Source organism: Cherax quadricarinatus, chromosome 13 (genome assembly GCF_038502225.1).
Source record: "Cherax quadricarinatus isolate ZL_2023a chromosome 13, ASM3850222v1, whole genome shotgun sequence".
Classification (NCBI taxonomy): domain Eukaryota; kingdom Metazoa; phylum Arthropoda; class Malacostraca; order Decapoda; family Parastacidae; genus Cherax; species Cherax quadricarinatus.
In genome coordinates, this window is record NC_091304.1 from 49,881,248 (window position 1) to 50,025,426 (window position 144,179).

Genomic DNA, 144,179 nt, shown 5'->3' on the forward strand with positions numbered 1-144,179 from the left:
CACTGTAACCTTGACTGTATCAGTACCCAGACATCACTGTAACCTTGACTGTATCAGTACCCAGACATCACTATAACCTTGACTGTACCAGTACCCAGACATCACTGTAACCTTGACTGTATCAGTACCCAGACATCACTGTAACCTTGACTGTATCAGTACCCAGACATCACTGTAACCTTGACTGTATCAGTACCCAGACATCACTATAACCTTGACTGTACCAGTACCCAGACATCACTGTAACCTTGACTGTATCAGTACCCAGACATCACTATAACCTTGACTGTACCAGTACCCAGACATCACTGTAACCTTGACTGTATCAGTACCCAGACATCACTGTAACCTTGACTGTATCAGTACCCAGACACCACTGTAACCTTGACTGTACCAGTACCCAGACATCACTGTAACCTTGACTGTATCAGTACCCAGACATCACTGTAACCTTGACTGTATCAGTACCCAGACATCACTGTAACCTTGACTGTATCAGTACCCAGACATCACTGTAACCTTGACTGTATCAGTACCCAGACATCACTGTAACCTTGACTGTATCAGTACCCAGACATCACTGTAACCTTGACTGTATCAGTACCCAGACATCACTGTAACCTTGACTGTATCAGTACCCAGACATCACTGTAACCTTGACTGTATCAGTACCCAGACACCACTGTAACCTTGACTGTATCAGTACCCAGGCATCACTGTAACCTTGACTGTACCAGTACCCAGGCATCACTGTAACCTTGACTGTACCAGTACCCAGACATCACTGTAACCTTGACTGTATCAGTACCCAGACATCACTGTAACCTTGACTGTATCAGTACCCAGACATCACTGTAACCTTGACTGTATCAGTACCCAGACATCACTGTAACCTTGACTGTATCAGTACCCAGACACCACTGTAACCTTGACTGTATCAGTACCTAGACATCACTGTAACCTTGACTGTATAAGTACCCAGACATCACTGTAACCTTGACTGTATCAGTACCCAGACATCACTGTAACCTTGACTGTATCAGTACCCAGGCATCACTGTAACCGTGACTGTATCAGTACCCAGACATCACTGTAACCTTGACTGTATCAGTACCCAGGCATCACTGTAACCTTAACTGTACCAGTACCCAGGCATCACTGTAACCTTGACTGTACCAGTACCCAGACATCACTGCAACCTTGACTGTACCAGTACCCAGGCATTACTGTAACCTTGACTGTACCAGTACCCAGGCATCACTGTAACCTTGACTGTATCAGTACCCAGACATCACTGTAACCTTAACTGTACCAGTACCCAGGCATCACTGTAACCTTGACTGTACCAGTACCCAGACATCATTGCAACCTTGACTGTACCAGTACCCAGGCATTACTGTAACCTTGACTGTACCAGTACCCAGGCATCACTGTAACCTTGACTGTACCAGTACCCAGACATTACTGTAACCGTGACTGTATCAGTACCCAGACATCCCTGTAACCTTGACTGTTTCAGTACCCAGGCATCACTGTAACCTTGACTGTACCAGTACCCAGACATCACTGCAACCTTGACTGTACCAGTACCCAGGCATCACTGTAACCTTGACTGTACCAGTACCCAGGCATCACTGTAACCTTGACTGTACCAGTACCCAGACATCACTGTAACCTTGACTGCATCAGTACCCAGACATCCCTGTAACCTTGACTGTTTCAGTACCCAGACATCACTGTAACCTTGACTGTATCAGTACCCAGACATCACTGTAACCTTGACTGTATCAGTACACAGACATCACTGTAACCTTGACTGTATCAGTACCCAGACATCACTGTAACCTTGACTGTATCAGTACCCAGACATCACTGTAACCTTGACTGTATCAGTACCCAGACATCACTATAACTTTGACTGTATCAGTACCCAGACATCACTGTAACCTTGACTGTATCAGTACCCAGACATCACTGTAACCTTGACTGTATCAGTACCCAGGCATCACTGTAACCTTAACTGTATCAGTACCCAGGCATCACTGTAACCTTGACTGTATCAGTACCCAGATATCACTGTAACCTTGACTGTATCAGTACCCAGACATCACTGTAACCTTGACTGTATCAGTACCCAGATATCACTGTAACCTTGACTGTATCAGTACCCAGACATCACTGTAACCTTGACTGTATCAGTACCCAGATATCACTGTAACCTTGACTGTATCAGTACCCAGACATCACTGTAACCTTGACTGTATCAGTACCCAGGCATCACTGTAACCTTGACTGTATCAGTACCCAGACAACACTGTAACCTTGACTGTATCAGTACCCAGACATCACTGTAACTTTGACTGTATCAGTACCCAGACATCACTGTAACCTTGACTGTATCAGTACCCAGACATCACTGTAACCTTGACTGTATCAGTACCCAGGCATCACTGTAACCTTAACTGTATCAGTACCCAGGCATCACTGTAACCTTGACTGTATCAGTACCCAGATATCACTGTAACCTTGACTGTATCAGTACCCAGACATCACTGTAACCTTGACTGTATCAGTACCCAGATATCACTGTAACCTTGACTGTATCAGTACCCAGACATCACTGTAACCTTGACTGTATCAGTACCCAGATATCACTGTAACCTTGACTGTATCAGTACCCAGACATCACTGTAACCTTGACTGTATCAGTACCCAGGCATCACTGTAACCTTGACTGTATCAGTACCCAGACATCACTGTAACCTTGACTGTATCAGTACCCAGACATCACTGTAACCTTGACTGTTTCAGTACCCAGACATCACTGTAACCTTGACTGTATCAGTACCCAGACATCACTGTAACCTTGACTGTATCAGTACCCAGACATCACTGTAACCTTGACTGTATCAGTACCCAGACATCACTGTAACCTTGACTGTATCAGTACCCAGACACCACTGTAACCTTGACTGTACCAGTACCCAGGCATCACTGTAACCTTGACTGTACCAGTACCCAGACATCACTGTAACCTTGACTGTATCAGTACCCAGACATCACTGTAACCTTGACTGTATCAGTACCCAGACATCACTGTAGCCTTGACTGTATCAGTACCCAGACATCACTGTAACCTTGACTGTATCAGTACCCAGACACCACTGTAACCTTGACTGTATCAGTACCTAGACATCACTGTAACCTTGACTGTATAAGTACCCAGACATCACTGTAACCTTGACTGTATCAGTACCCAGACATCACTGTAACCTTGACTGTATCAGTACCCAGGCATCACTGTAACCGTGACTGTATCAGTACCCAGACATCACTGTAACCTTGACTGTATCAGTACCCAGGCATCACTGTAACCTTAACTGTACCAGTACCCAGACATCACTGTAACCTTGACTGTACCAGTACCCAGACATCACTGCAACCTTGACTGTACCAGTACCCAGGCATTACTGTAACCTTGACTGTACCAGTACCCAGGCATCACTGTAACCTTGACTGTATCAGTACCCAGACATCACTGTAACCTTAACTGTACCAGTACCCAGGCATCACTGTAACCTTGACTGTACCAGTACCCAGACATCACTGCAACCTTGACTGTACCAGTACCCAGGCATTACTGTAACCTTGACTGTACCAGTACCCAGGCATCACTGTAACCTTGACTGTACCAGTACCCAGACATTACTGTAACCGTGACTGTATCAGTACCCAGACATCCCTGTAACCTTGACTGTTTCAGTACCCAGGCATCACTGTAACCTTGACTGTACCAGTACCCAGACATCACTGCAACCTTGACTGTACCAGTACCCAGGCATCACTGTAACCTTGACTGTACCAGTACCCAGGCATCACTGTAACCTTGACTGTACCAGTACCCAGACATCACTGTAACCTTGACTGCATCAGTACCCAGACATCCCTGTAACCTTGACTGTTTCAGTACCCAGACATCACTGTAACCTTGACTGTATCAGTACCCAGACATCATTGTAACCTTGACTGTATCAGTACACAGACATCACTGTAACCTTGACTGTATCAGTACCCAGACATCACTGTAACCTTGACTGTATCAGTACCCAGACATCACTGTAACCTTGACTGTATCAGTACCCAGACATCACTGTAACTTTGACTGTATCAGTACCCAGACATCACTGTAACCTTGACTGTATCAGTACCCAGACATCACTGTAACCTTGACTGTATCAGTACCCAGGCATCACTGTAACCTTAACTGTATCAGTACCCAGGCATCACTGTAACCTTGACTGTATCAGTACCCAGATATCACTGTAACCTTGACTGTATCAGTACCCAGACATCACTGTAACCTTGACTGTATCAGTACCCAGATATCACTGTAACCTTGACTGTATCAGTACCCAGACATCACTGTAACCTTGACTGTATCAGTACCCAGATATCACTGTAACCTTGACTGTATCAGTACCCAGACATCACTGTAACCTTGACTGTATCAGTACCCAGGCATCACTGTAACCTTGACTGTATCAGTACCCAGACATCACTGTAACCTTGACTGTATCAGTACCCAGACATCACTGTAACCTTGACTGTTTCAGTACCCAGACATCACTGTAACCTTGACTGTATCAGTACCCAGACATCACTGTAACCTTGACTGTATCAGTACCCAGACATCACTGTAACCTTGACTGCATCAGTACCCAGACATCACTGTAACCTTGACTGTATCAGTACCCAGACACCACTGTAACCTTGACTGTATCAGTACCCAGACATCACTGTAACCTTGACTGTATCAGTACCCAGACACCACTGTAACCTTGATTGTATCAGTACCCAGACATCACTGTAACCTTGACTGTATCAGTACCCAGACATCACTGTAACCTTGACTGTATCAGTACCCAGACATCACTGTAACCTTGACTGTATCAGTACCCAGACATCACTGTAACCTTGACTGTATCAGTACCCAGACACCACTGTAACCTTGACTGTATCAGTACCCAGACATCACTGTAACCTTGACTGTATCAATACCCAGACATCACTGTAACCTTGACTGTATCAGTACCCAGACACCACTGTAACCTTGACTGTATCAGTACCCAGACATCACTGTAACCTTGACTGTATCAGTACCCAGACACCACTGTAACCTTGATTGTATCAGTACCCAGACATCACTGTAACCTTGACTGTATCAGTACCCAGACATCACTGTAACTTCATCTCACTGTAGCATATTCAGTATAATTTTGTAAACTGTTGTCAAGTTAGTTGTGACGTGCTTGTGTTTCTCTTACGTATTTGTTTCATTGATTCTCTTGTTCTGTATTCTGCTGTATTCTAAGATATAGAAGAGGAGAGTGACTGTATCCCCTTCTTTACACACTCTAAATTGTCTCTCCTTCCTTGGAGTTGCTACACCAACCTGTCACATAAACAGTTATTCAAACTAATCCTTGGGATCACTGTCTCCATACTTCCTGTTCCAAATCCTTACCATAAACAAATGGTACACATCCTGTGAGGATTTTCTAAGGCCCTCCTCTCGTTGAACTTACCACTCTTTATCTTCAACTTATTTTATCTGCAATTTTCTGCAATGTTGCTCCCCGGAAAATCCCAGACACGCCTGTGTATTGCATGGTTGCACGGCCACAGTCTGAGGAAGGAGGATACTTTTTTTTATCGCTTTTTAATTATCAACGTTCGATACACCGCATTGTGTGGACACGTTTTTACCCACACTTGTATCCATCCAGAGGGAGTGAAGCTTCTCTCCAGGATGCGACTCCAAACAGCAGACTGACTCTCAGGTAAGCAGGAGCAGCAGGTGTAAAGAGACTTGTCATAAGTTCCATCCTTCCTGACAGATCGAACCCACGACCTTCTGGGCCCTACTTTTCATTGGGGGTATGTTGCATCGCCTGCCAAGTCTTTTGCTTTCGTAGGGAGTGATTTCTGTGTGCAGATTAGGGACCAGTCCTTCCAGAATCTTCCAGGTGTAGATTATGAATATCTCTCACCTGCGCTCCAGTGAGTACAAGTCAAGTGCTTCCAGGCGTTCCCAGTAGTTAAGGTGTTTGATGGAACTTATACGTGCAGTAAAGGTTCTCTGTACATTCTCTAGATCTGCAGTTTCACCTGCCTTGAATGGAGATGTTAATGTACAGCAGTATTCCAGCCTAGAGAGAACAAGTGATTTAAAAATGATCATCACTGGCTTAGCATCTCTTGTCTTGAATGTTCTCATTATCCATCCTATCAGTTTCCTCGCAGATGTGATAGTGGCATTGTTGTGGTCCTTGAAAGTGAGATCCTCAGACATTACCGCTCCCAGGTCCTGCACTTTACTTTTCCGCTCTATTGTGTTGTCAGAGTTTGTAGTATACTCAGTTCTAGTTATTATTTCCTCCAGTTTTCCATAACGGAGTAGTTGGAATGCTGGAGGATTGGATGGAGGGATAGCCAAAGGATGTAAGAGGAGGAGAACGAAGGAACGAAGGAGAAGAGGTCATAGATAATCCTAGTATTGTCATCCTTATCTTCCACCATCCTAAGCACAAACTCATTATCCCTCACCATCAAACCTGTTCCTCATTCCTATCCTTCCTCCCTTATCCCTCGTCCTCACCTCTCAACCTCGTTCCTCACTCTCCTTATCTTGATCCCTCGCCCTTATCTCTGTCTTCCCTCTCTTCTCTCACTTTCTATACACAAGGATTCTCACACTTTCCTTTATTGTCCTCCATTACTCTCTGTCTGTCTCTTTCTATATATATATATATATATATATATATATATATATATATATATATATATATATATATATATATATATATATATATATATTGTATATATATATATATATATATATATATATATATATATATATATATATATATATATATATATATATATATATATATATATATATATATATATATATATATATTGAAAATATAGCTCAATATTTAAAATTATTTTGGAAATATTTAATGCCATGTATACATTGTTGGAATGCAAGAAATGAATCAATTTCATAACGGGGAAATACCCGAGACCTGACTGAATGTAACGATCGTGATAAATGGCAACACAGAAGCATAAAATATTCAACGCTGATGTAAATATCGGAAAAGTAGTGGGTGGAGGTAGGTGGTGGTGTGTCAGGGAAGAACTTGACCGCATCCACATATATTTAATGCTTGAAGGATCTGACTGGACCAATTTCGTAATAGTTTCTGCGAAGGTGTTCTGAAGGAAACCACAGGCGTGCTTCTGAGCTAATTTAGGACGTGACCGAGTAAACTGACTTTAAGACTGAAGTTATTCACGTTTAATAACGGAGCAATATTGTTACTGGGGGATTTTGTGTTTAAAATAAACCGGAGCAGTGTGATAAGGGGTGTAGAATGTTAATTGTTTTTTTAAGTAATCTTTGGAGTGTTGTTTTAAGTATTGTGTTTAAAGGAATGTTTGATAATTAGGCGAGAATCATGGTGAATGTTCTAATTTACATATATTTAGTCTTACTAAGGTTCCCTTGCGTAAGTTGGCTGGTGTCTTACATGTAGATTTTACTAACAGTATTAGAAGAGATCTGTGTTTAGTTTTTTCAAACGACCTTAACACCCGGAACGACCTTAACACCCGTGGTGACCTTAATACCCGGAACGACCTTAACACCCGTGGTGACCTTAACACCCGGAACGACCTTAACACCCGTGGTGACCTTAACACCCGGAACGACCTTAACACCCGTGGTGACCTTAACACCCGGAACGACCTTAACACCCGTGGTGACCTTAACATCCGGAACAACCTTAATACCCTGGACACCTTTAACACCCGAGTTTTTTGTATACCTTTTAAGACTAAATTACTGCATTTCTACGAATGTAATTAAAATTTACTCACTGTAATACCTCCGAAATAGACTTAAGAGAATTGGAGGTAAAGAGAGAAACAGAGAGAGACAGAGAAACAGAGGTACGGGTAGGGAAAGAGAAACAGAGAGAGAGGGGGGTGGGAGAGAGAAACAGGGAGAAACAGGCAGGGCCTACAGCACTCGGCCGGAAATGCCAGGGTCAGTGCCATGTTGTGGTAGGATGAGTCTTCCTCCTGGAGGTTACCTGGAGGTTATTCCTACCCTCGGTTACTTAAATAATTGAAGGAGAGTTGTTAGTGATACACAGACTGGTTGTCACCAGGCTAGTTCAGGTATGTATGTATTAGACATGTAATATGTCTTGTCTACATGTTGATGTATGTATGTATTAGACATGTAATATGTCTTGTCTACATGTTGATGTATGTATTAGACATGTAATATGTCTTGTCTACATGTTGATGTATGTATGTATTAGACATGTAATATGTCTTGTCTACATGTTGATGTATGTATGTATTAGACATGTAATATGTCTTGTCTACATGTTGATGTATGTATGTATTAGACATGTAATATGTCTTGTCTACATGTTGATGTATGTATGTATTAGACATGTAATATGTCTTGTCTACATGTTGATGTATGTATGTATTAGACATGTAATATGTCTTGTCTACATGTTGATGTATGTATGTATTAGACATGTAATATGTCTTGTCTACATGTTGATGTATGTATGTATTAGACATGTAATATGTCTTGTCTACATGTTGATGTATGTATGTATTAGACATGTAATATGTCTTGTCTACATGTTGATGTATGTATGTATTAGACATGTAATATGTCTTGTCTACATGTTGATGTATGTATGTATTAGACATGTAATATGTCTTGTCTACATGTTGATGTATGTATGTATTAGACATGTAATATGTCTTGTCTACATGGTGATGTATGTATGTATTCTTCCATACATAATATATTCTATATTTTTTCTACAGTCACTATTCTTTTTCTTATTCTCATGTATATATATGTCATGCCGAATAGGTAAAACTTGCCATTTGGGCTTAATAGCAAAGCTATTCTTGCCGAATAAATTTATCACATTTTAACATTAATCCTGTAGACACAGCCATCGGCATTTTTGGGAGGAACTTTTAATCAAAAGATTTTTACTGTATCAAGATTTTTAAATACATCTTTGATATTGATATTCTTAATTAAAGAAGATACATCAAGAATATTTTCATGGTAAAGGAGAATCAACATTTTTACATAAGTCTACCTTGATATGACGAATACAGTGGACCCCCGGTTAACGATATTTTTTCACTCCAAAAGTATGTTCAGGTGCCAGTAGTGACCGAATTTGTTCCCTTAAGGAATATTGTGAAGTAGATTAGTCCATTTCAGACCCCCAAACATACACGTACAAACGCACTTACATAAATACACTTACATAATTGGTCGCATTTGGAGGTGATCGTTAAGCGGGGGTCCACCGTATTAGTATAAATAATACTTCAGAGAGACACTGGACAGGCGGCAGTAAGAATACTGTTGGTACGACAAAACATTGATAGATTAGACATATGTGCAACTCTTGGGTATCTTTATCTCAATAAAGATACCCAAGAGTTGCACATATGTCTAATCTATCAACATGTCGGTTCTCTGAACCATTCATCTACAAACTATAAAACATTATTGGGAAAAAAAGGACTTATATAGACTGATTAATATTTTGGTCCATCACGCAAGCAAAGTTTGATGATTTCTTTACTCTGGTGAAATGACTCCAACTCTTGGTCCTCTCTCGTGGTTGAGACTCTCCTCGTCTGCCTGATTCTCAAGACAAGCTCTCATCCGAATAAGGTTGAGCTCTTTCTGCTCTATGGAGCCTAAGCGTCACTTCTCTCTGGTTTTAGCTGGCTCAAAGAGCTCCTTTGTCCCTCAAGCGAGGATCCTCGTCTCTGGTGAAGGAGGGAGTTAGCTTCGTGTATTTATTATGTACCCCATACCCATCCAGTGGGCAGCAGTCAAGGAATAACAGGGGTACATAATGGGTCCAGGGACTAGACCGTAAAGTTTTGATAGCTGAACAAGTTACAGCGGGAATGAACTGTTTACATGTTTATATCTGGTTACAATCGTAATGAGCCATTTATGAAGACATGACTGTATTCACACATACACAAAGTAGTAATGTTTTATTTACATTGAGCAAAGTCAGGGTATTATACTTTGAAAAAAATACTTTGACATTTCTGAATGAGTTGTCTCTGAATTAATTAATTTTATCGCATTCCAGCAAATAATAACACAAGGTGTGAGAATTGTATACTTGTAGCCCAGCCGGAGCCGGGTACTAGTGACATCCAAGAGTCGGCTTAGTTTGTTGGATGCACCATAGACATGTGGCTCCTCCTGCATGACAGAATGATGATAGATGGACTGACTGGTGTCAGTCTCCCTCAGTCTTAGGCCAATAAAGTTCAGTTGATATTTTTTTCGTATAACTGTTCTCAAAGTACTAACTGACAACCCAAGATTGCAATCTACTCCCTCTTTGAAAGTATATAACTTAGCCAGTTCATAAGTTCTATCATGCATCTAAAGACCAATGTGATATGGAATCGACAGAAGGTGCACCTCGACTCCACTGTCTATAATCCTACAATACAAGCATACCAAAGTTTGTACTTAAAGAGTTGAGAGCACTTTAGGATGAGAGACTTCACTCCTTGCTTGAGGTCGAACCTGCTTGCCTCCCAGGCGATGTATGACTGGCCTACGGGTTTAGCTACCCTCAGTGAATGTTAAGATAACACTACGAGGCCTCTCATGGACCGGGACGCGGGGACGTGGTCACTTGAAACACCTCCAGGTATCCTCCAGGTATACTACTACTACCTACAACGATTACTCACTCTAATACCTATATATACCTTCTGTGTCACTGTACTGTTTGTAACGGCTTGACAAAGCTCCTGCAGAGCGAAACGTTGCAACAATAAAATGTCACATTAATTACATTTGTGTCGTTTTACCTAGCACAAAGATAATAGCTCCTTGTGTTATCCACCTACCTTCACTTCCTCAAGGGGATGAGTGGTCCTAGTCGGTACAAACACCACTATAGGAAAGTCCCAACAAAGACAAACGGACGTAAACGTAACCCTGAACGTATCACCAGAGATTCATCAGTCATGGAACTCCGCCAGTGTGAGCGAGGTTCGTCAACCCCACCACCATACTCACGACCTTAGTAAGTATATTCAGGGAGCTGGACAGATACCTAAAGTCAGTGCTGGATCAGTCGGGCTGTGGCTCGTACGTTGGACTACGTGCGGCCAGCAGTAACAGCCTGGTTGATCAGGTCTTGATCTACCGGGAAGCCTGGTCATGGACCGGGCCGCAGGGGCGTTGATCCCCGGAATACCCTCCAGGTAGACTCCAGGTATGTGTAACTAAGGTCAGACAAAGTGACTTGTTACCAGTGAGACCTTAGTTGTGAATTATTTAGGGTGTTCAACCCAACGCTTGTTGAACAATTATGTTGAACACAATGCTTCTTGATAAATTAGACACATGTGCAACTCTTGGGTATCTTTAGTGAGGAAACGTTTCCCCACACAGTGGCTTCATCAGTCCATACGTAGGAGAAACTTGAAGAACAGGAGAAGAATGAGGTAATCAGTCCCTCAACCTTGAATCGATGTGTTCAGTCCATCAATCTTGAATAGAATACGGCATATGAGCGGAGAAGGAGCTTATAAACCGTATGGCAGGAGAGGTGCAGCAGTCATAGGTGGTGTCACATTTGTTCAGTGTGGAAGTAGGTCGTGCCCAAGAATTAGGCAAGCGAAGATTGATGGACTGAACACATCGACTCAAGGCTGAGGGACTGATTACCTCATTCTCCTCCTGTTCTTCAAGTTTCTCCTACGTATGGACTGATGAAGCCACTGTGTGGCGAAACGTTTCCTCAATAAAGATACCCAAGAGTTGCACATGTGTCTAATTTATCAACATGTCGGTTCTCTGAACCATTCATCTACAAACCTGTCAGACACTGCAACTTCATGGGATCTTAATACTTGGGAATTCTTCGCTTGCCTAATTCTTGGGCACGACCTACTTCAACATTGAACAAATGTTACACGACCTATGACTGCTGCACCTCTCCTGCCAACGGTTTATAAGCTGCTTCTCCGCTCATCTGCCGTATTCTATTCAAGATTGATGGACTGAACACATCGACTCAAGGTTGAGGGACTGATTACCTCATTCTCCTCCTGTTCTTCAAGATTCTCCTTTGTATGGACTGATGAAGCCACTGTGTGGCGAAACGTTTCCTCAATAAAGATACCCAAGAGTTGCACATGTGTCTAATTTATCAACATGTCGGTTCTCTGAACAATTCATCTACAAAGCTTGTTGAACAATTATGGACTGTAATACCCGGTACTGAGTTCACCCTCCTGAGTCCAGAGGTTCACAACCCGAGAAGGAAAAGAATAAGACAGGCTAAATGATGGAAACCTTGATCGCCAGCACACTCAGTTCACACACTTGAATGTCCGTGGTTCGTTCCCCAGTACGGGTGGTAACATTAGACGTGTTTCCTTGAAACATCTGCCGTCCTTGTGCACCTAGCGGTAAAATAGGTACCTGGGTGTTAGTCGTCTGGTGTGTGTCGCATCCTGGGACAAAAGTGACCTAATTTGCCCGAAAAAATTATTATTGTTATTATTATTATTATTATTATTGTTATTATTATTATTATTATTATTATTATTATTATTATTATTATTATTATTATTATTATTATTATTTCTACTTGTTGAGATTTCATCGTACATATTAGAATAGATAATTCAAAATATACCCTATTTGATTTGATCCAAGGAAGGGGAGAATAGCTCCAGTTTCTTTGATCAAGAGCCATTCAACACGGTAGGCAGCAAGGGCCAGCGTAGTAACGATATTTACATTAGGATCTACGTCGGTTGTAGCGCGGTAGCAATGTGGAATATAATAAAGGAAGCAAGGGAAGCTGATACATTACACAGTTGCAAGAGTGGGTATGACATCACTTGAGTGAACAGACACCAGTGATGCAAGTCAGTATAATTTTAAGAGACGGGGGGGGGGGGTTAAGCACAAGTATAAACCGGTCAGTGACCAGCATCGTCCTACCTCCCCACCCATCTCTCTCTCTCTCTCTCTCTCTCTCTCTCTCTCTCTCTCTCTCTCTCTCTGTCCACACAAGCACTAACACACAACATACACAAACACACACACACAGAGGAGATGAATCTCGACCCCTGCAACCACAGTTAGGTGAGTACACACACACACACACACACACACACACACACACACACACACACACACACACACATACAGAGGAGAGGATAAGGGAAATTGACCTGACGACACTGGAGGACAGGAGATATAGGGAGGATATGATAACGACATACAAAATACTGAGAGGAATTGACAAGGTGGACAAAGACAGGATGTTCCAGAGATTGGACACAGTAACACGGGGACACAGTTGGAAGTTGAAGTATTTCTTCAGCCACAGAGTAGTTAGGAAGTGGAATAGTTTGGGAAGCGATGTAGTGGAGTCAGGATCCATACATAGCTTTAAGCAGAGGTACGATAAAGCTCATGGTTCAGGGAGAGTGACCTAGTAGCGACCAGTGAAGAGGCGGGGCCAGGAGCTTGGACTCGACCCCTGCAACCTCAACTAGGTGAGTACAACTAGGTGAGTACACACACACACACACACACACACACACACACACACACACACACACCATAAACAGAGGGCATCTGGCCAACAGCACGCCCGGCATTTCCTGTGGACCTTTAAACAGGGTGGGTGTTTGTGAATTCCCAGCCCCAAGCCTCCCACTCTCTCTCTCTCTCTCTCTCTCTCTCTCATTCATCTCGTTTTCTTTTACCTCTTTTCATTCATTTTCCTTCTTCATTTCCGTTTTCTTTTGCCTCTTTTCTCATTCATGTAAATTAACTAATATATTATTAAGGCCTTTTAAATAACTCACTAATTATATTTAGTGGATTACGTAGCATTTAACGGAGGATAAACTCTAACAATGAGAGTTATTTACACTTAAATTCTTGTGTTTTCTAGTTTCAAAAAAGTTATTAATTATAATTTTTTTTATTTCTTTGGAGATACAAACAAATTACAGTGAATTTAATTTTATACCTATGTAAATACAGAAGAAAGTAATTATGTATTGATTGTCGGGTAAAATAATCATAGGAGTTACCTGGAGGGTGTTCCGGGGGTCAATGCCCCCGCGGTCTGTTCCTTGACCAGGCCCCCTGGTGGATCAGGGCCTGATCAACGAGGTTGTTACTGCTGGCCGCACATAGTCCAATGTATGAACCAAAGCCCGGCTGTTGAACAGTACACAAATAACCCACACATAGAAGAGAGGAGCTTAAGACGACGTTTCGGTCCGACTTGGACCATTTACAAAGTCAATGACTTTAGGCGAAAAAGATTTAGGAGTTCTGGTTAGCAGTAATCTGAAACCAAGACAACAGTGCATAAGTGTTCGCAATAAAGCTAATAGAATCCTTGGCTTCATATCAAGAAGCATAAATAATAGGAGTCCTCAGGTTGTTCTTCAACTCTATACATCCTTGGTTAGGCCTCATTTAGATTATGCTGCACAGTTTTGGTCACCGTATTACAGAATGGATATAAATTCTCTGGAAAATGTACAAAGGAGGATGACAAAGATGATCCCATGTATCAGAAACCTTCCCTATGAGGATAGACTAAGGGCCCTGAAACTGCACTCTCTAGAAAGACGTAGAATTAGGGGGGATATGATTGAGGTGTATAAATGGAAGACAGGAATAAATAAAGGGGATGTAAATAGTGTGCTGAAAATATCTAGCCTAGACAGGACTCGCAGCAATGGTTTTAAGTTGGAAAAATTCAGATTCAGGAAGGATATAGGAAAGTACTGGTTTGGTAATAGAGTTGTGGATGAGTGGAACAAACTCCCAAGTACCGTTATAGAGGCCAGAACGTTGTGTAGCTTTAAAAATAGGTTGGATAAATACATGAGTAGATGTGGGTGGGTGTGAGTTAGACCTGATAGCTTGTGCTAACAGGTCGGTTGCCGTGTTCCTCCCTTAAGTCAATGTGACCTGACCTGACTAGGTTGGGTGCATTGGCTTAAGCCGGTAGGAGACTTGGACCTGCCTCGCATGGGCCAGTAGGCCTTCTGCAGTGTTCCTTCGTTCTTATGTTCTTATGTTCTTATGTAGGTATCTGTCCAGCTCCCTCTTGAAGGCAGCCAGGGGTTTATTGGTAATTCCCCTTATGCATGGTGGGAGGCTGTTGAACAGTCTTGGGCCCCGGACACTTATTGTGTTTTCTCTTAGTGTACCAATGGCGCCCCTACTTTTCATTGGGGGTATTTTGCATTGCCCGCCCAGTCTTTTGCTTTCGTCGGGATTGATTTCTGTGTGCAGATTCGGGACCATTCCTTCTAGGAGTTCCAGCGAGTACAAGTCAAGTGCTTCCAAACGTTTCCATTAGTTGAGGTCCCTCTATTGTATGGCCAGAATCTGTAGTATACTCTGTTCTAGTTATTATTTCCTCCAGTTTTCCATAACGGAGTAGGAATTTGTCCTCATTGAACATCATATTGTTTACCGTTGCCCACTGGAAAACTTTGTTTATATCTTCTTGGAGGTTAACCGCGTCCTCAGCAGATGACAGCCTCATGCAGATCCTAGTATCATCCGCAAAGGATGATACGATGCTGTGGGTTACATCTCTGTCTATATTTGATATGAGGATGAGGAACTGGATGGGGGCGAGTACTGTGCCTTGTGGAACAGTACTCCGACTTAACTCTGTTTACCACTACTCTTTGTGTTCGATTTGTTAGAAAGTTGAAGATCCATCTCCCCACTTTGCCAGTTATTCCTTTAGCAAGTATTATGTGCGCTGTTACGCCATGATCGCACTTGTCAAAGGCTTTTGTAAAGTCTGTGTATATTACATCTGTTGTAATTAAACACAAAAGAACTCACGCTTGAACATTTTTTTTTTTTGCGGCGAGTGATCACATAGGCCAGAAAAATTTCCCCCACACAAATAATTTCATTCTCACCTTCAGGAGATTTCTAAGAAGCTGATATATCGGGGAATTTTGTTGTTTTGGGTGATATATACAGCAAACAGTAAATCAGTTTTTATTTACCAAGATGAAGATTGTGAATCATCGATTTGGTGGTTTACACTAATATAGGTACACGCAAAAGATTTCTGGAAAGTGGGTCCAAGTCGAACCGAAACGTTGTGGTAAGCTCCTCTCTCTCTGCTACGTGCGGGTTATTTGTGTATTGTTCCAGTCACGGAACTACTATCCACTACCACCATCAACCACTACCACCCACCACCACCATCTGCCACTACCACCCACCACCATCCACCACCACCATCAGCCACCACCACCCACCACCATCCACCACCACCATCAGCCACTGCCACCCACCACCATCCACCACCACCATCAGCTACTACCACCCACCACCATCCACCACCACCATCTGCCACTACCACCCACCACCATCCACCACCACCATCAGCCACTACCACCCACCACTTTCCACCACCACCATCAACCACTACCACCCACCACCATCCACCACCACCATCTGCCACTACCACCCACCACCATCCACCACCACCATCAGCCACCACCACCCACCACCATCCACCACCACCATCAGCCACTGCCACCCACCACCATCCACCACCACCATCAACCACTACCACCCACCACCACCATCAGCCACTGCCACCCACCACCATCAGCTACTACCACCCACCACCATCTGCCACTACCACCCACCACCATCCACCACCACCATCAGCCACTACCACCCACCACTTTCCACCACCACCATCAACCACTACCACCCACCACCATCCACCACCACCATCAACCACTACCACCCACCACCATCAACCACTATCACCCACCGCCATCCACCACCACCATCAGCCACTACCACCCACCACTTTCCACCACCACCAACAACCACTACCACCTACCACCATCCACCACCACCATCAACCACTACCACCCACCGCCATCCGCCACCACCATCAGCCACTACCACCCACCACTTTCCACCACCACCAACAACCACTACCACCTACCACCATCCACCACCACCATCAGCCACTACCACCCACCACCATCCACCACCACCATCAACCACTACCACCCACCACCATCCACCACCACCATCAACCACTACCACCCACCACCATCAACCATTATCACCCACCGCCATCCACCACCACCATCAGCCACTACCACCCACCACTTTCCACCACCACCAACAACCACTACCACCTACCACCATCCACCACCACCATCAGCCACTACCACCCACCACCATCCACCACCACCATCAACCACTACCACCCACCACCATCCACCACCACCATCAACCACTACCACCCACCACCATCAACCATTATCACCCACCGCCATCCACCACCACCATCAGCCACTACCACCCACCACTTTCCACCACCACCATCTGCCACTACCACCCACCACCATCCACCACCACCATCAGCCACTACCACCCACCACTTTCCACCACCACAATCAGCCACTACCACCCACCACCATCCACCACCACCATCAGCCACTACCACCCACCACCATCCACCACCACCATCAACCACTACCACCCACCACCATCCACCACCACCATCAACCACTACCACCCACCACCATCAACCATTATCACCCACCGCCATCCACCACCACCATTAGCCACTACCACCCACCACTTTCCACCACCACCAACAACCACTACCACCTACCACCATCCACCACCACCATCAGCCACTACCACCCACCACCATCCACCACCACCATCAACCACTACCACCCATCACCATCCACCACCACCATCAACCACTACCACCCACCACCATCAACCATTATCACCCACCGCCATCCACCACCACCATCAGCCACTACCACCCACCACTTTCCACCACCACCATCAACCATTATCACCCACCGCCATCCACCACCACCATCAGCCACTACCACCCACCACTTTCCACCACCACCATCAACCACTACCACCCACCACCATCCACCACCACCATCAACCACTACCACCCACCACCATCCACCACCACCAACAGCCACTACTACCCACCACAATCCACCACCAACAGTCATAAACCAAGTCTGAGAAACACACTATCGTCCTCCACGCCATCACTGTAGGTCTCAGAACTGGTAATCCTACCATTTTTTGTATGTGTGTTTTTATAAGACCGATTTTACGGTTAGATTATACAATTACTGGTTAGGTTTTATAGAAAAGGGAGATTTCTTGGAGTAGCCACGACCATGATCCAGTGAGTCTTGATGGTACCATTTCCTCTTTTCCTTCTGTGTGTGTGTGTGTGTGTGTGTGTGTGTGTGTGTGTGTGTGTGTGTGTGTGTGTGTGTGTGTGTGTGTGTGTGTGTGTGTGTGTGTGTGTGTGTGTGTGTGTGTGTGTGTGTGTGTGCGTCTGTCTGTCTGCCTGTCTGTATGTATGTCTGTGTGTACTCATTTGTACTAACCTATTTGTGATTCAAGGGGTCGATTCACAGCTTCTGGCTCCGCCTCTTCACTGATCGCTACTAGGTTCTCTCTCTCCCTGTTCCATGAGCTTTATCAAGCCTCGTCTTAAAGCTATGTATGGTTCCTGCCTCCCCTACGTCACTTGCTAGACTATTCCACTTCCTGACAACTCTATGACCGAAAAAATACTTCCTAACATCCCTTTAACTCATCTGAGTCTTCAATTTCCATTTGTGACCCTTTGTTTCTGTTTCATCTCTGGAACATCCTGTCTTTGTCCACCTTGCCAATTCCAAGCAGTATTTTACATGTCGTTATCGTGTCTCCCCTAGCCCTCCTGTCCTCCAGTGTCGTCAGGCCGATTTCCCTTAACCTTTCTTTGTAGGACATTACCCTTAGCTCTGGAACTAGTGTTGTTGCAAACCTTTGTACTTTCTCTAATTTCTTGACGTGTTTTACTAGGTGTGGGTTGCAAACTGGTGCCGTATACGCCAATATGGACCTGACGTACACGGTGTACAGTCTTGAACGATTCCTTACTGAGGTATCGGAACGCTATTCTTAGGTTTGCCAGGCTCCCATATGCTGCAACAGTTATCTGACTGATGTGCGCCTCAGGAGATGTGCTCGGTATTATACTCACCCCAAGATCCTTTTCCTTGAGTGAGGTTTGCAGTCTTTGGCCACCTAGACTATACTCTGTGGTCTTCTTTGCTCTTCCCCAATCTTCATGACTTTGCATTTGGTGGGGTTAAATTCCAGGATCCACTTGCTGAACCAGGCTTGCAGCCTGTCCAGGTCCCTGCGTTGTCCTGTCTGATCCTCATCTGATTTAATTCTCCTCATTAACTTCACATCATCTGCAAACAGGGACACTTCTGAGTCTATCCCTTCCGTAATGTCATTCGCATATACCAAAAACAGCATTGGTCCTTCCTCAGCCTGATTATCTGGTCCTTGACTGTTGTTTTCCTCCTGATGTGGCTATACAACAGCTTCGGGTCAGACTTGGTTTTCGATTCTATGTCATTTTTGTATTGCTGCTGGACCTCTCTTCTTATCTGTGCATATTCGTTTCTTTATTTATCATAATTGATTTGGTGGGTATGTGCAAGCTGAGATAAATGCTAAGGTTTCGGAGGCTATGTTACTTTATTTGGGTTCTTGGTATACAGGCAGTGTGTTTAAGTTGCCCAGGCCTGGAGGGCCATGCCTGGGAGTGACGGAGTAGACCTTGTTGACTGAGTGAGTTCCGCTGCCAGAATGAGACAGGGTGAGCGTGGTGCAGGCTTAGTTGGGTAGGCCTATAGGTGGCATCAGCATGGCGCAAAATTTGACCCTAGCTGGACATATTTTCCTGGGTCCTTTGTCTCCTGTGCTTTTCCCATTCTCTAGCGCAATTAGTTTTTGCCTCTCCATACCTTTGAGTGAACCAAGGGCTCGTTCTTCTCTTCTCATTATTTCTGTTGCCCTTGGGAACAAACTTCTCCTCTGCCTCCTTGCATTTTGTTGTTAAGTAGTCCTTCACTTCGTTTACTGATTTTCCCCACCAATCCTCTTCCCCACTGTACCTCTTGCAGAAAATTCCTCATGCCTGTGCGTGGGATTGTGTGAGTGTAGGTGAATGTGTGTGCTTGGTACGCGTATTACACGTAGCGCAGTGTGTGTGTGTGTGTGTGTACTCACCTATTTGTAGTCACCTATTTGTGGTTGCAGGGGTCGTGTGTGTGTGTGTGTGTGTGTGTGTGTGTGTGTGTGTGTGTGTGTGTGTGTGTGTGTGTGTGTGTGTGTGTGTGTGTTATGTGTCTGTGAGTGTGTCTGTGTGTCTGTGAAGAAGGATCTCACGGACTTAGAGAGGAAAATCTTTGGGAAATAGCCACAGTGCGAGTCAGCAAAGAGCTCCCGGAAGACCTAAGTGTTGTCTGCTGGCGTTTACATACTCTCACACTCCTCCAAACTAACTCATACACTCGCCGAGCTGTGCTTAGTAGGTTGGATTGCGTGCGGTCAGCAATAACAGTCTTTTTGATCAGGTCATGATCCATCGGGAGGCCCTGGTCTTGGGCCGAGTCGCAGGGGGCGTTGACCCCCGAAATACCCTCCAGGAAGAGGAGGCTACAAGCAACTTACTCGTCTTCACTAACCACCATATTCACAGGAGGGTGGGTGAGGCAGTGGGTGGTTAGGAGGGTCGGTGAGGCAGTGGGTGGCTAGAAGGGTGGGTGAGGCATTGGATGGCTAAGAGGGTGGGTGAGGCAGTGGATGACTAGGTGCTAGGAGGGTGGGTGAGGCAGTGGGTGGCTGGGAGGTTGGGTGAGACAGTGGGAAACACAGAGGCTGGGAAGCAGTGGGTGGCACGGAGGGTGGGTGAGACAGTGGGCGGCACAGGTGGGTGAGACAGTGGGTGGCACAGAGGGTGGGTGAGACAGTGGGCAGCACAGGTGGGTGAGACAGTGGGTGGCACAGATAGGTGAGACAGTGGGCAGCACAGGTGGGTGAGACAGTGGGTGGCACAGATGGGTGAGACAGTGGGCGGCACAGGTGGGTGAGACAGTGGGAGGCACAGATGGGTAAGACAGTGGGCGGCACAGGTGAGTGAGACAGTGGGCGGCACAGGTGGGTGAGACAGTGGGTGGCACAGATGGGTGAGACAGTGGGTGGCACAGGTGGGTAAGACAGTGGGAGGCACAGATGGGTAAGACAGTGGGCGGCACAGGTGAGTGAGACAGTGGGCGGCACAGGTGGGTGAGACAGTGGGTGGCACAGATGGGTGAGACAGTGGGCGGCACAGGTGGGTGAGACAGTGGGTGGCACAGATGGGTGAGACAGTGGGCGGCACAGGTGGGTGAGACAGTGGGAGGCACAGGTGGGCGAGGCGCTACAGTCAGTGACTTAGAGAGGCGTCAAGGTTACCAGACTCAAGCAACTGTGGCACAACCTTCAAAACAAGGGATGCCAAACAAATGATTATCCTCTTTAAGTCACTTGTTCTCGCTAGGCTGGAACACTGCTGTACGCTAACGGCCCCATTCAAGACAGGTGAAATAGCTGATCTGCAGAATGTACCGAGAACCTTCGCAGCACATATAAGTTTGCTCAAGCACCTTAATTACTGAGAAAGTTTGAAGTCCCTTGACTTGTAATCCCTGGAACGCAGGCAAGAGAGATACATCATAATATATACCTGGAAAATCCTAAAGGAATTCGTCCTAAATCTGCACACCGAAATCACTACCTACGAAAACAAAAGATTCGGCAGGTGGTGTAGTATGTATGCCCATGTACAGAATGCAGCTGAGCCTGGCTCCTTCAATACCACCATCAATGAACTCTTCAAGCTCAACAACATGCCGGGTTTCACATTCCCCGCATCACCACCTTCCACTGAGATTCTCATATCCACCATAAATGTCACCAACATTGTCGTTGCTCCACCGCTACCTCAACCTCCACCCGACACTGAGTTGGCCCAACCAGAGACCTCTGAGACCTCAGAAGAACCCACCAACGAGAACCCACCACCACCTGCCTCCACCCCTACTGCTACTGACCTATCAGAAATCCTCAAACACGACTATGCCACGTTCTACACCACGAAACCATACAGTAGAGCTATGCCCTTCCCAGAACTCCCCGACTCCAAGACAACACTGCCAGAATTCCACCTCCAACCCTACAATCCATACTCAACCCATTCCGGGGATCAACGCCCCCGCGGCCCGGTCCACGACCAGGCCTCCCCACCGATCCTCAAACACGACTATGCCACGTTCTACACCACGAAACTATACAGTAGAGCTATGCCCTTCCCAGAACTCAGCCAACGACTCCAAGACAACACTGCAAAGTACACCGTTTGCGGAATTCCACCTCCAACCCTACAATCCATACTCGACATCCTCAACGATAAAATACACATGAACTCCAAATGAAGGTACTACACCTCTCAAGAGCAAAATTCAACACAGAAACGGCTCCGACAGCTGCACAGTCTAATCATCACCTACCAGCAACCAAAGTCTCCCAGCACTTTGCTATTTAGCTAAAGCTGGGGTGTGGCTCCAAAACGACCCTGTTTTCCTAGACATCACTGCCCTTCCAGCCATCTCCTGCCAGACATCTGAGACCCAGCTCTACTCTACTGACTCTGCTACCTCCAACACATTTCGCTCCAGCACAACCCCCTGCAGTACCTCTGCACATCTCGCTCCAGAGTGGTCAGGCCACTCACCTCTCGCACCCCACCTCCTGCTCCACCCTCCCAACCTCTTCAAATTTTCCATCCCTCCCCTCCCTCTTCCTTCCTATTCTCATCTATCCTCAGGTCAGAACCTCGCAACCTCATAGTATACCCCCCCCCCATGAAAAGCAAGGGAGCCATGAGTACAATGAGAGAAAACAAAATAAGTGTCCAGGGCCCAAGACTGCTCAGCAGCCTCCCATCATACATGAGGGATATTACCAATAGACCCCTGGTTGTCTTCAAGAGGGAGCTGGACAGATACCTAAAGTCAGTGATCGATCAACTGGGTTGTAGGTCGTACATTGGATTGGGTACTGTCAGAAGTAATGGCCTGGTTGATCAGGCCTGATCCACCGGAAGGCCTGGTCGAGGACTTGGTCGAGGGGGTGTTGACCCCCCTGAACAACCTTGAGGTATTCTCTAGGCAACTGTCAGGTACACACACACCCATCCACAACACACACACCCACCCACACACACACACACACACACACACACGTCAAGAAGTTAGAGAAAGTACAAAGGTTTGCAACAAGGCTAGTTCCGGAGCTCAGGGAAATGTCCTACGATGAAAGGTTGAGGGAAATCAGCCTGACAACACTGGAGGACAGTGTCGTGGGGGTTCGGTAGGAGATATGATGGTTGAAGGTAAACACACTTGTTGGATGGTAACGATATGTATTGTCAGACTGTGGTAAGGAAGGGGGGGCCCAGCCTGCCTGCTTGCCTTCATATGTCTAAGCGCTGAGTGAGGATGAGGCAGAGCGACCCACTCACTCATGCTGCATCCCACGACGTTATACAGTCACTCGGCCTAATAGGGATCTTCTATATAAAGCACATGGATGGTACTATAATACTCAGCTAATCTATACAACACATGAAGGGGGGATTCAGCAACTATGCTGACAGCTCAGTCATGTTACGTATGTCGTCTCGATATACACTACTATACTATAGGCTGAACAGGCAGGTGGTTCTGGGCTGATTCTATACAATAGCAAATTCATATGTAACTTAGAACTAATGGATGGTATCATAATGGATGTTAACATCATGAGTTTTAACGTAATGGGTGTTAACGTAATCACTTTTAACGTAATGCATTACAAATTATAAGAACAAATCATGGTATAATATAGGATGGAATTGATCGATCGATTTGTATTCATGCACTCTACAGATTCTGAGGAAGAATAAATAAATATTTACAAAGTGAAAGTAATTAACAGCAAAATCTGGTGCACACAGATCATAAATTCTCAGAACTCGGAGGGAACGTGAACACAAAAATTCTGACAAACTGATCAGTTAACAACAAAACACACAGTTGACACTTTCATCTATCTCGGACATCTAATTATACGGGCTGTTTACATTTAAACCCAATTCTGCGAGGGTAAGGTTTACGTATGCAGAATGGTTATCATCTTTGGGTGGATCGAACTCTTCTGCAATGGCTAACACATGCCTTGACTGGGGATGATCTGAACGAGTATCTACAAAAGATGCAGCTACATTCACTAGTGACTGTGGAATTACTAACTCTTCTGCTATGAGTACTCAACTCGACTGTTCGATACAGTAATTCTTGGCTCATTACAGAGTCACTAATGGGTGCTGGTGGCTACACAGTCAGAATAAGATCTTCCTGGAGCAGGAATCGAATCACCAGGACACAAGGGATCGGTTCTTTCTTACTGGAGGAATGAACAAACTCTGTGGAGTGGATGACTCTCCCTGGTTGAAAAAAATAACGCTATAACACGCAATATGAGCAAGGGAGAACGAATCTACTATATCTCACTGCAAGCACAGGGGAAAATAAATGAACACGGTCAACAATACAGATATTCAATCTGAGTCGCACACAGTGACACGTGGTATCAACTATAAAGAAACTTCACTTACAAATGTTAACAACATGTGAAAGTTACTCGAGAAATAGCTTCTTACATTGCACGCATTACTGTCAACTAGGATGGGATCACCATCTGGAACACAAGGGACAACAACAACACTCAAGTGAGTACACTAGCCACAGAAATGTCTTTCTGCAACGGCTTGTGGCATCAGCAAGAGATGGCATAACTCGTTGCAAGTAAAGTTCTTCTCAAAGCATCCCCTGGGAAGGAACGAGTACTTGAACAAGTCGCCATCGCAGGGATAGTAGTCTCAGCACCCAGGGTTGTCTGAGGTTCCTCTGAAACCCAAGGTAACTGTACACTATCCTGCGTGCACGATATTGTGGCTGGAGTCCAGACAGGAGTGACAGTATTAGTAGTGCCTGGTCGCTCGACTACATTAATAAGTAATGAACGAATCTATAGGAACTTAATCTGAACTTCACATTTCGCAGCACTTTAACAAATCTCAGATACAAGCTGTGAGAACAAACACATTGCTCAGGGGCTAGGTATTGTCTTTCAGTCAGTAAGGGAATATTGGTACTGTGGACTGATTCATATTGACTTTGACTGGCATGATACACTAAGTGAACATTCAAAAGTGACTGGGACATGTTGTCAGGGAACTTACTCAAGGACATAAAGGCAAAAAAAATAGAGTGAATGACACAATAAGCTTAAACGGGAAGAAATTACTTAACTATTCTGCATAAGTAAATAAAAATTAACAGGTCACACTGTAAGCAAGGAAACTCACACTCAAAAAAGAAAATACTCAACTGAATAAGCAACACTTTGAAAATCAAGAGAAATTGTACTTTGCTCAAATCTAATTTGCTCAAATTTACTTTAAAATGAGTTAATGGCACAGTGAGTTGTCTTTACTCTCAATGCAATAGGGAAATTCAACAATAAGTGATGAAATCAATCAAAAATGTTAAAATGGACTCAATAAAGCTTGTGCAAAATTAAAACAAACTGGGAAAGTAATTCACTAAAAATAAAATAAAATGGCACACAAAGAATAAAATATTATGCACAGAAAAGAGCATATGAAACTGCACTGAAATAAACTGTAGCAATATTGCAAATAACAATCACTAATCAAAAGTACTGCACAACGCTACATAAAATTTCTGCAAGAAAATTTTTAAGTGGCAACACAATGTTTCCACAAGAATTATTGCAAAATGAGTCAATGATGCAATGATAAAAAAATTACACACAAGAAAATACAGTTTACAAGAGAAAAAAATATATCATCAAGGAGTGAACTGAGTGAACACTTTAACTCTTAATCGCAGCTTAAGCAACACTTACTGAACAAGCAAAAGAACAATTTACTTTAAAGAAGAACTTAAAAATTGCACTAAGAGTGAATTTGTTCAATGAAATATGAAAATAATAAATGCAAAAACACAGAACAAAAAGGGTTTGAACACTTACAGTGATGCAGAACACAACACATCAATATAAACACAATACTAGAATTTTCTTGCTATGAAACTTGAGGTATGAAAATTTGGAAAATAATTGTCTTGCCTGAACAAAACAATGGCACTACTGTCTGGGGAGATAAGACAAATTAGACACTGGTTAAATGAAAAGAAAATGAACACAAGAATGTTCAACACACAGAGAAAACAAAACAAGAATACACAAATGCTGGGAGAAAAAATATTCCAGACAACACTGAGTTGTGATGCAGAATACAAGGTAATAAATTGCTGAATTACTTCACTGCAATACTGTGAACACAAGGTAATTCTGAAGTGTAAACACAAGTTCTATACTGCTCATATGTTGCACACAACAAGGAAAAACACTAAGGTACTTACTTCAAGTATATAAAAAAAAGAAGCACAACACAACAGACATAAAATAATGCACGAAAATTAGCAGCGAATTAAGAAGATCAAAAAAAATATCGCAAAGAGTATATAATAAACACTGAGTCTAATCAAGAGTTACTGAATGTCACTAAGAAATCACTGGAAACACAAAAAGAAATGTCTCAACACTTGCAAATGTCTCTATGAAAAATATTATCACTATAGCAACGTGACGAATGAGGATGGTGGTGGAGGATGGTTATGTCGTCTCGCGGCTCGCTGCTACTCTCCACGTGATCGTAGAATTTTGCGCTTAAATCGATGATGGACCCACACAGGAGGCTTTTAAGGATGGTGCCACTGACGAAAAACACACTCTGGCTCTTGACCCCCTATGTGGTCCTTAAAATATGGTGCTAGAACCTGTAATAAGGGTACAAAACAGTGGTAGTGAGTGAGTGAGGCAGGGCGGTGGTGAGACACCGCATGGTGACTGGGCCTATGGAATGAACAGCATAAGCCTCACTGGGGACACCCTCACTAGGCGCGAAAATATTCTAAGCCGGGCTGGCTTAAAACAAACCCACGAAATACCACAACACCACAGGGATGATAAAACACTCAGAATGGCTAGAACTTGAAGTACAAAGCAATGAAGAAGACTGTACCCACGTGGCTTGCTTGAGTACTGGGTTAAGACACCTGGGTTAGTTGCTGGCTGGCTTAGCTTAACCCTTCACACAGAATGGTTTGATAACTTCTAACGATGAGCACAGCAGGGGTGGAAAGCTGGCTTGGCAGACAAGGCTGGATGGTGTAAGGCTAGGCTAGACTGGACTTGGTCTGACTCCCCCACCACAGACTGTTCTTCTGGTTTGGCTTACTTTGCAAACTCGGGTCAACCCCTCGGGAATGATGCAAATAAGCAGATAAACACTAATACAAGGAGACTGACCAGTGAATAATGTAGAGGCTGGTAGACACTTGAGGGGGTAGCTGGCTGGCTTGGTCGGCCTACTGACCACACAAGATGTCCGTCCTAGGCTGAGAGAAATCTCCTTGCATTGGCGTAATTATCAATTTTACTCCCACACCGCTGCCACCAATTTGTCGTGGGGGTTCGGTAGGAGATATGATGGTTGAAAGTAAACACACATGTTGGATGGAAACGATATGTATTGTCAGACTGTGGTAAGGAAGGGGGGGCCCAGCCTGCCTGCTTGCCTTCGTATGTCTAAGCATGGAGTGAGGACGAGGCAGAGCGACCCACTCACTCATGCTGCATCCCGTGACATCATACAGTCACTCGGCCTAATAGGGATCTTCTATATAAAGCACATGGATGGTACTATAATACTCAGCTAATCTATACAACACATGTAGGGGGGATTCAGCAACTGTGCTGACAACAGGAGGGTCAGGGGAGACATGATAACGACATACAAAATACTGCATGGAATAGATAAGGTGGACAGAGACAGGACGTTCCAGAGAAAGGACACAGAAACAAGGGGTCACGATTGGAAGCTGAAGACTCAGATGAGTCACAGGGATGTTAGGAAATATTACTTCAGTCGTCGAGTCGTCAGGAAGTGGAATAGCCTAGCAAGTGATGTAGTGGAGGCAGGAGCCATACATAGCTTTAAGACGAGGTATGACAAACCTCAGGAAGCAGTGAGCGAGAGAGGACCTAGTAGCGATTAGTGAAGAGGCGGGGCCAGAAGCTGAGTCTCGACCCCTTGCAACCGCAATTAAGTGAGTACACACACACACACACACACACACACAGTCGCAGAGCCAGGAATGAGTATGCACAGGTAAGGAGGGAGGCCCAGCGACAGTATGAAAATGACATAGCATCGAGAATCAAGACTGACCCGAAACTGTTGTATAGCCACATCAGGAGGAAGACAACAGTCAAAGACCAGGTGATCAAATTAAAGACAGAAGGTGGAGAACTCACAAGAAATGATCAGGAGGTATGTGAGGAGCTGAACAGGAGATTTAAGGAAGTTTTTACAGTAGAGACAGGAAGGGCTGTGCGAAGACAGCACAGAAGGGAACATCAAGAGGGAATATACCAACAAGTGTTGGATGACATACGAACAACCAAGGAGGAGGTGAAGAAGCTCCTAAGTGATCTTGACACCTCAAAGGCGATGAGACCGGACAGCATCTCCCCATGGGTCCTTAGAGAAGGAGCAGAGATGCTGTGCGTGCCTCTAACCACAATGTTCAACACATCCCTTGAAACTGGGCAACTACCTGAGAAATGGAAGACAGCTAATGTAGTCCCCATATTTAAGAAAGGAAACAGAAATGAGGCGCTAAACTACAGACCTGTGTCTTTGACATGTATTGTGTGCAAAGTCATGGAGAAGATTATCAGGAGGAGAGTGGTCGAACACCTGGAAAGGAACAAGATTATAAATGAAAACCAGCATGGGTTCATGGAAGGCAAATCTTGTATAACAAACCTCCTGGAGTTTTATGACAAGGTAACAGAAGTAAGACACGAGAGAGAGGGGTGGGTAGATTGCATTTTCCTAGACTGCAAGAAGGCCTTTGACACAGTTCCCCACAAGAGATTAGTGCAGAAGCTGGAGGATCAGGCGCATGTAACAGGGAGGGCACTGCAATGGATCAGGGAATACCTGACAGGGAGGCAGCAACGAGTCATGGTACGTGAAGAGGTATCACAGTGGGCGCCTGTGACGAGCGGGGTCCCACAAGGGTCAGTTCTAGGACCAGTGCTATTTTTGATATATGTGAACGACATGATGGAAGGAATAGACTCTGAAGTGTCCCTGTTCGCAGATGATGAGAAGAATTAAATCGGATGAGGATGAGGCAGGACTGCAAAGAGACCTGGACAGGCTGGACATGTGGTCCAGTAACTGGCTTCTCGAATTCAATCCAGCCAAATGCAAAGTCATGAAGATTGGGGAGGGGCAAAGAAGACCGCAGACAGAGTATAGGCTAGGTGGACAAAGACTACAGACCTCACTCAGGGAGAAAGACCTTGGGGTGACCATAACACCGAGCACATCACCGGAGGCACACATCAACCAAATAACTGCTGCAGCATACAGGCACCTGGCAAACCTGAGAATAGCGTTCCGATACCTTAATAAGGAATCGTTCAAGACACTGTACACTGTGTATGTTAGGCCCATACTGGAGTATGCAGCACCAGTCTGGAACCCACACCTGGTCAAGCACGTCAAGAAGTTAGAGAAAGTACAAAGGTTTGCAACAAGGCTAGTCCCAGAGCTCAGGGGAATGTCGTACGAGGAAAGGTTGAGGGAAATCGGACTGACGACACTGGAGGACAGAAGGGTCAGGGGAGACATGATAACGACATACAAGATACTGCGGGGAATAGACAAGGTGGACAGAGATAGGATGTTCCAGAGAGGGGACACAGGGACAAGGGGTCACAACTGGAAGCTGAAGACTCAGACGAGTCACAGGGACGTTAGAAAGTATTTCTTCAGTCATAGAGTTGTCAGGAAATGGAATAGCCTAGCAAGTGAAGTAGTGGAGGCAGGAAACATACATAGTTTTAAGAAGAGGTATGATACAGCTCAGGAAGCAGAGAGAGAGAGGACCTATTAGCAATCAGTGAAGAGGCGGGGCCAGGAGCTGAGTCTCGACCCCTGTAACCACAATTAGGTGAGTACAATTAGGTATGTACACACAATGAACTGGCTCCTCGAATTTAACCCCACCAAATGCAAAGTCATGAAGATCGGGGAAGGGCAAAGAAGACCGCAGACAGAGTATAGGCTAGGTGGCCAAAGACTGCAAACCTCACTCAAGGAAAATGATCTTGGGGTGAGTACAATACCGAGCACATCTCCTGAGGCACACATCAACTAGATAACTGCTGCAGCCCATGGGCTCCTGGCAAACCTGAGAATAGAGCTCCGATACCTCAGTAAGGAATCGTTCAAGACTCTGTATACCGTGTACGTCAGGCTCATACTGGAGTATGCAGCACCAGTTTGGAACCCACACTTGGTCAAGCACGTCAAGAAATTAGAGGAAGTGCAAAGGTTTACATTCCAGAGCTAATGAGAATGCCCTACTAAGAAAGGTTAAGGGAAATCGGCCTGACGACACAGGAGGAGAAGAGGGTCAGGGGAGACATGATAACTACACACAAAATACTGCGAGGAATCGACAAGGTGGACAGAGGCAGGATGTTTCAGAGATGGGACACAGGAAGAATGGGTAGCAGTTGGAAGTTGAAGACTCAGATGAATCACTGAGACGTTAGGAACTATTTCTTCAGTCACAGAGTTGTCAAGAAATGGAATATCTGGGAAGTGATGTAAAGCAGGCAGGATCCATTCATAGCTTTAAGAAGAGGTGTGATAAATCTCATGGAGCAGGAAGAGTGACGTAGTAGCGACCAGTGAAGAGGCGGGGCCAGGAGCAATGAATCGACCCCTGCAACCACAACTAGGTGAGTATACACACACACACACACACACACACACGTCATTATCTTCATAAAAGTCATTATTACACCCCACGTCTGAAGTGTTCCTTCAGTCGTGTTGTGGGACGAGCACCTTCACAATGACCTTTAAAAGGCAAGTAACGTGTGTTACTTGATAGCGCAGCTGGGGAGTTCAGTCATGTCTTCCCTGCCTGACGCCACTACCGCCCACCATCACTGCACAGTTTGCATAACACAATTAGAGTTCCCTGGTTTTGTTGACATCCAGGCGACACGATAGCTGTGGCCAGCAGCAGCAGACACAGTCGTCAGACGCCAGCCAAGTGTTGAGTCTTGTAACCTGTCAGGTTATTATAACTGTGGGAAGAGTTAAATCTCATGTTGGGAGGTATTGAGAGACAGGAGCGATGGAGACTCCGTCCACTGATTTGCTTAAGGCAAAGTTGACGATCTGGCTAGTTGGCTCGTCAACTGACTCTGAGTTATATACTAATTATTATTATTATTATTATTATTATTATTATTATTATTATTATTATTATTATTATTATTATTGTTGTTATTATTATTATTATATTCACTGGAAAACTCTAAACCATGGGATCCAAGGAAGAAGCATCTCCAACTCCTCAGATCAAGAGCCCTTCATCAGCCTCAATGAGCCAGCCCTTCCTCCCTCCCTCCCCTCCCCCCCTCCCTACATTAAATGTTTAAAATCATTTTTGTCGAGTCTTGGAGGTGGCGGCAGCGGCCATAGGCACCACAGCCACAAAACTGTCCCAGGGTCTGCTCGCGATCCAAGGATCTGGGTGTCATCCTCCCGTTTCCAGGATCTGACCTGAGTGCCCACCCCACGAACCTCCAACGACTCAGCATGGTGCAGAATGCCGCTGCTCGGGCGATGCTTGGGACACCGGGATGGATGAAAGTGGTTCTCCTGAACTTCGAGGCCCAACTGCAGCCCCTCAATGACAGCATTGCAGGTGTTGCCGCCAGGAGAGTAGCCAAATACGTCCAGATACCTGGCAGCGAACACCTGATGCAAGACCTTCTGGATCGACAACGACACAACCTCACGGTGCACCCCGGCCGACTATGGATGTAGTCGGTTGCGTACGTGGTAGAGGAGCTCCTGCCCATGTCGCTTCTCGAGGACAATGGCTACGATCGGCCAGTGGCGACTTACACGTGCCACCGCCCTGGGTGCCGGAGCCAGCGGTAGTCTACCTGGCAAACCTTCCAGTCAGCAAGCGACACTGTCCGCAGCACATCCTGCAGCGATGGGCTGCAGTGAGCATTGCGACAGTGGAGTGCCCCTGGTGTGTGGTATACTACACCGACGGCTTGTAGGCCAGCCGCACAGGTGCCGGGGTATTTCACAATGCCCTGACGGCCGGCTGGCATCTCTCAGAAAATGGCACCATCCACCAGGCAGAACTCTACACCATCCAGAAGGCCCTGCAGCACACACTTCTGTAACACTTGTAGCCACCAGTCATCCATGTCGACTCCAGGCCAGCGATATAGGTGGTCATGCACAGGGAACCAAGGGATAGCATCCAGCTCATCACCACCTTGAGAAGGGACCTACAGTCTCTTGTCGATCAGGGCCAAAGAGCGACGCTCAGCTGGATACCGAGTCACATCGGTCTCCCTGGGAATGATGCAGCAGATGGGACAGCCAAGACAGCCACCCTGGAGGCCCAGCCAGTGACCTCCACCTCCATCAGTCACAGGCAGGCTAACCAATGGGCAGCCAGAGCAGCCAAGCACCCGCTGCTGGACATGGCACACTTTGGAGCCGTCTATGGTACGACAGAACGACATGCAGGGAGCTTCCGCTCAGCCTGCGGAAACTGGACAGGGAGCTGTGAGTGAGCATCCACCGCCTGCTCCTTGGCTACCCCACCGCCAAACGCCTCATCGAACGAGCGAGAAAAGAGCTCTGCTTCCACTGCGACCAGATGGTCCCGAAGCCCCTCGTGCACTACTTGCTCGACTGCCCAGCAACGGCTTCCATCCGCTGCAGGCATCTCCCGATGGCTCCTGGGGATCTGACCCGGGAGGATAAGGCAGCCTGGCTGGTGTACTTGGCCGTCTGTGACTTGGAGACACTGTTCCGAGTCCTTGCCTCTCACCCGCCTCCCCGATGAAGACTGCGGAGAGCCCTTGAGGATGCCCACCACTACTGAAGATACTAGCTTCAGTGGATATATTTGTACTGAAGATACTAGTTTCAGTGGATGTATCTGTACTGAAGATACTAGTTTCAGTGGATGTGACTCACGAAATCGTAATGACACGATTGCAAACAAACCATACCCCGACTGAAGATACTAGCTTCAGTGGATGTCTTGGGAGCCACAAAGAATGGTTCAGTGTGATCATCCAAGAAGAATTTACATTTTATGGTTTGCGTTGTGATGTCTTGATTCGTTAGAACTCTCCTTCTCCTTCTCCTTCTTCTTCTTTCTCTTGTTACTCCTGCAATTTTCATTGGTCGTCACTTTGTTGTTGTTGTTGTTATTGTTGTTCTGGGAGTGAAAGGTAAAAAGAGAGTACGAAGGATTGTAATCATCTGTCTCATCTCTCTTCTCCTTCCTCTTACTCTTCGTCCTCTCTCATTCTCCCCCCATATTCTTTCTTCCAACATACTCCCATCCCCCTTTTTCTCCTTCCTCATCCGCTTCTACATTCTCCTCCTTATGCACCTCATACTCAGGAATTTACCACCTCTCTCATTATTCTCCTCTTTTACTATTCCTCTCTCACTATGCCCCTCTCTCATTTTGCTCTTCCTCATTCAGTTCCTTCCTTCTTCCTCATGCCACCTCCCTCCAGTATCCTTCGCCCTCATTCTCGCAATAAAGTTGGTAGAATTACCGACAATATGTAAAGTAAAAGGACACAAGTGCAACTAATGTGACATTTTATTGTGCAAACGTTTCGCTCTCCAGGAGCTTTATCAAGCCATAATGGCTTGATAAAGCTCTTTACATATTGTCGGTAATTCTACCAACTTTATTACAATCTGACGGACACCACAACATAATGGACATTTCATGCAGACGTTATTTGGACACCCTTCTCCGTGCTCACAGCTATCGCAACAGACAACTTCCTACAAGATTGCCTGGCAGAGAAGGTGATCCCTAAGTCAACTCCTGCACAACTCTCCAACTCCAAGCACCCCTTCTCTCCAGCTACCCAAGCTTACTTAACTGAATGTGCCGAAGAACTTTCTAACATCGCTAAGGAAACCTTTGAAACTGCAAGGAATATGAGGGCCAATCTTCAGATTGACCAACACACTGCTGAGCATATTCTCAGCACAGTCACCACAGCTAACCTCCAACAGAAGATCAAACTCAATCACAAACTTCAGTACCTCTGCACTAACAGTCGATGGAAGGAAATGGGACGGGAATCCCTTAACTGACTACGAGAAACATGCACTGAGTTTGGGACTCAAATTTACCACCAACATACACAAACCCAACTATCAACTCAACCTAGTTACCAGGAACCATAGATACAGTGACATCGACTTCCAGAAGGATTATATGCAGGGCATCCTCACTGCAGCTTTATGTGAACCTTCTTCTAATCTTCCTAGACGATATATCATTGCTCTTAAGGACCTCGCCAACGACCCCAACATTATCGTCACCACCGCCGACAAAGGAGGTGGAGTCGTCATACTCAACACCAGTGACTACAACACCAAAATGATGGACCTCTTGAATGATCAGTCTACATACGAACCCATCAGCACTCAACAGTGAGAGACACTTACCAAAGATTTTCTATACAAAACCAGACAAATACTCAAACGCAATAGAGAAGGGAAGAAACTTCTGTACTGTAACGGCTTGATAAAGCTCCTGGAGAGCGAAACGTTGCCACAATAAAATGTCACAGTAGTTGCACTTGTGTCCTTTTACTTTACCCTCATTCTCCCTCCTCCCATATTCTCCCCCTTAGTCACCTCCTCGTCATTCACCTCCTCGTCATTCACCTCCTCGTCATTCATCACCTTGTCATTCACCTCCTCGTCATTCATCTCCTTGTCATTCACCTCCTCGTCATTCACCTCCTCGTCATTCACCTCCTCGTCATTCATCTCCTTGTCATTCACCTCCTCGTCATTCACCTCCTCGTCATTCATCTCCTTGTCATTCACCTCCTCGTCATTCACCTCCTCGTCATTCACCTCCTCGTCATTCACCTCCTCGTCATTCATCACCTTGTCATTCACCTCCTCGTCATTCATCTCCTTGTCATTCACCTCCTCGTCATTCACCTCCTCGTCATTCACCTCCTCGTCATTCACCTCCTCGTCATTCATCTCCTTGTCATTCACCTCCTCGTCATTCATCTCCTTGTCATTCACCTCCTCGTCATTCACCTCCTCGTCATTCACCTCCTCGTCATTCACCTCCTCGTCATTCATCTCCTTGTCATTCACCTCCTCGTCATTCATCTCCTTGTCATTCACCTCCTCGTCATTCACCTCCTCGTCATTCACCTCCTCGTCATTCACCTCCTCGTCATTCATCTCCTTGTCATTCACCTCCTCGTCATTCACCTCCTCGTCATTCACCTCGTCATTCACCTCATCGTCATTCACCTCCTTGTCATTCACCTCCTCGTCATTCACCTCCTCGTCATTCATCTCCTTGTCATTCACCTCCTCGTCATTCACCTCCTCGTCATTCATCTCCTTGTCATTCACCTCCTCGTCATTCACCTCCTCGTCATTCACCTCCTCGTCATTCACCTCCTCGTCATTCACCTCCTCGTCATTCATCTCCTTGTCATTCACCTCCTCGTCATTCATCACCTCGTCATTCACCTCCTCGTCATTCACCTCCTCGTCATTCATCTCCTTGTCATTCACCTCCTCGTCATTCACCTCCTCGTCATTCACCTCCTCGTCATTCACCTCCTCGTCATTCACCTCCTCGTCATTCATCTCCTTGTCATTCACCTCCTCGTCATTCATCTCCTCGTCATTCACCTCCTCGTCATTCACCTCCTCGTCATTCATCTCCTTGTCATTCACCTCCTCGTCATTCACCTCCTCGTCATTCACCTCCTCGTCATTCACCTCCTCGTCATTCACCTCCTCGTCATTCACCTCCTCGTCATTCATCTCCTTGTCATTCACCTCCTCGTCATTCACCTCCTCGTCATTCACCTCCTCGTCATTCACCTCCTCGTCATTCATCTCCTTGTCATTCACCTCCTCGTCATTCACCTCCTCGTCATTCACCTCGTCATTCACCTCCTCGTCATTCACCTCCTTGTCATTCACCTCCTCGTCATTCACCTCCTCGTCATTCATCTCCTTGTCATTCACCTCCTCGTCATTCACCTCCTCGTCATTCACCTCCTCGTCATTCATCTCCTTGTCATTCACCTCCTCGTCATTCACCTCCTCGTCATTCACCTCCTCGTCATTCACCTCCTCGTCATTCATCTCCTTGTCATTCACCTCCTCGTCATTCACCTCCTCGTCATTCACCTCCTCGTCATTCACCTCCTCGTCATTCACCTCCTCGTCATTCACCTCCTCGTCATTCACCTCCTCGTCATTCACCTCCTCGTCATTCACCTCCTCGTCATTCAACTCCTCGTCATTCAGCTCCCTCCTCGTCATTCACCTCCTCGTCATTCACCTCCTCGTCATTCACCTCCTCGTCATTCACCTCCTCGTCATTCATCTCCTTGTCATTCACCTCCTCGTCATTCACCTCCTCGTCATTCACCTCCTCGTCATTCACCTCCTCGTCATTCACCTCCTCGTCATTCACCTCGTCATTCACCTCCTCGTCATTCACCTCGTCATTCACCTCCTCGTCATTCATCTCCTTGTCATTCACCTCCTCGTCATTCACCTCCTCGTCATTCACCTCCTCGTCATTCACCTCCTCGTCATTCACCTCCTCGTCATTCATCTCCTTGTCATTCACCTCCTCGTCATTCACCTCCTCGTCATTCACCTCCTCGTCATTCACCTCCTCGTCATTCATCTCCTTGTCATTCACCTCCTCGTCATTCACCTCCTCGTCATTCACCTCGTCATTCACCTCCTCGTCATTCATCTCCTTGTCATTCACCTCCTCGTCATTCACCTCCTCGTCATTCATCTCCTTGTCATTCACCTCCTCGTCATTCACCTCCTCGTCATTCACCTCCTCGTCATTCACCTCCTCGTCATTCATCTCCTTGTCATTCATCTCCTCGTCATTCACCTCCTCGTCATTCACCTCCTCGTCATTCACCTCCTCGTCATTCATCTCCTTGTCATTCACCTCCTCGTCATTCACCTCCTCGTCATTCACCTCCTCGTCATTCACCTCCTCGTTATTCACCTCCTCGTCATTCACCTCCTTGTCATTCACCTCCTTGTCATTCACCTCCTCGTCATTCATCTTGTCATTCACCTCCTCGTCATTCACCTCCTCGTCATTCACCTCCTCGTCATTCACCTCCTCGTCATTCATCTCCTTGTCATTCACCTCCTCGTCATTCACCTCCTCGTCATTCACCTCCTCATTTTCCTCCTGCCCTCCCCTCCCTAACCCTACTTGAAGACATTCCTGAAATATTAATGCGTCATCTCCGCCTTGCAAGACTGCAGGAGATAACTGTGTACTCACCGACTTGTATTTGGAGGGGGTCGTGTCGTAGTCTCAGTAGTACCAGTTACCAGTAACCAGTTACCAGTAGATGACTCACTACCAACCGTCTGTGTGAATCACTCACTGTTATTCACGTTGCCGCTGACCCTAGCATATTTTTGAACACCGCGTGCCGTACCCACTCTGGAAACTCCCACAAAGTGCTGGGTCCACCTTAATTACCACAGCGATGGAGTCTATTCCTCGTAGGAAGAAAGGCATCTGCTCCCCGACGGGTATATGCCTTCACGAGTCCGTGTATATCTTTTGTTTTAGGCATTAATAGAGGGAGGGGGAGGGGCGTATTTCTCATCCCCTCCCCCTCAGACTGTTTGAATTATGAGACGCTAAGGCAATGAGGAATAAACGGAAGCTAAAACCGTAAACGCGCCACAGCTATGTCAGGAAATGCTACTTCGGTAGTAACATGGTAAGCGAGTGGAGTGAGCTGTACGTGGAGGTGGTGGAAGCAAGCTTTTTACACAGGCACTGTGTCTTCCTTGGCTGATGGTACTAGAATCTGCGTGTGTCATCCATTGAGGACACTGTAAATCTCAAAGCGTATTTGGTATGTATTCATGTTCACCACTCATTTCCTTCAGTGCCTGCTCATGACTCAGTCCCCTTAGGTCTGTAACGAGTTCCTGTTTAGGAACATGATTTATCAAGAAAAGACTCCCTGATGCCGTCTCATTTTCTTTGATCACCGTAGCCTATGTCGCGTATAGTCTTGAAGAATTCTTCGTTATGGTTCCCGAGGAGATTAGCTCCTCCGACATGTGTTGCAGGTATGAATTATCGGGAGGTCGTCCCATCTCTTGTAATCTCTAGATCTTCCCTACAGGTACACATCATACACAAATGCCCAGCACATAGGAGAGAGAAGCTTATAACGACGTTTCGGTCCGACTTGGACTATTTACAAGTCAAACGTCATAGTGAGCTCCTCTCTCCTACGTGCGGGTTATTTGTGAATTGTTCCAGTCAAGGTATTATGATTTTTTGTTCTCCATTATGCTTCTGTTTAGTCTTTCAATGCCCATGGGGATATATCGTCAGGTTTGTGACCTTTGTTATATCCAGCTCTCTGAGCAGATAATTCTTTCCCTCCTTCGATGCGGTTCATTTTCTCTCGGTCAGAACTTTCATTCTGCTCAGTGAATTCTTCTCTTCATCTGTTCAGTTCTTCACATTATTATTATTATAATCAAGGGGGAAGCGCTAAACCCGGAGGATTATACAGCGCCTGGGGGGGGGGATGTGGAAGGCATTCAGGCTTAATTCGGGGAACTGGAGCACAGATCCAATTCCCTAAATCAAGAGCCCCTCACCAACATCAAGGAACCTTCCTTGAGGGGTCAGTTCTTCACAAACCTTATTTGTCGCTTTCTGTAAATGATCCTCCTTCCTTCAGCTTTACTACTTGTTACCTGGAGGTTACCTGGAGGTTATTCCGGGGATCAACGCCCCCGCGGCCCGGTCCATGACCAGGCCTCCCGATAGATCAGGGCCTGATCAACTAGGCTGTTACTGCAGACCGCACGCAGTCCAACGTACGAGCCACAGCCCGTCTGATCCGGCACTGACTTTAGGTATCTGTCCAGCTCTCTCTTGAAGGCAGCCAGGGGTTTATTGGTAATTCCCCTAATGCTTGATGGGAGGCTGTTGAACAGTCTTGGGCCCCGGACACTTATGGTGCTTTCCCTTACTGTACCAATGGCGCCCCTACTTTTTATTGAGGGCATTTTGCATCGCCTGCCCAGTCTTTTACTTTCGTAGGGAGTGATTTCTGTGTGCAGATTTGGGACCATTCCTTCCAAGATTTTCCAAGTGTAGATTATGATATATCTCTCCCTCCTGCGGGTATCATCTTTCTTATTTGGCCTCCGGAAGATTATGTCAATTCTTGAACTGCTACCCATTTCCCTTCTTATCCAAGTATGTGCATTTCTAACGCTCTTGCTCGCTTCCCTGTTTTCAGTTGTTCTCTGTGTTCCGTACCTTCTTAATACTCCATAGCTCCTTGCCCTTGTCATAGGGCTGCCCCTGCCATAGGGCTGTAAACGATACATCACTACTACAAACTCCGACACTCCTTTGGGAGCTACTACCGGGTCACCACATGAAGACCAGGGCCAGGACCCGTCCTGGCAAACCTACATGAACGTGAACTTTGCCGACATTGCTCTCTTGTTTAAGTAAAGAACTCTATATTTCACTTTTCCACTCTGCTGATACATGTAAACTACTTTGTGGCCAGGTGTTGCCTGTCTAGACCCTCCATCTCATGGGCTGTCTGACCTCCAAGTTTCTTTTCCACTGAACTTTATTTGGGAAATCTCTCAGCTATCACAATATGAATATGTGTGTATCATGTTACAACTGAGCTGGTGTGTGGGTCACAGAAACTCATGGAATACCCAGACGCGGTTTTTCCAGCGTTAGCGCCACATGCCACACAGCACAATCCCAGAATAGAATTTTGCCAAAATTAGGAAAGAAACCTTATTTAAAAAATCTGATAAGTGGCTAAAGTAAATGATATTAAAATGAAACTATTATTTTCAAAAAAATATAATGTCTTATCTATCATACCGAAAAAAAAAACACTCGAAGCCCATGTTAAATAAAACTAGACACTAAACGACATTTAAATAAATATTTAAAAAAAAACACGCACTTGCTAGACGATAAGAGGAACTTTGAGTGTTGCGTGGCGTAAATAATGCTGCTAATGGTAGACTACAGCATATTGTAGAGGGACGACAGGTATCTGATAAGCTGTTGGCTTGTACATGACACAACAGCACTATATATTTCGCTGGCCAACACACCTTCCGCGGGCTGATTACACTCCGTTATGGTACTATCTGCGGCTCTCAGCGGGGCTCTACTGGGCGGTGACTTTCCCGAGACCGCCTGGCCTCTTCAGCAGCGCCTTCACGCCTCCCAAGAGCTCTTGCTCCGAGGTATTATAGCTGTCCCTGGCCTTCCCGTCTCTCTCAATGAATGTTTGGCCTTTACAGATTTAACGCTTCCACATTGAAGATGATTGTCTGAGGATGCCTGGTTGCTGTTGCTACACCTGGTCAAACTACATCGTTGGGTTAGCACCTTAAGCTGTTTGTGGTACAAGATATACACTTGTGCCATGTTGTACACTGGATGTACACTTGTTCTGTGTTGTACATTGGTTGTGCACTGCCCGTGCTGGAGGTGTCTGCTGCTGGGTACACGCTTGTACATATTTTAGCCTGCCTAATCAGTTGCTTCAGTCAAGGACTCCCTTTTATGTATATTCCTCATGTGGTGGTGGTGGTGGTGATGGTGGTGGTGATGGTGGTGGTGGTGTTGGGGATGGTGGTGGTGGTGGTGGTGGTGGTGGTGGTGGTGGTGGCGGTGGTGTGAGTGTTGCTAAGAATGGTGGTGATGGGGCTGAAGAGAATAATGGTCGTTGTGATGGTGATACTGAGAACGGTGGTGAGGGTGATTGTGGTAATGCTGAGAACGGTGGTTTATAATACCTCAAGGTTCCAGTGATTATACGTGATTATGACATGCTTATTGTGTATAATTAAAAAAATATAATAATAATTTCGACATTGACTGACACACTAAACCGTCCATCCATAGTCACTCTCAGAATATTGTAATGGAAAGGAAGATAAGAATATTCCCCAATCTAGCCAAACAGATGATGGATAGTTCATGAAGGTTGATACCGATAGGCAATACTTCCTCACTGGTGTTTGGAAGTACCAGGGTAGAGCCTAGTGTCACATCCGGAAGTACCAGCCAAGGTAGTTAGGCTGCCAGAATAACTGAATCACCAAGACTTGGAGAATTGATCTGTTTTCTTCGGAAGCTTCATTTGTTAGTTCCAGTAAACATTGATAACCAACGTAGACACCGAATGGTGTAAGCCAGTGGAATGCCTCGGTCAGATGATCAAAAGCTCCAGCTACGGGTCATCATATAACTAAGATCCGCGACAGGAAACACTTGTCCAGTTTCCTGACAAACCTTACCTAACCTAATGTGTAACGAGAGTAACAAACTCATTCAAGTTTTTGAACATTTAGTAAAGCGCAAGAACGCTGCTCGTCTGTCATGTGAACTGAGCAACTGCCGGCAGTTTAGGGATAAGTATGAAAGTCCATATGACTTAACATCAGGGAATCCTGGGTAGAACATATGTATTGCAAGCGTTGTATAAAAATGCTGCAGTTAGCATGTCTGTATCGCGATTACTTCACAGAGAATCGAGCCTCCAACACTCCTTGCGCTCACTGACCCAAACGGGCTTAGAAATTTACATAAAATATTCATTGCAATAAATAATGTTTTAAATATAAAGAGTAACAAAGAATAACTATATTAACATATATATATGAAAATAATATATAAGAATATTCTTGAGACGACTAGTGAGATATAATAACATCAGAGAGCGTATATATATATATATATATATATATATATATATATATATATATATATATATATATATATATATATATATATATATATATATATATATATATATATATATATATATACGGCCTTTGCTTACACAGAAATGCTTCTTGCTGTGCAAAAGAAATATTTATGTAAAAATGCCCCTTGATTAAACATTATGGCTCCATTTCTGTAAAAGAAATGTTTATCACCTGTAGAAATTCCTCTTGTTTATATGCAAATATTTCTTCTTTTTGGAAATGTTTCCTGCATACGTAGAAATGTCTGTTGCCTAGACGAGAAAATACTTAATACTTAATATGAGAGAGAGGCCCCAGGCGCCTGTGTTGCTGTTGTTGACGTCTAGAAATATTAGGAAGAATTGCCTCGTACCACCGCAATTTTGTTATACGGTATAGTTAACCATCGCTATTATTATTTTAGCGACGAAATGATATTTTTTTTTTTGTTTGATAATGATTCTCAGTATATTGTAAGTAAATAATATAGATAATACGTTTTTTTGTGTGTGTGGATAATACCAAGATAGGTACTTTAATATAGACTGACAAATTGCAACGTGCTTCATTGCATACCCTGGCAACTTGCAAAATGATTGCATTGCTCCATGATAACTCACAATGCACTTTAATACTCCTTGGCAATTTTAATAAACTTTTAATCCACAAAAGAATGAGAGTTTCTGACAAACACAGTATTTGTGACTTCTAATATACTCTAGTTACTGTTTCTCTTGTGTGTTTGTTGAATTTTCAGTATAATAACAATAATTATAATCATCTGTGCTCAAAGATTATTGCAACTCTGTCTCCGCACCATTAACTGGAAAGCTTTGAAATAATCTACCTCTGAAGCGTATATGATCAGTGTGGTGGCAGCGACGCTGGCCACCACACTGTAAGTTCTTCGATAATGATTAACTTAAACATACCATATACGTATACTTGGCAAGGTTAGCATGGCCACCAGCCACTGCAAGCTTTTACTTAGATCTCATCTTGACCCCACAGACATTGGGGTCGTCACTGAACGTGAAATGTGTCTATTGAGTGCCACATTCAGGGGTTTCAGTTCTTCCTTGGTGATAAAAATAATGAGAAAAGGGGTGGGTGATGCCATGTGTCTTAAAAGACATCGAATTCCTGCATAGAAATGGGTATAAAGATCTATAAAATACACACATAATTTGTCTGGTTGATTTTGAGTGTAATATACCAACCTTCTTTGTGAGGAAATTATTAAGTCTTTGAGGGACGCAGTAATTCTGAAGGATTTTTAACTTTATTGTGCTCTCTCATCTGGAATGTTGCTCAGTGTTGACGGTACCGTTCAAAGAGCAGGAGAAATATCAGAGCCTGGACAGATACATAGATCGTTTGAGTACCGCATAGAGCCAATAAACCATTTAAATTTCTTTGAACATCCCAAAGTCTTCAATATATGATTAGTGAAGCGGAGGAGAGATACGTAATAGTATATATGTAGAAAGTACTTCAGGACCTGGTCCCAAATCTGCACGTGCCTTGACAACATACTGGAGTAAGAGATATGGGAGGAAGTGCAAAATAAACCCAGTGAAAAGCAGTGGTGTTGTGGGCAAAATAAGGGAACACTATATCAACATCCGTGGCCCCAGACTATTCAACATCTTACCAGAAGATATCAGAAACACGGTTGCAACAAGTATAGAAGCCTTCAAGAGGAAACTAGACAAGTAACTTCACCAGGTGCCAGATTAACCTCCAGCAGCAGTAGCCTGGTTGACCAGGCAAGCACCTGACAAGCCTGGCCAGGCTCCGAGAGTTGAAAAATTCTAGAAATTCAACAAAAGCTTACCAAAGGTATTTACACACACCTGGAGGTTATTCCGGGGATCAACGCCCCCGCGGCCCGGTCCATGACCAGGCCTCCCGATGGATCAGGGCCTGATCAACTAGGCTGTTACTGCTGGCCGCACGCAGTCCAACGTACGAGCCACAGCCCGGCTGATCCTGCACTGACTTTAGGTATCTGTCCAGCTCTCTCTTGAAGGCAGCCAGGGGTTTATTGGCAATTCCCCTAATGCTTGATGGGAGGCTGTTGAACAGTTTTGGGCCCCGGACACTTATGGTTTTTTCCCTTAGTGTACCAATGGCGCCCCTACTTTTTATTGGGGGCATTTTGCATCGCTTGCCCAGTCTTTTACTTTCGTAGGGAGTGATTTCTGTGTGCAGATTTGGGACCATTCCCTCCAAGATTTTCCAAGTGTAGATTATGATATATCTCTCCCTCCTGCGTTCCAACGAGTACAAGTCAAGTGCTTCCAAGCGTTCCCAGTAGTTAAGGTGCTTGACAGAACTTATACGTGCAGTAAAGGATCTCTGTACACTCTATAGATCTGCGATTTCACCTGCTTTGAATGGAGATGTTAATGTACAGCAGTATTCCAGCCTAGAGAGAACAAGTGATTTGAAAAGGATCATCATGGGGTTGGCATCTCTCGTTTTGAAAGTTCTCATTATCCATCCTATCATTTTCTTTGCATGTGCGATCGTGGAACTGTTGTTATCCTTGAAAGTGAGATCCTCAGACATTACTACTCCCAGGTCCCTTACATTATTTTTCCGCTCTATTGTATGGCCGGAGTCAGTAGTATACTCTGTTCTAGTTATTATCTCCTCCAGTTTTCCATAACGGAGTAGTTGGAATTTGTCCTCATTGAACATCATATTGTTTACCGTTGCCCACTGGAAAACTTTGTTTATATCTTCTTGGAGGTTAACCGCGTCCTCAGCAGATGACAGCCTCATGCAGATCCTAGTATCATCCGCAAAGGATGATACGGTGCTGTGGTGTATATCTCTGTCTATGTCTGATATGAGGATAAGGAATAAGATGGGGGCGAGTACTGTGCCTTGTGGAACAGAGCTCTTCACTATGGCAGCCTCCGATTTAACTCTGTTGACCACTACTCTTTGTGTTCGATTTGTTAGGAAGTTGAAGATCCATCTCCCTACTTTCCCAGTTATTCCTTTAGCACGTATTTTATGGGCTATTACGCCATGATCGCATTTGTCAAATGCTTTTGCAAAGTCTGTGTATATTACATCTGCATTCTGATTTTCTTCCAGTGCATCCAAGGCCATGTCATAGTGATCCAGTAGTTGTGAGAGGCAGGAGCAACCTGCCCTGAACCCATGTTGCCCTGGATTGTGCAGATTTTGGGAATCCAGGTGATTTGCAATCCTGCTTCTTAGCACTCTTTCAAAGATTTTTATGATGTGGGACGTCAGAGCTATTGGTCTATAGTTCTTAGCTAATGCTTTACTGCCACCTTTATGGAGTGGGGCTATATCCGTTGTTTAAGTGACTGTGGAATTTCACCCATGTCCAAGCTCCTCCTCCATAGTGTACTTAGGGCACACGAGAGGGGTTTCTTGCAGTTCTTAATGAAAACAGAGTTCCAAGAGTCTGGGCCCGGGGCTGAGTGCATAGGCATGTTGTCAATGGCTTTTTCGAAATCTATCGGAGTTAGGGTAATGTCGGAAATCTGGCATACATTTATGGAGTTTTGAGGCTCATTCATGAAGAAATCATTTGGGTCGTCGATCCTCAGACCGATTAGTGATTCACTAAACACAGAGTCGTACTGGGATTTCAATATTTCACTCATTTCCTTGTTGTCATCTGTGTAATTCCCATCCTGTCTGAGTAAGGGCTTGATACTAGATGTGGTATTTGCCTTGTTTTTGGCATATGAAAAGAAATATTTTGAATTTCTTTCAATTTCACTAATAGCTTTAAGCTCCTCCTGCCTCTCCTGGTTCCTGTAAGAGTCATTTAGCTTAAGATCGATAGTTTCCACTTCCCTGGTCAGCGCCTCCTTTCGTGTATCAGATATTCTAGCACTCCTGAGGAGCTCAGTGACTCTTCGTCGTCTTCTGTAGAGGGAGCGTCTTTTTCTCTCCAGTTTACTCCTGCTCTTCTTCTTTCTTAGGGGAATATGCCTAGAACATGCTTCGGCTACCAGGAAGTTGATCCTTTCAAGGCACTGGTTTGGATCCATGTCATTTAAGACATCTTCCCAACATGTTCCGTTTAGGACATGGTTTACCTGGTCCCAGTTGATGTTCTTGTTGTTGAAGTTGTATTTTGTGAAAACACCTTTACAGGTACATGCATTCTGCTGATCAGGACCCCTATGCATGTACGTCTGGACTTCGATTAGATTGTGATCGGAATTAGTTGTTTTTTATATTCTTATGTCTCTTATCAGGTCCTTGGTAACCTTGGTTCCTTGGTAACGTAAAGGCTGGGCTATAATCTACTCTATAAATCTGTATTAAGAGGATGAGTTGACCAGCCAAATTAATTCACCGCTTAGGGCCAAATCTGAAAGAAATACAGCTAGGCCTTTTAGAATTATTCTTTCCAGGTATTTCATTACCGTCTTCCTGTCGAGAATAAAAGTCGTTTTCTTAGTAATCATTAAAAGGTTTGGTTGGAGAGGGCAGTGAGGGCGCTGCTGCACACGGACCAGGCTGGTCGGTAACTAAGCACTCACAGGTGTCAACACGCCACCCGGCCATTATGTACCATAAACCATGCCTAAGACAAAGGGCACAATCCAGACGGGGCTCCAACACAGCCTTTAGCCGAATCGTGTGAGTCCGCCCACCCACGCTCCAGCCGACCCGAGTACCTCACTCTTATTACACCCAGCATGTCCCCACCAGGGGAGAGAAGAGAACGGTCAGGGGGAATAACTGGGAGAAGGGAATGTCGAGGGAGGAGGAGAGAAGGAAGAGAAGAACTTTGATGAGAAGGAGAAGTAAGCAGTAATACTATTAGTAAAATAATAATAGCAATATAGGTTTATTTAGACATAGGTACACATGAGTACAATTATCATAAATTGAGTAAATTATCCAGGGTAACTGAAAACAGACTAGGCAGACATTTCTAGAATGGGTATGCTAGGAGAAAGCAAGTGTATTATTAGTACATCTTGTCTGTCAGCTAGAGCAGGTTTGGCTAGTCCAGGATAAGACAGAGCACGAAGGAAAGGAACCCAGATATAAGAAGCAGAGGCAACATATTGAGTGTCCGTAGTTCGATCCCCTGCACAGGTGGAAACGTTAGGCATGTTTCTGTACACCTGATGTCCCTGTTCACCTAGGAATGAGTAGATACCCGGGTGTTAGTCAACTGGAGTGGGTCGCATCCTGGGGGACAAAATTGAACGACGACAGTGGGAATAAATCAGAGAGTCCTCGATGACGCACTGGATTTACTGGGTTATCCTGTGTGGCTAATCCTCCCCCGGGGTAAAAAAAAATCCGAAGAAAATCTTATCTGTAAGATGCATCATCATCATTATTATTATTATTATTATTATTATTATTATTATTATTATTATTATTATTATTATTATTATTATTTACTCATAGAGTGGGGCTGACCAGCATGGTATCCAAGGACAAGAAGCCTTTCAACGGAGAATGGCTCTCGCTGACACAAGGAACTGGGACTCCCAAAGATTAAATATTGTTGCCTGATAATTATCCAAGAAAATAATAATAATAATAATAATAATAATAATAATAATAATAATAATAATAATAATAATAATAATAATAATAATAATAATAATAATAATTGGGGGGGTATTAGGGTGGCTACGCCATCCGGAAAAGGTATCCCCCGTATTCAGTGTGGTCAGCCTCCTCTATCTTAATACACAACAAGGAAGAGTGGAGAGTGGTTACCACGTCTTGGTAATGAGAGTCAATCCTGGCAACATATTACCAACACTGGTACAAATGAAAGGCCTGTAGGAACCGTCAGTTAGTCACCCATATTTACAATATGTTCTGAATGCGGTAGAGCAAAAATGTAGGCGGAAGCCTTACAAATTAGAGTGATAATGAATGAGAGAGCAAAGTGAATTCCCTCACTGTCGTTGGCTTATAACTTGTATGAGAGAGATCAGCATGTGTACTGTGCCTGCTAGTGAGAGACTGACTCCAACCAGAGGTGTAAATATAACATTAATTTGGCTGGAGTCAGCCTCTCACCCAACTAGATTACATAAACACCTGATAACTAATTACAGAGTGGTTGGGGGACTACCTGACTACCAGCTTGGTTGATAAAGGACGAGGAGCCACAAATACACTATAGTGTTAGCGTTTATTGACAACGTTTCGCCTATACAGTGGTCTCAAACAAAGCTTACTCAACATTCCCCACCTGACTCTCCACACTATATATACTGAGGCACTCCTTACCCAGGTAGATCTGTTTGTCGGCGAAACGTTGTTAATAAAAGATCGTATTACCTGGAGGTTACCTGGAGGTATTATACTGCATTTGTCTTCATTTTTCCACATTATTGTTAAAGTACCCATTCCTATACCCCTCCTACTGCTTTCTCCTCCCTCCTACAAATATCCCTGCTCTTCCTTTCCATCTTCTTGATTCTCCATTTTCTCACCTCTTTCCTTCCATCCTCTCCTCTCCCGAGCCTCATTCTCCTCTCCAGCCCCCTGCCTCAATTTTCCTTCCCGTTTAACCCCTCCTTCATCTCTCCATCCCTTCCCTTCTTCCTCTTTCCGTTCTACCCTCCCTCCCCCTCTCCGTCTCTTCTGTAGCGTCCCCCCTCATCTATCCCTTCCCTCTCATTCCATCCCTTCCCTCCCTCCCACCCACTCCTTCCCTCCCACCTCCCCCTCTTCTGCCTCTGGGGTACCAACCTAACTCTCATTTTCAATTTATGAGGCTTCCTGTCTCTGCTGGCCAGGGCTCCCAGGTAAACAGTCTCGCTGCTGTTCCCGGCCCAGGAGCTACACCCCTAACTTCGGTATCTACCCGATTTTGCAGTCTGTACCTTCCTTTTAATTCTCATCCCTCTGGTTATCCCCCTGCTGCCGCTATGTTTTCATTCACTGACATGTTGCAGGGTGTTGCAGGACTGCTCAGAGAAGTACGACAGGTGTTAGGAATGGTTGCAGGTGTTTAAAACTACACAGGGGAATGCAGAAGGCTGTTTTGTAACGTTGCAGGGTGATCAAAGCTATGCAGAGGAGTACAACAGGGAGTTTGTTGTCCTCTGGCTGTGTACTCACACAGTTTTTTTTTTTTTTGCAGCTGTAAATCGCAGAACGGGTAGGACTCGAACCCATGTCAGGCGAGTCCTAAAACTAGCAGGCCAGTGCGTTAACACTGAGTCATGCCGGCCTAACAGGACTGATCAAACTAGGTATATTTCTATACACCATAGAAATTCTGTCATGTGTCTCTACTGCGATGTGTCTACAACCACCTTATTGCGATTTCGAGACTCAGAATCGCAGATGTTCGATTATCTGGAGTTTACCTGGAGGTTGTTCCAGGGGTCAACGCCCCCGCGGCCCAGTCCTTTACCAGGCCTATTAGTGACAGTCTCTGCTACTGATACTGTCTATTGGCCGACAGACGACCAACTTTACCTGTCCGTACACTGTCATGATTGCTCCTTAAACTGCGTGTGTAATTTGCTTTCACAGCCTCATCGTCCAGCTCGTTACACTTGTTTTTGCTTTCGTATAAAAGCAAAATTAATTCATAACATCTTTTCTTTCTGTGTCTTTACTTTCCATTTTATTTCCCTGTTATTTTTTTGTGATATTGTCTGCGTATTCATGCTGTTTGGATCTCTTTAATTTCGTTATTCTTTTTAGATCTGATTATTCGTTCGTCCACGTAGGTGAAGTTCAGTTTTTCTAATCTTTCCGCATAGTTTATTCCCATGAGCTCCGAGACTAGTTCACTCCTCTAAGCTCCGAGAATAGTTTATTCCCATGAGCTCCGAGACTAGTTCACTCCTCTAAGCTCCGAGAATAGTTTATTCCCATGAGCTCCGAGACTAGTTCACTCCTCTAAGCTCCGAGAATAGTTTATTCCCATGAGCTCCGAGACTAGTTCACTCCTCTAAGCTCCGAGAATAGTTTATTCCCATGAACTCCGAGACTAGTTCACTTCCCTAAGCTCCGAGAATAGTTTATTCCCATGAGCTCCGAGACTAGTTTACTTCCCTAAGCTCTGAGAATAGTTTATTCCCATGAGCTCCGAGATTAGTTCACTTCCCTAAGCTTCGAGACTAGTTTGGTGAAAGATATCTGGAGCTTCTCATACCTCTGTACAAGATGATTTGAAAACTCCATTCTGATGCTATATACTTTACGATCAGTCTGACATATATTGTGTCGTGACTTGAATGTGATTATTTGGGTCCCTAAAGGCAGTTCTTACATTTACCAGACTCACGTATGCTGCAGACATGATACGGTTGATGCATGCCTCGGGAAGACGGTGCTTGATTCACACCAAGGTCCTATGTTTTATCTGATCTTTGGAGTTGGGTCCCTGGCAGAATGTAGTGCGTTTTTAGTGTCTTCTCGTATTAATGTATTCAGAGGTTCGATTCACAGCTCCAGGACCCGTCTCCTTACTCTGGTCGACAGGCTGTACCGATTCCTGATCTCCTAGTTCCGATCTTATCCACTCCTATAACTCTCCACACCACCTCTCCACTTCGTTAGTTCCACTTACCACCCTAAGACCGAACAAATAATTCCTAACGCCTCCATGGCTATTCTACATCTATATCTGTCATCTGTTCTCCCTGGTTAACTTTTCAGTGTTTTGTATGACAAAATCATCCTCCTCTTGTCTAATATAAATATGGATTCCTCATATCTTCCAGTTCTGACAATATTCAGGTATTCTGTGTGCTTCAAGAAGATCTTAATGTATGTAGTGTGTGACATCCTCTGTAAATCTTTGTTCAGGTTCCAGAAAGTAGTTACTAGGTTAGTTTTGCATAGATTCATGTTCCGCTAAGAAGTCATTTACGTAAATCAGGAAGAAAAGGGTATTAAGCATTTGTCCTTGTCAGGGGCCCAAGACTGTCCAACAGCCTCCCAGCATACATAAAGAGGATTACTAACAGATCCCTGGCTGTCTTCAAAAGGGAGCTGGACGGATACCTAAAGTCAGTGCCTGACCAACAGGACTGTGGTCCGTACGTTGGATTGCGTGCGACCAGCAGTAGCAGCCTGATTGATACGGCCCTGATCTACCGGGAGGCCTGGTCATGAACCGGACCGAGGGAGCGTTGACCCCCAGAACACCCTCCAGGTTGGAAGAGACTTTTCATCACTTGTGCCCACTACAACACCTTTCTCACCATTACTTTCTGCCATCGATTCTCTTAAAATTCGTTCATGCAGTTGAGCACATTCCCTCAGCCTGCTGTTCCCTCGTGAAGACAGCCTTCTGTGAGGTACTGTGTCAGTTACTCTTGCTTTGTCATAAATCTCTTCGAGATTAGTAAGATACGGTGGATCAGGGCCTGATCAACCAGGTTGTTACTGCTGGCCGCACGTAGTCCAACGTAGTTGTATTTTATGCATGATTTTATTATACTTTCTAGTACTTTAACTAGCATTACACAAATAACCCGCACATAAGAGAGAGAGAAGCTTACCACCACGTTTCAGCCCGACTTGGGCCGAAACGTCGTCGTAAACTCCTCTCTCCTATGTACGGGTTATTTGTGTATTGCTCCAGTCACGGTATTGCGCCCCTTTTTTGTGCGTTCTTAGCTAGCATGCTAGCTAGCAAAACTAGTCTATAGTTCAGTGTTCCTAGTCCATTGCTCTTATATACAATGATCAACACATTTGCAATTTTCCGGCTGTCTCGTGGTTGCCTTCTTTCCACCGGCTCGTTTTTGCCCCTCGTATAAAGGTCACACGGACCCTCCGTTCGTTAATACTCTAATTTCGTTACCAGTTCTCTGACATCACCATGTGTCTTACTTATTCGGCATGTCTTGTTGCTATTCTCTACTCTTGTGTCTCTCCCCAATCTGGTCTCTCCTTCAGATCTTCGGTAAAATCCTCTTTGAAGTTCTCCCTTTAATTCAACGCATACCGTCATGCCATCGTTTATTAGCGTGTATTTGTGTGTGTGTGTGTGTGTGTGTTTGGTTGCATGGGTCAAGTCTCAGCTCCTGGCCCTGCCTTTTCGCTGGCCTCTACTGGGTTCACAATCTCCTGGCCTCGAAAGCCGTAACTTTGTATAGATCCTGCCTCTACCACTCCAGTGTCCTGATCGTTCCACTACCTGACTACTCTAAGGCAAAGGAAATACTACCTAGCATCTCTGTGACTCATCTGTGTTTTCAACGTCCAGTTGAGTTATCGTGTTCCTGTTTCGAATCCCTCAACTAATCTGTCCCTGCCCACCCTATCATTTCATCTCAGTATTTTGTACGTTGTTATTGTATCACCCCTAGTTCTTTTTCTCTGATGTCGTCAGGCTTGACTCTCTTAATCTATCCTGGTCACAGACCGGGCCGCGGGGGCGCTGACCCCCAAAACCCTCTCCAGGTATACTCTAGATATGTGATAAATGCTTATGAAAACCGACAAGTTGAAGAATTGAGACACTTACGCAACATATGGGAATCTTTACTGAAGAAACGTTTCGCCACACCGTGACTTCATCAGTCCAGTACAAAGCAGGAAGGTATAAGGAAAGGAGGAGTTTGAGGTAATCAGTCCCTCAGCCTGGAATCAATATGTTCAGTCCATCACTCTTGAAGGAAGTACAGCATAGGGTTAGGTTAGGTAAGGTTTGTCAGGAAACAAGACAAGTGTTTCCTGAAGCGGGTCTTAGTCAGATGATGACCCGCCTTTGGAGCTTTGGTCATCTGACCGAGATCTTCCGCTGGCTTACCGGTCCACCCCTTTAAAAATTATGGTCATGTATAACCATTAATACTTGTGCTCTGACGAGGATTTTTAATTTACAGCAAAGGGTCAGAGACGTGGCTTAGGTACTGCAGTCAGGTGAGTCAAAGCAGGAGGAGGCGGGGTCATAGTGATACCATCCACTAGTCGAAGTAGATCTTCGTCCAAAGGTTGGACAAGTGTTGAAGAATTCTTTGTATCAAGATCTCATGATGTTGCAGTGTCTAACATCTGGACGAAGACCTACTTCGACTAGTGGATGGTACCACTATGACCCCGCCTCCTGCTTTGACTCACCTGACTACAGTATATAAGCCACCTTTCTGGCCCTATGCTGTACTTCCTTTAGGAGTGATGGACTGAACACATTGACTCCAGGTTGAGGGAATGATTACCTCAAACTCCTCCTCTTCTTATACCTTCCTGCTTTGTACTGGACTGATGAAGTCACTGTGTGGCGAAACGTTTCTTCAGTAAAGATTCCCATATGTTGCATAAGTGTCTCAATTCTTCATACTCCTGGCATCCTCATAGCACATACTCCTTAGCTTCGGGACTAGTCTTGTTGCAAACCTATACACTTTCTCCAGTTTCTTGACGTGGTTGATCAGTTGTGGGTTCCATACTGGTGCTGCTTACTCCAATATGGGCCTGACAAGTGTCGCACACAGTTATGCTCGGCACAACACTCACCCTGAGGTCCTCATCGAGTGTGGTTTGCAGCCCTTACCGAGCCTGTACTTCGTTTGCGGTCTTCTTTGTGGGTGTGTTTTAGGAGGTGGGGGGGTGGATGGATGGATGGGGGGAAATAATATTTTTACAGACCAGGTCCCTTACATTATTTTTCCGCTCTATTGTATGGCCGGAGTCAGTAGTATACTCTGTTCTAGTTATTATCTCCTCCAGTTTTCCATAACGGAGTAGTTGGAATTTGTCCTCATTGAACATCATATTGTTTACCGTTGCCCACTGGAAAACTTTGTTTATATCTTCTTGGAGGTTAACCGCGTCCTCAGCAGATGACAGCCTCATGCAGATCCTAGTATCATCTGCAAAGGATGATACGATGCTGTGGTGTATATCTCTGTTTATGTCTGATATCAGGATAAGGAATAAGATGGGGGCGAGTACTGTCCCTTGTGGAACAGAGCTCTTCACTATGGCAGCCTCCGATTTAACTCTGTTGACCACTACTCTTTGTGTTCGATTTGTTAGGAAGTTGAAGATCTATCTCCCCACTTTCCCAGTTATTCCTTTAGCACGTATTTTATGGGCTATTACGCCATGATCGCATTTGTCAAATGCTTTTGCAAAGTCTGTGTATATTACATCTGCATTCTGATTTTCTTCCAGTGCATCCAAGGCCATGTCATAGTGATCCAGTAGTTGTGAAAGGCAGGAGCGACCTGCCCTGAACCCATGTTGCCCTGGTTTGTGCAGATTTTGGGAATCCAGGTGATTTGCAATCCTGCTTCTTAGCACTCTTTCAAAGATTTTTATGATGTGGGACGTCAGAGCTATTGGTCTATAGTTCTTAGCTAATGCTTTGCTGCCACCTTTATGGAGTGGGGCTATATCCGTTGTTTTAAGTGACTGTGGAATTTCACCCATGTCCAAGCTCCTCCTCCATAGTGTACTTACCTGGAGGTTACCTGGAGGTTATTCCGGGGATCAACGCCCCCGCGGCCCGGTCCATGACCAGGCCTCCCGATGGATCAGGGCCTGATCAACTAGGCTGTTACTGCTGGCCGCACGCAGTCCAACGTACTAGCCACAGCCCGGCTGATCCGGCACTGACTTTAGGTATCTGTCCAGCTCTCTCTTGAAGGCAGCCATGGGCTTATTGGCAATTCCCCTAATGCTTGATGGGAGACTGTTGAACAGTTTTGGGCCCCGGACACTTATGGTGTTTTCTCTTAGTGTACCAATGGCGCCCCTACTTTTTATTGGGGGCATTTTGCATCGCCTGCCCAGTCTTTTACTTTCGTAGGGAGTGATTTCTGTGTGCAGATTTGGGACCATTCCTTCCAAGATTTTCCAAGTGTAGATTATGATATATCTCTCCCTCCTGCGTTCCAACGAGTACAAGTCAAGTGCTTCCAAGCGTTGCCAGTAGTTAAGGTGCTTGACAGAACTTATACGTGCAGTAAAGGATCTCTGTACACTCTCTAGATCTGCGATTTCACCTGCTTTGAATGGAGATTTTAATGTACAGCAGTATTCCAGCCTAGAGAGAACAAGTAATTTGAAAAGGATCATCATGGGCTTGGCATCTCTCGTTTTGAACGTTCTCATTATCCATCCTATCATGGGAGTGATGTGGGAGTGTAGGAGTGTTATTGGTGTGGGAGTGTTGTGGGAATGTTGTAGGGGTGTTTTTGGTGTGGGATTGTTGTGGGTGTGGGAGTGCTGTAGGGATGTTGTGGGTGTGGGAGTGATGTGGGTGTGGGAGTGTTATGGGTGTGGAAGAGTTGTTGATGTGGGAGTATTGTGAGAGTGTTATGGGTGTGGGAGTGTTATGAGCTCTGGTGTGTTGTGACTGTGGGCACGAAATTGTGGGATGGGTTGCTGGGGGGGAGGGCGGGGAAGTGTGGGTGTGGGAGTGATGACGAAGGGGTGGGAGAACACCCGCACCACCCTCACCACACTCCCACACAAGACATACTCCACCCACCTTCCCTCTCTCTGTGGTCTGTAATTATGTAAATCTCCTTTGGATGGGATGTGGGAGGGGTAGGATTGTGGGGGTGGGGGAGGGATAGAGAGGAGAGAGATAGAGGGGGAGGGATTGAGGTGGGGTTAGAGGGGTCGGGGAGGGGTTCCCGGAAGAGAGGGGTCACACTAACAAGGATTATTATAATAATAATAATAATAATAATTATTATTATTATTATTATTATTATTATTATTATTATTATTATTATTATTATTATTATTATTATTATTATTATTATTATTATTTACACTTCCCTGTCAATAAGAAACTTCAAAGAGGTCAATATGACCCCATGTCACCTTGCTTGACCTTGCTGGCTTATCCTGGGTTGAAATCTTACACAATTTACCACATAACGCAATTGTAGAAGTTTAAAATTATGCATGAGACCTAAACAAACAGTGTCATTGATCCTTACAAGGTCGGCCGGTCAGGCTCCCCCCCCCCTCTCTCTCTCTCTCTCTCTCTCTCTCTCGTGTTTTCCTGGAACCTTGTGCGGTTCCAGTGGCGCTATAAGTAAGTTTATTTAGACCCAGGTAGAGGTAACTACAATTATCATAGGCAACAGTTAGGCAACTTTATTCGGAATAAAGTTACCTAACTGTTGCCTATGTGTCTTACCTACTAATCTATCGGTATTGTATACCATTTTATATTCACAATTATCATACCTAGTAACAAGGACTTCAGTGAGACTACGTCACTATGTTAGACTCTCCTGGGGAAGGTTGTCCTGGGTAACATACACTATGTTAGACTCTCCTGGGGAAGGTTGTCCTGGGTAACATACACTATGTTAGACTCTCCTGGGGAAGGTTGTCCTGGGTAACATACACTATGTTAGACTCTCCTGGGGAAGGTTGTCCTGGGTAACATTCACTATGTTAGACTCTCCTGGGGAAGGTTGTCCTGGGTAACATACACTATGTTAGACTCTCCTGGGGAAGGTTGTCCTGGGTAACATACACTATGTTAGACTCTCCTGGGGAAGGTTGTCCTGGGTAACATACACTATGTTAGACTCTCCTGGGGAAGGTTGTCCTGGGTAACATACACTATGTTAGACTCTCCTGGGGAAGGTTGTCCTGGGTAACATGCACTATGTTAGACTCTCCTGGGGAAGGTTGTCCTGGGTAACATACACTATGTTAGACTCTCCTGGGGAAGGTTGTCCTGGGTAACATGCACTGTTAGACTCTCCTGGGGAAGGTTGTCCTGGGTAACATACACTGTGTTAGACTCTCCTGGGGAAGGTTGTCCACTATGTTAGACTCTCCTGGGGAAGGTTGTCCTGGGTAACATACACTATGTTAGACTCTCCTGGGGAAGGTTGTCCTGGGTAACATGCACTATGTTAGACTCTCCTGGGGAAGGTTGTCCTGGGTAACATACACTGTTAGACTCTCCTGGGGAAGGTTGTCCTGGGTAACATACACTATGTTAGACTCTCCTGGGGAAGGTTGTCCTGGGTAACATACACTATGTTAGACTCTCCTGGGGAAGGTTGTCCTGCGTAACATACACTATGTTAGACTCTCCTGGGGAAGGTTGTCCTGGGTATCATACACTATGTTAGACTCTCCTGGGGAAGGTTGTCCTGGGTATCATACACTATGTTAGACTCTCCTGGGGAAGGTTGTCCTGGGTAACATACACTATGTTAGACTCTCCTGGGGAAGGTTGTCCTGGGTAACATACACTATGTTAGACTCTCCTGGGGAAGGTTGTCCTGGGTAACATACACTATGTTAGACTCTCCTGGGGAAGGTTGTCCTGGGTAACATACACTATGTTAGACTCTCCTGGGGAAGGTTGTCCTGGGTAACATACACTATGTTAGACTCTCCTGGGGAAGGTTGTCCTGGGTAACATTCACTATGTTAGACTCTCCTGGGGAAGGTTGTCCTGGGTAACATACACTATGTTAGACTCTCCTGGGGAAGGTTGTCCTGGGTAACATACACTATGTTAGACTCTCCTGGGGAAGGTTGTCCTGGGTAACATACACTATGTTAGACTCTCCTGGGGAAGGTTGTCCTGGGTAACATTACACTATGTTAGACTCTCCTGGGGAAGGTTGTCCTGGGTAACATACACTATGTTAGACTCTCCTGGGGAAGGTTGTCCTGGGTAACATACACTATGTTAGACTCTCCTGGGGAAGGTTGTCCTGGGTAACATTCACTATGTTAGACTCTCCTGGGGAAGGTTGTCCTGGGTAACATACACTATGTTAGACTCTCCTGGGGAAGGTTGTCCTGGGTATCATACACTATGTTAGACTCTCCTGGGGAAGGTTGTCCTGGGTAACATACACTATGTTAGACTCTCCTGGGGAAGGTTGTCCTGGGTAACATACACTATGTTAGACTCTCCTGGGGAAGGTTGTCCTGGGTAACATACACTATGTTAGACTCTCCTGGGGAAGGTTGTCCTGGGTAACATACACTATGTTAGACTCTCCTGGGGAAGGTTGTCCTGGGTAACATACACTATGTTAGACTCTCCTGGGGAAGGTTGTCCTGGGTAACATACACTATGTATGATAATTGTACTTATGTCTACCTGTTCTTAAATAAACTTAATTATTTTTTGCTACTTAGTGACATGTGTAAATTACGTAGGATAACGCCCCCCCCCAAGAAAGTCGAAGGAACATATTTCCATTGTGGTCCCTGTTATTTCCATTGGGATCTTTGTATTTCCATTATGGTCCTTGTATTTCCATTGTGGTCCTTGTATTTCCATTGTGGTTCTTGTATTTCCATTGTGGTTCTTGTATTTCCATTGTGGTTCTTGTATTTCCATTGTGGTCCTTGTATTTTCATTGTGGTCCTTGTATTTCCATTACGGTCCTTGAATTTTCATTGTGGTCCTTGTATTTCCATTATGGTCCTTGTATTTCAATTATGGTCCTTGTATTTTCACTGGGATCCTTGTATTTCCATTGGAATCTTTGTATTTCCATTGGGATCCTTGTATTTCCATTGTGGTCCCTGTATTTCCATTATGGTACTTGTATTTCCATTGGGATCCTTGTATTTCCATTGGGATCCTTGTATTTCCATTGGGATCCTTGTATTTCCATTTGGATCCTTGTATTTCAATTAATATCCTTGTATTTCCATTGGGATCTTTGTATTTCCATTGGGATCCTCGTATTTCCGCTGGGATCCTTGTATTTTTATTGTGGTTCTTGTATTTCCATTGGGATCCTTGTATTTTCAATGGGATCCTTGTATTTTCATTGTTGTCCTTGTATTTCCATTGGGATCCTTGTATTTCCATTGGGGACCTTGTCTTTCCATTGGGGACCTTGTATTTCCTTTGGGGACCTTGTATTTCCATTGGGGTCTTTGTATTTCCATTGGGATCCTTGTATTTCCTTTGGGGACCTTGTATTTCCATTGGGGTCTTTGTATTTCCATTGGGATCCTTGTATTTCCATTGGGATCCTTGTATTTTCATTGGAATCCTTGAATTTTCATTGGGATCCTTGTACTTCCATTGGGATCCTTGTATTTCCATTGTGGGCCTTATATTTCCATTGCGGTCCTTGTATTCCCATTGTGGTCCTTGTATTTTCATTGTGGTCCTTATATTTCCATTGTGGTCCTTGTATTTTCATTGGGGACCTTGTATTTCCATTGGGATCCTTGTATTTCCATTGGGATCCTTGTATTTCCATTGGAATCTTTGTCTTTCATTGGGATCCTTGTATTTCCATTGGGATCCTTGTCTCTCATTGGGATCCTTGTATTTCCATTGGGATCCTTGTCTCTCATTGGAATCCTTGTATTTCCATTGGGATCCTTGTATTTCCATTGGTATCCTTGTATTTCCATTGGGATCCTTGTATTTCCATTGGGATCCTTGTATTTCCATTGGGATCCTTGTATTTCCATTAGGATCCTTGTATTTTCCTTGGGATCCTTGCATTTCCATTGGGATCCTTGTATTTCCATTGGGATCCTTGTATTTCCATTAGGATCCTTGTATTTTCATTGGGATCCTTGTATTTCCATTAGGATCCTTGTATTTTCATTGGGATCCTTGTATTTCCACTGGGGACCTTGTATTTCCATTGGAGTCCTTGTAATATCTTATTATGTTTTTTTGGGTGAGCGAGAGGATGGGTTTGTGGCATGCAGGTCCGGGAGGTACTGACGAGCGACTCATTCCGGGGTTAAAGAAGCAAGTGTTGGTGGATTCCGCATCTCGCGGCTCATTTATTATGCAGGTCACGTGACCTCCCAAGATGGCGGCGTGTGGGAACAACGTCTGGTATTTTGATACTTCTCTCACCCAGCGCCCCGTCATCCGTTTTCTTTCCTTTTCGGACCGGAGGTTTTTGCCTGGTCCGTCGGAGTCGGGAGGAGGCTCGTTATGGTGGCCCAGAACGATGCTGGTTGACCACGAGTGAAGTGTTGTGGCTGGTTCCCCCCTTCCTCCCTCTCTCCCTCACTCCCTCCCACCTTCTCTCCCTCGCTGGCATGGCTGCCCGACCAGGGCGCTGCCCACCACGCTGCCCAGACATTTAAACCAAGACACTTTCCGCAAATCCCCCTCCCTCCCTCCACTCCTTTCATTCTAATGAAGAGCTTTTGATTCATAGAATAGGATCTACCAAACCTGATTGCCTCCCATCCCATGCATCTTCTCCCCACCACCACAACACACAATAACAATCACCCAGCATTACCAAACCTCCTCCATGACTTCCATCTTGATAAACCTCGCCTGGACCATCACTTTACTGCCCCTCACTCACACAGCCTCAGGCAGGAAGGATAAAAACAGTGTGGAGAGGGTAGGCTGGACCCGGCCAGGTAGGGCAGACTTAATTAACACCCTGGGAAGTTATCCTCAATAGAATTTGCAGTACTTAAAAAAAATATATTCACTTGACTTCTTTTTAACTTGTCGTCTTTAAGCCCGTATCAGTTTGTGACCTAAATCTTCCTATGGGAGTGGATCTTTAAAGGGAGTACCACAAATCACATTTTTAAGATGGCTGGGATTCTTGGGTGGTAAAAAACGGGAAGGTGGCGGCTCCCACGAGTACATCAAAGCGGTAACAATTACATAGCCATCCTGGCGGGTGATTAATCTTATTGCAGGGTAATTCGCAGCCATTAATGGGTCTTAACTAATTTATCTTTAAGGCACGTAATTCCCAGAGCGCGTTCAGTGAACTGTTCATTACACAGTGGACCACCACACTGTACACAGTGGACCACCACACTGTACACAGTGGACCACCACACAGCACACAGTGGACCACCAACTGCTCACAGTGGACCACAACACTGTACACAGTGGACCACCACACTGTACACAGTGGACCACCACACTGTACACAGTGGACCACCACAATGTACACAGTGGACCACCACACTGTACACAGTGGACCACCACACTGTACACAGTGGACCACCACACTGCACACAGTGGACCACCAACTGCTCACAGTGGACCACAACACTGTACACAGTGGACCACCACACTGCAGACGGTGGATCACCACACAGTATACAGTAGAGACCGTGTTCACTGGACCACCACACAGTACACTGGAAGCAGAACGCGTTTACTGAACCAACATGCTACGCACAGGGAGGAGAGGCTGCGTTCACTGAACTAACATGCTACACACAGGGAGGAGAGGCCGCGTTCACTGGACTGACACGCTACACACAGGGAGCAGAGGCCGCGTTCACTGACCTAACACCCTACACACAGGGAGGGGAGGCCGCGTTCACTGGACCGACACGCTACACACAGGAAGGAGAGGCCGCATTCACTATACTATTCGCCATTACACCTTTTCTGGACGGAGTACAGGCTAAGAGGGTAGAACTACCCTTATCTCTCAAGGTGAGATCCAGAAGTGAGCATTTCACATACACCGAGTAAGACTGATAATAAATGAGGCTAACGATTCTTAAAATAACCTGAGTAAGTTTATTTAGGTACAGATGAGCATATATTGTGTAAATTACCTAGGATATCCCAGAATCCAAGTCATGAAGCTTACATAACTCCACACAAGATATAAAGTGTACTTAGAGTAAGCAGAACCATCACAGAACCCACTCCTGGTCATCAGATTCAAAAACTCGAGATGATTCAGACATTTCTACCTTGAGTCTACCTACCTGTGGTAGGCAATGTCCGAAGACCTCACCTTCAAGCACCACAACAATGCCACTATCACATCTGCTAGGAAACTGACAGGGTGGATAATGAGAACATTCAAGACAACAGATCCTAAGCCAGTGATGATCCTTTTTAAATCACTTGTTCTCTCTAGGCTGGAATACTGCTGTACATTAATATCCCCATTCAAGGCAGGTGAAATTGCAGAACTAGAGAATGTACAGAGAACCTTTACTGCACGTATAAGTTCCATCAAACACCTTAACTACTGGGAACGCCTGGAAGCACTTGACTTGTACTCACTGGAGCACAGGCGAGAGAGATATATCACAATCTACACCTGGAAGATTCTGGAGGGACTGGTCCCTAATATGCACACAGCAATCACTCCATACGAAAGCAAAAGACTTGGCAGGCGATGCAACAAAGTAGGGGCGTCACTGGTACACTAAGAGAAAACACAATAAGTGTCCGGGGTCCAAGACTGATCATCAGCCTCCCACCAGCAATAAGGAGCATTAGGGGAAGACCCCTGGTTGTCTTCAAGAGGGAGCTGGACAGATACCTAAAGACGGTGCCGGATCAGCCGGGCTGTGGTTCGTACGTTGGATTGCGTGCGGCCAGCAGTAACAGCCTCGTTGATCAGGCCCTGATCCACCGGGAGGCCTGGTCGTGGACCGGGCCGAGGGGGCGTTGATCCCCGGAATGCCCTCCAGGTAGACTCCAAGTAGACCTAGAGGGTATTCCGGGGATGAACACCCCCGCGACCCGGTCCATGACCAGGCCTCCCGGTGGATCAAGGCCCAATCAACGAGGCTGTTACTGTTGGACCAGCCTCAATCTCTCCTTATAACTCAGTCTCAGAGATTGAGTTATAAGGAGAGAACGAAGTAACTACATAAAAATGACTAATTTAGAAGGGAGGAGGAGGACCAGGGGATATACAGTTATTATTCTCAGGTGAATCTCAAACTTGAGGTACAAGAAAGAGGGGTAATAGATGGACGTTGAAAATGTTAACACTGGGGACATTAGGAATTACTTCTTTAGTTTTAGGACGGTAAATGGAGTGAGCAGGATGAAGAAAGAGGAGACACACAGGTGTTCAAGAGGAAATATGAAGAATTAGACACATGTGCAGCATCTAGGTATCTTTACTGTAGACTCTTCAGCATCCAGGTATCCAGGGATCCAGGTATCCAGGTATCCAGGTATCCAGGTATCCAGTGACCTTATCGAAACAGATTCGACATAATGTGAAGACTGTGGAACTATATACAAAAGGAAAGGTAATCAGTCCCTCAGCCTTGAAGTTGGTGAAGATCACAGTAGTCTTTAAGACTACAATGTTCTTCACCAACTCCAAATCTGAGGGACTGATTACCCTTTCTTTTGTATATAGTTCCACAGTCTTCACATTATGCCCGTGTACTGTATTGATAAAGCCACTGTAAGGCAAAGCATCTATTCTAAAGATACCAAGATGTTACACATTTGTCTAATACTTCATATTATCGGTATTGTGCACTACACATCAAGAGTAAATATGATGTGGCATAAGAAAATGAGTTATTTATTTGTTATATTCATTCATTTCTCGGTAATGTACAATATACAAGTGAATGAAATCTCTGAATCTCCCGAAGCTTCGAAATCCTCATGGAAATGCTTAAAATCCTCACCGTCCTGGAGTCTACCTGGAAGGCATTTAGGGGATCAACGCCCCCCGCGGTCCGGTCCACGACCAGGGCTCCCGGTGCATCAGGGCCTGATCAGATACGCTGTTACTGCTGACCGTACGTAGTCCAACGTACGAGCCACAGCCCGGCTGATCCGTCACAGACTTTAAGTATCTGTCCAGCTCCCTCTTGAATGCAGACAGGGGTTTATTGGTAATTTCCTTCATGCTTGGTGGGAGGCTGTTGAAGAGTCTTGGGACCCAGGCAATTATGGTGTTTTCTCTTAGTGTACCAATGGCGCCCCTAATTTACATTGGGAATATTTTGCATCGCCTGCCCAGTCTTTTACTTTCGTAGAGATTGATTTCTGTGTGTTGATTCGGAGCCAGTCCCTCCAGGATCTTCCAAGTGTAGATTATGATGTATCTCGCCTGCGTTCCATTGAGTACAAGTCAAGTGCTTCCAAGCATTCGCAGTAGTTAAGGTGTTTGATGGAACTTATATAGAAAGAATAAGTGATTTGAAAAGGATCATCATTGGCTTGGCATTTCTTGTTTTGAACGTTCTTATTATCCATCCTATGAGTTTCCTCGCAGTTGTGTTCGTGGCACTGTTGTGATTCTTGAAGGTGAGATTTCAGACATTACCACTCCCAGGTCCCTCACATTATTTTTTCGCTCTATTGTATGATCAGCATTTGTAGTATACTCAGTTCTAGTTATTAACTCCTCCAGCTTTGTATACGGAAAGCCGCTTGTTACCTGGAGGTTACCTGGAGGTTATTCTGGGGATCAACGCCCCCGCGGCCCGGTCCATGACCAGGCCTCCCGATGGGTCAGGGCCTGATCAACTAGGCTGTTACTGCTGGCCGCACGCAGTCCAACGTACGAGCTACAGCCCGGCTGATACGGCACTGACTTTACGTATCTGTCCAGCTCTCTCTTGAAGGCAGCCAGGGGTTTATTGGCAGTTCCCCTAATGCTTGATGGGAGGCTGTTGAACAGTCTTGGGCCCCGGACACTTATGGTGTTTTCCCTTAGTGTACCAATGGCGCCCCTACTTTTTATTGGGAGCATTTTGCATCGCCTGCCCAGTCTTTTACTTTCGTAGGGAGTGATTTCTGTGTGCAGATTTGGGACCATTCCTTCCAAGATTTTCCAGGTGTAGATTATGATATATCTCTCCCTCCTGCGTTCCAACGAGTACAAGTCAAGTGCTTCCAAGCGTTCCCAGTAGTTAAGGTGCTTGACAGAACTTATACGTACAGTAAAGGATCTCTGTACACTCTCTAGATCTGCAATTTCACCTGCTTTGAATGGAGATGTTAATGTACAGCAGTATTCCAGCCTAGAGAGAACAAGTGATTTGAAAAGGATCATCATTGGCTTGGCATCTCTCGTTTTGAACGTTCTCATTATCCATCCTATCATTTTCTTTGCACGTGCGATCGTGGCACTGTTGTGATCCTTAAAAGTGAGATCCTCAGACATTACTACTCCCAGGTCCCTTACATTATTTTTCCGCTCTATTGTATGGCCGGAGTCAGTAATATACTCTGTTCTAGTTATTATCTCCTCCAGTTTTCCATAACGGAGTAGTTGGAATTTGTCCTCATTGAACATCATATTGTTTACCGTTGCCCACTGGAAAACTTTGTTTATATCTTCTTGGAGGTTAACCGCGTCCTCAGCAGATGACAGCCTCATGCAGTTCCTAGTATCATCCGCAAAGGATGATACGGTGCTGTGGTGTATATCTCTGTTTATGTCTGATATGAGGATGAGGAATAAGATGGGGGCGAGTACTGTGCCTTGTGGAACAGAGCTCTTCACTATGGCAGAGCATTTCGGCCATTTCGGCCATTTTTTTCCCTAGGATGCGACCTACACCAGTCGACTAACACCCAGGTACCTATTTTACTGCTAGGTGAACAGGGACAGCAGGTGTCTTAAGGAACACACGTCCTAATGGTTCCCCACCTACCGGGAATCGAACTACGGACCTGAGTGTGTTAGCTGATTGCGCTAGTAATCGACCTACGGGACACTAACATGTGTAAATTACCTAAGATTACCTATCTAACAGGATAGGTTAGCAGCACATAGCTGATGTATCAGAGTTAGATAATAAAAAATACCCCTCACCCCAGCTGCCACCCCTCACCCCAGCTGCCACCCCTCACCCCAGCTGCCACCCCTCACCCCAGCCACAACCTCTCACCCCAGCCACAACCCCTCACCCCAGCCACAACCCCACACCCCAGCCACAACCCCACACCCCATCCACAACCCCACACCCCACCCACAACCCCTCACCCCAGCCACAACCTCTCACCCCAGCAACAACCCCTCACCCCAGCCACAGCCCCTCACCCCCAGCCACAACCCCTCACCCCAGCCACAACCCCTCACCCCAGCCACAACCCCTCACCCCAGCCACAACCCCTCACCCCAGCCACAACCCCTCATCCCAGCCACAACCGCTCACCCCAGCCACAACCCCTCACCCCAGCCACAACCTCTCACTCCAGCCAGAACCCCTCACCCCAGCCACAACCCCTCACCCCAGTCACAACCCCTCATCCCCGCCACAACCCCTCAACCCAGCCACAACCGCTCACCCCAGCCACAACCCCTCACCCCAGCCACAACCCCTCATCCCAGCCACAACCCCTCATCCCAGCCACAACCCCTCACCCAAGCCACAACCCCTCATCCCAGCCACAACCCCTCATCCCAGCCACAACCGCTCACCCCAGCCACAACCCCTCACCCCAGTCACAACCTCTCACTCTAGCCACAACCCCTCACGCCAGCCACAACCCCTCACCCCAGCCACAACCCCTCACCCCAGCCACAACCTCTCACCCCAGCGGCCACCCCTGCGGGTTGGTGCTGGAGGCGTCTAGCTGTCACGCTGGACGGTGGGTCTGTGTACACACCACGGAAGGCTCCAGTCTAGATTAAGTCTCGGTGGGTCTTTAATTCTGGCCTGGTAAAACAGAGAGGGTCCTAAGCTGCCCTCGGCCGCATGGACCAACACCACTATCAGGAAAGTCACGACTGTCGACCGTATTTCCACTGGCGAATTGACCTATTGTTCCCGCGTGCCTTCGCATGTTGGGGTCGCCGCCGCCGAGGTGATATCGGGTTACCCACGCAGACAAAGGGGGGATGTTGGGGGATGCGAGGAGGGAAGGGTGAGGAAGGGGAGTTAAAGGGGGTGGAGAAGGGAGTTGGTGGGGGTGAAATGGAGGATGGAGAATTTGGAGGGGGTGTCGAGTAAGGGTATGTATAGAGTGGGGTAAGGTGGGGATGTGTAAGGGGGTTCGGTGTTTTGGGGTGGGTTAGGGCGTCGTGGCCGGGGGTGGGGGAGTATGGGAAGGGTGAGGAGAGGGGAAGGTGAGGATAGGGGGTTGATACGGGGATGGTTGGGTGGAAGGGGTTGTAGTGTGAGGGGGAGTACTGGGTTTGGACTGGAAGAATGGTGGGGGTGTAGTGTGAGAGGTGTGACATGGAAGTGGATGGGGATGTGGAGTAAGAAGAGGGTGGAGTAAGGGTAGGAAAGGAGAAAATGGATTGGGGTTAAGGAGTAGAATGCGAATCAGATACGAAATGATTTGGAAATGAGGAATTATAATGGTGGTATAATGGTGGGGATGATGCAGTGACATATGGAAAGAACGTCTTCGCTTGTGAGGTCACTCAGCACGCATGACGTTGTGGATAAAGTACTGTGTACTCTGATGCCGAGTTTGCAGCGACTCGAACCTGCAAACCGAGTCCTGCTGTAGACACATAATGTTTGTACATATATATATCAATAACAACACTGCGCTAGACAAGGATCCGAACCCATGTTGTACTGGCCCGTCATTGTGAGCGAGAACCACATGGCGCCTTAACCCACAGGACCATCCCAATCCTACAAGAACCAAGCACACAGCAGAGCAGGTTCTTGTAGGAGTGGGTGGTCCTGTGGGTTAAGGCGTCATGTGGTTCTCGCTCACAATGACGGGCCAGTACAACATGGGTTCGGATCCTTGGCTAGTGCAGTGTTGTTATTGATCAATACCACTAGTTCGTGGTCACAATAATATATATATATATATATATATATATATATATATATATATATATATATATATATATATATATATATATATATCTAGAGAGAGAGAGAGAGAGAGAGAGTCATCCCACAGTCATTATATATATATATATATATATATATATATATATATATATATATATATATATATATATATATATATATATATATATATATATATATTTATATATATATATATATATATATATATATATATATATATATATATATATATATATATATATATATATATATATATATGAAGAGAGAGAGAGAGAGAGAGAGAGAGAGAGTCATCCCACAGTCATTAAGAACCACTGATATTTCCCCACTCAACAAAGGTGGCAGTAAAGCAATGGTAAAAAACTACAAACCAATAACTTTAACATCCCACATTATCAAGATCCTTGAAAGGGTTTAATAAAAAACAATATTACCGGTCATATAGAATCTCTGCAGTTGCAGAATCCAGATCAACATGGGTTTAGAACTGGTCGCTCCTGCCTTTTACAACTGCTGAACCGAACCATTACGACAAGGTGTCGGATGCTCTTCAAGACAAACACTAACTTTTCAGAAGCCTTTGGTAAGTGCGACCATAGGGTAATTGTGCACAAAATGCGTTCAAAACGAATGGAATTTTGACTTTCTCACCAATAGAACCCAAAGAGTAAACGGAGTAAAATCAGCGGCTGCTAGAGTGAAAAGTTGTGACCCCCATGGCACGGTGCTCGCCCCACTTCTCTTCCTTATTCCCGATTTTGACACTGACAGGCACATTCATCATAGCACTGTATTATCCTTTGCAGATGATACTAGAATCTTTATGAAAGTGTCATCCACAGAAGACACAGAGTCCAAACTGACGTAAACTAAGTCCTCCAGTGGACCTGGAGTTTACCTGGAGAGAGTTCCGGGGGTCAACGCCCCCGCGGCCCGGTCTTTGACCAGGCCTCCTGGTGGATCAGAGCCTGATCAACCAGGCTGTTACTGCTGGCTGCAAACAAACCAACGTACGAGCCACAGCCCGGCTGGTCAGGTACCGACTTTAGGTGCTTGCCCAGTGCCAACTTGAAGACTGTCAGGGGTCTATTGGTAATCCCCCTTATGTATGTTGGGAGGCAGTTGAACAGTCTCGGGCCCCTGACACTGACAAATTTGAGCTACGTCGCCATGGAAGAATGGAAAAATAAAAAAAAGATCAGAGTACTAAATAAACTCACACCACTAAAAAGAATGTCAGTCAAATGTAAGAGACCTGGGAGTGATAATGTCAGATCTCACAACAATGTTATTATCGTAATTACAAGAAAAATGATAGGTTGGATAATTAGAACAAGGAATGTTAAGCCAATGATGACTCTTTCCCGGTCACTCGTTCTCTCTAGACTGGAGTATTTCTGTGTACTTTTGGCCCACTTCAAGGCAGGTGAAACTACTGAGTTGGAAAATGTACAGAGAACCTTCACAGCTCTTATGATATCAGTCAAGCACCTAAATTAATGGGAGCACTTAAGTCCCTACGGTGTAGGATACCTCCAGTCAAAAAGAGAGCAGCGTTGATTACACTGAGAGAAAACTCAGTAAGTGTTAAAGGACCACGACTCTTCATCATCCTCTCTTCATGCGTAAGATATATCATCATCAAAATCCCCAGAGCTACCTTCAAGAGGCAACTAGACAGATTCCTCAGAACAGTCCATGATCAACAGAGTTGTGGTGGATACACTGGGCTGCGGACGGCGGGCACTAACAATTGATCGATCAGGCCAGCAATAAGGCCTGGTATGGGAGAGGGCCGCAGAGGCGGTAACCTCCGGAAGAGACTCCAGGAATGAACACACAAAACAAATACGATCACATTAACTTAAAATTTAAAAAAAAAATCCATTAAATAATCAAGGTGAAAAGATTCGAAGTTCCCTAAGTCATTACCGTCACTCCGACGATCACAAAATCCTCAAAACCACATTGTTAACAAAATCCGCCGCGCTGACGTCTATATGCAACAAGCCACACATAGTATGGCGGGAAGAGAGGCAAGTAGGTGACTATGAGTGACTTGTGAACCCCTCAGTCAACAGGGAACCCTCACAGAGTAATGATTGCTGCTGAAGAAGGATGGCCATACATCCATGACCTTCCAAACCTTGTATAACATATTGATTCCTGCTGAAGGATGGTCATTCATCCATGACCTTCCAAACCTTGTATAACATAATGATTCCTGCTGAAGGATGGTCATTCATCCATGACCTTCCAAACCTTGTATAACATAATGATTCCTGCTGAAGGATGGTCATTCATCCATGACCTTCCAAACCTTATTGCTCGTCTGCAAGGACCACCTGGGCCGACACATGCCAAGGATATGTCTACGCATATGACCCTGGGTAAAATGAAGGACATGATGGAGAAGATGGGGAGGAGATGAAGTACATGGCAAGAAAAACTGGAAGACTGGTTCTAATTGTCATCGTTAGAGATGTGCAAAGGTCATTTGAACACCAGTATGTGCACACCAGTATGTGCACACGAGAATGTGAACACCAGCATGTGCACACCAGCATGTGAACACCAGCATGTGAACACCAGGAATCTAACCCAGGTGTTTATGGTTGTGAGTAATCATGCATCAACAAAATTTAAGTTCACCCACAATATTGCAGCATTATTGATTCCCCTTTTCTTAGGCGATATTATACCAGTACATGAAACTGTGCATGGAGTCTGCCTCATTCCCCCTCCCTTCACCCTGTTTATCCCACTTATTACCCTAAAAGTGAAGAAGTAATTCCTAATATGGCCAAAACCCAAAATCCCCACTAGAAAGCAGCCATCAGAAAATCCAGCAGAGTCTGCACTATGCCTGGAAAATCTGCAGATATTGAACTGGAAAAAGAGACGGAACTTGTCAATACAATAGTCGGGAGAAATGTTATGTAATGAAGTTGACAGAATTACCTACAATATGTTAGGTAAAAAGAACACCTGGAGTGGGTTTCGGGGGTCAACCCCCCTCCCCCCCGGCCCGACTTTGTCAAGCCGTAATGGTTTGACGAAGCTCCTGGGGAGCGGAAGGTTGCCACAATAAAAATGTCGCATTATTTTTACTTAATAAATGCTGTTATCTCCAGATAGCAAAACCTGCAAATTCTTTTTCAGCCCAGAAATGTCCTATTGTTCAATAAACGGGAGATAATGCTGCGAAGCAAACTGACTGGCAGTCCACAACAAAGAAACAGAGTGAAAAACAAGTCAACGAACGTCAAACTGAATATAAAAATTATGAACATAAAGGCAGCAGATTTTTTTTAATGTCGGGAGGTGTAAAAAAAAAAGTAAGATGCAAGAAATGGTAAAAATGTGTCACCATCCAGGAGCCATGTTGGAAAGGAGACAAAGCCAGTGACAGATCTTAAACCCAACAAAAATAGACCCTCTGCCTAGCACAGGAATAAATAATATAACATTCGTGTTTGTAAACAAAGTCCTCAACTCATCAGAGAGACAGATTTTAAGTCCAACAAAAAAGGACCTCCAGCACTGCAACAAATAATATGACATCATTTGTGTTTGTAAACAAAGTCCTCAACTCATCACAAACACAGATTTTAAGTCCAACATAAAAGGACCTCCAGCACTGCAACAAATAATATGACATCATTTGTGTTTGTAAACAAAGTCCTCAACTCATCAGAGAGACAGATTTTAAGTCCAACAAAAAAGGACCTCCAGCACTGCAACAAATAATATGACATCATTTGTGTTTGTAAACAAAGTCCTCAACTCATCAGAGAGACAGATTTTAAGTCCAACATAAAAGGACCTCCAGCACTGCAACAAATAATATGACATCATTTGTGTTTGTAAACAAAGTCCTCAACTCATCAGAGAGACAGATTTTAAGTCCAACAAAAAAGGACCTCCAGCACTGCAACAAATAATATGACATCATTTGTGTTTGTAAACAAAGTCCTCAACTCATCAGAGAGACAGATTTTAAGTCCAACATAAAAGGACCTCCAGCACTGCAACAAATAATATGACATCATTTGTGTTTGTAAACAAAGTCCTCAACTCATCAGAGAGACAGATTTTAAGTCCAACATAAAAGGACCCCCTACAATAGGAACAAAGTGGTAAACAAAGTGTCAACACTAAAACACTTTCTATCAATGGTTTTTAGCAAGGTAAGTGCAATGTTTACACTTTATTACACAAATAACCCACATATAGAAGAGAGAAGGTTACGACGACCATTTACAAAGTCACACAGTGTGACTTTGTAAATGGTCGAAGACGGACCGTAACGTCGTCTTAAGCTTCTCTCTCCTGTGTGCGGGTTATTTGTGTATTGTTCCAGTCACGGTATTGTGCCCTTTTGTTCTTTAAGGGAGGTTATTACTAGACTACTTTGACAGCGAAAAATAGACGTCTGGGCACAATCTATTTAGATGCAGCCAGAAAAAGAGGAAACAATGGAGGGAAGAGGGGTTCGTCTGTATGTTAAAAGGCCACTCATGTGTACTGAGCAAGTTAACACCACAAATGATGAAGTTTTCGGTAACTTTTCTGACTGTGATTAAAAATTGTGTATAAGCCACCAGATAACACTTACAAGCAGCTCCAATACCATCAAGTGCAGGAGGGCCCCGCATATACGGCACCACTTTTCGGCGTTCCATGTGCTCGTTGGCTTCAAAATGAGCCAGTGTTCATTATGTTCCACAAGCCGGTTCTAGTCACCGGCAGGTGGAACAATTGTTCAATTGAAAGCTAAAGAAAACGTGGAACACTGAGAAGAGGTGCCGTATATGCAGGGCCCCTCCTGTACTGTGTTCAAAACCCACCTAACATCTCCAAGTATCCTAGTACTTGATGACTCTAATTTAAGACATCTAAAACGGAAGAATGAAGCAAAGACTGTAATAACAGAGAACATCTCAGAAGATAGTTTGGATGAGTAGTCTCTCATAGTCTATTTTGCTTCAGCAATGAATGTGCCTTGAGTCATCAGGCAGCGGAATGGACCAGACTGGCAAATACCTTTGACTTTATATTCACGAAGTATAAAGACCTATTTTGGAACGAAAATGGTGCTGAAGACAGCAAACTCGGACCACAACCTATTCGAGGTTCACACCTGTAACAGTGAAATACAATCAGTCCATAGTAAAAACATCAACTGGGACCAAATCTGTCAAGACCTTACTGACTAGAAAGACTGACATGGCCAGTATCTCAGGAGGAAGAGAATGTTGAAATCGAACTGAATATATCATAGAGTCCAAGAGAGAGAGAGAGAGTCCAAGAGAGATAGAGGGAACAAAAGACATAAATGGAATTAGATATTCAAAATACTTTTTTCTCTCGTATTCAAAACCAAAGAGAAAAGTAAAATCTAATCCGGGGGTCTTACTGACATGAGATGGAAACTGCAGTAGCGATACCAAAGAAATGAGTGTGACTAAACGGTTTAGAAAATTGACAAATTGATAAATGAGACACTTGACACTTGATGATCTAAACACATCGACTCTAGCCTGAGGGACTGATTACCTCGAACTCCTCGTCTTCCACCTTTGTTTGTCTGCATTGGATTGAAGAAGCCAATGAGTGACGAAACGTTTCCAGAATGAAGCTACCCAAATGTAGCAGAAGTGTCTCATTTATCAAAGAAATTAGTGAAATACTGAAGTGACAGTATGACTCGGTGTTCAGTAAGTCATTAATCAGTCTTAAGACTGACAACCTAATGAGTTTCTCACACGAATGAGAGTCGAAACACTGGCAATATCTGACGTAACCCTAACCCCAATTAACATTGAAGAATACAGTGAAAGCGTACCCGGAGACTCTGTTCCAGTCCCAGACTCATGGAACTCAATATTCATCAAGAATTACAAGAAATCACTCTATCTTGCCTTAAATTTTCTATGGATGAGGAACCTGGACAAGCGTAGTAAAAAACCCACCTTCCTATTATAGTGACAGAACCTATTTACCTGACTGTCATAAGCACAACTTCGTTTTACGGAGATCTGACCAGAGAGACCATGAAATGCTACTATATGTCTCCTAGCTCCAGGGTCTCAGGGTCTAACACGAATACGTGGTGCTGGCTACGTTACCCCTTCAAACTACTATGGATTTGCTGTTATTTAAACAAATTGGATACATCAGTGTGCTGCTACTCTATTCTACATGAAAGTTACATAGTGGTAACGGAATCTTTCTATGTTTACCCTCTCATATTCCATCACCCAGGAGTTACACACATCAAGTGATGAAATACACCAGCCCTGATCTAGGAAATTTCAATAGGACAATGAGGATATCGTCCAGCATTCCACTAGGAATTCATTAGCTGCTGTAGCTTCAAAGGTTTCGAGAAGTTACAGTTGGCTAGACCGGGGCATTACTTCTCTAAGTTCTCCAGCGTAGTCCCTGGATAACTGGGTTTACATGCATCCTGAAAATAGGTCGAATCACACAAGTGATCGCTGCTTTTATGGTGGTGCGGGGTCTGCTGGGTGTTCGCCAGACGGGACTTAGCCTTCCAGGGAAGGTGTGGGCTGTTGCAAACAAATTATATATAGTGGACGATGTCATGTGCGCAAGACAGTAAACACTAGTATGGGCGAGTGTGGGCGAGGGCAGGTGGGCGGGGTGGGCGTACCAACGTACAGGTGTCTGGGACCACAAGTGTTCAATTATCCTTAAGAACTTGCTGTAGTTAGTGGCGTCACTGCCAGACACCTTTCGACTTCCACCATCATTCTTAACCTCTAGTGTTCCTTGCCTACATGGACCGACATAAGTAGCTCTTAAAATTGTCAACAATTATTGTAATACGCTGAGTGTAGTAATAGGTTGATTAGCTTGTGTTTGAATAATCTGAGTGTTGTAGTAGTAAGTTGACTATCTGAGATTTAGTAAACTTTCCGTTCTATACATTGTTAGTTTTTTTTTCTGTTTTAGAGAGCTGCAGGGCGGACAGGAAATTATTTTTCATTAAAGAGGCATGTGCTGTATATTATTATTTCATGTATTAATACAAATGAAGAATTAGACACATGTGCTACATCTGGGTGTCTTATAGACGTTCCGATTTTTCACAACTACGGTGCTCTTCACCAGCTCCAAGGCTGAGGGACTGATCACCTCATCTTTCGTGTATAATTCTACATTCTTCACATTAAGCCAAGGCCGGGTCACCACTACTTGGAAAAGACCCTGGCCGGGAGAATACCGGCGAATAAAAAAAAAAAATGTCCTTGTGTTGTATTGATAAAGCCACTGGATGGCGAAACGTCTACAAATAAAGATACCCAGATGTTGCACATGTGTCTAATTCATTATCACGTTTTTGAATCCTTCAGCGGTCCTTCTCGACTGTCTTTTTCCGAGTGTGGTGGTGTAGGTCGTCGTTAGGGTCCTAAGTGACGCTAAGAAGCCGCCGCCTGTGACTTGCTGCTGGAGTCGACTTTATCCGCAGAGTTCCAGCCATGGGATGACTTATTCCTGCAAGCCAAGCTTGAGTTCTGAAACACCTTTGCAAACGGGTTGCGGCCAGAGAACACTGCAGGGAGCTACCCGCGCCTTGTGTGCCCATGTGAATCATCAGTGAATTCTCTGTTTTGGTAATAAGCGTGTGGTCAAGGGCTTTGCTAAGCTGAAAACTTCCTGATTTTACAGACAGGGATTCGGTGTCCAGATCAGGAGGATTTTCAGGAGTCTTCGTCGTGTCTTGTCTCTCTGGAAATGTTGTAAGTCCGATTTTTTTGTTGATTTACGATCCTTAGGGGTCCCTAATACAGGAGCCGATTAATGCCACTATGGCATTTGGAAGAAATCACAGAAATCTCAGTTATATACCACATACATGGAATTATATCGTTTAGTGAAGAACAAAACGTCATAATACCGTGACTGGAACAATACACAAATAACCAGCACACAGAAGGAACGTTTCGCTCAGACTTGGACCATGGACGCGTCTCCCTTCCATGTGCGAGTTATTTCTGTATTGTTAGGTAAGACACATATGCAACAGTTGGGTATCTTTATTTCGAAACGTTTCGCCTACACAGTAGGCTTCTTCAGTCGAGTACAGAAAAGTTGATAGAAGCAGAAGATACTTGAAGACGATGTAATCAGTCCATCACCCTTAAAGTTTTGAGGTGGTCAGTCCCTCAGTCTGGAGAAGAGCATTGTTCCGTTGTCTGAAACAATATGAAGTTGAAGTGACAGGATGGAGCCTTAATATAGTGCCAGGAGGTGAGACGTAGGTTGCTTTGGGAGGGCAGGTCCCTCTCAAACCCAGCCGTTCTCACTAGTAGAGGTCGAAGTTGATGGTCTGTACCAAGATACCCTTGTGTTGCAGTGTCTGACAGAATGAACATTAAAATGGTATAAAATACCGACAGATTGTTAGGTAAGACACATATGCAACTGTTGCATATGTGTCTTACCTAACAATCTGTCGGTATTTTATACCATTTTAATGTTATTTCTGTATTGTTTAGTGACTATAACAATACTTATAGTGTGATTTTTAAATGGTTCCTACATCTCATCTAGGGAATTCATTTTTTGGACATTGCAAATTAATAACGATTCTTTCTTAGATATAATGCTTTTGCATTATATTCAGTACAGTAAAATTCTTGTATATGCAGTGAATATATATTCATAAAACATTCATTATTATACAAAAATGTTGCAATATATTCTTCCAAAAATGATAATGAACTTACGTATATATATATTTTTAAAAATAAATTGGTAGATATATACCTATTCTGTTTTAAATTATGAGCCTCGCATGGGCCAGTAGGCCTTCGGCAGTGTTCCTTCGTTCTTATGAACTTATCGATGGTTTTCTTACAAGCCTTTGTGTTAGTGTAAGGCTTCTGATCCAAATAACTGGAGCTGCCGTCCTCTTCCTAGGATCAAACCTGATTACGTCCTCATATTCTCCAGGTGCTGGATATAAAGACGTATTGGAAAAAGCAATGAGGTCACTGGTGCGCTACAAGTGCCCATAGCTGCTGAATGATCGGTACGGGTTTAGTGCTTACCCTTGAATATTATGAGCCCAGATGTGGCTTAGCTAACAACAGGTGAGACTGAAGGACCTACCGTCAGCACCACGCACCTGACCAGACAGTAAAAGCGACAGAAGACAAGTGTAAAAAAAGTAGGAAACGAGATTTTTTATTTAATTTCGGCAGGAGACGCAGCGCCAGGCGAGCCTGGACTTCCGGGCGGGGTCGCCGTCCTCAGTCCCAGATTTGGCCTCCTGATTAATGATCTGATTAGCCAGGTTACTGGTGCTGCACATAATCCAACATAGGCACCACAGCTTGGCTAACCAGAAACTAACTTGAGGAACTTATCCAGTTCCCTCTTGAAGACAGCTAAGGTTCTATTGGTTATTCCCCTTATGTCTGAAGGGAGGGCGTTAAAAAATCTTGGCCCCTTTACACTTAATTAAGTTGTCTCCTAGTGTGTATGTTGCATCCTGCATGTCAATGAAGTTATTCTGCGACGTTTGTCGGTTCTCTTGCTCTCGTAGGGACTACAGTAATTTCGATGGACAGATTTAGGATCAATCCTTCCTGAATTTCCCATGTGTGAATTATTTTATACCTTTCTTGCCTATGTTCCAGGGAGTACAGTCCCAAAGACTGTACTCCTAAAATTTTAGGTGCTTGGTTGAATTTATAAGAGTAGTGAAGGTTCTCCGAACACTCTCTAGGTCTGCGATATCGCCTGTCGTAAAATGAGCTGTTGGTGTGTAGTAATATTCGAGCTTAGAGTTCACGAATGACTTAACCAAAGGATCAGAAGTGCTGAAAGTCAGCCAGCGGGAGAGTGTACCTGTAAGCTTGACGTGGAGGAGGATAAATGTTTCTGCTACGCTGGATAAGGTGACAACCTGGAAGATAACACGAACTGAGAGTCCGTGCAGGGGAGTATGTAGGTGCCAGTCACCTGACACACCCACACCTACACCTGCTGACTTAATGACTCACATCGCTCGGCCTAGACGAGTTTATTGAGGGGGAGCGAGCCGTGTAGACCAGCTGGATGGCCTGCTACCAAGCTTGGCTGCAAGCATGTCTAGAGTGAGACAGGTAAGCTATCTATCCTGGCCACGAATGCAGCTAGCCTAGCCACGTCTGCAGCTAGCCAGGATGGCGGACTTGCCTGGCTGCTACCAAGCCTGGCCACATCTGCAGCTAGCCAGGATGGCGGACTTGCCTGGCTGCTACCAAGCCTGGCCACATCTGCAGCTAGCCAGGATGGCGGACTTGCCTGGCTGCTACCAAGCCTGGCCACATCTGCAGCTAGCCAGGATGGCGGACTTGCCTGGCTGCTACCAAGCCTGGCCACATCTGCAGCTAGCCAGGATGGCGGCCTTGCCTGGCTGCTACTAGCCATGTCTAGGAGGTAAAGTGAGTCATAAGAACATAAGAACATAAGAACATAAGAATGTAGGAACACTGCAGAAGGCCTACTGGCCCATACGAGGCAGGTCCTTATCAAAACGACATCTACCTAAAGCTACTCAAGAAACAACTCCTGCACCCCCCAACACCAATCAAACCCAGCCCCTCCCGCTCATATATTTGTCCAGTCTCTTCTTAAAGCTACCCAAGGTCCTAGCCTCTATCACCCCACTGGGAAGACTGTTCCACGCATCTACAACTCTGTTAGAAAACCAGTACTTACCTATGTCCTTTCTAAATCTAAATTTATCCAACTTAAATCCATTATTCCTGGTTCTTACCTGGTTCGACACCCTAAGTACTTTATTAATGTCTCCCTTGTTTATGCCCGTCATCCACTTATACACTTCAATGATATCTCCCCTCATTCTACGCCTCTCCAGAGAGTGGAGATTTAAGGCTTTAAGTCTATCTTCATACGGGAGGTTCCTTACACAGTAAATCATTTTAGTCATTCTTCTCTGTATGTTCTCTAATGAGTCTATGTCCATCCTGTAGTAAGGGGACCAAAACTGAGCAGCATAATCTAAATGAGGCCTCACTAGTGATGTATAGAGCTGTAAAATAACTTTTGGACTTCTGTTACTTATACTTCTTGAGATAAATCCAAGTAATCTGTTGGCCTTGTTGCGCACACTGAGGCACTGCTGTCTTGGCTTTAGATTTCTGCTTACCATGACTCCCAAGTCTTTTTCACATTCTGTATGACCAAGCTCTACTTCACCTAGATTATAGCTTCGAGGGTTATTTTCATTACCAAGGGCAAGTACCTTACACTTATCCACATTAAACTTCATCTGCCATTTCTCTGACCAAGACATTAATTTGTTCAAATCGTCCTGGAGTTCATTGATATCCTCCTCAGAGTGAATTATACGGCCTATCTTTGTATCATCAGCAAACTTACTCATGTCACTAGTAATCCCTTCATCAAGGTCATTAATGTAAATTATGAACAAGAGAGGCCCTAAAACTGATCCTTGTGGAACGCCACTAGTGACTAATCCCCATTCAGATTTCACTCCATTAATGGTAACTCTCTGCTTTCTATTGGTAAGCCATGCCTCAATCCATGCTAGAACTTTACCTCCTATACCATGAGCTGCCACTTTTCTTAAGAGTCTCTTGTGAGGTACTCTGTCGAAGGCTTTACTAAAATCCAAATAAACAATATCATATTCCTTATCACTGTCAACTGCCTCAAATGTTCTATTGAAGAACGTCAGTAAGTTTGTCAGGCAGGAACGACCTCTCGTGAATCCATGCTGAGATTCATTTATCAAGTTATGCTCTTCAAGGTGACTTCTGATAATGTCAGCTATAATTGATTCTAATAACTTGCCCACTATAGATGTCAGGCTTATTGGACGGTAATTTGAAGGAGTGGACTTATCCCCTGATTTGAATATAGGAACCACATTAGCCATCTTCCACATCTCTGGCACAACACTGGTAAGGATGGACGCATTGAATACACTCGTTAATGGCTGACTAAGCTCCATCTTGCATTCCTTAAGTACCCTTGAAAACAACTCATCGGGTCCCGGGGACTTATTTTGTTTCAGTTTGTCTATCTGTTTAATAACCATGTCCCTCGTGACAGTAATATTAGTTAACTTAAATTCATCAGGAACTAAATAATTGTTAATTATTGGAATCTCATTTACATCTTCCTGTGTAAAAACTGACAAAAAATAGTCATTAAATAAGGAACACATTTCCAGTTCATTATCCGTCAGCTGTCCATTCCCAGATTTCAGAGGTCCTACTTTTTCCTTCACCTTCGTCCTATACACTTGAAAGAACCCCTTTGGATTAGTCTTTGATTCATTAGCGACTCTAATTTCATAGTCACGTTTAGCCTTTCTAATCGCCTTTTTTACTTCTCTTTTAAGCTGAACATATTGGTCAGTAAGGTTAACCTCTCCTCTTCTAATGCGCCTATAAATTCCCCTTTTCTCCCCTAATAGATGCTTTAACCTCCTGTTAACCCATTTGGGATCGTTATTATTAGACCTAATTTCTCTCTGGGGAATGTATATACTCTGGGCACTGTGTACATTATTAAGAAAACAATCATAAAAGCAGATCCCTTCATATTCATAAGTATGATTATCGTCAATAAAATCATTAGCTAGATATCCCCAATCAAGATTAGACAGATGTTCCCTAAGTCCATTATAATCGGCAGAACGAAAATCGGGGATTTTTACTGTATTATCATTATTCTTGCATTCCCAATTAATGCTAAAGGTGATGGATTTGTGATCACTTGCGCCAAGCTCTTCAGTGATCTCCAGATTATTCACTAGTGTTTCCTTATTTGACAAGACTAGGTCTAGCAAATTATTACCCCTGGTAGGTTCAGTTACACTCTGTTTCAGAAAACAGTCCTGAACTGTTTCCATGAAGTCACTGGACTCTAGATTACCTGTCAAAGAATTCCAGTCAATTTGGCTAAAGTTAAAGTCCCCTACTATGACTACGTTACTGTGTCCAGAAGCCCTAACAATTTCGTCCCAAAGAAGTCTCCCTCTATCGTGATCCAAGCCTGGAGGTCGGTATATTACACCTAGAATTAGTTTTTCTTGACCCTCCACGAACTCTACCCAAACAGACTCTGTTACTGCTCCATCTATTTTTATACCTTTTTTTATGCAACAATTAATATTTTCTCGAACATACAATGCAACTCCTCCCCCCTTCCCATTACATCTATCCACATTGAATAACTTAAATCCCTGAATATTACACTCAGCAGTCATATCCCGACTCTTTAAATCATACCACGTTTCAGTTAATGCAATGATATCAAAGTTCCCAGCACATGCTACCAAACGTAGTTCATTAATTTTATTTCTTGCACTTCGACTGTTAGCATAAAATACCATCATATGTTTTTTCTTCTGCACATTTTTCCTATTCATCTTTGTTTTTACACAATTTCTGAAATTATCAATACCCAGAGTTACTCCATGACAGTTACTATTAAGATTCTTAATATCAGAGCATAAGTCAATATATCCATACTCATTATTAATCATTTCTAAACCCATACCTCTAACTAATCCTAGTTTAAAGTCCTAACAACCCCCTCAACTGAGTTAGCAAGAAAACCCACACCTGCCCTGGATAAGTGAACCCCATCCCTGGCATACATGTCATTTCGGCCATAGAAGTTGTCCCAGTTGTCAATGAATGGTACTGCATTATCCTTACAGTGTTTATCCAGCCAACAATTAATACCAATTGCTCTGGACAACCATTCATTACCAACACCTCTTCTTGGCAAAATGCCACATATAACAGGGCGCCCCCCCTTCTTCCTAATCATGTCTATAGCTGTCCTGAACTTTCTAACTAAATCCTCACTTCTACGCTTGCCTACATCATTGCCTCCAGCACTGAGGCAAATAATAGGATTGATCCCATTACCGTTCATGATGTTGTCAAGCCGGCTAACAATGTCCTCCATCCCAGCCCCAGGAAAGCATACCCTTTGTCTCCTACTCCTGTCCTTCAAGCAGAATGCCCTATCCATGTATCTAACCTGGCTATCCCCAACAACAACAATATTCTTACCTTCTTTGTCGTTCGTCGTGACGATCCCAGTAGTAGACTCACATTCGTCGGGTAGCACCGAGAATGCGTTGGAGGTTTGAGAGAGAGGAAGCAGAGAGGAATGGGAAGTCAGACTACAGAAGAGGAGACACAGCAGGGATGGGAGAGCTACTAAACGGAGAACAATGGAAAAGGGAAATGAATGGTCAGACAGCACACGACACGATGAACGTTCAAGAGTAGAAAGGGTTGACATATTTAAGATATACACTGGTGGTATTTAGTTTTTTTTATTGACATCTTAAATAGAAATGTTTAAAATAATACACAAATAACCCGTACATAGGAGAGAGAAGCTTACAACGACGTTTCGGTCCGACTTGGACCATTTACAAAGTCACATTAACACAAAAGGTATAATGTTTGTCAGGAACCAGGACAAGTGTTTCCTGACGGTCTTAGTTATGTGATGACCCACAGCTGGAGCTTATGGTCATCTGACCGAGACCTTTCGCTGGCTTACCAATCCACCCTTTTAAAAACCATGGTTATGATTATAACCATTAAGTCGTATATGACAACACAAAAGAGTGAGGGAACTAGAATATATAGACGAAAGGGGACACGGACGGGACCGTCCTTGTGTCAGTGTGACTTTGTAAATGGTCAGAGTCAGACCGAAACGTCGTCGTAAGCTCCTCTGTCCTATGTGCGGTTTATTTGTGTATTGTTCCAGTTATCTTTTATCTCTTGTACAGTGGGATTACGGAGAGACCTGATGATATCAAGTTGAAATTACTAATAAATAATTAATATAATTATATACCTGTACAGAATAACCGATACGATGTTAGATAAATGAACAGAGATGTAACAAGCAGTTACCGGGATAACAAAGCTCCTGGAGAGCGAAACGTTGCCACAGTAAAGAGTTTGTCATATCACTCCATTTGAGGTGACAGGTGTAGATTACACTGGACCAATAATTTTAACCAAAACAGTTGACAAAGTTCCCATCAAGGTGTACATCTGTTTGTTCACTTGTGCTACAACTAGAGCAGTACATCTAGAAGTAGCCACTGACATGTCTGCTGAAACCTTTATCAAATTATTCAGAAGGTTTGCAGCCAGAAGGGCATGTCCCAGACTGATGATTTCAGATAATGCAACGAACTTTGTTGCTGGTGCTGCTTATATAAGCAAGATCTTTGATCAACCAGAAGTACAACAGATGCTGAATCAACGCAGTTGTCGTTGGAGATACATTCCTCCTAAATCTCCATGGCACGGCGGATTTTATGAAAGAATGATCGGCATTGTAAAACGTTGTTTAAGGAAGACTCTTCATCGTCAGAGAATAGACTTAGAAGAATTTCGTACAGTTGTGACTGAAATAGAAAATAGAGTCAACAACAGACCTCTGAGTTGAAGATTGAGACACTTATGCAGCATATGGGAATCTTTATTCAGGAAACGTTTCGCCACACAGTGGCTTCATCAGTCCAATACAAAGAGGAAGGCGTAAGGAGAGGAGGAGAATGAGGTAATCAGTCCCTCAACCTGGAGTCGATGTGTTCAGTCCATCAATCTTGTAGAATGTACAGCATAGGGCCGTAGACGTGGCTTATATACTGTAGAGATGTGAGGTGAAGCAGGCGGAGGCGGGGTCATAGTGGTACCATCCACTAGTCGAAGTAGGTCTTCGTCCAAAGGTTGAACAAGTGTTGAAGAATTCTTTGTAACAAGTCCCCATGATGCTGCAGTGTCTGACAGTTGTGATGAATGGTTTGAAAAACCGACAAGTTGAAGATTGAGACACTTATGACCCCGCCTCCGCCTGCTTCACCTCACATCTCTACAGTATATAAGCCACGTCTACGGCCCTATGCTGTACATTCTACAAGATTGATGGACTGAACACATCGACTCCAGGTTGAGGGACTGATTACCTCATTCTCCTCCTCTCCTTACGCCTTCCTCTTTGTATTGGACTGATGAAGCCACTGTGTGGAGAAACGTTTCCTGAATAAAGATTCCCATATGCTGCATAAGTGTCTCAATCTTCAACTTGTCGGTTTTTCAAACCATTCATCACAACTGTCAGACACTGCAGCATCATGGGGGCTTGTTACAAAGAATTCTTCAACACTTGTTCAACCTTTGGACGAAGACCTACTTCGACTAGTGGATGGTACCACTATGACCCCGCCTCCGCCTGCTTCACCTCACATCTCTACAGTATATAAGCCACGTCTACGGCCCTATGCTGTACATTCTACAAGATTGATGGACTGAACACATCGACTCCAGGTTGAGGGACTGATTACCTCATTCTCCTCCTCTCCTTACGCCTTCCTCTTTGTATTGGACTGATGAAGCCACTGTGTGGCGAAACGTTTCCTGAATAAAGATTCCCATATGCTGCATAAGTGTCTCAATCTTCAACTTGTCGGTTTTTCAAACCATTCATCACAACTGTCAGACACTGCAGCATCATGGGGACTTGTTACAAAGAATTCTTCAACACTTGTTCAACCTTTGGACGAAGACCTACTTCGACTAGTGGATGGTACCACTATGACCCCGCCTCCGCCTGCTTCACCTCACATCTCTACAGTATATAAGCCACGTCTACGGCCCTATGCTGTACATTCTACAAGATTGATGGACTGAACACATCGACTCCAGGTTGAGGGACTGATTACCTCATTCTCCTCCTCTCCTTACGCCTTCCTCTTTGTATTGGACTGATGAAGCCACTGTGTGGCGAAACGTTTCCTGAATAAAGATTCCCATATGCTGCATAAGTGTCTCAATCTTCAACTTGTCGGTTTTTCAAACCATTCATCACAACTGTCAGACACTGCAGCATCATGGGGACTTGTTACAAAGAATTCTTCAACACTTGTTCAACCTTTGGACGAAGACCTACTTCGACTAGTGGATGGTACCACTATGACCCCGCCTCCGCCTGCTTCACCTCACATCTCTACAGTATATAAGCCACGTCTACGGCCCTATGCTGTACATTCTACAAGATTGATGGACTGAACACATCGACTCCAGGTTGAGGGACTGATTACCTCATTCTCCTCCTCTCCTTACGCCTTCCTCTTTGTATTGGACTGATGAAGCCACTGTGTGGCGAAACGTTTCCTGAATAAAGATTCCCATATGCTGCATAAGTGTCTCAATCTTCAACTTGTCGGTTTTTCAAACCATTCATCACAACTGTCAGACACTGCAGCATCATGGGGACTTGTTACAAAGAATTCTTCAACACTTGTTCAACCTTTGGACGAAGACCTACTTCGACTAGTGGATGGTACCACTATGACCCCGCCTCCGCCTGCTTCACCTCACATCTCTACAGTATATAAGCCACGTCTACGGCCCTATGCTGTACATTCTACAAGATTGATGGACTGAACACATCGACTCCAGGTTGAGGGACTGATTACCTCATTCTCCTCCTCTCCTTACGCCTTCCTCTTTGTATTGGACTGATGAAGCCACTGTGTGGCGAAACGTTTCCTGAATAAAGATTCCCATATGCTGCATAAGTGTCTCAATCTTCAACTTGTCGGTTTTTCAAACCATTCATCACAACTGTCAGACACTGCAGCATCATGGGGACTTGTTACAAAGAATTCTTCAACACTTGTTCAACCTTTGGACGAAGACCTACTTCGACTAGTGGATGGTACCACTATGACCCCGCCTCCGCCTGCTTCACCTCACATCACTACAGTATATAAGCCACGTCTACGGCCCTATGCTGTACTTTCTACAAGATTGATGGACTGAACACATCGACTCCAGGTTGATGGACTGATTATCTCATTCTCCTCCTCTCCTTACGCCTTCCTCTTTGTATTGGACTGATGAAGCCACTGTGTGGCGAAACGTTTCCTGAATAAAGATTCCCATATGCTGCATAAGTGTCTCAATCTTCAACTTGTCGGTTTTTCAAACCATTCATCACAACTGTCAGACACTGCAGCATCATGGGGACTTGTTACAAAGAATTCTTCAACACTTGTTCAACCTTTGGACGAAGACCTACTTCGACTAGTGGATGGTACCACTATGACCCCGCCTCCGCCTGCTTCACCTCACATCTCTAAAGTATATAAGCCACGTCTACGGCCCTATGCTGTACATTCTACAAGATTGATGGACTGAACACATCGACTCCAGGTTGAGGGACTGATTACCTCATTCTCCTCCTCTCCTTACGCCTTCCTCTTTGTATTGGACTGATGAAGCCACTGTGTGGCGAAACGTTTCCTGAATAAAGATTCCCATATGCTGCATAAGTGTCTCAATCTTCAACAGACCTCTGACTTATGTTACCGATGATCTGGACAATTTAGAAGTGTTAAGTCCATCTCATTTACTCCATGGCAGAAGGTTCGAACCTGTTCCTCCCATGAATGATAAAGAAATCATAGAGGATCCTACTTATTTCGAACCTGAGCAACTCAGACGTAAATTCAAACACCTTAATAAAGTGATTGAATGTTGGGAGAAAATTTGGCGAGAAGACTATCTCACCTCATTGAGAGAACACTTCTATGGAGCTGGTGTTCCTGAAAATCATAAGTCCTTAAGACCTGGTGACATAGTGATTATTGACAATGATGGTCCGAGGTCCCAATGGCCACTTGGAAAAATTGTGACCATATATCCTGATGCAAATGGAATCATCAGGACAGTTGATGTTTTGAGCAAAGGTGTAGTGAATAAGCGGACAATAAATAAACTAGTGCCGTTAGAATTACACAGTGTTGAAAACAAAATTAGTGATTCTCCAGAAACCACACAGACTAAAGCTGTTCAGAAAAGACAAGCAGCAGTGGTGGCGAGTGAGAAAATTAAATTAATGTTAAGTGATGAATAGTTCACCTGCAGCGAACCTCCGCCGCCCCCAAGTGTGGAGAAATTTTCTCCAGGAGGGGGATATCAGCCCCCTTCAGCCCCTTCAGCCCCTTTCAGCCCTGAGGGGCCCAGACCTCTCAGAAGGGGCAAGCGTCTTGTTTACTGCTACAGTGAGTAATTGATCACAGATGCCGTACGAGTATGAGACCTGTGGTCAACCGACCATTGCTCCTTGCAGTCCAGTGTTGCAGAGTGTATTTTAATAAGAGACAGTACATCTCTTACTTTAGCAGGACAATTAAGGAAAATCCTGCTCCCACTTCGTTACCATAGTAAAGATAGTGGACATTGTTGTCTATGCTTAAGACAGCAAGAATCAAACCTTCTGCTTTGCTTCATCGAGGAAGTGGCAAGGAAGCAAAAAGTACTAGGTCAGCTTTTTTTTGTGCAAGGGGCAGTGACGGCATGGGGCGCTGTGGCGTCTTCAGATTACTTTTGACTCTACTGAGAGTGAGAGAGTGACACTGACGCCAGGATAACCAACAAAGAACAACGATCTGTGCGTTAGTGTGAACAAAGTGTCTCACAAAACACAATAAACACTTAAGAGAAGTGTGATCAGCTTCTCTTGTGATAAGATTGTGAACAATAAAGACAAATCTTGTGGAACATAGTGTACCAGTGTGCGTTTCCTAGACAATGGAAGACGTGGACATCCAAGGACACTTCAGCTTCTATCAAGTCACCGATACCTGTCGAAGGTGTGAAGAACACCATAGCTCACGTTACAAGAGCAAGGTATGTTACGAATTTCTTGTGGTACGGGGGACTGCGCAGTTCTTGAGTCGCAAGGAGTTTGTAATCAGCCTATAGTCGGCAGTAAGGTGTGGACTTTTGAGTCCAAACAAGTATGTATTTTGTCAACCATCAGTGAATGAAATATGCTGACATAACACCCCCTAGGGGTAATTTATAATCTTACAAATTATAATTCTTGACAGCCCGTTGTGAGATGGTTTCGACAGCTTCTAGACCTCGTCTGCAGGGGCGGCTGTGCAGGCGATGAGTTGTCTTTAAGTTAAGTTTTCACTGTTTAAACTTAGCTGGTAATGTCATTTCTCAACAGTGCCTGTTTACTGTTTGGTGTGCGGAGGTAACAACTGAACATTTTCTGAGTGACGCAAACACCTTGGACAAATAACCTGAATGTTAGGCCTACTCACCTAGTTTCAGCCAACAGGCCTTCTGTAGTGTTCCTCCATTCTTATGTTCTTAAATCGCTAAAATACTTCTTACATCTCTCTCTCTCTCTCTCTCTCTCTCTCTCTCTCTCTCTCTCTCTCTCTCTCTCTCTCTCTCTCTCTCTCTCTCTCTCTCTCTCTCTCTCTCTCTCTCTCTCTCTCTCTCTCTCTCTCTCTCTCTCAATAAACCTATATAACCTTGAGTCAAGGACACCATTATTTAAGCACTGATGCAGTGTGAAGACAAAGACACAAGGAGATAAATAATCTTTTATTAAGACATCGTTTCAGTCTGTATAGAGCTTTATTAAGTCATGACTTGAAAACGCTCTCAATAAAAGCTCCAAATAAAAGCTGGGTCAACAGTCTGTGCCTTTGTTCTTCGCCGTGATCGTCAATAATTCATCTATTGGCGTACTTTTTTTGGAAGGTGTTCTTAATGAGACTTTGAGCGGGTCAGCCCATGATTTTCCCTACTAACAAATTAACAGGAAGACCAGCAGATAAAATCAACGAAGAGAGACCTTGGGTGGTGTGTCAACCCTGCTGACCTAGCCTCTTCAACTCTTTTCAAGGCTGATAGACTGACTATATCGACTCCAAGTTGAGGAACTGATTACCTCAAACTCCTCCTCTCCTTACACCGTTGTTCTTTGTACTGGACTGATGAAGCCACTGTGTGGACAAACGTTTTCTCAATAGAGATTCCATATTTGTAGATGAATGGTTCAGAGAACCGACATGTTGATAAATTAGACACATGTGCAACTCTTGGGTATCTTTATTGAGGAAACGCCACTGTGTGGCGAAACGTTTCCTCAATAAAGATACCCAAGAGTTGCACATGTGTCTAATTTATCAACAGAGATTCCATACCTGGAGGTTATTCCTGGAGGTTACCTGGAGGTTATTCCGGGGATCAACGCCCCCGCGGCCCGGTCCACGACCAGGCCTCCCGATGGATCAGGGCCTGATCAACTAGGCTGTTACTGCTGGCCGCACGCAGTCCGACGTACGAGCCACAGCCCGGCTGATCCGGCACTGACTTTAGGTATCTGTCCAGCTCTCTCTTGAAGGCAGCCAGGGGTTTATTGGCAATTCCCCTAATGCTTGATGGAAGCTGTTGAACAGTTTTGGGCCCCGGACACTTATGGTGTTTTCTCTTAGTGTACCAATGGCGCCCCTACTTTTTATTGGCGGCATTTTGCATCGCCTGCCCAGTCTTTTACTTTCGTAGGGAGTGATTTCTGTGTGCAGATTTGGGACCATTCCTTCCAAGATTTTCCAAGTGTAGATTATGATATATCTCTCCCTCCTGCGTTCCAACGAGTACAAGTCAAGTGCTTTCAAGCGTTCCCAGTAGTTAAGGTGCTTGACAGAAATTATACGTGCAGTAAAGGATCTCTGTACACTCTCTAGATCTGCGATTTCACCTGCTTTGTATGGAGATGTTAATGTACAGCAGTATTCCAGCCTAGAGAGAACAAGTGATTTGAAAAGGATCATCATGGGCTTGGCATCTCTCGTTTTGAAAGTTCTCATTATCCATCCTATCATTTTCTTTGCACGTGCGATCGTGGCACTGTTGTGATCCTTGAAAGTGAGATCCTCAGACATTACTACTCCCAGGTCCCTTACATTATTTTTCCGCTCTATTGTATGGCCGGAGTCAGTAGTATACTCTGTTCTAGTTATTATCTCCTCCAGTTTTCCATAACGGAGTAGTTGGAATTTGTCCTCATTGAACATCATATTGTTTACCGTCGCCCACTGGAAAACTTTGTGTATATCTTCTTGGAGGTTAACCGCGTCCTCAGCAGATGACAGCCTCATGCAGATCCTAGTATCATCCGCAAAGGATGATACGGTGCTGTGGTGTATATCTCTGTTTATGTCTGATATGAGGATAAGGAATAAGATGGGGGCGAGTACTGTGCCTTGTGGAACAGAGCTCTTCACTATGGCAGCCTCCAATTTAACTCTGTTGACCACTACTCTTTGTGTTCGATTTGTTAGGAAGTTGAAGATCCATCTCCCCACTTTCCCAGTTATTCCTTTAGCACGTATTTTATGGGCTATTACACCATGATCGCATTTGTCAAATGCTTTTGCAAAGTCTGTGTATATTACATCTGCATTCTGATTTTCTTCCAGTGCATCCAAGGCCATGTCATAGTGATCCAGTAGTTGTGAGAGGCAGGAGCGACCTGCCCTGAACCCATGTTGCCCTGGATTGTTACATATGTTATATATCTCACTAATGGCCCATACTAGGCAAGTTCAACATGCTAGTTTGGCGCTAGTTTATAATTTAGTGGAAGCATGTGACTCACTCTTTAATACTTCATCACAGGAGGAAACGAACAACATTGATCCTGGATTTCGTGTGAAGTTGCCTGGAAGCAGCTGGAACACAGACCATTAAAAAAAGGAAGTACGGAAGACGTCAAAAGATAGCGAAAGAAGCTGAAGAACATTGAAGAGACACATAAGGATAAGAATGAAGTGGCAATATTTGAAAATGGCAAGGCAGCGAAGGCGAAAAACGTGTAAAGAATATAGTTGCAAAAGACCATGTAATAATACTGAAGAGGGAGGAGGGAATAAGGAAGGAAACTGGTCAAAGAAGATGACAGAGAAGTACACGAGGAACTGAAACGATAATTCATGATGAATCTCTTTGAAGAATCAGGGCCGATACCAGAACTATGTCTGAGATATTTACTCTAAAGGGGCCAAACCAGGCGCTTTTCCTGCGACGTTACGGTCCCGATCATTAGTCGGGTGAGTGACCCGTGTGTTACTTATGAAATTGTTGGGGAAGATCTTCATCGTTGTACACCGCCGATGTTAGTAGCCATTAGTTTTACAAGCCAGTAAACACCACTATTTACTGTGATAATGCCGTTCTATAGGGTGATTTCTCACTATGGCTGGAGCTGCCATAATGAAAAGCTCTGTTCCACAAGGCACAGTACTCGCCACCATCTTGTTCTTCATCCTCATATCAGACATAGACAGAGATGTAATCCGCAGCACCGTGTCATCCTTTGCAGACGATACTAGGATCTACATGAGGCTGTCATCTGCTGAGGACGCGGTTAACCTCCAAGAAGATATAAACAAAGTTTTCCAGTGGGCAACGGTAAACAATATGATGTTCAATGAGGACAAATTCCAACTACTCCGTTATGAAAAACTGGAGGAGATAATAACTAGAACAGAGTATACTACTGACTCCGGCCATACAATAGAGCGGAAAAATAATGTAAGGGACCTGGGAGTAGTAATGTCTGAGGATCTCACTTTCAAGGATCACAACAGTGCCACGATCACAAATGCAAAGATAATGATAGGATGGATAATGAAAACGTTCAGAACAAGAGATGCCAAGCCAATGATGATCCTTTTCAAATCACTTGTTCTCTTTAGGCTGGAATACTCTGTACATTAACATCTCCGTTCAAAGCAGGTGAAACTGCACATCTAGAGAGTGTACAGAGGACCTTCACTACACATATAAGTTCTTCAGGCACCTCAACTACTGAGAACGCTTGGAAGCACTTGACTTGTACTCACTGGAACGCAGGCGAGAGAGATAGATCATAATCTACATCTGGAAGATCCTGGAGGGACTGGTCCCTAACCTGCACACAGAAATCACTCCCTACGAAAGTAAAAGACTGGGCAGGCGATGCAAAGTACTCTCAGTGAAAAGTAGGGGCGCCATTGTTACACTGAGAGAAAACACCATAAGTGTCCGGGGTTCAAGACTGTTTAACAGCCTCCCACCATACATAAGGGGAATTACCAATAGGCCCCTGGCTGCCTTCAAGAGGGAGCTGGATAGATACTTAAATTCGGTGCCAGATCAGCCGGGCTGTGGTTCGTACGTTGGACTTCGTGCGGCCAGCAGTAACAGTCTGGTTGATCAGGCCTTGATCCACCGGGAGACCTGGTCGTGCACCGGGCCGCGGGGGCGTTGATCCCCGGAATATCGTCCAGGTAGACTCCAGGTATGCCGGGCCCCAGCCGCAAAACAGGAACCATTGCATCCAAGCCACGGAACGGAATCACCGGCCTCCAGCTACGGGGATAGAATTGCCGCATCCCATCTCTACAGACATCAACGCTACCTTCATTTCTACAACATTGACACTTGTAGGAGCCACTAGACCAGCCATCATCACACTAAGACCGGTGCTTGAACGTTGCTTCCAGACGAATTGCACACGTAAAGTTGTGGGTGTTGTGTACGAAATGGTATATAATACCGACAAGATGAGAGTAAGACACATGTGCAACATCTGGGTATCTTTATTGTAGACGTTTCGCCATCCAGTGGCTTTATCAATACAAATTCTAGGACATAACTTGAAGACAGTAGAACTATGTACAGAAGATGAGGTAATCAGTCCCTCAACCTAGGAGTAGGTGCGAACAGCACCATAGTCGTGGGGATTCTGAAGCAGAAGAAAGAATCCTGGCGCTTATATAGTAACGTCAGGTGAAGCAGACGAGGGCATATTCACTGGTAGGCGGGATTCCCCAGTGGAAGTAGGTCCTTCCCAAAGAGATGGGTTAGTTGTAGACAACTACCTCTACAACTAACCCATCTCTTTGGGAAGGACCTACTTCCACTGGGGAATCCCGCCTACCAGTGAATTTGCCCTCGTCTGCTTCACCTGACGTTACTATATAAGCGCCAGGATTCTTTCTTCTGCTTCAGAATCTCCACGACTATGGTGCTGTTCGCACCTACTCCTAGGTTGAGGGACTGATTACCTCATCTTCTGTACATAGTTCTACTGTCTTCAAGTTATGTCCTAGAATTTGTATTGATAAAGCCACTGGATGGCGAAACGTCTACAATAAAGATACCCAGATGTTGCACATGTGTCTTACTCTCAAAGTTGTGGGTAACCTCAGGCACTAGCCGTATGAAAGGGAAAACGCCAGGAAATAGGGTGGATACCTACCTACCTGGAGTCTACCTGGAGGGTATTCCGGGGATCAACGCCCCCGCGGCTCGGTGCACGATCAGGCCTCCCGGTGGATCAGGGCCTGATCAACCAGGCTGTTACTGTTGGCAGCACGTAGTCCAACGTACGAACAACAGCCCGGCTGGATAGCAATAGCTAAAGATAACAGAGAGAGAAGTAAGGAGAGTAGATAAAGAGGAGGAGGAGAAGAATACACAATAAAATAATTTCAGACAGATACTTTTGAAGGAAACGGGTTACATCAGCAGTGTGTATATAACCAACTGTGAGGTAAAAGAACACAAGTGTAACTAATGTGACATTTTACTGTGGCAACGTTTCGCTCTCCAGGAGTTTCGTCAAGCCGTTACGGCTTGATAAAGCCCCTGATGAGCGAAACATTGCCACAATAAAACGTCACATTAGTTACACTTGTGTTTTTTTTCCTAATAAATATACCGTAGGGTCTGCTCACGAGTCTCCTGAGACCAGTCTGTAGGTATCACCTAGGTTTTTACCAATAATCTATGTGATAGGTCAAGGTATCTTAAGATACCAGACATATTAAGCCAATATCCAAAATTTGCTTACAACAGATAAAACAAATTATTGATACTTGTATAAATCCAGTTTTTTTCTGTTTACCTTAATCCTGGAACCTAGTTTCCAGGCGGTTTCTTGGGCTACCGTCCACAGACCGGATTCGGAGTGTGCAATAAACTGTCTGCTTCGGCATTTAAATGTAAGTTTATGAAATTAGGAATAAACGGGAATGGAAAGGGTGAGAAGAATGAGTTTGGATGCGTGGAAGAGGAAAGGGTGAGAAGAATGAGTTTGGATGCGTGGAAGAGGAGAATAGCAACTCCATGCTAGGTGGGTCTTAAGCCCAGGAATTCTCACTTATACGCTTGTCTAATTTATTTATAAACCTAAACAGTCGTTAGTGTTAGCAGCAGTTATAGGGTCAATTATTGTGACAGCAGCAGTGGGTCAGTTGTAGTGGTGGTAGTAGCGATTGTATCAGTCGTAGTGGTGGCTGTAGTGACAGGAGTCAGTTGAAGTGGTGGCAGTAGTGGGAAAATCAGCTACAGTGGTGGCAGCAGTGGCAGGGTCAGTTGCAGTGGTAACAGGACAGTACTAGTAGTAGCAGGAACGATGTTAGTGGCAGTATTGGTGTCAGGAACAGTAGCAGTGGCAGCGGCAGACTGGACGCTTGCGATGTGAACGTAAGGTCACCAGGAACGTCGAGCTGCACAATGGCCGCTGGCGGCAGACTTAATGGGTTTTGCGGCGGTGGCTGCGGAGGCGGCGGCGGCGGCGGCGGCAGGAACAATAGTGGTCTCAGCAGCATGATGGACGCTGGCGGCAGGCTGGGTGGGGGGTGTGGCCAGACTTGCAGCAGACAATCTGACAGTTAACATTATAATGACGACCTCCCATCAGTCCCCAGGGCGGTCACCAGACTGTCTCCATGACGCTGGTGGTGGGAGGTAGCTATGGTGCTGGGGGTGGGAGGTAGCCAGGATGCTAATGGTGAGGGTGCTGGTGGTGTGAGGTTGCTGGACTCCTAGTAGTGGGAGGTTGCTGGGTTCCTAGTAGTGGGAGGTCACTGGGGTCCTGGTAGTGGGAGGTCGCTGGGATCCTGGTAGTGGGAGGTCGCTGGGGTCCTGTTGGAGGGAGGTTTCTGGGGTCCTGGTAGTGGGAAGTCGTTGGGGTCCTAGTGAATGGAAGTCGGTGGGGTCCTGGTGGAAGGAGGTAGCTGGGGTCCTAGTTGAGTGGGGTCGATTTGTTGCTGGTGTGAGGCTGCCAGGTTTTTATTATAGGTAGATGTCTCCTAGAGTTGTATAGGTTGTGATGAGTGGTGGTGGTGACCTGTATTTTTTTCACCTGTGACAGATTTCGAGAGTTTTCTGTACTTCTAGAGAGCCAAGCTTTTCTATGACTCTTACAGGCTTAGTGCTTAATTTGATTACAATAATAGTAATAATAATAATAATAATAATCTGTATACTGTCTCGAATTGCTATAGTTCTCATACCTCTCCTGCCTTGAACGGAGTCGTCAACATCGAACAATACTTTAAGCGAGAGAGCACAGGTGATCTGTGGATTCTTTATTCTTTTCACATCCGAAAAATTGGAATTTTTCATCAGTGGATATCATGTTATTTTCTACTGCTCACTGGAAGATTTTGTTAATATCCTCTTGCAGTTTTGTGTCTTGCCGAAGCGACTTTCATTCTTACTTTTATATCGTCCGCAGAGGATGATGCGAAGCTGTGGTTAGCGTTTTTATCTGTTTTTGCTAAGAGGGTCAGAAACATTACAGGTGGCAGGACCGAACCCTGGGGTACTAAGCTCTTTGGTAAAGCTAAACTTTACCCTTTTCATTACTGTTCTTTGTGTTACATTCGTCAGAAAATTTAAAATCTATTTGCCTGCTTTTCCTGTTATACCCAGTGAATTCCACGGTTACATTCCTTCATGTCATCTCTTGCTTTGAAGATTCTCATTACTCATCTTTTTTTTTTCTCATGGTTGTTATAATAACATTGACGTGAGTCTTGAAAATATGATCCTCTTATCTTATCACTTTTAAGTTCTTCACGTTATACCTTCGCTCTATTTAATGATTAGCTTCATACTCCGTTCCAGTTTGTACTTCTCATTTGTTTCCTTAACAGAGTGGCTGAAATGTGTCCTCAGTGAACATCATACTTTTTTTCAGTGGAGGATTTATATTATATCTGCTTGAAGATCAGCAGTGTCCTCAGTGGATGTCACTCAAAAATTCTAGGGTCGTCAACATTGGTTAATATGATGTTATGATGTATGTCCCAAGTCTATGTTGGAAATGAGTTTATCTTGTCATTTTCATTTGTTTCAAACACTGAATTTTTGCAAAAGGAAAAAAAAAAAGGATTTATCGTTTGAGAAACAAAAAAAATATTCTAGAGGTCGCCTTCACTAGTGATGGTTGGAAGCATAGGAGAGAACGTCTCCTAGGATTGTGGTTGGTGGCAAGGTATGGACGTCTCCTTGGATGTTGGGGGAGGTTCATGTGTGGATGTCTCCTGGGGTTGTGGTGGGTTGGAAGGGGTGGAGGTACTGGAGATGATAATTGAAGGGAAGTTTCAGTTAACACGTGAAGAAAGGGACTGTCAGCCTCGCCCTTTCCTCGACCCTTCATGACGTCGGGTTCTTTACCGCAGTTTATAGTCGAGGTATAAATCGTCCTCGTGTTGCCCTGTGACCCCTGGCAGTTTGGTTTATTGGGTTTAAAGCCTATCGGCTACACGAAAGTCATTAAAACTACACATAATCGTTATGCGTCATCAACGCTATTTAAATAATTTAAATAGGGATTAAAGTAAAGTCTGCGTTTATGTACACGGAGAAATGTACACGGAGAGACTTGTATATAACCGTGTGATGCCTGGCTGAGAACTAAGTGTCGTCTCGCAAATCCGTGGCACGACTCTTTACCGAGGTAGAAGTGATATAGTGAATTCGTTATCTATCTATGAATTACCCTGGACGTGTACTCACCTATTTGTACTCACCTATTTTTGGTTGCAGGGGTCGATTCATAGCTCCTGGCCCCACCTCTTCACTGATTGCTACGAGGTCCTCTCTCTATGTATGGTTCCCGCCTCCACTACGTCGCTTTCTAGGCTATTCCACTTTCTGACAACTCTATAACTAAAGAAATACTTCCTAACATCCCTTTGACTCATAGGAGTCTTCATCTTCCAGTTGTGACCCCTTGTTTCTGTGTCCCATCTCTGGAACATCCTGTCTTAGTCCACCCTGTCAATTTCCAGCAGTATTTTACATGTAGTTATCATGTCTCCCCTGACCCTCCTGTCCCCCAGTGTCGTCAGGCCGATTTCCCTTAACTTTTTTTCGTAGGACAATCCCCATAGCTCTGGGACTAGTCTTGTTGCAAACCTTTGCACTTTCTCTAATTTCTTGACGTGCTTGACCAGGTGTGGGTTCCAAACTGATGTTGCATATTCCAGTATGGGTCTGACGTACACGATGTATAGTGTCTTGAACGATTCCTTACTAAAGTATAGGAACGCAATTCTCAGGTTTGCCAGGCGCCCGTATGCTGCAGCAGTTATCTGGTTGATGTGTGCTTTCGGAGACATGCTCGGTGTTATACTCACCCCAAGATCTTTTTTCTTGAATGAGGTTTGCAGTCTTTGGTCACCTAGATCTGGTCTTCTTTGCCCTTCCCCGATCTTCATGACCTTGCATTTGGCAGGGTTGAATTCAAGGAGTCAGTTGCTGGACCAGGTGTCCAGTCTGTCCAGGTCTTGTTGTAGTCCTGTCTGATCCTCATCCGATTTAATACTCCTCATTAACTTCACATCATCTGCTAACAAGGACACCTCTGAGTCTATCCCTTCCATCATGTCATTCACATATACCAAAAATAGTACTGGTCCTTGAACTGACCCCTGTGGGACCCCGCTCGTCACAGGCATCCACTGTCATACTTCATCATGTACCATGACTCGTTATTGCCTCCCTGTCAGGTATTCTCTGATCCATTGCAGTGCCCTTCCTGTTATACGCGCCTGATGCTCTAGCTTCTGCACTAATCTCTTTTCAGGAACTGTGTCGAAGGCCTTCTTGTAGTCCAAAAAAATGCAATGTGTGTGTGTGTGTGTGTGTGTGTGTGTGTGTGTGTGTGTGTGTGTGTGTGTGTGTGTGTGTGTGTGTGTGTGTGTGTGTGTGTGTGTATGTGTGTGTGTGTATGTGTGTGTGTGCGTGTGTGTGTGTGTACGTGTGTGTGTGTGTGTGTGTGTGTATGTGTGTGTGTGTGTGTATGTGTGTGTGTGTGTATGTGTGTGTGTGTATGTGTGTGTGTGTGTATGTGTGTGTGTGTGTATGTGTGTGTGTGTGTGTATGTGTGTGTGTGTTAGTTACCATTGTGTGTGTGTGTATGTGTGTGTGTGAGTGTGTGTGTGTGTGTGTGTGTGTGTGTGTGTGTGTGTGTGTGTGTGTGTGTGTGTGTGTGTGTGTGTGTGAGCCCCTCCTTACCCAGTGTGCCACCCATCATCACCACCCAGTGTGCCACCCACCACCCCCCCCACCCCCCCCACCCCCACCACCACCCAGTGTACCACCCGCCACCACCCAGTGTGCCACCCATCATCACCACCCAGTCTGCCACCCGCCACCACCCAGTGTGCCACCCACCACCACCACCACCACCCAGTGTACCACCCGCCACCACCCAGTGTGCCACCCATCATCACCACCCAGTGTGCCACCCGCCACCACTCAGTGTGCCACCCACCATCACCACCCAGTGTATCGCCCACCACCACCCAGTGTGCCACCCATCACCACCCAGTGTGCCACCCACCACCATCCAGTGTGCCACCCACCACCATCCAGTGTGCCACCCACCACCACCCAGTGTGCCACCCACCACCACCATCCAGTGTGCCACCCACCACCACCACCCAGTGTGCCACCCACCACCACCCAGTGTTCCACCCGCCACCACCACCAAGTGTGCCACCCACAACCACCACCCAGTGTACCACCCGCCACCACCCAGTGTGCCACCCATCATCACCACCCAGTGTGCCACCCGCCACCACCCAGTGTGCCACCCACCATCACCACCCAGTGTGTCGCCCACCACCACCCAGTGTACCACCCGCCACCACCCGGTGTGCCACCCATCACCACCCAGTGTGCCACCCACCACCATCCAGTGTGCCACCCACCACCATCCAGTGTGCCACCCACCACCACCCAGTGTGCCACCCACCACCACCATCCAGTGTGCCACCCACCACCACCACCCAGTGTGCCACCCACCACCACCCAGTGTTCCACCCGCCACCACCACCAAGTGTGCCACCCACCACCACCATCCAGTGTGCCACCCACCACCACCACCCAGTGTGCCACCCACCACCACCCAGTGTTCCACCCGCCACCACCACCAAGTGTGCCACCCACAACCACCACCCAGTGTGCCACCCGCCACCACTCAGTGTGCCACCCACCATCACCACCCAGTGTGTCGCCCACCACCACCCAGTGTGCCACCCGCCACCACCCGGTGTGCCACCCATCACCACCCAGTGTGCCACCCACCACCATCCAGTGTGCCACCCACCACCATCCAGTGTGCCACCCACCACCACCCAGTGTGCCACCCACCACCACCATCCAGTGTGCCACCCACCACCACCACCCAGTGTGCCACCCACCACCACCCAGTGTTCCACCCGCCACCACCACCAAGTGTGCCACCCACAACCACCACCCAGTGTGCCACCCACCACTACCCAGTGTGCCACCCACGACCACCCAGTGTGCCATCACCACCACCCAGTGTGCCACCCACCACCACCCAGTGTGCCACCCACCACCACCCAGTGTGCCACCCATCATCACCACCCAGTGTTCCACCCGCCACCACCCAGTGTGCCATCACCACCACCCAGTGTGTCACCCCAGTGTCACCACCCAGTGTGTCACCCACCACCACCACCACCCAGTGTGCCACCCACCACCACCCAGTGTGCCACCCACTACCACCCAATGTGCCACCCATCATCACCACCCAGTGTTCCACCCGCCACCACCCAGTGTGCCATCACCACCACCCAGTGTGTCACCCACCATCACCACCCAGTGTGCCACCCACCACCACCACCACCCAGTGTGCCACCCACCATCACCACCCAGTGTGCCACCCACCACCACCACCATCACCACTACCCAGTGTGCCATCACCACCACACAGTGTGCCACCCACCACCACCACCTAGTGTGCCACCCACCATCACCACTCAGTGTACCATCACCACCACCCAGTGTGCCATCACCACCCAGTGTGCCTCATCACCACCCAGTGTGCCATCACAACCACCCAGTGTGCCACCCACCACCACCCAGTGTGCCACCCACCATCACCACCCAGTGTGCCATCACCACCACCCAGTGTGCCATCACCACCACCCGGTGTGCCACCCACCACCACCCAGTGTGGCACTCACCACCACCCAGTGTGCCACCCACCACCACCAGTATACCATCAACATACTCCTCTCATTTATCCTCAGTTTGTATACTTATCTAGTGCAGTTCAAAGGGTAGCCTTACAGCTCCTGGTTTCCTTGATTTCTGGTCCTCCAGGGCTTTGTCGTACTTACTCCTGAAACTGTGCCCCCCATCTCTTTATGTAGTGGGCTACCCTCGCCAAGGAAATGCTGAAAACGTTCTTCCTGACGTCAGTCTGGCTCTGCTGCATCTTCACGTGCCGTCTATGTCCCGTGCCTCAATCTGTCCCTGACCACTCAAATTCCCCGAGTATTTTGTATGCTTGGATCATGTTTCCCCTGGCCCTCCTCTCGTCTTCTTAAGAGTTAATAAATGTTTGTGCCTCCCATCCTGCGTGCACCGCCCATTCTTGCCTTATGTGCCGCCCACCCTTGCCCTCTGTGTTGCGAACTCCCGCCCTCTGTGCCGCCCACCCTCTTATCAGGATAAGATAAGCAGCTGAGAGAGGCGTGTATGGAGTAGTGATTTGCTAAGCTGATGTTATCTCTAAGCTTTATGCACAATACTGACTCCAGGTACACCTTCCAAGCTGATGTGTGGTGGGAGGGAGAGGGGGAGGGAGGAACGGAAGGGGAGTGGGAAGGTGAAGAGAGGAAGAAGGGAGATAGGGAGGGAGAGGAGAGTGAGAAGGAATGGAGGTAGGAAGGAAAAGGAAAGAATGAAGTGAAGACAGAGGTGAAAGAAGGGAGAGAGGGAGAGGGGGAAAAAGGGGGAATGAGAGAAAAGGAAGGGAGGGTGAGGAAAGAAGAGAGAGGGAGTGTAACCTGAGGAGGGTGAGAGGAAGAGAATGGTAGATGCCTCTTATGGCTGGAGCTGTAATTCAGTGACTCCCTTGCTAGGTAGTGTCGCAGTGTTGCTGAAGAATGAGACACTTGTGCAACATTTGGGAATCTTTATTACGCTTCGCCAGCCAGTGGCTTCTACAGTCCATTACAGAGAAGAACGGTGGAAGATTAGGAGGAGTTTGAGGCAATCTGTCCCTGAGCCTTGAGTCGATGTGTTCAGTCCATCAGCATAGATAGGTAGGTATAATGTTTGTCAGGAAACAGGACAAGTGTTTCCTGTCGCGGGTCTTAGTCATATAATGACCCACAGCTGCTTTTTTGGTCATCTGTCCGAGAACTTCCGCTGGCTTACCGGTCCACCTCTATAAAAATCATAGCTATGGTTATAACCAGAGATCTCTTGTTACAGCATATGTGGGGAGAAGTGACTTATATACTGTAGACAAATGGGATGAAGCAGCAGGAGTGTCACTAGGGGAAAAATCCACTAGTGTAAGTCATGCCTATAGGTTAGGAAAGAGTTAAGGTCCGTCTATCAAGACAGAGTACAGGATTGAGAGGCAAAGGCTGCAAATCTCCAGTGGTGCACATCAGCCATATAACTGCTGCAACAAATGCGTGTCTGGCAAATCTAAGAATAGCTTTTCGACGTCTAGGTAAAGAGTTAGTCAAGATTCTGTACACCGTGTACGTCAGGACCATATTAGAGTAAGCAGCACCAGTTTGGAACCCATACCTGGGCAAGTATATCATGAAATTGGAGAAAGTGCAAAGGTTTGTAACAAGACTAGTCCCGGAGCTAAGGGGTATGTCCTTCGAGGAGAGGTTAAGGGAAATCGACCTGACGATACTGAAGGATAGGAGAGATAGGAGGGATATGATAACGACGTACAAAATACTGAGAGGAATTGACAAGGCGGAGAACAGAATATTTCAGAGGTGGGATATACGAACAAGAGGGTATAGCTAGAAGATGAAAACTCAGATGAACCATAGGGATGTTAGGAAGTATTTCTTCAGTCTTGCAATTACCAGGAAGTGGAATAATCTGGAGAGTGAAGTAGCAGAAGCAACATCCATACACAGCTTTAAGAAGAGATACAATACGACTCTTGAAGCCAGGAGAGAGTGGATCTAGTAGCGGGGCCTGGAGCTGTGAATTGACCCCTGCAGTATGAGGTAATCAGTCCCTCCAGGCTGAGGGACTGATTACCTCATACTCCTCCTCTCCTCATGCCTTCCTCTTTGTATTGGACTGATGAAACCACTGTGTGGCGAAACGTTTTCTGAATAAAGATTCCCATATGCTGCATAAGTGTCTCAATCTTCAACTTGTCGGTTTTTCAAACCATTCATCACAAATATAGGTGTGTACACACACACACACACACACACACACACACACACACACACACACACACACACACACACACACACACACACACACACACACACACACACACAAACACGCACACACACACAAACACACACACACAAAACAAAATGCAAGGAGGCTGAGGAGAGGTTTGTACCCAAGGGTAACAGGAATAATGAAAAAGCCAGGATGAGCCCATGGTTTACCCAAAGGTGCAGGGAGGCAAAAACCAAGTGTGCTAGGGAATGGAAGAAATATAGAAGGCAAAGGACCCAGGAGAATAAGGAGAACAGTCGTAGAGCCAGAAACGAATATGCACAGATAAGAAGGGAGGCCCAAAGACAATATGAAAATGACATAGCAGCGAAAGCCAAATCTGACCCGAAACTGTTGTACAGCCACATCAGGAGGAAAACAACAGTCAAGGACCAGGTAATCAGGCTAAGGAAGGAAGGAAGGAGGAGAGACAACAAGAAATGACCGTGAAGTATGTGAAGAACTCAACAAGAGATTCAAAGAAGTGTTCACAGAGGAGACAGAAGGGACTCCAGAAAGACGGAGAGGTGGGGCACACCACCAAGTGCTGGACACAGTGCACACAACCGAGGAAGAAGTGAAGAGGCTTCTGAGTGAGCTAGATACCTCAAAGGCAATGGGGCCAGATAACATCTCCCCATGGGTATTGAGAGAGGGAGCAGAGGCGCTATGTGTACACCTAACAACAATATTCAATACATCTATCGAAACAGGGAGATTGCCTGAGGCATGGAAGACAGCAAATGTAGTCCCAATCTTTAAAAAAGGAGACAGACATGAAGCATTAAACTACAGACCAGTGTCACTGACATGTATAGTATGCAAAATCATGGAGAAGATTATCAGGAGAAGAGTGGTGGAACACCTAGAAAGGAACGATCTCATCAACAGCAGCCAACATGGTTTCAGGGACGGGAAATCCTGTGTCACAAACCTACTGGAGTTCTATGACATGGTGACAGCAGTAAGACAAGAGAGAGAGGGGTGGGTGGATTGCATTTTCTTGGACTGCAAGAAGGCGTTTGACACAGTTCCACACAAGAGATTGGTGGAAAAACTGGAGGACCAAGCAGGGATAACAGGGAAGGCACTACAATGGATCAGGGAATACTTGTCAGGAAGACAGCAGCGAGTCATGGTACGTGGCGAGGTGTCAGAGTGGGCACCTGTGACCAGCGGGGTCCCGCAGGGGTCAGTCCTAGGACCAGTGCTGTTTCTGGTATTTGTGAACGACATGACGGAAGGAATAGACTCTGAGGTGTCCCTGTTTGCAGATGACGTGAAGTTGATGAGAAGAATTCACTCGATCGAAGACCAAGCAGAACTACAAAGGGATCTGGACAGGCTGCAGACCTGGTCCAGCAATTGGCTCCTGGAGTTCAATCCCACCAAGTGCAAAGTCATGAAGATTGGGGAAGGGCAAAGAAGGCCGCAGACGGAGTACAGTCTAGGGGGTCAGAGACTACAAACCTCACTCAAGGAAAAAGATCTTGGGGTGAGTATAACACCAGGCACATCTCCTGAAGCGCACATCAACCAAATAACTGCTGCAGCATATGGGCGCCTAGCAAACCTCAGAACAGCATTCCGACATCTTAATAAGGAATCATTCAGGACCCTGTACACCGTGTACGTTAGGCCCATATTGGAGTATGCGGCACCAGTTTGGAACCCACACCTAGCCAAGCACGTGAAGAAACTAGAGAAAGTGCAAAGGTTTGCTGAAGCTGAAGACACAGATGAATCACAGGGATGTTAGGAAGTATTTCTTCAGCCACAGAGTAGTCAGTAAGTGGAATAGTTTGGGAAGCGATGTAGTGGAGGCAGGATCCATACATAGCTTTAAGCAGAGGTATGATAAAGCTCACGGCTCAGGGAGAGTGACCTAGTAGCGATCAGTGAAGAGGCGGGGCCAGGAGCTCGGACTCGACCCCCGCAACCTCAACTAGGTGAGTACAACTAGGTGAGTACACACACACACACACACACACACACACACACACACACACACACAAACAAACAAACAAACACACACACACACACACACACACACACACACATACACACACACACACACACACACACACACACACACACACACACACACACACACACACACACACACACAAACAAACAAACAAACACACACACACACACACACACACACACACACACACACACACACACACACACACACACACACACACACACACCACCCCTCTCCTCCCGACACTGACAAAACAAGCCGTCATGAACACAAGAATGCCGTCCATTGGTCATTAGTGTACACAAACTGGCCAGCGAGGCTCTCATGCAAGGGGAAGACCATAATCCATATTACTGTACATAATAACCTGACAGCTCCCTTTGCCTCTTCCTTCTCTCCCACCCTCCCGTCCACATCCCTCTTTCTCACACTCGTTTCCTCCTGTCTTGTTCCCTTCCCCTCTCTCCCTTCCCGCTGCCCGCCTTCCCAGACCTCCTGGCCAACGGCAAACAGGAGACAAACGGGTGTGTGCGACTCCGTTTAAGACTTCAACGGGGCTAATGGTGCCGTGAGCCTCGGCGGCAAAAAGCTCTCTGCTTGCAACACTGGACGTGTTCCATCACTCAGGTCCAGATGAGAGCTGCTAGGTAGAGGCGTCTGTAGCCCGGGCCGGAGGTGGACACCTGGTGCAGGCAGCAGGCTGGTTTGGACATGGGTTGTAGGGAGTGTGATGCTTGGCTTGGACACGTGGTGCAGGCAGGGCAGGCATGGCTTCAACACATGGTACAGACAGGGGCGGGGTGACATGGGTTAAACACGTGGTGCAAGAAGGATGGGACGTCGCTGGACACGCGGCGCAGGGAGTATGAGACGTCGTTGGACACGGGTTGCAGGCAGCGTGATGGATAGCTAAGACATGGATTTCTGGGTGGGATATGATTTGGACATGGGGTGCAGACGTATCTTGCCTGCAACTTATGATGAATTGAGAGGCTGCTTGTACACGGATTGTAAACCTGATGTGAGATAGTTTGGACACGTGGGGCAGGCAATGTAAGACATAATTAGGCCATAGGTTGTAGGCAGTGTGGGACATTATTTGGACATGGGTTAAAAGACGAGTGGGACATGCTGTAGCTTAGATATGGGTTGCAGGCAGGACAGGATTGATGTTGAAGGCAGGAGAGAGGCAGGTGTTAGAAGCAAAGTACGGGACACGCAATGCAGGAACGGACAAAGGCGACATGCTTGCTCCAGGGACACGCATGCCTACCCGGGCACGTAGCGCAGGTGTAGCGGACACGGATGTTATGCATGGAAGGACATAGAGTGCAGGCAGGGTATACACGGACATACACTTCATGGTACTCCCTCCCGCAGAGAAGAGGTGTGATTCATGGTTCAGTATTCATGTAAGAAACATGACGGTGTGTGTGTGTGTGTGTGTGTGTGTGTGTGTGTGTGTGTGTGTGTGTGTGTGTGTGTGTGTGTGTGTGTATGTGTGTGTGTTCACATATTTGTGGTTGCAGGGGTCGAGTCTGAGCTCTTGGCCCCGCCTCTTCGGTGGTCGCTGCTACATTCACTCTCTCTTGGCTTCGAGAGCATTAAAGCTATATATGGCTCCTGTTTCTGCTACATCACTCTTCAGATTCTTCTTAACTACTCTATGACTAAAGAAATACTTCCTAATATCCCTGTGACTCATGAATTTTCAGCTTCCAGCTGTGCCCTCGTATTCCTCTTTCCCATCTCTCAATGTGTCCCTATTCGCCCTATCGTTATCTTTCAGCATTTTTTTCGTTATTAAGTCACCCCGAGTCCTTATATCCTCCAGTATTATCACTTTAAGTTCCCCTAGCCTCTCCTAGCAGGACATACCAATTTATTGACATGCTTGACCAGGTGTTATCATGTCTTCCCGGGTCCTTCTGTCCTCTAATGTCGTCGGGTTCAGCTACGCTTATCTCTACTCGTAATTCATACCTCCTGGTTGCAAACCTCTGCACTTCTAGTTTTTTGATCCACTGAAGGAAAGGGTAGCTCCGTTTCTTAGAATCCAGAGAGCCCTTTGCCGGCATCAAGGAAGCTTCCTAGGCGGTAAGGGTAGAGAAAGAAGCCTTGGTGGCTCCCTGTAGAACGTGACCAAACTAAGCTCTGACTAGCAGTATTATACATCCTTACAAGAGATTTGCCCATCATGACCATAGTCTTGCGTGACGAGGCAGCCAAGTAGGGTGACAGCGGCTTGTCACACGGGATAGTATGGAGCAGGCAAGGCACAGGGACCCCTTGTGTCCAGGCCATCCACACTCGCTGCCGTTCTCCAGTTATCGTTCAGAATCCAACTATTCCAATTCTTTATAAACACTGTTTTGCAGATTTTTAAATTTGTACCAACATGGATTAAATTTGTAGTGTGACACTCTTCTGGCGTCCACCAGAGGGATTGTAACTGAAGAGGAAATTTCCTGGAGGTGATGGCCAGTTGGCCAGCTGCTCTCAGTGGTCCATCATCCAGCTACTGGAATTCAATTTAAACAAATACAAGTTTACCAAGTCTGCAGCTACGGCCTCTCATTATCCAGTAAGTCTGTAAGACAGGATTTTCCATCTTTAAATCCGTGCTGGTTTTCTGACGTGACAAAATAGTTGTAGAGGAACTTAACAAACTGTCAAGTAGCATCAATAAGCCTTGTGTAATTTTATAAATATATATTAGAAAAAATTCTGAGTAGCAAGGTGTGAGTAAGGCCTGCCAAGCACGAGCCAGAAGGCCTACTGCAGTGTTCTAGTGTCATGTTTTTCCAAGCGAACCTTTACATTTCTTGCAATCTCCAAATCTTTTGAGACAGACGCTGATGCCAGACGTTGGTTCTTTGTTTCCTGTCTCCATTTTTTTTCACCACACTGGCCACTCCCACCAAGGTTCAGTGATCCCGTCCCCAAAATAAACACATTTACCATCATTCATTTAATAGCTGTCTTGTCAGAAGTGCGCTCACATAGAGATCATATGACTCACTGAAATGCAACATCCCTACCCACTCCTTCAGGGTTCATGCACGGGACTGCCTGCCTGCAGACCTGCGTCAGGCTAACTGGTTTCCCTGAATTCTTTCATAGATATTATCTTGATCACACTCCAACAGGACCCTGAAGCCATAAAAACTACTTGTCTTCACCCACTCCAATCTAACACCCTAACTCAAGCCTGTTGATTTCTTAAATTTCTAACACCTGGAGTATACCTGCTGAGGGTTTCGGGGGGCAACGCCCCCGCGGACCGGTCTGAGACCAGTCCTCGTGGTGGAACAGGGTCTGATCAACTACTAAAAGCCTCTTTTACCCCCCTCGTCCCAGCCATTCCTATAATGACTTACTCCCCATTCCTTCCACCCCAGATTTACACATACTCCTAGTTGTCCTACACTGTTTCATCATTTCTGAATGTCTATACCACAACAACAACCCCTCTTCAGCCTACTGATTTATACCCATGGAAACTCTACAATATTCACACGACACATTGCTCTCAGATATCATCTCCGCTGCCCCCAGCCTTCTCTTTGTCGCAACATTTAAAGCCCATACCTCACACCCATATGACAATGTTGGTACCACTATACTTTGGTACCTCCATATAACTGTTCCATTTTAATACACAGACTTTAGGAAGAAGATGTAAGAAGGAGACTTGGTTCTTTTTCCATCAGTCACGAGATTTGAAAGGAACAAGATGATCGAAATAAAACAATTGACCAATGAAAGACTGGACATCAAATTTGATATCTAAGTTTATCCAGGTATACACAAATACAGTTCCATAGATTATCATACATAGCAGCATATGTGACTTATTTCCATTGGGGTCCTAATTTCATTATTCAGTTTTATTCTCATCACCTTGTTCCTTTCTATGGTCACTTTTAATTCCCTTCTTTTACACACATTCTTAAAGTCATTTGTTAACCTTCGTAACTTTTTTTAAATATCTCACAAAAGAACTGCGTCATCAGCAAAGAGCAAGAGTGACAGCTGTCACCTTCTATCATTTACGTTAATGCTGCACCTCTACCCAACACTCTAACATTCGTTTCTTTCACAAGCCAATATGTAAATATGTTAAACAGCCGAAGTGGCTTCACACTTTCTTTTTTAACTCCTACATTTACTGGTAAAATCATTTTCTTGTATATACTCTCCTTACACTCTTCATAAAAACTATTTACTGCTTTTAGCAACCGACTTCTTATTCCATACTTTTGCAACATCTGCGCCCGTTGCTTCGCAATAAAGCTGATCATTTGCATCATATGCCTTTTCTAAATCAATAAATGCAACAAACTGTTCCTTACCTTTATTTTAGTATTGTTCATTTGCATACTTCAGTGTAAACACTTGGTCTACACATTCCCTCTACCTTTCTTAAATTGTCCTTATTCCATGTTTTACCTCGTATATCTTTCACTGCTAATTATACCTCTCAGTTTACTTGGTATACTCAACAGGTTTATTCCTCTATAGCTTTTACATTCTGTCTTCTTTTCCTCTTATACAAAGGGAATATTTCTCTTCCATGTTGTCTGACAAGTGTCTCGTGAGGAGCGACTGAGTGAAGACTTCAGCCATAGGAACCCACATGGTACAGCTGCTTGGCTCAGTACCCACGGAGATGTGTTGACTGATCCCGTGACTTTTAATATATTCGGCTTCTTGAAGTCTATCACTGTGTTGATGTTCTCCAGTCCCTATTGGTCCAACCTTCCTGCACTGCAGATGAGCAGTGGGTGTGGGTAGGGTGTGAAGGTGAGGGTGTTTCAGGGTGAGAGTGAGGGTGTTGGAGGGTAAGGATGAGGGTGTTTCAGGGTGAGGGTAAGGGTATGTCAGGGTGAGGGTGTTTCAGAGTGAGGGTGAGGTTGTTTCGGGGTGAAGGTGAGTGTGTTTCGGGGTGAAGGTGAGTGTGTTTCGGGGTGAAGGTGGGGGAAAGAACGGTTAAGGTTTAGGAGGAGGAGTGTGAAAGTAGGGAAGCGAAGGGTGTGAGCTGCGAAAAGGAAGAAAAAGGGACAAGTAGCACGGTAAAGAAGTGGAAATACGAGGATAGGATAGGGATATGGTGATGGTAGGGAAGGGGCAGTGTGAAGCACTCCCATTAACCCTGAAGGAGGCGGGGAAGGGACTTCGCCCCTTCCCAGAAACGGGCGAGGGGGGGGACCAACAAATGGGCGTGAAGACTCGAAAGTGGGCGTGGGTGACCTGTAAGTGAAGTGTGGGTGACCCATAATGGGGAGCGTCAGGAACACAACAAACATGAGGGCCACAAGCAGGTTTTGAACCCCTCATAGCGTTGATGGGGCCCTCCACAAGCGGGCATGGGAACTTTACATGAAAGTGTGGGGCCCCTCAAGCGGCATTGGGGCTCTCAAGGGAGCCTTTAGTGATCACAAACGGTCATTGGGGGCCCCTACAAGCAGTTATTGAGCCTACAACTGAGTATAAGGCCCCCCACAGGCGGGTTCGGGGCCCCACAAGAGTGGGGGCCAGCAGAGGTTATTATTTACGCCCATGAAGCTGTGGGCTGACGCGAGCATATTGCATTTACCGTCCAACCATTGATATGCAAATGTGTGCGTGACTCTCCGATCCTGGCCACCCGTTGTGTGGAAGCACCCTGAGGCGGCACCGCCCACTCCCGCCCCTCTCAACCCTCCCCCGTCCCTCTCCACCCACTCCTGCCCCTCTCCACCCACTCCAACCCCCCTCCTTCCCCCTCTCCATCCCACCCACTCCCACCAGTCTATATCCACCCCCGCCCATATCCACCCACTCTCACCCCTATGCACTCACTCCCACCCCACACCGTCCCTCACTCCTTTCCCCTCTCCTATATCTCCTCACTTCATCCCATATGCCCTCACTCCCTCACCCCACTCCTACTCCCAATCCCCCCCTCACCCTATTCCCACCCCTCTCTCCCAACTCCATGCCTCCCTTTCTCTAGTCGAACCTTCTGGCCCATGCTGGGCAGGTCTTCCTCAAACCCAAACCTTCTCTCTCAACCTATTTTTAAAGCTACCTAGAGCGTTAGCCTCAACGACTCTACTTAGAAGTTTGTCCCATTTGTCTGTATTCTTTCTAAATCTGAATATATTAATTCTAAATGCAATATTCCGCGTGTTTTCCTAGACAGGTGTTGTTAATCTCCAGTTTATATTTCCTTTGTTTAAACCTGTCTTCCACATGTATATTTCAACATCTTTCCTCAGTCTACATCTTCCAGGAGAGTGTAGCGTCAGGACTCTCAGTCTATCCTTGCATGAGAGGTTCCTTATCCTGAGGATTAATTTCCTCATCCTTGTCTGTATGTGTGTAGTTCGGGGACCAGAAATGTGTGTAGTTCGGGGACCAGAAATGTGTGTAGTTCGGGGACCAGAAATGTGTGTAGTTCGGGGACCAGAAATGTGTGTAGTTCGGGGACCAGAAATGTGTGTAGTTCGGGGACCAGAAATGTGTGGATTTCGGGGATCAGAAAAGTGCGTAGTTCGGGGACCAGAAATGTGAGTAATACAGGGACCAGAAATGAGCCACATAATCTAAGCCTCGCTTAGATTATATGGCTCATTTCTTTGGGCTCCTTTTACATGTACATACTGACAAAAATTTAAGAATCTAAGTGACCTGTTAATCATAGTATGCACACTTAGGCAATACTGTCTTGGCTTCAGATTTCTGTTTACATTGACTCCCAAGTCTGTCTCACACATCAACAATTTTTTTTGTAAGTGTAAGGGTTATTATCATTCTCTAGAAGTAGGATCTGGCAGTTTTCTGTATTGATCTGCATCTGCCACCTTTCAGTCAACAATATTAGCATATCTAAGGTTTCCCACCAGTACCATGTACTGCCACTTTCTTTAACAGTCTTCTGAGTGGGAGTCTGTCCGAAGCCTTACTGAAATTTAAATAAGCAACACTATTCTTTATAATGATTTACCGCTCCAGTCGCCTTAGTGAAGGAAGTCAGTGAATTGGTTAGTCAAGACTAGACCCTAATCTGGAGGGTATTCCGGGGATCAACGCCCCTGCGGTCCGGTCCACGACCAGGCCTCCCGGTGGATTAGGGCCTGATCAACGAGGCTGTTACTGCTGACCGCACGCAGTCCAACGTACGAGCCACAGCCCGGCTGATCCGGCACCCTTGTGTGAATCTGTGGATCTAGACACTTTGACCAAATTTTACCCATCACGGAAGCTTCGTATCATATCAGCTATGATCGATTCTAGTGATCTGTCTACTTCTGAAATCTGGTTTAATGGGTGTTAATTTAATGGTATGGGTTTATCTCCCGATTTGAAGATTGGGATTACATTAGCCATCTTCCACATCGCCGGCACAACTCTCGTTTACATTAATATAACGCAGAACGCAGTCAGTGACTGACTAGTTGGATCATCACACTCTCTAAACCGGAGTATTTAGTAACCATGTCCCTGGTTACCTGGAGGTTACCTGGAGGTTATTCCGGGGATCAACGCCCCCGCGGCCCGGTCCATGACCAGGCCTCCCGATGGATCAGGGCCTGATCAACTAGGCTGTTACTGCTGGCCGCACGCAGTCCAACGTGACTCTGACATTACTTAATTCTTTTCTCAGACCCTCTGTGTTTGTTAATTGTTGGGGTGTTATTTCTGTCTTGTAATTGTTAAAAAGAATTTACATTTTCTGTCCATTATTAGTAATCAGATCTAGTTTTAAGTGGGTCCCTGTTTTCCCTGATTATTTTCCTGTACACTTAAAGATCTTATTTATCCTGGATACCTTTGCAGCTTTAATTTCGTAGTCTCATTTAAAGGTTCTGATCCCTTTTGAATCCATTTTTTATTACGAAAACACAAGAAGTGAAAACCAGGCTTTAAAGCCTGTGAGTTGACCAGAAGTCACTATGGCAGCATTGAAATTTGTATTAAAATTATGTCTAACATAGAGATTATGGTTTTTCTTTTTATTGGAAGTATGGTAGAAGCCTGAGGTGTGAGCCTGACTTGGTCAAGCTAAGAGGAAGCCTGAGGTGTGAGCCTGACTTGGTCAAGCTAAGAGGAAGCCTGAGGTGTGAGCCTGACTTGGTCAAGCTAAGAGGAAGCCTGAGATGTGAGCCTGACTTGGTCAAGCTAAGAGGAAGCCTGAGGTGTGAGCCTGACTTGGTCAAGCTAAGAGGAAGCCTGAGGTGTGAGCCTGACTTGGTCAAGCTAAGAGGAAGCCTGAGATGTAAGCCTGACTTGGTCAAGCTAAGAGGAAGCCTGAGATGTAAGCCTGACTTGGTCAAGCTAAGAGGAAGCCTGAGATGTAAGCCTGACTTGGTAAAGCTAAGAGGAAGCCTGAGATGTGAGCCTGACTTGGTCAAGCTAAGAGGAAGCCTGAGATGTGAGCCTGACTTGGTCAAGCTAAGAGGAAGCCTGAGATGTAAGCCTGACTTGGTCAAGCTAAGAGGAAGCCTGAGATGTAAGCCTGACTTGGTCAAGCTAAGAGGAAGCCTGAGATGTAAGCCTGACTTGGTCAAGCTAAGAGGAAGCCTGAGATGTAAGCCTGACTTGGTCAAGCTAAGAGGAAGCCTGAGATGTAAGCCTGACTTGGTCAAGCTAAGAGGAAGCCTGAGATGTGAGCCTGACTTGGTCAAGCTAAGAGGAAGCCTGAGATGTGAGCCTGACTTGGTCAAGCTAAGAGGAAGCCTGAGATGTGAGCCTGACTTGGTCAAGCTAAGAGGAAGCCTGAGATGTAAGCCTGACTTGGTCAAGCTAAGAGGAAGCCTGAGATGTGAGCCTGACTTGGTCAAGCTAAGAGGAAGCCTGAGATGTGAGCCTGACTTGGTCAAGCTAAGAGGAAGCCTGAGATGTGAGCCTGACTTGGTCAAGCTAAGAGGAAGCCTGAGATGTGAGCCTGACTTGGTCAAGCTAAGAGGATGGTGTGTGCTGAGGAACATGTAAGTCAGGTATCCCTCATACTTCCTTGGTTCTGACACACACATATATACTGGAAATAGGAAATAATATCTGAGAGATTTCATGTGTTTACACATATCTTCAGAGGAATAGGAAGAATAGCAAGAGGAGGACATTTTGAGTATTAAACACCAAGGTGACACTTCACTCGGAGGTGACATCTCACACAAACCTGTCCCCCTCATACATTTGTCGGACATCAAGTTTAATTTTTCTCCTGACAAAGAACACACTCTGTACTTTTTTAAAAAAGTATTTTGACCTTTAAGATTATAAACAATGTTCTGGAATATAAAACTGTCAAGTTTATAAATACCAGAACTCAAATTTAAAATATGTTATGCATCATGCTTGATAAGAGACGATTCTACAATATTTCGTTGAACTGTAGATGTACAAGGAAGTAATTCTTCGGCAGTAGTCCAAGCTACACAGTGGACTGTATCCCTTATATAACTGAGCAAAGCACTGGTTTCTTATCTTTTAGATATGTCCCTACAGTATCTGCAGCATCTAGAATCTTGAGGAAGAAAGCGACATTTTAGAGAAAAAGTTCATAACAGTCAGATTTTTCGCACATGTCACCGGAGACTGAAGAAACCGAGTACGTGGAACACTCATAACACCCTAAGAGAACAACAATAATATTGACAGAAGACTTACTTCTCCTTCAGGCCACATCATACCAATTCTCTCCAGGAACAGAAAAAAAAGAGTCGCAGCCACACAACACTGAACACTATTAATGACTTTCTCACACACAAATCTGGTAACGGCAACGCAAGAATGTAGGTAAACGGTTCAGAAACTTCAGGTTGAAGGACTCACTGATTGCCTTAAACTCCTTCTGATCTTCACCATTCTTCTTTGTAAAGGACTGATGGAGCCAATGTGTGCCGAAACGTTTCCTCGGTATACCCAAGTGTTGCTGTGTCTAATTTATCAGCAACACACGAATCTACATCATACTTAGCGGGACATGCCATGAGCATTTCATAGGTAAGATATCCCGCAGCCTGGCAGCTACGATACAGAACACTATTATGCTTGTTAAATTCACAGTGTGAGCTACGCTTGAGTAACACAGTACAGTAGGTGTCCTGGAAAAGCTACGCTTGAGTAACACAGAGATAAAACAGTACAGTAGGTGTCCTGGAAAAGCTACGCTTGAGTAACAGAGATAAAACAGTAGAGTAGGTGTCCTGGAAAAGCTACGCTTGAATAACAGAGATAAAACAGTACAGTAGGTGTCCTGGAAAAGCTACGCTTGAATAACAGAGATAAAACAGTACAGTAGGTGTCCTGGAAAAGCTACGCTTGAGTAACAGAGATAAAACAGTAGAGTAGGTGTCCTGGAAAAGCTACGCTTGAGTAACAGAGATAAAACAGTACAGTAGGTGTCCTGGAAAAGCTACGCTTGAGTAACACAGAGATAAAACAGTACAGTAGGTGTCCTGGAAAATCTACGCTTGAGTAACACAGAGATAAAACAGTATAGTAGGTGTCCTAGAAAATCTACGCTTGAGTAACACAGAGATAAAACAGTACAGTAGGTGTCCTGGAAAATCTACGCTTGAGTAACACAGAGATAAAACAATACAGTAGGTGTCCTGGAAAAGCTACGCTTGAGTAACACAGAGATAAAACAATACAGTAGGTGTCCTGGAAAAGCTACGCTTGAGTAACACAGAGATAAAACAATACAGTAGGTGTCCTGGAAAAGCTACGCTTGAGTAACACAGAGATAAAACAATACAGTAGGTGTCCTGGAAAAGCTACGCTTGAGTAACACAGAGATAAAACAATACAGTAGGTGTCCTGGAAAAGCTACGCTTGAGTAACACAGAGATAAAACAGTACAGTAGGTGTCCTGGAAAAGCTACGCTTGAGTAACACAGAGATAAAACAGTACAGTAGGTGTCCTGGAAAATCTACGCTTGAGTAACACAGAGATAAAACAATACAGTAGGTGTCCTGGAAAAGCTACGCTTGAGTAACACAGAGATAAAACAATACAGTATGTGTCCTGGAAAATCTACGCTTGAGTAACACAGAGATAAAACAGTACAGTAGGTGTCCTGGAAAATCTACGCTTGAGTAACACAGAGATAAAACAATACAGTAGGTGTCCTGGAAAAGCTACGCTTGAGTAACACAGAGATAAAACAATACAGTAGGTGTCCTGGAAAATCTACGCTTGAGTAACACAGAGATAAAACAGTACAGTAGGTGTCCTGGAAAATCTACGCTTGTGTAACACAGAGATAAAACAGTACAGTAGGTGTCCTGGAAAATCTACGCTTGAGTAACACAGAGATAAAACAGTACAGTAGGTGTCCTGGAAAATCTACGCTTGTGTAACACAGAGATAAAACAGTACAGTAGGTGTCCTGGAAAATCTACGCTTGAGTAACACAGAGATAAAACAGTACAGTAGGTGTCCTGGAAAATCTACGCTTGAGTAACACAGAGATAAAACAGTACAGTAGGTCTCCTGGAAAAGCTACGCTTGAGTAACACAGAGATAAAACAATACAGTAGGTGTCCTGGAAAAGCTACGCTTGAGTAACACAGAGATAAAACAGTACAGTAGGTGTCCTGGAAAATCTACGCTTGAGTAACACAGAGATAAAACAGTACAGTAGGTGTCCTGGAAAATCTACGCTTGAGTAACACAGAGATAAAACAGTACAGTAGGTGTCCTGGAAAACCTACGCTTGAGTAACACAGAGATAAAACAGTACAGTAGGTGTCCTGGAAAAGCTACGCTTGAGTAACACAGAGATAAAACAATACAGTAGGTGTCCTGGAAAAGCTACGCTTGAGTAACACAGAGATAAAACAGTACAGTAGGTGTCCTGGAAAAGCTACGCTTGAGTAACACAGAGATTAAACAATACAGTAGGTGTCCTGGAAAAGCTACGCTTGAGTAACACAGAGATAAAACAGTACAGTAGGTGTCCTGGAAAATCTACGCTTGAGTAACACAGAGATAAAACAATACAGTAGGTGTCCTGGAAAAGCTACGCTTGAGTAACACAGAGATAAAACAATACAGTAGGTGTCCTGGAAAAGCTACGCTTGAGTAACACAGAGATAAAACAATACAGTAGGTGTCCTGGAAAAGCTACGCTTGAGTAACACAGAGATAAAACAATACAGTAGGTGTCCTGGAAAAGCTACGCTTGAGTAACACAGAGATAAAACAATACAGTAGGTGTCCTGGAAAAGCTACGCTTGAGTAACACAGAGATAAAACAGTACAGTAGGTGTCCTGGAAAAGCTACGCTTGAGTAACACAGAGATAAAACAATACAGTAGGTGTCCTGGAAAAGCTACGCTTGAGTAACACAGAGATAAAACAGTACAGTAGGTGTCCTGGAAAATCTACGCTTGAGTAACACAGAGATAAAACAGTACAGTAGGTGTCCTGGAAAATCTACGCTTGAGTAACACAGAGATAAAACAGTACAGTAGGTGTCCTGGAAAAGCTACGCTTGAGTAACACAGAGATAAAACAGTACAGTAGGTGTCCTGGAAAATCTACGCTTGAGTAACACAGAGATAAAACAGTACAGTAGGTGTCCTAGAAAATCTACGCTTGAGTAACACAGAGATAAAACAGTACAGTAGGTGTCCTGGAAAACCTACGCTTGTGTAACACAGAGATAAAACAATACAGTAGGTGTCCTGGAAAAGCTACGCTTGAGTAACACAGAGATAAAACAATACAGTAGGTGTCCTGGAAAAGCTACGCTTGAGTAACACAGAGATAAAACAGTACAGTAGGTGTCCTGGAAAAGCTACGCTTGAGTAACACAGAGATTAAACAATACAGTAGGTGTCCTGGAAAAGCTACGCTTGAGTAACACAGAGATAAAACAGTACAGTAGGTGTCCTGGAAAATCTACGCTTGAGTAACACAGAGATAAAACAATACAGTAGGTGTCCTGGAAAAGCTACGCTTGAGTAACACAGAGATAAAACAATACAGTAGGTGTCCTGGAAAATCTACGCTTGAGTAACACAGAGATAAAACAATACAGTAGGTGTCCTGGAAAAGCTACGCTTGAGTAACACAGAGATAAAACAATACAGTAGGTGTCCTGGAAAAGCTACGCTTGAGTAACACAGAGATAAAACAATACAGTAGGTGTCCTGGAAAAGCTACGCTTGAGTAACACAGAGATAAAACAGTACAGTAGGTGTCCTGGAAAATCTACGCTTGAGTAACACAGAGATAAAACAGTACAGTAGGTGTCCTGGAAAATCTACGCTTGAGTAACACAGAGATAAAACAGTACAGTAGGTGTCCTGGAAAAGCTACGCTTGAGTAACACAGAGATAAAACAGTACAGTAGGTGTCCTGGAAAGACGACAATTAGTACCTGGTTCTTCAAGAGTCAAAACACAACTTAAATGCCTGGTGCTGCCATAAGTTGCGTACACTGAACGGAATCAAAGAGCCTTCACCTAAGCTAAAATCTTTGCTCTTTCTCCACAAAAAAAGTAATCTACACATTGTCACATGTCCACACAAGGTGTAGTATCCAACCATACCACGGGCAGGGATAGAACCCGCGATCAGAGAGTCATGAAACTAAAGTTATGTAGTATCTAGTACGCTACCTACACTTCAGGCCATCCACACCGTTCACAACCCACACCATTATCTAATACCTGAGCTCTCCAGCTACACACCTGCTCAACACCTGACCTCAGGCCGGTATGAATATACATGCTATCTTTCATTATAAATTAATTCCTAAACCCTTTGCACAAGCGAAGCTTTAGTGTCAATTAAAGTCTTGTTCTACACTTGTGTCTGTTACGATCAAAGTGTTGTCTGAAAGGTTTGTGTCACCTCAGGACACCAATATCCGCCCTGGCCCACGGGCTAAATAAATTACACCTTATAAGTCATCGTTAATTCCCACCATGGCTGGTCATTACACAGCTTCGCTACGAGAAACATTAGTCGAAGTACAGTTCTTCAACCTTGTATTTTCAATCAGGATGTTGTTAGTCTGTCTCTCTGTCTCTGTTTGTCTCTCTCTCTCTCTCTCTCTCTCTCTCTCTCTCTCTCTCTCTCTCTCTCTCTCTCTCTCTCTCTCTCTCTCTCTCTCTCTCTCTCTCTCTCTCTCTCTCTCTCTCTCTTACACATTCATTTTTAAATAATAAGCAGAGATATAGTATCAACTTTTATAAGTTATCTAGAGGGTGTTTCTGGGGTCAACGCCCCCGCCGCCCGGTCCATGACCAGGCCCCGAGGTGGATCAAGGCCTGATCAACAAGGCTGTACTGCTGGCCGCTTGCATTCCAACGTACGAACTGCAGCCCCGCTGATCGAACACTGACTTTAGGTATCTGTCCAGCTCCCCCTTGAAGACAGCCAGGGGTCTATTGGTAATTCCCCTTATGTATGATGGGAGGCTTTTGAACAGTCTCGGGCCCCTGACACTTATTGTGTTGTCTCTTAGTGTGCTCATACCACCCTTACCTTTCATTGGGAAGATGTTGCACCACCTGCCGAATCTTTTACTTACGTAGGGAGTGATTTCTGTGTGCAGATTTAGAACGAATCCCTCTAGGATTTTCCAGGTGTAAATTATAATGTATCCTTCTCGCCTGCAATCCAGGGAATACAAGTCAAGGAACTTCAAACTCTCCCAGTAATTAAGGTGTTCGACTGAAGTTATACACGCACTGAAGGTTCTCTGTACATTTTCCAGAGCTGCAAATTTACCTGCTTTAAGAGGGACTTTTAGTGAGCAACTGTATTCCAGCCCAGAGAAAACTTAAAGAGGATCATCAATGCCTTGGCTTCCCTTGTAATGAAAGATCTTATCTATTCTATCATTTTTCCCCACAAACTATCATAAATGATAAGTGAAAAATGCACAAACTCTTATACATCAATGTGGATTTTTCCTTGTTTCACAAAGTCATCTGTTAAATATTGTTTATGCTTGGTGCTCTTCAGTATTTTCTACCTTTCTAGGGGGAAGAGTCCCTTGAATCTGAAGGGCTCTTGATTCAAGGAATTGGAGCAACCTTCCCCCTTTTTGTCATTAAATTTGATTACTTCTTCAGGTTGACACTTTCCCCATAAATCACAAGCTGAATTGTTACGATTAAATGACATTAAATGTAATTGCAAGAGAGTAACTAAACCATTTCGCCGCTGAAAAGTCTTTTAAGACCTAGTTGCTAAGCCTTTTAGTTTGTTCATAGTCTCATGCGCCACCGCCAGGAGGATAGACATGGGGTGTGCTATAAATTAGCCACTACCATCCATAGTACGGACATGTGTGCTCATTAAACTAGCCACTGTCATTCAGAGGCTCAGATGACCTGACGCCTTCAACTGATGTTCACCAGTAATTCGTGAAATCGCCAAAACAACACTGTAAACAAACCACGGAACGGGTGGGGGTTGAAGCCATGACGAGTGAGTCCTGAAACTCACAAGCCAGTGCTATGCGCTCTCCACTGTGTATACCGTTTACTCCCTCGTATCATCTGGAGTGCCCAAGGTCCTAGAACCGACATATGTTACATATAGATGTTCTAACTCCTATGTACTTGTGCCCTTACATCTATATTGTCGATAGTCTTATACTTTTTATCTTCAAAATTTTTAACGTTTGCAATAGTTTCTGTGGAAATTACATAAAGAAAAGTGTTTTTCAATCAAATCTTAATGCGAGATTTACTTCGTCTAGGCACGACCCTAAAGTGTTGGTCAACCAGACACGACCCTAAAGTGTTGGTCAGCCAAACACGACCCTAAAGTGTTGATCAGCCAGACACGACCCTAAAGTGTTGATCAGCCAGACACGACCCTAAAGTGTTGATCAGCCAGACACGACCCTAAAGTGTTGGTCAGCCAGACACGACCCTAAAGTGTTGGTCAGCCAGACACGACCCTAAAGTGTTGGTCAGCCAGACACGACCCTAAAGTGTTGGTCAGCCAGACACGACCCTAAAGTGTTGATCAGCCAGACACGACCCTAAAGTGTTGATCAGCCAGACACGACCCTAAAGTGTTGATCAGCCAGACACGACCCTAAAGTGTTGATCAGCCAGACACGACCCTAAAGTGTTGGTCAGCCAGACACGACCCTAAAGTGTTGATCAGCCAGACACGACCCTAAAGTGTTGATCAGCCAGACACGACCCTAAAGTGTTGATCAGCCAAACACGACCCTAAAGTGTTGATCAGCCAGACACAGTGTCGCTACACAGACACGACCCTAAAACGTCGCTACACAGACACAACCTTAAAGTGCGGCTTCAAGGTATTATTTACCAGAAAGTGGCATCCCTTACCCCTCCTGTTAACACCTAAAGCCTCACCCAGTGCTAAAACTGTTTGCTTTTCTTGCCAAGTTATGCAAGAGAGTGGTCGTGGCGAGCGAACATTCCGGCTCAGAGTTAAAGTCCAGAGCCACAGACATCCCACGCCTCGTTCCTCGCATACCTGGCCCCGGGTGCCGCCTGGGTGCTGTGCGAGGGGCCGCCAGGCTACCTGGTTTAATTTTTACAAAACACGGATATATTTTCACACAATTGAGTTTACAGGTGTACATATGTGTTTATGCCCCTAAATCAACTTACTTAAACTAAATTAACAAAAAGCCACCGTGATACGCCTGGCAACGAGGTTTCTAATCAATATCAATACAGACAACGTTCACATTTTAACGTTTTAGACTGTTTATCACTCGGAAGAATGGAGTACAGCGGGGGGAGGTACTGAGAGACGCGTCACTCCCCATTCTTGATCACTCTCGCCAACACACCAACATATTTCAAACGGTCGAGACACATTCCAAAAATTACCGTCGTGTCCTGACAAAGGTAATTGGAACCTGCGTGTTGGCCACGCCTAGCCGGTCCCGTCCGGTCCGTGGGTTCCATTGTGGAGCCTAGAAGAGGAGCCCGCTGTGTGGTCCGTGGCTAGTCCGTGGCTGGTCCGTGGTTGTTGATAATAGAGTAGAAAGTCACCTTGAGGAACGTCATCTGGGTTCCATAATCGATCCTTTAAATCCATGACCGGGAAGACACCCAGTCACACACACATTCATACACCCAGTCATACACCCAGTCATACACCCAGTCATCCACCCAGTCATACACCCAGTCACACACACAGTCATCCACACAGTCATACACCCAGTCATCCACACAGTCATACACCCAGTCATCCCCTACTTGTGAACAGTGTGGGCAGCTCCACACTGGTAGTTACACACCATGACACCACACCATCTACCTGGAGGGTGTTCCTGGGGTCAACGCCCCAGCGGCCTGGTCCATGACCAAGCCTCACGGTGGATCAGGGCCTGATCAACCATTCTGTTACTGCTGGCCACATGCAATCCAAATTACGAACCACAATCCGGCTGGCCGGGAATTATAGGAACTTATCCAGTACCCTCTTTAAGACAACCAGGATTCTATTGGTCTATTGGAGAACACTGAACACCAGCAGGACGAAGCTAGTCACCATGAACACAGAGGCCAAGTCTCAATTGATCTTCACTCAACACAGAAAACAACACTACCTATACATAGGTAGCCAAAACCACACAACAGGCCACAGTTGCCTCTGCAATCTGAATCTTGCAAGAAAATTCACCCAGTAAGATTCTCAGAAAAATCATCTATGCTCGCCTCCATAACGTAGCGTGACTTGGATTCTTCAAAGTCAATAATCAACGGAATCTGCCTCCGGAATAAACATTCAAAGATGAGTTTCCCGGTTGACTTGCCATCTGCTAACGTACTGAGAGTCGTCAGCGCTGCACCGTCCCTTATCCAGGTCCTACCAACGGAAGTACCACTTAATAGCGTGTTTCCAGCTGAGCCCGACATACCCCCTACCCCTCAAAAAGAAACAGCCAGCAGACCCACTGAAGAAACAACCAGCAGACCCACTGAAGAAACAGCCAGCAGACCCACTGAAGAAATAGCCAGCAGACCCACTGAAGAAACAGCCAGCAGACCCACTGAAGAAACAGCCAGGAGACCCACTGAAGAAACACCCAGAAGATCCACTGAAGAAACAGTGAGCAGACCCACTGAAGAAACAGTGAGCAGACCCACTGAAGAAACAGTGAGCAGACCCAGTGAAGAAACAGCCAGCAGACCCACTGAAGAAACACCCAGAAGATCCACTGAAGAAACAGTGAGCAGACCCACTGAAGAAACAGCCAGCAGACCCACTGAAGAAACAGCCAGGAGACCCACTGAAGAAACACCCAGAAGATCCACTGAAGAAACAGTGAGCAGACCCACTGAAGAAACAGCCAACAGACTCACTGAAGAAACAGTGAGCAGACCCACTGAAAACACCCAGAAGACCCACTGAAGAAACAGCCAGCAGACCCACTGAAGAAACAGCCAGCAGACCCACTGAAGAAACAGCCAGCAGACCCACTGAAGAAACAGCCAGCAGACCCACTGAAGAAACAGCCAGGAGACCCACTAAAGAAACACCCAGAAGATCCACTGAAGAAACAGCCAACAGACTCACTGAAGAAACAGTGAGCAGACCCACTGAAGAAACAGCCAGCAGACCCACTGAAGAAACAACCACCAGACTCAGTGAAGTAACTGGCAACCCAAGACATAGTCAATGAACATAACGACGACCCAGCACCAGCAAATAACTCCTGCCACAACCGGGCTGTAGTTCATACGTTTGACTACGTACGGCCAGCAGTAACAGTCGAGTTGATCAGGCCCTGATCCACCGTGAGACTTGGTCAAGGACTGGGCCGCGGGGGCGTTAACCCCCGCCAACACCCTCCAGGTAGACTCCAGTTAGGTAGACTGTCACAACAGAGTTTATACTACCACGAAAAACGCCCCACGAATGCTCATCCGAGGACTCTATACTGGGAGGGTCAAGTACACTCCCTACACATCATTCAACATCTCCATCCATGAAATCCTCGACATCCTTGAAGACGGACAAGCCTACACGAAACAAGTACGGCACTTCTTCGCTAACTACAGAGAGACCAAGTGCCTCCACCTGCTGTAGAACTGACCCTCTACAGACTTAGTCCAACACTCCCCGGCAGAGGAGGGATGCTAACACCCATCCTCATACTCCCACCCATCAACCCTCAACACAATGCAGAATAGAGATGTATCGGATGTGAAAATTTAGATATCCACGGATGCGGATGTGTATGAGGATGTCTTACTTATTTTGCGGATGTGGATATAAGAAATTGTGCGGATGTTCCGCGGATTCGGATGTGGATGCATATGCGAATATCTGTTTACAGTAAAATGCAGATGCAGACGCAAGAAATTGTGCGGATGTTCCGCGGATGCGGATGCGGATGCGGATATCCGATGCATCACTAAATTTTGCAGAATATCTTCCAGTCTATCAGGAGTGGACGGGCCATTCACCAATCAAAAATTCCTCCGATGTGTTAGTCATGATCTATTTCTAATATTCCATCCTCGTTCATTCTGCCCCTCCCCTTTCATTCTTCCATCCCCTCCCTCCTCGTCATTACTTATTACTAACAAAATGCCATAACGACAGGAATCAACTTGTGCTGTGGGAATTAACTGGTTACACCAGGAAGGTATAGCATAACTAGGTCGATCAGAACTAGAACGTAGAGTACCAGGAGGTCGTTCAGAGAACACTGCATCACTTGTCTATAATTCGGAAATCCGTTTAGCGTCGTCATGGACAGGAAGCGGAAAGCGACCTGGAAGCGTTTTCTGTGATGAGTCTACGAAAATCGATTAAGGGGAGCCATCTATCATCTTCAGCACTGAAATTTCTGGTGCACTCCGTGGTGAGCTGATGTTAGTGATGACACAATCCTCAAGCGTCGTATTCACGAGTACATCTCCTGCTGAACATTGTGACTGTGGCAATCAAAAGTGCCAGGCACCAGTGGTGATCAGTGATCAAGGTAATCATTCCAGTGTAGTATCTTTCCTTTTATTCTTGTCTGCGCTTCATCATTGTTCCTCATGTTCTTGTCAAGTATTATGTCAAATGCATTTTTAAAATCCTATAGCATAATTCATTCATTTTCTCTCACTCTCTCTCTTGTCTCACTCTGTTACCTCGTCACAGAACTCCAGCAGATTTGTGAGACAGGATTTACCATTTCCTTCTTTCCTTCTGTGTGTGTATACTCACTTATTTGTACTCACCTATTTGCGGTTGCAGAGGTCGATTCATAGCTCCTGGCTCCGCCTCTTCACTGGTAGCTACTAGGTCCTCTCTCTCCCTGCTCCATGAGCTTTATCATTCCTCGTCTTAAAGCTATGTATGGTTCCTGCCTCCACTACGTCGTTTGCTAGACTATTCCACTTCCTGACAACTCTATGACTAAAGAAATAATTCCTAACATCCCTTTGACTCCTCTGAGTCTTCAATTTCCAATTGTGACCCCTTGTTTCTGTGTCCCATCTCTGGACCATCATGTCTTTGTCCACCTTGTCAGTTCCTCGCAGTATTTTGTATGTTGTTATCATGTCTCCCCTGACCCTCCTGTTCTCCAGTGTCGTCTGGCCGATTTCCCTTAACCTTTCTTCGTAGGATATTCCCCTTTGCTCTGGAACTAGTCTTGTTCCAAACCTTTGCACTTTCACTAATTTCTTGACGTGCTTGACCAGGTTTATGTTTCAAACTGGTGCTGCATACTCCAGTATGGGCCTGACGTACACGGTGTACAGTCTTGAACGATTCCTTACAGAGGTATCGGAACGCTATTATCAGGTTTGCCAGGCACCCGTATGCTGCAGCAGTTATCTGGTTGATGTGTGCCTCAGGAGATGTGCTTTGTAATACTCACCCCAAGATCCTTTTGTTTGAGTGAGGTTTGCAGTCTTTAGTCACCTACATATAGCCGTCCTGCTCCACTTCTGGTTAGTGTGACTTTGTCAATGGTCCAAGTCGGACCGAAACGTCGTCGTAAGCTTCTCTCTTTTATGTGCGGGTTATTTGTGTATTGTGTTTAGTCACCTAGCCCATACTCCGTCTGCGGTCTTCTTTGTCCTTCCCCGATCTTCATGACTTTACATTGTGTGTGTGTGTGTGTGTGTGTGTGTTAGTTACCATTTTGTCCTAGGCACATGTCGATTGGACACTAGGCCTGTTGTATATGTGTGTGCATGTGTGTGTGCATGTGTGTATGTGTGTATGTGTGTGTGTGCGTGTTGGTGTGTGCGCGCGCGCGTGTTGGTGTGTGTGTGTGTGTGTGTACTCACCTAGTTGAGGTTGCAGGGGTCGAATCCGAGCTCCTGGCCCCGCCTCTTCACTGATCGCTAATATGTCACTCTCCCTGAACCGTGAGCTTCATCATACCTCTGCTTAAAGCTATGTATGGATCCTGCCTCCACTATATCGCTTCCCAAACTATTCCACTTACTGACTACTCTGTGGCTAAAGAAATACTTCCTAACATCCCTGTGATTCATCTGTGTCTTCAACTTCCAACTGTGTCCCCTTGTTGCTGTGTCCCATCTCTGGAACATCCTGTCTTCGTCCACCTTGTCAATTCCTCTCAGTATTTTGTATGTCATCATGTGTGTGTGTGTGTGTGTGTGTGTGTGTGTGTGTGTGTGTGTGTGTGTGTGTGTGTGTGTGTGTGTGTGTGTGTGTGTGTACTCACCTAGTTGTACTCACCTAATTGAGGTTGCAGGGGTCGATCCCAAGCTCCTGGCCCCGCCTCTTCACTGGTCACTACTAGGTCACTCTCCCTGAACCGTGAGCTTTATCATACCTTTGCTTAAAGCTATGTATGGATCCTGCCTCCACTGCATCGCTTCCCAAACTATTCCACTTCCTGACTACTCTGTGGCTGAAGATATACTTCCTAACATCCCTTTGATTCATCTGTGTCTTCAGCTTCCAACTGTGTCCCTGTGTTGCTGTGTCCAGTCTCTGGAACATCCTGTCGTTGTCCACCTTATCAATTCCTCTCAGTATTTTGTAAGTCGTTATCATGTCCCCCCTATCTCTCCTGTCCTCCAGTGTCGTCAGGTTGATTTCCCTTAACCTCTCCTCATAGGACATACCTCTTAACTCTGGGACTAGTCTTGTTGCAAACCTTTGCACTTTCTCTAGTTTCTTTACATGCTTGGCTAGGTGTGGGTTCCAAACTGGTGCCGCATACTCCAATATGGGCCTAACGTACACGGTGTACAGGGTCCTGAACGATTCCTTATTAAGATGTCGGAATGCTGTTCTGAGGTTTGCCAGGCGCCCATATGCTGCAGCAGTTATTTGGTTGATGTGCGCTTCAGGAGATGTGCCTGGTGTTATACTCACCCCAAGATCTTTTTCCTTGAGTGATGTTTGTAATCTCTGGCCCCCTAGACTGTACTCCGTCTGCGGTCTTCTTTGCCCTTCCCCAATCCTCATGACTTTGCACTTGGTGGGATTGAACTCCAGGAGCCAGTTGCTGGACCAGGTCTGCAGCCTGTCCAGATCCCTTTGTATTTCTGCCTGGTCTTCGATCGAATGAATTCTTCTCATCAACTTCACGTCATCTGCAAACAGGGACACCTCGGAGTTTATTCCTTCCGTCATGTCGTTCACAAATACCAGAAACAGCACTGGTCCTAGGACTGACCCCTGTGGGACCCCACTGGTCACAGGTGCCCACTCTGACACCTCGCCACGTACCATTACTCGCTGCTGTCTTCCTGACAAGTATTCCCTGATCCATTGCAGTGCCTTCCCTGTTATCCCTGCTTGGTCCTCCAGTTTTTGCACTAATCTCTTGTGTGGTGCTGTGTCAAACGCCTTCTTGCAGTCTTGTGTGTGTGTGTGTGTGTCTGTGAACTCTCTGGCATCTGTCTCTGGGAAAAGAGAGGGGTCGGGTGGCAGTCAGCTGGCACCTGTGTGTGTGGGAGGGCATGACAAGATCTGGAGGATGGGCAGCATGCTGACACTAATATTCTTTGGGTAACTCACTGGCCATTCCAGCAGCACTTAGTCCCTGACGAGATATTGTTCTCCCGTTTGTTTGTCCACTTATCTTAAGTACATACTCGTATGGACACTTTATATCCTGAAGGTGCTCGTGAAGTGAGCCACCAGGCCTACAAGTTGACATTATCTGCAAGTTTTCCCCGGGTTTGTGTTCGGTTACCTTGCTGTGCCGCATGGGTTGTGTCCTCTCCGGTTTTTACCTGCCCTACTGATGGGCGAAATAGACAATTAATTCCTAACGGCCAGTTAAGAAGTAGGACCAGGAGCTGAGACTCGATCCCAGCAATCACACATGCATGAGTACACACTCATCCCACCTCCAGCATCCCTCCCACCTCCAACACCTCACCTCCATCCTCCACTCTCCTGACTCCACCAGCACGACCACACTCAACATTTAATGGCCTAGCTAAGAGTGATGCTCGCCCACCAAACAACAGATAACCGTGACGGATAACTAGGCTTTTCAAGTTTCTTGTTGGTTAAAACGACGGGGCAGCGTCAGACCCTTCAATAAAAGGAAGTTTGAGATGCTCGTGTGTAAAGCTGATACGAGGAGAGCGACTACGCTTTGTTGAGATAAGCTAGACACAGCTTCTTGGGAAGGTGGTTTGACGGGGGAAGGAAGGGAGTCAAGACTGAATACAAAGACGTACCCTCTAAAGTAACTAAGAGATGCTGGTGAAGAGCTCTTGATCCAGTGAACTAGAGCTACCCCTACCTTCCTTTGGATCGACCCTGATTGCCTCCCATTCCGGGGCAGCTTATCTTGTGACAGTTTCGAGCAGTGAAAATTTGGAAAAGAAGCTCCATACAGAGCGCAACGCTGTCACGATACAAGTCACTTTTGCACCTGTCTTTTCTTCGTTGTAATGGGCCGCTGGAAAAGTGAAAATTTCGGAATTAGAGACTGGATGGAATAATGGGGAATGGTTCATTCAGAGTGAAAACCTTTTTTTAAATTAAGATACACTTGCTCTTGCGTCCACAATTAAACTATCAGAATAAATTGGGTAATATTAGCTATACAGTACTTGTGTTCCGTCTCACAAGATGCCTTGCATACATTACATAGTGAAAACTCAGTAGAACGAAGTTTTCTTTTGCTTTTCGTTTCCTTGCAACGCCTCTGCAACTTGGTAGTACTAGTGGTCTACCACCTAATAAAATCGAGTTCAGAATCGTGTTAACCATAAAATCAGCAACTCTCAGATTTCGATGAGTGATGATGGTGCCACTGGACTGTAGTTTTTAAAGCTCATCTCCCCCCCCCCACCCCCGTTATATAGTCTAGCTACAGCGTGTCTGCTCCTCTATAGGGAAATTTCACCTATGACAATTTCGTTAAATGAGTCGAGCCCCGACATGGAATGCATAAGATATGTTTCCATGTTTTCTAATTCTATAGGTTATGTTTCTCTACTATTTCTGCAGTTTGTATGGTGAGCCTTTGTGAAGAATCAGACACATGTGCAACATCTGGGTATCCTTATTTGTAGACGTTTCGCCAATCAGTGACTTTATCAGTACAATACAAGGTCTTGGAGTTGGTTACCTGGAGGTTACCTGGAGGTTATTCCGGGGATCAACGCCCCCGCGGCCCGGTCCACGACCAGGCCTCCCGATGGATCAGGGCCTGATCAACTAGGCTGTTACTGCTGGCCGCACGCAGCCCGACGTACGATCCACAGCCCGGCTGATCCGGCACCGACTTTAGGTATCTGTCCAGCTCTCTCTTGAAGGCAGCCAGGGGTTTATTGGCAATTCCCCTAATGCTTGATGGGAGGCTGTTGAACAGTTTTGGGCCCCTGACACTTATGGTGTTTTCTCTTAGTGTACCAATGGCGCCCCTACTTTTTATTGGCGGCATTTTGCATCGCCTGCCCAGTCTTTTACTTTCGTAGGGAGTGATTTCTGTGTGCAGATTTGGGACCATTCCTTCCAAGATTTTCCAAGTGTAGATTATGATATATCTCTCCCTCCTGCGTTCCAACGAGTACAAGTCAAGTGCTTCCAAGCGTTCCCAGTAGTTAAGGTGCTTGACAGAACTTATACGTGCAGTAAAGGATCTCTGTACACTCTCTAGATCTGCGATTTCACCTGCTTTGTATGGAGATGTTAATGTACAGCAGTATTCCAGCCTAGAGAGAACAAGTGATTTGAAAAGGATCATCATGGGCTTGGCATCTCTCGTTTTGAAAGTTCTCATTATCCATCCTATCATTTTCTTTGCACGTGCGATCGTGGCACTGTTGTGATCCTTGAAAGTGAGATCCTCAGACATTACTACTCCCAGGTCCCTTACATTATTTTTCCGCTCTATTGTATGGCCGGAGTCAGTAGTATACTCTGTTCTAGTTATTATCTCCTCCAGTTTTCCATAACGGAGTAGTTGGAATTTGTCCTCATTGAACATCATATTGTTTACCGTTGCCCACTGGAAAACTTTGTTTATATCTTCTTGGAGGTTAACCGCGTCCTCAGCTTGGTGGAGAGCACTGTAGCACCCTACATCAGAAGTGTAGTACTCATAGTTTACGTCTCCTTATATAAACATGTCCCCTACTTACGTTTTTATCTATTGAAGAGGATCTCAGTTGGAGGCAGAAATATACAGATTTTTCTTATATCAAAATAATTGAGAAGACCTAAAAATATTGGAAATGTATTCCGGAGCGAAGACAGTATAGAGATGTCATGATCTATACTTGGACAATACCTGAGACACGGTTCCATAATATGCACACCAAGTCGGAAGAATGAGACAAAAGAGAAGTAAAGAATAAACCCAGTGACAAGGTGTTCCACTGGCACAATTAGAGAACAGTGTTAACATCAGTTGCTGTGAAGACTCTTCACCTACTACCAGCAGATATATGAAAGGAGTGTTCAAAAGGACTCTGCACTAGTTTTTCAAAGATCTTTGCAGGGCGTGAAGACTGTGTAGTCCTGTGAGTCGTGGGCATCTATGGCCGGCTTGATCAGGCGATCACTAGGGAGGACTTGGGGTGGGGTACCTCATAGATAATAAAACTGGTCACAGACCTGTCGCAGTGATCATCAGAACCCGTGATGGTCACCTTCAGTGTGACCAGATCCTAATTGTCTCGCTTAGAACTGAGACTTCTCTGTACTCTTACATCTCTCCTCCTATCCAACATTCACACTTCATAAACACAGATCAAAATGGTTCCATGAATTATCATGTTTCGGTCCTCAGCCAAAATAAGGAACTCCACCTGGACATTCACACTGCAGCTTGTGTCAGTGGGAACGCGCCAACTTCCAAAGAAGCCCTTAGTTATGGCGATATTGAACCAGGACCCTCACTTGCAATCTGATAAGGGTTTAGGACAAACGAAAACATCGTCTAAGGTCTTCTTTCCAAATGATGGGTTGGGTGTTCACGTCGTTTATAATTTGGTATAGTTTTCCTACTGCTCTTCTTCCTGTGCGCCTCAAGACTAAAAGGTCATCTTCGCCGGGTGTTTCACTGAGGTATCTTCAGTGATCTTTTCGAGTCCTTTAACAGAGTTCTTCATATAGATTCTTGGGAAGAGTTAATCCTGCAAATATTCAACGTTTCCTTTGATAATCTTCTTTTGGTTTATTCTTGTTCAGTCCACAGTGTTCCTGCCCATGAGACTCCTTGCTACCACCTCAGAGCAGACAAGCACGGCAACACATCTCCACGCCACACACAACCATGCCACCCATGACCACACCCATAACCATGCCACTCACGACCAGACACACAGCCACGCTATGTTGAAAATGGTACAAATACCTACAAACGGGAGTTTCTAGCGTGTGTAAATGATTCAACTTTCTTTCTCACCTTTATTTTTTTTTTCACGGGGGGGAGGGTGCCCGCCGGCTGTCTGGGGATCGAACCCCGGACCCCAGCAGTGAGAGTCGCACCTCTCACCACTGGGCTACAGTGGTGAGAGGTGCGTTAGACCTGCAAGTTAGGTATTGCTGGCTTCCCTAGTGACGATGACGAAGGTAAAACGTTGGTTGATTACAGCAAAAACAACAACAGCAGCAGCAACAGCAGCAGCAGCAGCAGCAGCAGCAGCAGCAACAGCAGCAGCAGCAGCAGCAGCAGCAGCAGCAGCAGTAGCAGCAGCAACAACAATAACAACAGCAGGAGCAGCTGCAGTTGGACGTAAGATGTGTAAAATACCAAGAAACTGTTTAGCAGCACCGACAAAAAAACTGTAGCAAAAGTAACACCAACAGCAACCACTAAGACAACCAACAACAACAGCCACAACAACAACAACAACCACAACAGGAGGAGCAGTAACAGCTGTAGAAGCGGTAACTGCTCAAGATGCTGAGAGTCATCTCCGCTAGCATCACAGATCTTGGCTGCATCATCGTCCTCCTCACATCCTCCAGTTTCTAAGTTATGCCAAAAATGTTGGGGAAAGAGATGAATTTTTATGAGGGCGTTGCGCATTTCTACAGCGACAGGCAGCTCTTTAATCTTTCGCATTTTTATAGCAACAGATTAATGGAGTACATTCCTGGCGCGTTGCGATGCTCAGTTGACGCTGTGTGTCCCTCAGGGCAGCCAATCCGCGAGGTGTATGGTGGCCGCCTGGGGCGCCACGCCATCCCATTGGACGATGAAGAAAATCGGTGACTTGTGATAAGACTGAAAAATTCCTACCCCCGCCCCTCCACCTCCTCCCGCCCTCATTTCGTGGCTGCCTGTCGGGTGAAGACTCAACTCTCCCCGTCCTCTGTCATGCTAGTTACAGCATGGCTAAGCTAGTAACTAGTCCATTTCGGACCGAAACGTCGTCACGGGCTTCATTCTCTTATGTGTCCTGGGTTGTTTGTTTGTTAGTGGGTTTAGGTTTGAGAGGAACTTGCCTGGTATGGGCCAGTAGGCCTGCTGCAGTGTTCCTCTTTCTTATGATCTTGTGCTGTGACATTCGTACACAGCTTAGCCCTGGTTTACCCCCAGCTTAGCCCTGGTTTACCCCCAGCTTAGCCCTGGTTTACCCCGGCTTAGCCCTGGTTTACCCCCAGCTTAGCCCTGGTTTACCCTGGCTTAGCCCTGGTTTACCCCCAGCTTAGCCCTAGTTTACCCCTGATTTACCCCCAGTTTAGCCCTGGTTTACTCCCAGCTTAGCCCTGGTTTACCCCCAGCTTAGCCCTAGTTTACCCCCAGTTTAGTCCTGATTTACCCCCAGTTTAGCCCTGGTTTACTCTCAGCTTAGCCCTGGTTTACCCCAGCTTAGCCCTAATTTACCCCCAGTTTAGCCCTGATTTACCCCAGTTTAGCCCTGGTTTACCCCCGTTTATCTCTGGTCTACCCCAGCATACCCCTGGTTTACCTCCGGCTTACCCCTGGTTTACCCCCAGCTTACCCCTGCACACCTGAGACAACTAACCTCACTCTACAAAACTAATACTGACTCACCATATCGAAATAACACAAATGTAAACAGATTATGCTGGCACTGGGATGCGGGTTCTAGAACTTACCTATCATAAGTTCAAAACTGTACGTTCTAAATTCTACACTCTAGACCAGGGGTCCCCAACCTGCGGCCCTAGGGCCGCATGTGCCCTTTCTAGGAAATGGATACAGTCCCTCACATATTAAATTATGAATTCACTTTTTACGTAGGTTCTACACTACACAGTGTCAACAGTTAGAAAATATTTAAAGCCATTTTATACCAAAACCTTAACACCATCTCTAACAACCACCTCTCACTTCCGGTCAATACCGGGTTACCATCCTAGTAGCACCTGTAGGTATTGCCGCCCCGCGACGGTGTCTACACCGATCTTCTTCCACATACTTAAATCTCTAGGTGTTAGGAGCGAAATAAAGACTCACGGTACTCAACGAGTTTCATTAACTCTTCGTTATTGTGTTATTAGTGACAATAACCATAAATTCAGTACTGAGTTGCGGCTTGCGATTGTAAGTCACAATCAGTAGCCGTCTCAAAATATCGATGATGCACATGATTTACGTGGATAAAACTGGCAGCTTCAAGCCTTATTGATTGACTGGTAGCGCAGTCAACTCACACACTGTGAGGTTCGTGGTTCAATAGGGGGGAACATTATTACCTGTTTCATTAAGACACCTGCTGTACCTGTTCAGCTATCAGTAAAATAGGTGGTATGAACCTTGGTAATAAATACCGACAAGTTGGTTTAGAAAGACACGTAAGCAAACACTATAACACATTTATTAGAAAACGTTTCGGTCCTGGGACCTTGATCACTTCTAATATACAGAGGCAGAAAGACATTATATATATAGGCGGAGAGTGAGATGTGACGCACGTGACCTGAGGAATGTCATAAGAACATAAGAATGGAGGAACACTGTAGAAGGCCTACTGGCTCATGCGAGGCAGGTCTTTATCAAAACAACCTCTACCTATGATGAGGACGGGTAGGTACCTGGGTGTTAGTCGACTGGTGTGGGTCGCATCCTGGGACAAAATTGACCTAATTTGGGGGAAATGCTCTGCATAACAAAGGGCTTTCTATGTAGTAGTATGTTACTGATGTCAGCTGTGCCTGTATACCTTGTACATGTACTTGTGGAAATCAAGATTAGCAAGAACTCATTTAAAATTAAGACCTTTCTAAAATTTTCTCTTATACGTTTAAAGATATATTTTTTTTTCATTAATGTTAATGTAAAAAATTTTAATTTTGCTCCAAAAGAATCTTAGAAAACTTACCTAACCTTATTATAAGAAAAACAATTTATTTTAGCCAATTCCAGCTGTGTGTGTGTGTGTGTGTGTGTGTGTGTGTGTATGTGTGTGTGTGTGTGTGTGTGTGTGTGTGTGTGTGTGTGTGTGTGTGTGTGTGTGTGTGTGTGTGTGTTTGTGTGTGTGTGTGTGTGTGTATGTGTGTGTGTGTGTGTGTGTGTGTGTATGTGTGTGTGTGTGTGTGTGTGTGTGTGTGTATGTGTGTGTGTGTGTGTGTGTGTGTGTGTGTATGTGTGTGTGTGTGTGTGTGTGTATGTGTGTGTGTGTGTGTGTGTGTGTATGTGTGTGTGTGTGTGTGTGTGTGTGTGTGTGTGTGTGTACTCACCTATTTGTACTCACCTATTTGTGGTTGCAGGGGTCGAGTCACAGCTCCTGGCCCCGCCTCTTCGCTGATTGCTACTAGGTCCTCTCTCTCCCTGCCCCATGAGCTCTATCATACCTCGCCTTAAAACTATGTATGGTTCCTGCCTCCACCACATCACTTTCTAGGCTATTCCATGGCCTGACTACTCTATGACTGAAGAAATACTTCCTAACATCCCTTTGATTCATCTGAGTCTTCAACTTCCAATTGTGACCTCTTGTGTCTGTGTCCCATCTCTGGAACATCCCGTCTTTGTCCACCTCGTCTATTCCGCGCAGTATTTTATATGTCGTTATCATGTCTCCCCTGACCCTCCTGGCCTCCAGTGTCGTCAGGCCGATTTCCCTCAACCTTTCTTCATAGGACAATCCCCGTAGCTCTGGGACTAGTCTTGTTGCAAACCTTTGCACTTTCTCTAATTTCTTGACGTGCTTGACTAGGTGTGGATTCCAAACTGGTGCTGCATACTCCAGTATGGGCCTGACGTAGATGGTGTACAGAGTCTTAAACGAATCCTTACTGAGGTATCGGAACGCTATCCGTAGGTTTGCCAGGCGCCCGTATGCTGCAGCAGTTATCTGATTGATGTGCGCCTCAGGAGATATGCTCGGTGTTATACTCACCCCCAGATCTTTTTCCTTGAGTGAGGTTTGCAGTCTTTGGCCATCTAAACTATATTGTGTCTGCGGTCTTCTTTGCCCTTCCCCAATCTTCATGACTTTGCATTTGGCAGGGTTAAATTCAAGGAGCCAGTTGCTGGACCAGGCTTGTAGCCTGTCCAGATCTCTTTGTAGTCCTGCCTGATCCTCGTCCGATTCGATTCTTCTCATTAACTTCACATCGTCTGCAAACAAGGACACTTCTGAGTCTATCCCTTCCGTTATGTCGTTCACGTATACCAAGAACAGCACAGGTCCTAGGACTGACCCCTGTGGAACCCCGCTTGTCACAGGCGCCCACTCTGACACCTCGTCGCGTACCATGACTCGTTGTTGCCTCCCTGTCAGATATTCTCTGATCCATTGCAGTGCCTTTCCTGTTATGTGTGCCTGGTCCTCTAGCTTTTGCAGTAACCTCTTGTGAGGAACTGTGTCGAAAGCCTTCTTGCAGTCCAAAAATACGCAGTCGATCCACCCCTCTCTCTCTTGTCTTACTTCTGTCACCTTGTCATAAAACTCTAGTAGGTTTGTGACACAGGATTTTCCTTCCCTGAAACCGTGCTGGTTGTCAATTATACACTTGTTTTTTTCCAGGTGCCCCACCACTCTCCTCCTGATGATCTTCTCCATGACCTTGCATTACTATACACGTTAGTGATACAGGTCTGTAGTTTAGTGCCTCATGTCTGTCTCCCTTTTTAAAAATTGGGACTACATTTGCCATTTTCCATACCTCAGGGAGTTGCCCAGTTTCAAATGATGTGTTGAAGATCTTTGTTAATGGCTCACACAATATCTCTGCTCCCTCTTTAAGGACCCATGGAGAGATGTTGTCTGGTCCCACCGCCTTTGAGGTGTCAAGTTCGCATAGCAGCTTCTTCACCTCCTCCTTGGTTATATGTACCTCATCCAGCACTTGCTGGTGTGCCCCCCTGTTCTGATTTCTTGGAGTCCTACTGGTTTCCACTGTAAATACCTCTTTAAATCTTGTGTTGAGCTCCTGACATACCTCTCGGTCGTTTCTTGTGAATTCTTGTGTGTGTGTGTGTGTATGTATGTGTATGTGTGTGTGTGTGTGTGTGTGTGTGTGTGTGTGTGTGTGTGTGTGTGTGTGTGTGTGTGTGTGTGTGTGTGTGTGTGTGTGTGTGTGTGTCGTGCCGAATAGGCAGAACTTGCGATCTTGGCTTAAATAGCAACGTTCATCTTGCCATATAGGACAAGTGAAAATTTGTGTATGCAATAATTTCGCCAAAATCATTCTGAACCTAACGAAAAAAATATATTTCACTGTGTTTGTTTATTATTAAATTATTGTAAACAAATCTAAAATATATTTAGTTGGGTTAGGCTAAAATAAATTGCTCTTGTTATAAGGTTAGGTAAGTTTTCTAAGATTCTTTTGGTGCAAAACTAAATTTTTTTACATTAACATTAATGAAAAAAATATATCTTTAAACGTATAAGAGAAAATTTCAGAAAGGACTTAATTTTAAATGAGTTCTTGCTTATTGACCAGTTTTACATATTCGGCACGATATATATATATATATATATATATATATATATATATATATATATATATATATATATATATATATATATATATATATATATACATATATATATATATAATTTTTATTTATTGCTTGGTACTTTATTTAGGGTGTAATTTGGTCATTCAAATAAATGTCTTATTAAATAATTATTGTTATTATTCATAAAAATTAGATAGTGAGTCATACTGGTTCCTCCATCACCCTGATATATTGTCAAGTTATGACTATAATGTTGATATCTATCATTATAAATGCGGCTTTTCTTTAAATTGGTCTTTTCAAATTGGGTCTTTCATACTAAATGGCTGGAGATTACTAGTGTAGAGTGTAGAATCTAGAGTGTAGCGTGTAGAATGTAGTCTAGAGTGTGGAGTGTAGTCTAGAATGTACTCTAGAAAAAAGTACAAGAAAAAAGTATATATATTTATGCTCTGTATACACTTATACACTGGAAATGAATACTAAAAAGGCCGAAATTTGTTACAGTTTTCATTTCCGATTTGTGGATAAGTTGTTAATTGTGTCTGAGCGTCCCTTCCCGCGCATCGAAAGCTGTTCTTAGTTGGTCTGTTGTGTGGTGAGCGAGCGTGATCTGTACACGACGGATGAGCATGTCAGAAGATGGAGCCGACAGAGGAGAAAGGGGTTAGTGCCAATTCATGGGAGCCAGTAATCCTCTGAGTCTAGGTAATATGTGGCACGCGGCTCGTGTCACGCAACACACCCACGCCACCGTCCTCAACCTGTGACTTACACTTGGCCAGGAAGCTGCCATCATTCATTCATTCGTAGTTTACAGCATCAGATGGAGTTGCTCTGTATATGGCAGGACCACAGACCACAGGTTATTCTTAACCTCTGTAATTTACATAGCGCTTAAATTGTCCTGTTCAAGTACGTTAATGGTTGGAAAATGCAAATATACAACTCTGGCATTATTGAAGATATGGTGTCCAGGTTATGGCAGCTAGGAAGAGGAGGAGGAACCCTCTCCAACAAGCCACCTAAGGAAGGTCATCAAGCTGACAAGCTTCACCAGCCATAAAGGCGGGTGTCCTAGGCCAGTCAAGGCAATTATCAGCTTCGCCACCGCACGTTAAATGTTCCGTGTCGTCCCTGACATACGACCTGAGATGGGGCGACCATTTCCATAACCTATGCAAGGAATTCGTGGTGGAATACACAAAGGGGTGTGACCCCTTTGTACTGCCTTCCTACCTTTGTAAAGTGATTCTAGGCCTATATGGAGGCTCTTTTGTACTGCTGCCTTGCTACCGTCGTACAGCATTACCAGGTCCAGAGACAAGACACATTTTATTGTTAGGTAAGACACATATGCAACAGTTAGGTATCTTTATTGTGACAATAAAGATACCTAACTGTTGCATATGTGTCTTACCTAACAACCTGTCGGTATTTTATACCATTTTAATGTTCACACATTTTATTGCCTTGTCGCTCGTGTGAGGTGAAGCCAGTTATGTCGAAAATAGCATAAAATACAGACAAGTCGAAGATTAAGACACATATGCAACAGTTAGGTATCTTTATTCCGAAACGTTTCGCCTACACAGTAGGCTTCTTCAGTCGAATACAGAAAGTAGGCAGGAACAGTAGAGATGTGAAGACGATGTAATCAGTCCATCACCCTAAAAGTAGTAGAATTTGAGGTTGTCAGTCCCTCAGCCTGGAGCAGTTCAGTTCCATAGTCAGGAACTATGGAACTGAACTTCTCCAGGCTGAGGGACTGACAACCTCAAATTCTACGACTACAAGGGTGATGGATTGATTACATCGTCTTCACATCTCTACTGTTCCTGCCTACTTTCTGTATTCGACTGAAGAAGCCTACTGTGTAGGCGAAACGTTTCGGAATAAAGTTGTCTAACTGTTGCATATGTGTCTTACCTAACAACATATGCAACAGTTAGGTATCTTTATTCCGAAACGTTTCGCCTACACAGTAGGCTTCTTCAGTCGAATACAGATAGAACGTGTAGGGGTGAAATAAAAATGACTTATTTGACTGACGAAACGTTTCAACAATACAGATACCCAGTGATGCCAAACTTAGAGGTGGATCCTTCGTGCTGCCTTGCTACCTGTTTAACAGTTGTGCCAAAGCTAGAGATAGAACATTTGTACTGACTGGCTACATTTGTAAGGTAACCAGGTCTAGAGAACGTATTTCCTACCACAGTTAGTTTTACTAAAGCTACAGTCATCCCCATTGTTACCCATCGTGGACCTTCGGTACTGGGCGCTCCTAAAATGGGAAGAACTCTTAAGGAAGCAGCGTCCTCCATGGGGCACGTATTTTATTTAATGTAGCAGATAAATGAGCGTGCCACGCCCAACCTATTATCATTATTGTTCCACAAGTAGTTAGAGAGAGACTGTTTACACCGTCTGGAGACCTATGGTACTATACATAAATAACCCGCACATAGACCACGTATCGGTCCGTCTCGGACCATTTACAAAGTCACACTGTTACCTATGGTACTACGTAGCGCTCATACGCGACTGTTGCAGTGCACTTCTGGTACCAGGCGAGAGAGGCAATAAAAATAACTTCCTACAACTCGGTAACGATATATTTAAACGCTAACTACAAGTAACGAGGAGAACATGGCAACGTACAATTTAGAACAAATTATCAGTAGATATACCGCCAGTTCTTTACACTTCAAAAGTCGTCGTCAGATATATATTTCAAACATTATGTTAAGTTATTTTTATATTCAAAACTGCTGCAACACGAGCTAAATATTTTACAGAAAAAACTCAAACATTAACTGCGGTTGGTGATATAAGTTCAGCATCCCAGTGTAGAGTCCAGAGAGTTTGCTGGAAGTGATAGTCCAGTCGTTGCTACTCCAGAGATCTTGCTGGAAGTGATGGTCCAGTCGTTGCTACTCCAGAGATCTTGCTGGAAGTGATGGTCCAGTCGTTGCTACTCCAGAGATCTTGCTGGGAGTGATGGTCCAGTCGTTGCTACTCCAGAGATCTTGCTGGAAGTGATGGTCCAGTAGTTGCTACTCCAGAGATCTTGCTGGAAGTGATGGTCCAGTCGGTGTTACTCCAGAGATCTTGCTGGAAGTGATGGTCTAGTCGTTGCTACTCCAGAGATCTTCCTGGGAGTGATGGTCTAGTCGTTGCTACTCCAGAGATCTTGCTGGAAGTGATGGTCCAGTAGTTGCTACTCCAGAGATCTTGCTGGAAGTGATGGTCCAGTCGTTGCTACTCCAGAGATCTTGCTGGAAGTGATGGTCCAGTCGGTGCTACTCCAGAGATCTTGCTGGAAGTGATAGTCCAGTCGTTGCTACTCCAGAGATCTTGCTGGAAGTGATGGTCCAGTCGGTGTTACTCCAGAGATCTTGCTGGAAGTGATGGTCCAGTCGGTGTTACTCCAGAGATCTTGCTGGAAGTGATGGTCCAGTCGGTGTTACTCCAGAGATCTTCTTGGAAGTGAGGGTCTAGTCGTTGCTATTCCAGAGATCTTGCTGGAAGTGACTGTTACTCCAGAAAACTTACTGGAAGTGATGGTCCAGTGGTTGTTACTCCAAAGATTTTGCTGTCCTGATAAAACATGAAAAACTCAGTGAACAGTTACCTTCATGTAGTGAGTTGTGGCTATTTTGGTTACTTTTTTTTAGGTGCGGGTTCCATACTGGTGCTGCGTACTCCAAGACGGGCCTAACCTATGTTGTACAAAGGGCCTGAAATGACTCCTTGTTGATATTCCTGAAGGCTATTCTTCGGTTTACTAGATGAGCATTGGCTGCGGAGGTTGTTTAGCTGGTGTGTGTGTGTGTGTGTGTGTGTGTGTGTGTGTGTGTGTGTGTGTGTGTGTGTGTACTCACTTATTTGTGGTTGAAGAGGTCGAATCACAGATCCTCGCCCCCGCCTCGCTTCGCTGGTGTGTGTCTCTCTCTGGGTTGGTAGTTGGCTCTATACGCCTTCTCAGTTATGGTTTACGTGCGAGTTTATCTATGAACCCCCTATTCATCAGTTTATGTGGGAGTTTACCTATAAACCCCTATTCTTCAGTTTACGTGGGAGTTTACCTACGAACCCTGTTCTTCAGGTTTACGTTGAAGTTTACCTGTGCCTGTGGAGACAAAGAACTTTGTCCTTGGAAGCAAAGAGGGAAATGAATAAGAGTATAGTTATATCAACGCTCTTATATGGGTGTGAAGTATGGGTGATGAATGTTGCAACGAGGAGAAGGCTGGAGGCAGGTGAGATGTTATGTCTGAGGGCAATGTGTGTTGTTAGGGGTCTTGTGGGAGGTTCTTGTTACTGTCCTAGGAGATTGTCCCATCATGCCGAAATAGAGCAAAACAGACACAGTATCATGACTGAAACAATACACAAATAACCCGCACACAGGAGAAAGGGACTCATAACGACGTTTCGCTCCGACTTGGACCATTAACTAGTCACACACTAACACACGAAGGTAAGGGAACCAGTATAGAAATATAGTAGTTTTTGGAGTCTCCTCAACATTAACACACAGTGCCAACACACCATACTAACTATACCATCATCCTCTTGCTGGGATATTAATGGTGGAATCTTACACGAGCCGTCTCTATATGTAAATAATATCGTACTTGATATTTCCCTTATCATTAGTTTATATTTCAGTGGTACACATCCTAGTGACCAAGGCTATATAATTTCTCGTTATTATTGCCACAATAGTTACATTATTTCCTCCTTTCTCATCTGGATGTCTGTATAATTTTAATTCTACATATGTAATTATAATTATAATGTTAGTAAATATGTGGAAGAATTTATGTCTTGTAGCTCAACATGGAATTATTATAATTGTTGTTGTTGTGGGGAGCGCTAAACCCGTAGGGGGGAGTGACGAAGACATTCAGCCTCAATTCAGTGAACTGGAGCACAGACCCAACTCCCTAGGGCAAGAGTCCCTCACCAGCATCACGGAGCCTCCCATAAGAGGCTCTTCCTGGGAGATATAAGTGAAATATTTCTCTGGTGCAAATTAGGTTTCCCAGGATGCGACCCACACAGTATAACACCCAGGTACCCACTGATGGGGAACATAGACAACAGGTGGAAAGAAACACAATGCTACTCTGGCTATCACCCAGCTAACCACCAGGCCACCAGAGTCCCTTATCAGTAATGCTCAGCACAGCTATTATCACCCACTGGGTACAGCTGTTCTCAATATAATTTATTCTTTTTAGTAATGAAGCTTTTGTTTCATTTCTGGACTATTTTAATTATTTATACCTAGAAGGGGGAGTTGTGTCATGATGCGACGAGTGGTGAGGCTAGCTAGCTAGCTACGACGAGTGGCGAGGCTAGCTAGCTACGACGAGTGGCGAGGCTAGATAGCTACGACGAGTGGCAAGGCTAGATAGCTACGACGAGTGGCAAGGCTAGCTAGCTACGATGAGTGGCAAGGCTAGCTAGCTACGACGAGTGGTGAGGCTAGCTAGCTACGACGAGTGGTGAGGCTAGCTAGCTACGACGAGTGGTGAGGCTAGCTAGCTACGACGAGTGGTGAGGCTAGCTAGCTACGACGAGTGGTGAGGCTAGCTAGCTACGACGAGTGGCGAGGCTAGCTAGCTACGACGAGTGGTGAGGCTAGCTAGCTACGACGAGTGGCGAGGCTAGCTAGCTACGACGAGTGGTGAGGCTAGTTAGCTACGACGAGTGGCGAGGCTAGCTAGCTACGACGAGTGGCGAGGCTAGCTAGCTACGACGAGTGGCGAGGCTAGCTAGCTACGACGAGTAGTGAGGCTAGCTAGCTAGCTACGACGAGTGGCGAGGCTAGCTAGCTACGACGAGTGGCGAGGCTAGCTAGCTACGACGAGTGGCGAGGCAAGATAGCTACGACGAGTGGCGAGGCTAGCTAGCTACGATGAGCGGCGAGGCTAGCTAGCTACGATGAGTGGCGAGGCTAGCTAGCTACGACGAGTGGCAAGGCTAGATAGCTACGACGAGTGGCAAGGCTAGATAGCTACGACGAGTGGCAAGGCTAGCTAGCTACGATGAGTGGCAAGGCTAGCTAGCTACGATGAGTGGCGAGGCTAGCTAGCTACGACGAGTGGCGAGGCTAGCTAGCTACGACGAGTGGCGAGGCTAGCTAGCTACGACGAGTGGCGAGGCTAGATAGCTACGACGAGTGGCGAGGCTAGCTAGCTACGATGAGTGGCGAGGCTAGCTAGCTACGACGAGTGGCGAGGCTAGCTAGCTACGACGAGTGGCGAGGCTAGATAGCTACGACGAGTGGCGAGGCTAGCTAGCTACGACGAGTGGCGAGGCTAGCTAGCTACGAGTGGCGAGGCTAGTTAGCTACGACGAGTGGCGAGGCTAGCTAGCTACGACGAGTGGCGAGGCTAGCTAGCTACGAGTGGCGAGGCTAGATAGCTACGATGAATGGCGAGGCTAGCTAGCTACGACGAGTGGTGAGGCTAGCTAGCTACGAGTGGCGAGGCTAGCTAGCTACGACGAGTGACGAGGCTAGATAGCTACGACGAGTGGCAAGGCTAGATAGCTACGACGAGTGGCAAGGCTAGCTAGCTACGATGAATGGCGAGGCTAGCTAGCTACGACGAGTGGCGAGGCTAGCTAGCTACGACGAGTGGCGAGGCTAGCTAGCTACGACGAGTGGCGAGGCTAGTTAGCTACGACGAGTGGCGAGGCTAGCTAGCTACGACTAGTGGCAAGGCTAGATAGCTACGACGAGTGGCGAGGCTAGATAGCTACGATGAGTGGCGAGGCTAGCTAGCTACGACGAGTGGCGAGGCTAGCTAGCTACGACGAGTGGCGAGGCTAGTTAGCTACGACGAGTGGCGAGGCTAGTTAGCTACGACGAGTGGCGAGGCTAGCTAGCTACAACTAGTGGCAAGGCTAGATTAGACTACTAGATAGCTACGAGAATGGCGAGCTAGCTAGACTAGCTACTAGCTACGAGTGGCGAGGCTAGCTAGCTACGAGTGGCTAGATAGGACGAGTAGCTAGATAGCTACGACGAGTGGCGCTAGCTAGCTACGACGAGTGGCTAGGCTAGATAGCTACGACGAGTGGCGAGGCTAGCTAGCTACGACGAGTGGCGAGGCTAGTTAGCTACGACGAGTGGCGAGGCTAGTTAGCTACGACGAGTGGCGAGGCTAGCTAGCTACAACTAGTGGCAAGGCTAGATAGCTACGACGAGTGGCGAGGCTAGATAGCTACGACGAGTGGCGAGGCTAGCTAGCTACAACTAGTGGCAAGGCTAGCTAGCTACGACGAGTGGCGAGGTTAGCTAGCTACGACGATTGGCGAGGTTCGCTAGCTACTTGCCCTCACAGGCAATCGGTAAATGTATGATTATTACCAGTCAAACACTTCTTGCAGAGAGTAACGCGTTGCGTCAAGCCTTGACGGTGCCCTCGAGCGTCTGGGTCAGTCAACATTCACACACCCATAAGCTAGACTATGGACGTGCTCACAGAAGGAAAATCATGCCTCCTTAACCTTTCACCGTGACTATCTTCTCTTTGTCGGCTATTGCTTTATCCATGTGAGTATTCTACAAGTCACTCTAGCCTCCTTCAACAGTACTCTGCCAGTCAACACAGCTGGTATACACGACTATGTAAGAACATTGGCTACTTCAGAGTGCCTCCGCAGTCTGCTAGTTTATACAGACCTCTGCATTTGATGCAACAGACTTAGGTGGCGTTATGAGGGTAAAGGCCTC